This window comes from Sylvia atricapilla, chromosome 3, assembly GCF_009819655.1.
Source record: "Sylvia atricapilla isolate bSylAtr1 chromosome 3, bSylAtr1.pri, whole genome shotgun sequence".
Lineage (NCBI taxonomy): Eukaryota > Metazoa > Chordata > Aves > Passeriformes > Sylviidae > Sylvia > Sylvia atricapilla.
The window spans coordinates 34,437,453-34,581,631 of record NC_089142.1 but is presented as its reverse complement, the minus strand read 5'-3'; the positions used below and the strand labels follow the sequence as shown (position 1 = coordinate 34,581,631).

At 39.1% G+C, this 144,179-nt stretch overlaps 2 protein-coding genes across 3 annotated transcripts; one reads left to right on the top strand and one right to left on the bottom strand.

Annotated features, from left to right (window-relative positions):
* Positions 1-56,010: 56,010 nt before the first annotated feature.
* Positions 56,011-100,841, top strand: CEP162 (centrosomal protein 162). Of its 2 annotated transcripts, none has more exons than XM_066315089.1 (28): positions 56,011-56,092; positions 56,726-56,811; positions 57,644-57,747; positions 62,347-62,485; positions 71,231-71,383; positions 71,637-71,823; positions 72,727-72,776; positions 74,020-74,135; positions 75,097-75,127; positions 75,509-75,631; positions 76,344-76,535; positions 76,693-76,774; positions 77,604-77,871; positions 79,027-79,294; positions 80,989-81,131; positions 81,930-82,157; positions 82,795-82,929; positions 83,833-83,945; positions 84,716-84,821; positions 85,580-85,706; positions 86,610-86,773; positions 88,160-88,264; positions 89,310-89,534; positions 91,192-91,859; positions 92,643-92,784; positions 93,738-93,836; positions 96,721-96,855; positions 98,572-100,841. In XM_066315089.1, exons 3-28 carry the CDS (start codon positions 57,688-57,690, stop codon positions 98,788-98,790), a joined length of 4,278 nt encoding a protein of 1,425 aa, XP_066171186.1. In that variant the 5' UTR covers positions 56,011-56,092; positions 56,726-56,811; positions 57,644-57,687; the 3' UTR covers positions 98,791-100,841. The 2 variants fall into 2 exon arrangements, with proteins under 2 accessions (XP_066171186.1, XP_066171187.1); XM_066315090.1 differs by having other exon boundaries at positions 56,020-56,092; positions 56,626-56,811.
* Positions 100,842-104,888: 4,047 nt separating this feature from the next.
* On the bottom strand, positions 104,889-117,572 carry MRAP2 (melanocortin 2 receptor accessory protein 2). The gene is made up of 5 exons (XM_066314313.1): positions 117,452-117,572; positions 116,599-116,703; positions 116,041-116,190; positions 110,472-110,571; positions 104,889-106,141 (listed from the first exon to the last, which is right to left on the bottom strand). The coding sequence occupies exons 3-5, from the start codon at positions 116,165-116,167 to the stop codon at positions 105,748-105,750; spliced, it is 621 nt and encodes a 206-aa protein (XP_066170410.1). The 5' UTR covers positions 116,168-116,190; positions 116,599-116,703; positions 117,452-117,572; the 3' UTR covers positions 104,889-105,747.
* Between the last annotated feature and the right edge of the window lie 26,607 nt (positions 117,573-144,179).

The following is a 144,179-nucleotide window of genomic DNA, read 5'->3' as shown; positions in this document are numbered from 1 at the left end:
CATAATTTTCTTGATCTCCACTGAGTGTGCAGTCCCTGTGAAAGGACAAATATGTTTAATTTTGATGGTTTTAATTTTCTGTTCCAAGCAGTACTTCTCTCTGAACTGGGCTTTTCGTTTGGTTGGTACCTTTTTTTTTCTTTTTTTAGGGGGACTCATCTCATCTGCAATTGCTGCTTAAATGTGGCTCTCTGGGAAACGTCTTGCACTCTTCAGGATAGTTGTTTGATTTTTTCTGGCAAATCCAAGAAACAGTGATTTTTTTTTCCCTTGGGCTATTGATTCATGTCCCTTATTTAACAGTTTTCACCCAGAATTCATTAATTTTCTTTTGAATGTCCAATAAGTCCCTCCACAATATTGCTTTCAATTTTTGCTTATCTGTTATAGAGACTATTGCTTGCTCGTTGCTTGCTCATTGAGGTTTTTGAATCAACATTAAATGGTCTTAAATACATTTCTCATTTATACTTTCTACAGCACCTTCTTTATTCTTTTTTCCTGCTACATTGTTTCATTATTCCACCATTTTGGGGGTTTGGGGTGTTTTTTGTTTTTTGTGTGTGTTTGTTTGTTTGAGGTTTTTTTTGTTGCTTGTTTGTTTTGTCCTCCTTGTTTTTTAATCTCCTGCCATTTGCTTTCTTTGGTTTTCCTGGTGATTGTGGTGACCTTTCAAACCCTTCTAATTCTTTTTCAAAGTGGAAAATACCTTCTATTTCTTTTGCATCTGGGACCCTGCTAAGGTTCTTCCTGGGACTAGAGTGCCACACATGGTTTATACCCCACTGACATGAGTTTTTTCCAGCAGGATAGCTCCAGCCTTGATGGAAGTGTTTGGCCACTGGGATAATTTAATAAGGTCTTAGACTGTTACTATTTCCTATTCCCCACTCCCTGGGACCTGGCCCATTGTCTTTGCTGACACCACCTTAGCCCTAACAGTTAGGGATGGACAGGACCCAGGTTTCTACAATGCAATCATTTTATGAATTTATTACTGCCATTTGGAGAAGTGCAGCAGCTGTCCCAAGGTAATCCTTGACTGTCTGAGACCTGACCGACCAGCACCGTGCAATTTCTGCAGCCTGCTGGTTCTCCCAAGTCCCCTTATGGCCTCTGATTTGGTCTATAATTTTTAAATTTCTCTGTTGCATGTAGTAAAGTTAAAAGACTTAATAAATCTTCTGACAGCTCCTAAAAACACCAGCTTAGGCTCTGAACATTGAGGTATTTCATTTACTCATAAGTTTTCTGGCTCCTTTTCCATGCTTTCTTCTACACCCTTGTTAAACTAAGTTCCTTTAAAAATGCCTCAGCTAGAGAAATTCTTGCCTCTCCAGGCTCATACACGGCTTTCCATTGGTTGGGATAATTGGCAAGAGTTTTAACACATTCCTTATTTATAACTGCTAACAGTTTGTTAGGACAAATACCTAAAGCCTTTTCAAAAATCATTGATCTTTTAAATGATTTTTTGTAATGAATTATACCCTGCAAACAGGAGAGCATATTTCAGGCTTATGAAATACTTCTGCCTGTATCATCTTCTCTCAGTGATTTTTTTACTATTCTGAGGTGGTTTAGAAAATATCTACCAATAAATGGCTGCAAATATTTCTGCTGGTGGGGCTTCTCCATCTGCCTGTTCATCACTCTCCTGGTGACTTTTGTATCTATAGGGCAGCTTGCCTGGCAAATGGGTAAAAGAAGACATAAGATTGCTTAGCTTCTCTTACATCTCTGGGCAAGACAGACTCTGCTTGCAGAGGGAAGAACCACAAGCACTGCCAGGGATAGGGTCATGGGCATGTAGGAATGGTTTAGCAGAGTTATAGGGGGACACCTCTGCATTAGAGAGGTCTGCTTAAAAGATAAGGATGAACACCAGCAAGAGGAGTAGGAAGGTGAGTGTGTGTTAAAACTGCAGGAGGGGTATATGGGTGCCTTCAGCAGAATACATGGGAAACCAGGCTTTGTTATTTCTGCTCTTGCAGAACTTTTTAATCTAAACCAGAAAGGAACACAATAATGGGGTTAGCAAAAACAAAATCAATAAAAACATGGGTGACTATGGCCTTGGAATCACCAGTTACATTGGAGCATCATGACTTTCTCCACAGTTTTTCCTTAATTTTTTTTAAAGCTTTCCAAACCAGTCATGTCTTTTGAAAGCCTAATCAGTTCAATCTTGGAGCTGCCTGGAGGGCAAAGCTCACATCTGAATACAAGACTCATACTTTTCTCAAATTAGTGAGTATTTGAATTCAGTCAAGACTTAGATTGAGCTCATCTCTAGAAAATACATCAAACAGCCTGTGGAAAACAGAGTTCCCACACCTCATATTTTTTAACTGCTCTGTCAAAATATTGGGTTTTTTTCCTGTTATACTCTTACACGACATTGTTGAGTAGCAGATGGACAGTGGGTGTCAGTCTCTTCTCCCATGTAAGAAGCAATAGAGCAAAATGGCCTCAAGCTGTGTTTGGGATATTTAAGTTGGATACTAAGAAAAATTTCTACACCAGAAGCATTGCCAAGCATTAGAACCAACCGCCCAGGAAAGGTGGTAGAGTCACGGTACATAAAAGATGTGTGGGTGTGCCAGTGTGGGTGTGCCAGTCCGGGACATGGTTTAGTGGTAGGTTTGGAAGTCCTGGGTTGATGGTTGGACTTGAAGATCTTAGAGGTCTTTTCCAACATAAACCATTCTTTGATTCTATGGCAAAAATCACCCATATATTCATGTTAACTAAAGCATGAACATAGCATTTCAGCTGTATTTTACATTTTTATTGGAGTTTAAAGGTCCAATTAATTGTGATTACATCAAAACAGGAAGCAATTTAGGCTCAGTAGGTAAGATTTATCCAAACTTAATATCCTTAATATCAAAGGAGACTAATACCTAAGGTTGCTTGGATAAACCATATAAGAATAAATAGATAGGTCTAGGGAAAACCAATCTTAGACCCTTGAGACCAAACACTGGAGCTACCTTCTCTCCTGGCAGACAACAAAGGGAGCCTCAATGAATACATCAGACTTAAACAACACACACTTATCTAAGTGAAGTTTGAAGAGATTAAGTCTTTTCATTGGAATAAAATTTAGGGAATTGCAAAAGGATATGATAGCATACAATAAAGGTGTGAATGATGGAATGGTTGACAAGACTTAATAATATATTTTAAACAAGATGCACTTCATGTACCACAAAGCATACAGACTTCTGGTTAATACATGACACCATTTTGTCATGGCTCTAGAGTCAGTTCTATGAAAAAAATTCAGCATGAATCGAAAGATACAAGCCCATATAGAAGTTACTGGTTTTCTTTTCTCTTGCCTCTTTCCCATCTCCCTTTTCATTTTCCTTTTTTATTTTCCAAAATTTTAATTTCTACTTTTTTTCTTTTTCTTTCTTTCCTATTTTTTTAGATTTTTCTTTCTTATTTTATTTTTATTTTTTCCCCTTTTTCTTTTCTTTTCTTTTTTTTTTTTCTCTTTCTCCTTGCTTTTTTTTTTTTATTTTACCAGCACTGAAAGGAGCACCAAATGCACATTCCTCTTAGCATTTCAATGAATTCTGTGGGGGATGAATAGCAAGCGTGTACATAACCACACACATATGTATGTATAAATTTACAAGCTACAATATCCCGACATCATGAGGCTCTGCTAATAATTTTCTCAACCTTGCCCAGACTGTAGCTACATTTATGATCTGGAGATTTATTGATTTTAGTTATTTTATACCTCCCATAATAGGAAACTACCCTCTGGACCATTGACCTATTCTTGTTATAAATATACTTGAGCTTGCTCTCATCATAACACTATCCCAGACATCTAAGGTGTTGTTATGAAGTAGTGGTGTTACAAGGAAGGTAACCATAACAGAGTTTCAAAGAAAATAATTTAACTCTTCCAAATGAGTTTTCTTTTGCACCCATTAGATATTGGCACAGACTTTGCTCTGCCATGTATGTCCGGGCCTGGATTCGTCACAAGAGCTTCTAGGAGCTTTGGTAACACAAATAACGCATAACAAAAGCTGCCATTTATAACAATACAAACAGGACAAATGCATGATACTACTCAGCAGTTTGCATCTGAGAGGCTTTGCTAAATCTGAATGGTCCTAGGACATTTATGGCTTTCACAAAAAAGCAATTTGGAGCTCATCCTTTGCTTTCACAAAACTGCTTCAAAATCTGTGCCCTTAGAGGTGGCCAATGCTTGTGCTTGGTTTGGTTAATAGTATAGCCATGGAGAGCATCATCCCCAAATAGCAACACCTCAAAAACTTGCTGTTTTTTTAGTCCAGATAGTACATGAAAATCTGGGTCAAACAGTGAAGCACAAATGACGTCTTGCCCACAGTCTTTGCAGGGACACCTCTGTGTCTGTGAGAAGCATGGCAAGTGTGGGTGGTCAAGAATATCAAGAGCCCGGCAGTCACTTATGTTATCCATATGCAATGCTGAAGTTCAAGTTTTGAAGCAGCAGACAGTTATAAACACCAAGTAACTTTCTGACTAGCCTATATAGGACATAATGTTAGAAGGCTGTTATTTTCAGACTGTGCTAAGAAGGTGAAGACCCATGTGATTGAAGTGGGAAATTTATCCTTCAGACCGATTGTATTTTTGTAACTGAAGCTAAAGGCCATGGCTAGGAGGGCCAGTGTGACCAGGTCAATACCAGACATTCCTCAGAACCCAGCATGGAGCCTCTGACCCAGCTGCAGCTGCTCAAGCATCAGCACCAGTGAGCTACAGGCTACCCAAGAGAAAATTAAAATTAGGTACTGATATTCTTGTTCTACATTGATGGTATGGGCACAGTTTGAAGTATTTTCTTCTTTTCATAACCTAAATCCCAGTTTTACACAACTTTGAGCAACAGCTTTTTGGCCCTGTTAAAAGAGCTCTCACTGTTGGTAAGCTGTCAATATATATTCATCATGCTAATGTCTTGTTGCTTCACCTTTCTAGATCTCTTCTGCAATAACACATAAAAGTTAAACTTCTGTGCCATCAGAGTCAAAACTAGAACAACATCCAGAAGAAATGTAAATTAGCCCTGTGAAATGGGAGTTTGGAGCATTCTCTATTTTTCTTCATAAATTTTTCTGCTTACATTAAACAAAATAAGAATAAAGAAGGAATTCATAGAAATAAAGTCTCAACACATAAATAGAGAAGAATATAAGGATGGGGAAGAAAATATGTGGATTGTTTGGGATAATATTTTAGAAGTGTATTGACCCAGATTCCAAGCTCAGAATGCAAGAGTACAGTTGAGGGGTCACAGTTTGTAGCAGTGTGGAAGTTGGGAATTGTAAAAAATCAAATCCTTTCAGTTTGCCGTCTTTTCTGCCATCTCTTTTTTCCATTGAGTAGTATTTATGTATTTTCAGAAGCAAATTTAAATCTACTCATCAACCCTGCTGAGCACAAAGCATGGAAGTCTACTCATCCACCACCAGACTCAAGCCCTCCAAGATACTGTGATGCTGCTTCCAAGATACTTATGAAAAAGCTGTGTAGTTAGTGAATTTATTTTAGGATGTTTTGGAATAGTAGAGGTAAAACAAATGTTGTAACTGCCCTTGGCAGTTACACAGAATAGGGCATTTTCATCACCCATGGATGGTATTATTCTTGTATTGATTCAATAAATTCATGGTTTAAAAACCTAATGAATAGGTCTAGGCTGAATTACCCAGTGTAGTGATATTTATAGGAAAGGAAAGAAAACCCTTATGTTTTAGCAGATGAGAAAATCAAGGAACTCAGAAGAGTATTAGAGCAGATTCTGTCATGTACTGAAGTGTAAAAAGCCAGGGTATAAATGCAATTATGCATATCTGGAACAAATTACTCCACTTCTTCCTTAAGTAAGATTAGATATAAGAATATATTTGAATTATATTAGCATGAAATTTGAAAGTCTTAGTCCAAAATGGAAGTTATGAGAACAAATAACTATATTAATTCTTCCCCCCAAAATTTGCCTATATTTGGTAATATTGTTATTTCCAAATTGAGACCTTTGGAATTTCTGTAATGTTATTAAAACTTATCCAAATCTTGAAAGATTGACATTTTAGATTTATTTCATCATCCTTTGGGTTTTGTTTGAAATAGCTTTTGATTGAGCCAATTACAGTATGCTGAATTGTTAAATACATTAAGAGCAGTAACAGAAATCTGACATTTTATTGTTTGCACTCTTCCAAAAATACACGAGCAATTTTTACTTGAAAAGTGCAAAAAGGGTTTGAGAACATGCTTTAAAAGAATACCATCCATTTATGTCTGGCCGAAAACAAGCTTATACCAGACATAATCTGAAAATAAATGTTATTGTGGGGCTCAAAGATCCTTGTGCTAATTCATAAGATATGCCAAAAAAAGAAATCTGAAGAGTTTAAAATTACATTGGGGACCCTTGCATAAAACTTCCCAGGGAGTTTGTGAAAAAAATTCCATAGAGCACTAACCAGGAAATAAAAATCTATATTGCTAATTTAAACACGAATAGGGAATGAGGGAATGGCTGGTGTCCCCCAATGGATACACTGAGGGATGAAGAAGCTGAGGTGTGAACATTAGGCTTACCTTACATGCAATGCAAGAACTGTGCCTTGGTACGATGGAACCAGGGTGGGAGGGAACCCAGCTCTTGGTGGTCACAGCCTGTGGAGCTGCACATGCTGCATGGTGCTCCCCAAGAGCTGCCTGCTCAGCTTCCCCACCAAAACACCCCAGCTCTGTGTAGTTCTCCATCAAAGGGAGGATGAACCTTCCTCTCACTCCTCCCACCCACATTTTAACAATCTTTTAAAAATCCATGTCCATAGTTAACCTTTTGGATGCAATACTGAAATACTTTGTTGCCTTGACAAAGGCAAAATCAACGGCACCCACGGAGGAGTAACAGAGGAAAAATCAGAACATTTTTTTCCCAGCTCTTATTTAGCCAGCATTCACCATGGTACTACTGTGAGCCTCCTGTGGGTATCTGTGGAGACCTTCATAATCCAAACCTCAGCCAGCCTTCTAATTTCTAGCTCTTGTGGCTGCAAGACAGAACACTTGAATCCCTATTTTGGACGCAAATGCAAAACCATCTTAGTTATTATCCCTTTCCAGACCCATAATTTGACTTAATAAAAGGGTTTGGGGCATTTTATTGGAGTTTGGTGACTGTTTACAACACTATCTTTAATAAATTTATTTTATATTAAAGCATACACAGCCTTCCTATAGATAAGACAAAGCATGTTGTTCACCCTACAATCTCCAGAGTTTAGCAATTAATTTGGAATTCAAAGCCAAAACAGGGAAGAACTGAAAGACTGTACAATCACCTTGCAAGAGGTACCAACTTACCAGCTCTCTTGCAAGATTTCCTGAGCCCATCTAATTGCATCTGAAGCCAGTTACTGTTTGGCAAAAGAGTCCCAGGAAAATCAAGGGAAGCTGTACAGCTAGGGTTTGGTTTGGCACACATCCCTGCTCTCACAGAGCATCTAGTGATGTTTGGCTCTCTCTGTAATGCTGGACCACGACCAGATCTGTACTGCAGCTCAAAAAAACATGGCTCCAGTGTTATTTGGTAGAAGCCACCGAAAGGTAAAAGGCAGAAAATAAACAATTAGCATGTTTCTAGTCCATTTTGTGCACTTCTCAAGCCAGGCTATTGATTTGCATCTGCTCTTTCAAGCAGTTTTTCTTACATTGTACCGTCCTTTACTAGTATCTCATGCAGCTGAAATTAAAATAAATGAATAAAAAAGTTGTAATGCAGAATTAGGACACTAGGTGGTCTGTAACTGGAGGTGCAGGGCCTAGGATAGGCAAATAGGGATTAGTGCAATGTAATCATCTACACAAGGGCCCAGTTTCATTAAAGATGTGTTAGAGCACACGTCCATGGCCATCTGTTTCTATTTTGCCAGCTCACTTGATTGGCCATCACAAGCATTCCCATGTGTGCTGAGGCATTGTTGAGCAGGACATCTGGCAATAACCAATGCCGGTGTTAAAAAAACATGATAACAACAGAGGCATTAAAGCATATATATGTACAATAATTTCATTGTTGAAGCCTCCACCAAGGCAGACCTGTTGTCCAACAAAGCGAACACTGAAAATTGTCCTTTCCTAAATTTTTGCTTTACTAGGCATGCCAACACTTCAATAGGAAGACGCTTCAGTGGAATGTCTTTTTTTCCATGGTCCTGGCTTTTGACATTGCTCAGAAGGAAATTAAAAAAAAAAAAAAAAAAAAAAGCATTTACAAGGGAATAAAAAGCATTAAAGCAAGTCTGAACTTTTGAATAATTTTCCTGTATTAAACAGAAAAGAACATACTCATGCCATATGTTGCCAGAACATAGAAAAACTGCATTCTAGAAATGGAACTTAAAAATCAAAACATCTGAATCTTTATCTTGGCAAAATAAAGTATAAGTGTTGAAGGAAGCTAATTATCTTTTGGAAGTGAGAAAAGTTGCTCTCATTGAAAATGCATGGAATCCTTCCAACTTTACACTGATGTAACTCCAAGCAGAATTTTACTAAAATTCAGTCAGTAAGTAAACAAATGAATCTATTTACAGCTGCTTTTTGCCATAGATATAAACCTAGTGACTATGCCACTGTTTTTCCTATTCATGTTTTTGATGATAACTTTTAATAATGATGAGGTATATCATGTTGAGAAAAGTACACAGCTTGGAAAAAGCAGGATCTCCTCAGTCCTCTTACATTTCTTGATTCCTGTGTCATTTCATTTCATTTCATTGTTCTTCACATAGCTTAAGCCATTCCAGAATAGCTAAGCATCTATAAGAAGACAGAAGTAAGATGGACAAGAGATATGTCTGTTCTTAGAAACAGAGCTATGTTTAACATCCTTAAGCAAACACAGCTGACATGCTCACAGTTTGTTTATGCATTTCAGCATTCACCACAGAAACCAAACTAATGTGCATTGATCTCACTTCTTACATTGCAGTACGTAACAAAAAAGCTAAAATTCAAGATATGTGTACACAGTCCTGTCATCTCCAAACCACGGTATAGGGGCGAACAGGGGCGAAGTAAATATTGCCAAGAATCGTCTCTTTTTTTTTTTTTTTTTTTTTTTTTTTTTTTTTTTTTTTTTTTTTTTTTGTGAGGCCACTGTAGTATCTTCCAACAAGTTACTTAGAAGTGTAAATCCTGCAGGGCTAAGGACCTGCCTCTATATGATGACCAGCTTCATTGGACAATGTTTTACCCAAAATTTCTGTTATACCAGACTCATGGAGAAAGGAATTTTCTACTTTTCCATATTGGGAAAATAAGGAAATACAAGGTATCCACACTCTTCCTGTGAAGAGTAGAAGAAGAGCTTGAGACCTGTCTGTTCCTTCCCTCACTGCCTGAGGATGGTCCATTTAATTTGCCAATAGTGACATAGCTTGGGATGCTGCTACCTGCTGTCAGCTGGTAGCAGCTATCCCTTGGTAGCTGCTACCTGCTGTAACCATGACAAGAGCTTAGGAGAAGGAGAAGGGACAAGAACCAAGATGCTTTTGCTTATTAACTCACAGTGCTGGAAGAGAGGGAACAGAGTTCCCTTGTATTTACCGTCATGAATTGTTATCTTAATTATACACATACACTGTTGCTGGTCCTCTCTACCATTATCAAAATCCTTTCATTTAACACCAAATCTTTGAAGACACCAGTCTTTGCACAGGTGCCAGGCTAAGTTATTCTCTATTCTTAGATGTGCTGGCTATTTTTAGAGGATATATCCAAGCTGTTCTGGGGATCCCTGACAGATCTCTGCTGGTAGAGACTGATTCACATCCCTAGTGCCATTGCAGGAGAAGAGGACCACAGCATGAATCATTCTCTTCCCTGTGTTGTGGCTGATTTTTGCAGAAGATGGTATGGTTTGTTCCACAGTTGAGCCCCAGAACAAGCTACAGGTTGTGCAGAGATTTGGAACTAAAAGAGAGTAGGAATAAAGATGGTGGAGCCATTACACCCACCTTGGACTACCCAAGCTGCTGGGACCTGGCCCTTGTTGCTACTTTACAACCCCTGGCAGAAGGATTAGGCAGAGCTGCTTTTACTGGCAAGAGTGAGATAAGGCTGAGATGGAACATTACTGATGCCTGATGAAAAATGAAGATGGATGGTCTCATAAAAAACATAGTGGTCACAACTTAACTCTTAATAACCTCAGTGAATGTGATCACATTTCCCCTATGATCACCCTTACTGGCTGAGCATCTGTACCACTCATTTCTTTCCCTAGTGCTGGAAGACCCAAGTAGCTGAGACCAATATCCAGCCATTGCTTAGAACTTAGAACGTGTGTCTGCTCAGCTGATTACAGGTTGGATCCACCACTTGAGCAGCCAGGAATATTTGCTTTAGAAACACTTATTTGCTACTGAAGTAAATGGTTTGCCAAGGTATTTATTCCCAGATCAAACTCACATAAATTGGAAATGCCAGGTTCTCTGATCTGATGCTCTGACTGGAGTATCCCCCCAATGCTTCTGGAAAGGCACAGAGGTAAACAGATATCCTTCTTCTCCTTTGGATCTTCTGCATGGCTGAGGTTCCCACATAATTTCTAGTATTGAGTTCCCACATCTTTTTAGTACTAAGTTTTGGATCAAGGCCCCTAGTCTTCCTGCAGCTGTAATAACAGCAGCAACTTAGTGGTAAATTCTGTCAGAAGGATTATGAAATTCATTGATAGATGCTCCTGTATAGTGTGTCAGATTTGAAGTATAACTGAATGGGAAAAAATACTCTTACTCCAAAAAGAGGTTTTAAAAAATGCACTGTACTTTGCACCCATATTTGCTCTTCTTTTTTTGTTGCCCAAGGAACTGATTTTGGTTATATTCATATTTCTTTTGTCACTGGTTTGTTGGACCAGATCTGGTGATGGCTGATGGATCTGGTTTTATGACACTGCCAAGTCCAGAGTCCAGAGGTGTGAGGTGGGAGCTCTGGCACTGTGGTCTAATAAAGAAGGGGGAAGTACATTCAAAAAGTGAATGTAGAAGTTTGAGAGAGTAGTAAAGAGTTTGAGAGATGCAATGGGGGAATTTCTTTTTCCTTCTCCTTGAGTAACTTTCATTTATCATGGCCCTTGGGATGGTAAACAAACCCAGCCAAAAGATTGTATCCTTTCCCTTTTGTGACTAAGGCCTTAGAATTTGGCTGTATTAGTGACCAGCAACAGTTGTTTAAAAAAAAATTAAAAATTGAAAGAAAAAAATAACAAAACTACTTATTCTTTATTACACAGAATATGTCTGTATCTGCCACTGAAGTGGGAAGAAGAAATAGACAGTATTCTCTGCATGAGGGAAGAACAATAGCTTTCTCAGTATGTTGCCAGAGTAGAACCTACAGAAACTCTTACATTCAACATTCAAGAAACTATAGGGGTTTTGCTTATCCATTTTTAGAATTTTTTTTTTAAATAGTCAGATTTGGCTTAAATCTGATACAATTGAGTTCAAAAAGAACAGAAATAATCCACTTGTGAGTTCCGCAGACCTTGCTCCTAATTGTCATCAAGAAGGGAAAATTCTGCCCTAGGAGAGCAGTAGGTCATGTATAGAAGTTAAATGAATGATACCTGGTGTCCTACTTTTTTGTTTAGAAAGCCCTTGGATGCAGTGGGGAGCCAGAGGCATTAGAGCAGCAGGGCCTGGTATTGTGCACACATTAGAGATGCCAACCATTTCCCAAGGTAAACTGGGAATGACCAAGAATTCTTAGTTGGGAAAGAGAGATCAAGGACTCAGGAGCAGCTTGTATTTCACAGGAAGGAAATATGCACTTCTGGAAGCAGGCTGCTGGTTTTTTACTGCAGGTAGCTAAATAAAACAGTGGAAAAAGAAATGGAATTGGCCACTCTATGACTCTTGAATATTTTCCTCAGCTGGCTCTGCTCTGCATGAATGTTTTGGATCAGTAATGTTTTGGTGGGTTACTGAGACCTCCAGGGACAGGAAGAAGGGGCCTATGAGAGGTTGTATCAGCTAGGGGTCTCCTAGAATCCTGGTCGCTTCTTTCCCAGAGGAACAGTTGGACACCTGCAGAGCATCAGCCCTCCCTCAGTGTTTTTTCTCCCCTTGACTTCTGGAGTTATGTGGTATATACACTGGGCTTTTCAACTAGGTGAGGAGCTTTATATACTCAGTGGGGCACCAGGGATGGCTGAAGAACTCTGTTTGTTGTAAGTCCATTCCCCCTGTGGGAGCAGCAGACGGAGTAACACCCAGTTGGTCTCACACTCAATGTATGAAAGACAATGCCTCCTGCTCTACTCACTATCCACTGATTCAGATGTCTCCTTGGGGTTATGGCAACACAGAATTTCCACTCAGGGAGGGAAAGTTAGTGGACAGGCTAGTAGACTTAGCCCCTGCAGGTAAGTATTGTTCACTCCTTGGGAGAAAGGTCTCGTCCAGTAGGATACTTCAGCTTTGTCTTCAATAGCAGGACAGACAGAGAATCCTAAGGAAGTGCTTTGAAGAAGCGAAGTACAGGTCCTTTCCTTTTCCATCATACACATTAGATAAAATGACTGTTATATACTGCCTCCCACCTCTGGTTTCTTCTTAAACAAGTATGATCCAGATGAATAGTTTGGAACCAGTATTTGGATCAACATGGACTGCAAAATTAAGCCCTCTGTCTCATTTCTTTGATACATTGTCACCTATAATGATCCTCAGATGATTTACTGAACCATACAATTGGTGTCAGTAAACTTACCAAGTGAAAACCATGAAAATTTAGAAAGAAAATAATCAAAATCTTCTTCAGGAAAGTATTTTTCTAAAACTGTGTTATGTTTGTGAATTGTCATTGAATTCAATTAATTGTCATTGATATCAATGGGGCTTTTGGTGGGGTGCATAGACAAACACTACAAATTGTGAATGAAAGCTGATCTAATACATCTGAAAACACAATTCAGTCTGGTCCTCAGTTGTACCAGCTATGATGGAGGACATTATGGGATGTCTCCTGTCTCAGCTGCTTCCAAGTGTTCCTTGCAGGTCTGGGGAGTCATGCTGTCTATGACTATCAGTGTTTCTACACAGGAGATGCATTAGAAACTGAGATTCCATTACAAGTCATTTATCCATGAGTCCTATGAATTGAATTGCTATTACTGTACCCTTCTTGCTTCATTTATGAAGCCCCTAAAAGAGAAATCAAAAGCACTTTGTCACCTCCTCCAGGAAGCATATTCCCATCCCATCCAGCAAGCTGCTGCCAGTCTCGACATCTACCCCCATGTACAATGGGTGTTTTTTACAAATGTTGTCCAGCCTACCTTTTGATAGCTACAGCCCTGCTTTGTGTACTGCAAATGCTTAAGTAAATATATTAACCTCAGGTTTGTAGCTTCACAAAGCTTTGTTATAGTGTGTATGCTTCACTGTAACCTTACCCTGTAGTACTTAACATCTGTGATTCAGGGTGCCAAAGTGTTAATCGGCTGGTATGATCAAAATTAAACTAGTAGATTATTTTGATATTCTCCAGTAATATATTAAAAGTGAAATCAGATCTTCTGGCCCTTGAGGTTCAAATCTCAGCACATGCAATTATACAAGGACTTCCCTGTAAAAGTGACCTGGAGAACTGAAAAAAGTGAGTCCTTCCCAGATGTGGTCTTAGCAGTGGACCATAATACATGACTTCAATGAGTTAAACTAAGGAAACTAGTGAAGGCAAACATGTTGGTTTTAAGTTTCAGATGAGGTTTTTGCTTATGCCCACCTCAGGAAATGAATATTGCATTCATAAATTGTTTTTCTTATCCAGGAGATGAACCTTAACATTTTCATTCAGCCCCAGAGTATTAGATTTCTTTAACACTTTGCCACATTAAAAGATGTTTTCCATCTGAATCTGATGATGCAATATCTGAAGAAAAAGTTGGCTGAGTGGCATTCCATAACAAGCAATAAAAGTTTATGATGCACAGAGCATGATAATTGGCACAAAATGAATTGAATGCTTCCTCATGGATAATATTTGATAAGATATAGCATGTGTAGCTATCATAACATTTCAATCAACCCATGATTGCTACTTTAAACTGTATTTATTTTATTGTCTCCATAATGGATTTTACAGTGCCAAAAATTGGTCTGATTTCATTGGAAAGATGAAAAATCAGTGTGTTGTTTTCCCTGGTGAATTTATTTCCCACTGAAATCCTTTTCTCTTATTTTATTCTCATTTTTTTCAATCCACCTCCTTGCCATGAGCTGTTGACATATGATTTGTTGAAAGTCGAAGCTAGTGGACACCAGTGGTTTTTTTCCCCTCCATTCTGGCATTATATTTGCATAGGGGCTTTTACAAGGTTAATTAAACTATGATGGGGAAATCATTCACGAACAATGTGCTTTCCCAGTTTCCAGATTTTATAAACCTCACACCTGTTTTTCTTAGGTTTTTGTGCTACGTCAGCCTATAAATCTTCCTGTATTTCCCAGTGTAGTTTCTTATGAAATAAAACTTTTTTCCCTCCATTTGCTCAACTGTTTTCAATACTTGCAGTCAAGCCTGAAGTTGTCAATCAAGGAACAGCTTATCAGTCTGAGCTTTTCCTTTTCAAGCTTATACTCAGTGACTTTTGAGACCTGTCAACACCCAGTTGATTTTAGCCTTAACAATAAAGTCACACTCTATCTCCCACCTAGTAGCTTTAGATTAAATTCTGATGTCATATACGTCATATTTACATAGTTAAAACTCATAACAAAGCAACCCACAGGCAATAGGATGTAATAACCATGCAACAGAGCCATTTCCTGTCCCCTTTTTTCTCTCACACTATGTTTCGTGTAGTTTATTGGATGTGAATGTTTTGAAAATGAAAATCGTCTGGGAGAAAACTGCTAGCCAGGCGTGAGGTTTAGAAGAATTCAACTAAAAGAATATATAGAGTTGTAAATGCATGGCCACCTCTGGTATTGTAAAATAGAAACTCTTTCAATATTCCTTTCATTTCCACAAGAAGAATAGATGGGAGGCCACAATTATGTGCTCCAACAGTCGATTTTTAATATCTTTAATTCTGCTCATATTAAAGGAAAACAATTAACTTGGAGTCAGAAAGCCTTAAACACCAAAAGTTTTACAGTTTTCATTTTAAAGCACAAAGGACCTACTTCAAATACAATGCAACGGGAACTTTAACCATGGGCTATGTTTAAAAGACAAATCCACCATGGTACTTTAAACAATCAATTAAGGCAAGTTTAACAATTTTTTTTCAGCCTCACAAAATAGCCCTATTAAAAGTTAGAAAATAAAAGCCACTATGTGCTTCTCTCTCTCTCTCTTTCTCTCTCTCACACACACAGAGTATTCTTTAACCACAGTATTCTTTAAGTCATATCACGAGATTGTGTCTTATCTAAACCTAAAGAAAAGAGTAAACCTTAAACTTATGTGAACTTTATGTACAGCAATGCAGTACTGTCTGCAAACTGTTTTTCCAAACAATTGAAATGCTGCTATTAATTTGATTATTGATAGCATTCCATCTGAAAGCAAAATATCCCTTCGAACGATTCAGAGAGGTTTGTTTTTCGCTATACTGATTCATTTTAGAATTTGAATCTAATGCCTGAATAAGAAACTACAAAAAGAGAAGGAAAAAAGCATCAGTTTCTACCAGAAGGCTGAAGAGCCTTCTCTTCTAATGGGAAGACTCTGTGACTCTTCCCTTATGCCCTCACTGTGCCCTTCTCCATGATGTTCCAGCATGGAAACGGATGGTCTTTTAATGCAGAAGAGGACCACTCCAGGGGATCCAATTGCTAAAAGCTTACATGTAGGCTGGACTTAAATGCTCATGTCTGTTTGCATCGTGCAGGGCTTGCATCACAGGTTGTGTGCAGTGGGCTTGCCCAGATGTATGGCCAGCATCCAGATCCTACAAACCTCGCTGCTTCTGTTTTCCTGGCTGCTGCAACTTCTACTATTGTTCCAGCAGCTTTCTTTGCTACAAGGGCCTGGCTAGCAGAGGTTAAATTGAACTGGTTTGGGGGCCAGACAGCTCTCCATGGACTTGAGAGAACAGTTTTATTTGCACTGAGTTCCTGAGTTCTTGCTCAGTAAATAATGGTCCATTTCAAAATGAATCATGTGTCAAAGCCTTGGTTTTCTAGTTTGTTCTGAGTGTTTTATTCCTCAGCAGCTGGCAGCCTGAATTCCTCAGGAGGAACAGCTTGTTTCACAGCAGGCCCCACAGAAAGAGGACTGTATGGGTGACAGTCTATAGACACCAAAAGCAAGTTGTGGGTGCTGGGAACTGCAGAAAATGGGAATGCTGAGGGTATAAATAGGAGGGACATTTGTGAGACATCCTTTAGCATGATTGGAGGACTTCTACTGAAATATTGAGTCTGGTCTTGGATGTGGCAATTCAAAATTATGTGAAGAGAGGGACTCAGAGAAAGACAATAAGAATAAACCGAGATTGAAAAACAAGAGGAGAGAAAAAATTTCATTACACTTAGCCAAGAAAAAAAAAAAGGAAAACTGAGATGAAAAATGGTAATAGGCTTTGAAAGCTTTGAAGGACAGCTGCCAAAAGAGAAAAACCTATTCTTGCCTTTTTTCACCTCTGTTTAGATGAGCAAGCAGTAACATACTGACATTGGAGCAGGGAAGAATGAGGCCAGGCATTAGAAAAACCCATAAGGATCTTTAAACACTGGAAGGTGTTTCTGAAGGAGGTTGTGCAATTCCTAGTGCTGGCAGCATTTGTAAGAAGAGATGCATCTGTCAGATACAGTTTGAGCACAGAAGATCCTGCCTTGAGTCAAGAAGATGGATAATGTCCTCCCACAGCTTCTCACACCATTGCTATCTCCTAAGTCTATGCTTGGCCTTTGTCTCTCTTCCTGACTGACCCCATATCAACGCCTGTTCCTCCTCCTAAGCCATCCTGCTCAACCCCACCGACCCTCCTAAGGTGAAGTTAATTGTCAGCAGGCAGTAGCACTCATTGGAAAAAGCTACCTCTATTCCCCCAGCTCCTTTTGGTGTTTCCTGACAGGAGCTTACAATTGCAGGGAATGGATTGACCAACAGCAGCAGCAGAGAAGGAAACTCACTCAAGGTCAACCTACTGGTCAGCAGCTCTGCGGTTATCTTGGGCCTTCTGTGCCCATAGACCTGTGAATCCAATGGATCATGTTGTGTCTGTCAGTCAACTGGCCTTCAGTACCAGGGCTTGGCTATCTCTACAGAAGGAAAAAATATATGGGTATAGTTAACATGTGTAACTTTAATGCATAACACATGTAGCCATGTATGTAGCCAGAAGGTGTTCATTGTGCTTGCTGGAGTGATGATTGCCTCAGCTTGCACCACATTTTTTTGTGCCACTGCTGCATTTCCTCCATCAATTGCCTGTTTGGCCACAGAGCATGAGTGCTTCTTTCTTCCCACATATAAAACAACTGGTCTCATGCCAGCATCAAACCCACTGTGGACCTCCCTGTACCACAGGAGATTTCAGGATGTCACGCAGCCAGTCTGACATTCAGACTTGCTGAGCTCTTGCTGAGCTTTTGCACAGCGCGCTGAAATCAGCAAGAACAACAGATGTTCAGCAACTTTGGAAATCAAGCCAAGAGCGTTTGCTGGGGTTGGTCTGATGGCAGAAGGATCCTTTTCTGTGTATGTGATTTAAAGCCTAAGCCTAAGCTCCTTGCTCCTCAAATGGACATGTCATGTAGACTGAAATGCAATCTAAGGTTCCTGACTGCTTTATTTCATAAGCAAGGAGGTTGATATGAAGCCTTCTGAGAATATACGAAGCCTACATAATGAAAGGCTTGATTGAGTTGACACAGACTGCTTAGGCCTGCATCAGGCAAATTTTTATGGGAGATGAGGTTTTTCTTTTATCGAAATTATGTGTTCCCATAGAAATACATGAGCTGCTGCTCATTAGGGAAGCTTGAAGACACTGAGAAGCCTCTGTCTCCAGACTTGTCGTGGGCTGACATTACCTGGTGCCTCTCACAGACAGCCCTTCCACAGTACTGTGGTTCCCACCTTCAGACCTTGCACCAATCCTGCTGTGTGTCAGCCACAGCACGCTGGGTGGCAACCTTGGCTTTGGGGTGGATGTTGTTGACTACATGGCATAAGCCACCCACAGGATCCCAAATCCTTAAGGACTCAGTGGGAAAGTTTTTCAGCTAGCCGGAAATAGGACATGTGAGAAACAGCTACTTGCCTTCTTGGATTTTAAGCCAACAAAATAGCTGAATAAGAGCTCATGTTAATACCTTGTGTATTTCAGTCCATAATGGCAATCATCCTTCTCAGCTTTGCACACAGAATGATGCTGAGGGATGAAGTTCCTGATATCCTCTAAGCTAACAGTGACCTAGGTGTGCAAGGGCTTGTCTCCAGCAGGGGTGGGACACAGGCCACATCTCTGCATCCTTGAACCTTAGGTCTCAAAATTCCATACTGCCTTCTCTTCTTACTAACAAAACTTTGTCACAAAATTTCAGAGAAAGTATATGTTTCTTCTCTCGTTTCCTTGCTTTCTTTTTTATTTAATCAGAACATTTCCTCATCTCATCTACCAAGATCTTAATTTGTCTATGACAGAGGCACTTTCTTTTAATATATCAGTCATTTGTGCTGTGGCTCAGAAAACAGTGGTCTGAGCTACTATTGTTCTTAAAATAGGAAAAGTAGGTGTTGATGATAAGAATAATAAATCCTTAAAGTTTTATATCTCAAGGACTTATGAAATGGGAGCTCTGTGCTTGCAGGAAATATTGGGAAAAGAAAGCTAGAGGTGACTTACTCAGGAAAGAGATCTCTATTTTCTTCCATGAGTTTTGCATCATGCATTATGTTTTCTGATTCCTTTGAGAATGAGGTATAGTGTGCACAGTATGGAAAGGAGACATTGCATATGAGAAGCTTATGATGATTACAAGGACAGAGGCCAGAGTGCAGTGTGAGTTTCCTTCAGCTAGTGTTCTACCAGGCAGTCTAGTAAGGAAGAAATACAGAGTTAATAAACTGAGTTAAAAGAGAGGAGTAACTGAAACAGTTGGAAGAACAAAGCAAATTCACATTCTTGCCCAGTTTGTCTCTATCAGATGTGTAAGTGATAAAATGATCAGGATAAACAGAATAGCCTCAGATATGGCAAACTGTTACACAAGTCATGTGCAACATGTGTCCCATTATTGAGTATTTACAAAAATTAATGTGAAACAATGGTAAAATTCAGTTGTTAAAAAATGACCTGTCAATTGCTTCTACCATTGTTTTTACTACATCCCATGAAACAAAGAACATTTGGAGTCCAGGCCTCTGCTTCATTTTCATTTTGTCCCAAGTCTGTGATATGTTTTTACAAATTTGTCAAGATGAAAGAAAATGGTAGTTGGTTCCACAACCAGCATCTTCCGGCACACTCTACAAGGACACTGGAGTGAACTGTGTCTTCTCAGAAGAGCATTGCTTCCTCTGCTGTGGGCCTAAGGACATTCTCCTGTCCTCAGTTATGTAAGGCAAGTCCTGGGTTTTTTCATCTAGGAACCAGGCCCACAGACATGCTATAAAACAGCAGAACAAATGGTTGCAAGCCAGAATAGAGGCTAAAGCTTTATTTCTCTACTGAAGCCAGTCAGACTCAGACCTAAAGACCTCACTTGGTATCATCAGCATTTATCACAGATGTAGAATTCACACACAAGGATATCTGAGATTAGTATGTTTTTTCTCTACACTTTGGGTAGAAGATATCAGTGGTTAAAATGAGGTAATGACTGGCCAACGCTGATTTTCCAGTGACCTGTAAGGACGCTTGCTCTTGATCTCAATTCAGCACTCCTGCTGCTATGTTTTCTTACCCTTTTTCAACTTACAGTCTTGGACTGGCTCCCACACATCCACACTTAATTCTCTTAGGCTACACGTAGAAAATGCTGTACCCTTTCTGCAAGAGCCCTTTTTTCTAAATTACATTCTGGTCTTCAACATACTATACTACCTTTTTTGTTCACTTCCTTTTTCCCTCCATAATTCAGCTTTCCCTACAGAACGCACATGTCTCAACAGACACATTCAGCCTTCATTTCCACCTTGGGCGTTCTGCACTTGTTATGCTCTGCCACCCCTTGCCTTTTTCTAGGGGAGGCTCCTCACTCCTTCACCATGCCTGTTCAGGGCCACAAAAGGCAACCTGTGGCCAATGTCAGATCTTCCATATCAGCTCTTTTGCTGCCTCACATCCCATGCCTTCTACTTTCCAGAGCAAAGGATTAAAAAAAAACAAAGTTACAAATCATATTCATGACTTGGTTTTTTTCCCCTCTTTGGTCTTGGCACCTTCCAATCTCCTTTAATCTTATCCATACCTCCTCCATATGCCACTTGAGTAGTCAAACAAAATATGCAGTGTGTAATCATAGAAGCATAGCATGGTTGGTTAGAAGGGACCTAAAAACCATCTAGTCCCAACCACCGTGTAATTGGCAGGGACACATTCCACTAGATAGAACACGTTGTTCAAATGCACCTTTTCCTTGCTTTCTGATTTTGACAGCTTCCTTGTTCTCAGAATTTAAATTTACAGGACTCTCTCCTAATGTCTGAATATAATTTTTCTTTGTTCCCATCTTGTTTTCAAAAGTTTGGAGTGTGCTTCTGCTCTTTGCCTATGCAATTTATCTCACAGTTTAAGATACAGCTGAGACGAAGGAAGACAGGGCAACTGTGATCAAGTGAGAAAACTGATAATTTGAAAAAAAAGAATCTCACAGACTTTTAGGAACGTTTGAGAAAAAAAAAGTCTCTTTGCTTTTTACATAGCTCTTCCTTCCAAAGACAGCTCCAGAAGACAGCTGTGCAAAGACAGTGGGGGTTTTTTTTTGTTTGTTTGTTTCCCTGGCTCAAGTGGTAGATTTACACAGCAACCTCAAAAAAGTTCATCTTGGCTCTAGATACATTAGTTGTCACCTGCTGTTTATCTCCAGAGATAAACCAGTAACACAAGTACAGCTCTGAACATAGGTGGAGCCGAAACGTAAATCAGACTATGCCAAACAATCCCAAAATCAGTTCTCCCCCATCTTGGGGTCCCACTGGCATCCCCAGCACAGGCAATGCATGGGTTTAAACAAAACCAGGAGGGTTGGAGCCAGCCTGGATATTTCAAGTACCTGTTCATATTGCCTTGTCCAAGCTCATTGTCCTTCATAATTGTCATCATATGTTTCTATGTGCAATGTGACTGAAAGATAGCTTTATATCCATTCTGCTCTTTGCTTACACTGCATTACAGCACAGACAGCAGAAGTCCCTCACAGCTGCACAAAAGTGGGAACCAAAGTGTTCAAAAACAAGCACAATCAGTAGCTTGAACTAATTTTCATGAGCAACTATATTTCAGTTGTGTATTTTGTGAGGGAAAGTAGGTAAAATCAGCTCTCCGCATTCACTTATATTAACCATAGTATTTTCCCTGTTGCAATTGTGTGTCTTCATTTAACTGTTGTTTGGTTAAAGCAAAACTGTATTATAACAGATTTTAAAGTAATAGTTCTTTATTTTTTCCCTCAAATGTAGCAATAGTACTACCTTAACATGGCAGAAAATAATACATTATTTAATTCTTAAAGAGCTTATAATGGAATTCACACAATGTACATAATTTTCTCAGATTGTTTTTCACTTTAATGACAACACTACTTTTTTTTTTTAATGTGTTTGTTAATTTTAACATTCTCTAATCTCAAAATTTCCATGAGAAAACTTTCACAATTCTTATACTCAAGAGAAGTTGATGTTACTTCACCAGAGACTTTTATATTTGGAAGTCAAAATGAAACAATTCTGAATGGACAGCAGGACGAAGTTATAAAATGAAAGACACGGTTGCATACTTCACAGAATCGCTATAAATTACTGTTTCTCAATCTATAAGTCACATGATCACCACAGTTCCCTATTTCCTCAACAAATTAAGAATGTCCATCAAACAACAAATCTTTCCATTGATAAGGAATATAGTATCCAGGCTCAGTAAATATATATCCAGATACAGAAATGCAATAATATCAAGAAGATCCTGAACACAAATAGAAATTAAGGTATCCTACATTTTTTTCATCATTTTCCCCAACATCATCCAGACAAAACACAAATACTGCCTGAAATCAAAGGACCTGAACTTTGTATGACTTGGAAAAGAGTAGTTCGTTCAGCAGGCAGACTGGAGACTTTGGTAGCCATTGAAATATCTATAATGCCTACCCCCTTGTGCATGGCAAATTATTGCTACAGTGCTCTGTTAGAAATTTTAATGGTTAAACAATTCTGGAGGACTAGAAAAACATGTCTATGCAGATCTCCATCTGCCTCTCTTGGTCAGCTCCTTCTAGATTTCGACAGAACTGTTTTCTTTCTGGATCAAACCATCAAAGGAGGCTAAACACAGTCAGGGAATCCATTAGAAACCTCAAACCATGGTCCAACCTGCTAAATATTTATTGAATTTGGAAAAATGTGAGACAAATTTAAACTGAACTCGGGTTGAGTTATTGTGTTTGGCAAAACATTGTTGTTTTATATGATTATGACTCTCTAAACCAGACAAAGCTAAGTGGTTTAATTTGAATGAAACTAAAACTTAAACCAAAGTTGGAGAGACATTACTGGAACAAAATTTGTCAGGGGGTTTTTTTGGGTTTTTTTGGGGTTTTGGGGGTTTGTTTTTTGTTTTTTGTTTTTTGTTTTTTGTTTGTTTGTTTGGGGTTTTTTGTTCTTTTTTCTTTTTCTTCACAGGAATAAAAGTTGTTTTGGTTTGGTTCTTTGTTCATCTTGAGCCGAACTCTATAAAATATTCTATCCCCGCCTTTTGTCTGCCTGCATATATGCAAATGGAAAATCATGCTGATTTTTAATAAAATGTTTTTCCTGATCATCATTTACCTATCTTCACCAGAATGTAAGAAGTAGGTTGATTTCTTAACAGAAAATAGATTCTTCCAGAACAAAGAACTGTTTTTGCCTAAAATATGCAATCTTTGAACCAAAAAGGCAGAGGGAAACTTTTTTTTTAATCGAGGAGGTTCAACCAAATTACCATTCCAAAATATTAAATAGCAGGGAATAGGCACGTGAAAGCAACAATAAAATAGCAACAGAAAAAAAAATAAAATAGTTTAATTCTGCTATTCTGGAATTCACATGTATTGCATAATTTATAGCACTTCCTTTTTCCATCATCACCACTGCTATTATTTGGAATCAAGTGGAATGTTGTTTTCGAGACAGAGGTTTTGTAGACTGTAAGTTGCAAGCAATTTTATGTTAATTTCATTAATACATTTTCATAGCCTTAATTCTCTCCTAGCAAAATAAATAATTTGAAATTTAAATATTTCCATATCTTCAAGCTAATGCAGATACATAGCCAACTACTCACAAAAACAGACATGAAACAGCAAAATATGAAGAACCTGGGCAGGTAACACTACACTTTTTTCCCTCATACGTTTGCACAAAATAATTTCCTTTCTGGTTTGGAACATAAAATTCACCAAAACAAACATAACTTTGCTTTGAATCGTAGATGTTTTCATTGACAGAAGACTTAATTTAATTAATTAAATTTAATTTATAATGGAGTTGATGCTGGAGTAAATATAGTGATACTTCAATTTGTCTTAAGAGACCATTACAATATATTTAATATTTTTCTCACTGGAGGCTGAAGAAGAATATTTTGGCATCACCATGGCTAAGCGAAGCAGAATACAATGTAGTTATGAGTTCATTTTCATGACTGGATGTAGAATCAGGGCCTTTTGGGTGTCATTCAAAAGAAATCCAGTGATTATGTTTGGGTTTAAAATCGATAGGGTTTTATATAGATAATAAGACTACATAGAAATGCAATGCACTATGCTTAGGAAAGAGATGGTGCAAAAAATGTACCTCAAAGCTTCATCCTGGCCTTGTTTCTCTCTCTAATCCCATTATCAGAGCACGCCCTTGGTGGAGTTGGATGCTCATGTACAAGCTGGCTGTGCTGCCCAAACACTCCTGTGTTCCCTGGCAAGGCTGATGGGGACACTGGCAAGGCACATTGCTGGGGCAGGGGCCATAGCAGCTGCTCAGGGCCAACAGATCCAGGACATGGCGTGGCAGCACAGCCACGTGAAGAAGGCCAGTGTAAAGAAAAACCCTGCAAGCTTTCAGTACAGCAGATGCAACAACTGCATCTGCTCTGCAGGCAGCTGCTGGCCAACACCCAGGCCAGGCAGGGTCTCCCCCTCACCTCCTCCGTGCCCTGGGAGATGTCCTGCTGCTCTGGGGACGATGCTTCACAGCCTTTCGCAAGGTCCTCGCAAATTAAGTGTTTGCAGAATAACAGCAGAAAGGTAAAGCAAGGCGATTTTATACTCCACCACAAGTATATCTAAAATAATACCCACTCCCACTGTGGCGGGAGAGGAAGGCTAGCTGTAATTAAGTTGCTGAAGTATAGCACTTTCATTCATTAAAAACAATTCTTTGATTTAGCGCTTAACACAAAACACCCACAGACCACAGGAAATCTCTGGGCTAATTCTCCTGCCCTTTCACCTCTCACACATTCGAGCTTTCTGCTTTCTTCCTCCTGTCCATCTGCTTTAATCATTAGCAACAGCCTTGTGCAACACCTCTAACAAGTAAAGTCAGCTGTCATCAGAGCATATTTAAACTCTGACTGTTAGTTTCCACTAAATCACCTCTATGCCCACAGGCCTCATTAAGCACAGAGAAGGGCAGTAGTTGCAGGTCCCAAAAAGCTCCAGGGGCAACCAGCCTTTCCCAGGCAAAATTGTGGTCCATGCAGTCCACACACCAGGTTTATCCTTTCCTGAGTTTTCCAAAAGCTTTGAAGTGAAAACACAATCGCTGCAGAAAACAGTCGCTGCGTGACCGGCGTGCGAATTTGCACTGCAGGCATTTGACTGCCAAAATCTACCATCGTTGGAAGGGAAAAGCAAGTGCAGCCCTTGACTGTGGTCTAATAGAGTAAGTACAGACAGGACTGCAGCACAAGACCTGGAGAGGGCTTGATTTTGCTTGGGAAATAAGCACCCCTTTCTTAACATGTTTGCTTTTCACAGCACAGTGACTGTAGGATTAGAATGAAGGCAATGACAGGGGAAGATTTTGGTGCTCAACCAGAAAACACTCATGGGCTAAGAAGCTTGGAAAAGCCACAGTGCTAGTCCTTGAAAACAGCACTGGCTAACATTATGTGCCCTTAACGTGAAGATGCAGTCTTGCATTGTGAAAACATTTATACACTTGGATAAGCTCTGCTGGAGAACAACAGACAAAATTCAGAGATGTCATGGAAACTACTGGGTTAACCCAATAAAACAATCAGGCAATCAGGCAAGGCATCAGGTAATCAGGCAAGCTGAAGGGATACCAGGGCACTTTAGTTTCCTTTGTCTTAAAAGAACCTTTGGATTTTTTTGCTTGTAGTCCTAAATGTATCTGCTTTGCACATATCTTAGAGTGTTAAGTCAACAATTGGGTAGGCCTAGAAAAAATATATCAGTGGAAAAAAGCCAAATAAAATTCTAGAGGCATTGGTCCTTGATATTGATTTTAAGTCTACATGTAAGTACATATCTTTGGACCAGGTCCTCAAATGTTCAGATTCTATGTACTAAAATTAGAGAAAATGCCAAGACAAACAACCCAGACAGCCACACAGAGAATCATCAGAATAGTTTGGATTGTAAGAGATGTTTAAAGGGAACCTAGCACAACTCCCCTGTAATAGTAGGGACATCTTCAAATAGACAGCATTGCTCCAAGCCCTTTCCAATCTGATCTTGAATATTTATAGGTGTTTTACCGGTGTTTTACCATCTTCATGGTAAAAAAAAAAAAAAAAAAAAAAAAAAAAAAAAAAAAAAAAAAAAATTCTTCCTTATATATCATCTAAATCTACCCTTTTGTTTGAAACCTTACTTCTTGCCCTGTCACTAGAGACACTACCAAAATTCTATTTTCACAGCTCTTTTATAAGCACCCTTTTAGTATTGAAATGCCACAATAATGTATCCCCAGAATGTTCTCTTCTCCAGGCTGAACAACCCCAGGTCTCCCAACCTTGACTCATCTGAAGGCTGCTCCAGCCCTCTGATCATTGCCCCGGCCATCCTCTGGACCTTCCCCAGCAGACCTATGACTTTACTAGGCTGAGGATGCCAGAGCCAGATGCAGCACTCCACAGTCTCTTCCCTTGGCCTGTTGACCACTCTCCTTGTCATGCAACCCAGGATACATTTGCCTTTCTGGGCTGCGAGCACCAGTTTCTGTTAATTTGTTTCATCTACCTGCACCCCCAAATACTTCTTGGCAGGACTGATCTCAATCCCTTCATCCTCCAGCCTGCATTGATACCAGGAGTTGCTCTGACAAAGGTGCAGCATCTTGAGCTTGACCTTGTGAACCTGAAGAGGTTCACATGAGCCTACTTCTCAAGCTTGTGCAGGTCCCTCTGAATGGCATCCCATGCCTCAGGCATGTCAGCTGCATCACTGACACAACACTGCCACTCAAGAGAATACATAGGTTGTGTGTCTTCACTTTGGAAAAATAACAGCAGAAAAGTGGTATTACAGAGCAACAAACAGCATTGTAAGTAGCATGGCAAACAGAAATAAGAAATTATTATTTACTGCTTGCATGTAGCCACCCTGTGTTTGAATGTACTCTTTTGCCCTGTGCCACCTGTGAAATTTTCACATGGTTAAAATGTCTGTAGAGAAATAGTTTTTAGCACTGCATATGGTTAAGCTACAGAGTCCAAAAAGAAACTAACAGATTTATGGGAAGTAGGTCTATTTCAGGTTATTGACCACAGTGGATGACAGTGTAGGGCATCACTAAAACACTGATAACTAAACGGTGGTGGGTGGGAAGGTGAATGAAGCTCTACACGCATTGTGTTAGTATTCTGTCCCTTCATGCCTGCTGCCAACCACTGTTAGAAACAAGATACTGTGTCTGAGTGATCTTCAGCTTTTTGCAGTGCCAAGACCATACTCATGTTCTCCTGAGAATTTAAAAACTCATAGGACATCTTGCCAGGTACTGAATTCCAACATTAAACTTATAGACTGAAACAGTACAAAGCAAACAAATTAATAAGCAGTGAAAACTTATGTTCCCATCACAGGATTGCCAAATTATCACCTGATATCTTGAATAGTGCTTTTAATCTCCAGCATATTTTACTTATTAGTTGGTGGAAGGGTGGCAAGTCTATGGAGGAAATTACCCTGAGCTTCAGAAAACAAGGTATGCTTCCCTTAGGGCAGCAATAGATTCGGGTTACCCTGACTATGCACTCTATAAATGGGTGTATCGAATGAAATAAGTTTGAATGTTTCAATAAAGTTGAATCACTAGCACTAATATAAGCATAATTAAAGTTCTATCAGCACCTTCATTCTGAAATTGCATCTTAGCAGGTCAGTTTCAAAGGTGTATTTTGGACAGAAGTTTTATTAAGTAAAAATAATCTGTGCTGAGGATGGTCCTAGAGGTGCTCCAGAAGGTGTAGGTATGCTCAGAGCTCCTGACTTCAGGCACCAGGCTCCTTCCCTCCACCTCCCTCTGGAAAAGCCTGGAGCTCTCAGTGGTTAGAGACTGAGGGAATGCCTTGGACCAGCCTCCCAATGAAGGCACTCTTCCATATACCCACTGAAATTAATCTGACTGGTTTCTGCCTTCTTACACCTCTCTAAATGTCCACATTTTAAAATACACACATACACAGTGCACATGAGAACATTTTGCATTTGGTTTTGCAATTTAATGGTTTTGCTTGCTCTGTTATGGTTTCTTGCACCAGATGTAGGAATGTTGAGACATATGGAAAACAAAATAAGCTACAGAGAGAATGAGCTACCAGTCATCATTGTAGGTTACTCAGAGATAGGTGAACAAGATTAAAGACAACATCAACCAATTGGCAGAAGGATTTTTGGAGCACCAGTGTTACTTCTTTCATTATCAGCTCCCAGAGCCCATAACACTGTAATGCTGTGTGATGCTTGCTCAGTGCTTTAAAGGAAGCAATTCCAGAAGAAATCCTATGGTGACAGTCTGTAACTATACAATCTATTGTGAAAGTTTCAAGATGCTAGCAATTAAAAGAAATTTAAGCCTATTCACAGCCCAGTCCCTGAGGTGGACACATGTGGAGCAATGCCTCTTGCTGAGACAGCTGGCCAGAGCTTTTCTGCAGCACCTCCCTGTCTTCCTCCCCGTGCTCTGTGTGGCAGCCAAACCAAGCAGTGCTGCTGAGAAGCTTGGAGGTGACAGGTTGTGTACAAGTGGCTGTGGTGCTGCTGAGAGCAAGATGGGTCGCTGCCCATGGGCTTAGCCAGCCTTTCAGCTGGGTTTTGGATCCTCAGCCTCTGGTTTCCTCTCAATACCTCAGCAACCTTGTGCAAACCTGGCTTAAGTATGCCTGCACTGCGTCATGCTGCCAGCTGCACTCACCATCCCAAACACACCACAGGCACTCTTGGCTCCAGAGATAACCCATTGCCTGCAGTCATGCACAGAAAACTCTGATTTTCCAAAGCATTGACTGAAACCTTCAGGCAGGCATTAGGATCACTTACAGAAGCATACAGAATACTTTGTTTCAGCACTCAATGGTCTGTTTGTGTGTTTACCAACCGGAGGGGGTTGTAGCACGCAATTTTGCCAAAGCAAAAAAGGTGTTCCAAGAAGAGCAGCAGCAGCTGTAAGCATGCTCTGGGAATTAAATAATGGCATCTTATAAAACTTCACAAATTGAGCCAATAAGTGTGCAATAAGTCAGTTTTGAAATTACTGTCTTATATCAAGTTTCTCTAATAAAAGTCAAATTTGTGCTTAGAAAAGCTTAAAGCCCATATGTAGGAAAACTTTACAACTCTAATGGGAGCCATGATAGAGCAGCATGTTAGTAAATACATGTGTAAGCAGCACAGTACAAAGAGAAAAGTAGCAATATGTTAATTATCTCCCTCCTGTATTATTTTTAGTTGTCACTGTGGATGCAACTGCAGCAAAACACATGCACATTCTGACAGCTGCTCTGTTCCACAAAGATTAAAACAGCAGGAAGACTGGCAATGTGAAAGAGAGAAAACAGAGACTTTTCTTCTATAAGAATTCATTACATGTCCATTTAGATATAGAAATAACCTTTTTATGTTCTCAGTGATTGATCCAGAGGAAACTTTTTTAAAAAGGAGATATATGGGTTAGAAAAGAAAGCTGTCTCATGCTAGAGAACCAATCCACAGGGATAGGTTCCTTACTAACAGCCACAGGCTCTCACTTAGCTTGGATATGTTGCAAACAGTCATGCTAGCGTTGACAGGGGTAGTCTTTCACCTCCCAAAGGCCTCTGGCAGGCTCACCCAGCAAGCTTGGAGCCAGCCTGGAATCGAGGTCTCCACCAGACGAAAGGTGAGCAAAGCTGCTGTTGCCTTGCAGGTGTGAGACTTGGACACAGTGCAGAAGATCTGTCCTGCTGCTGGAGAGGTTCCAGCCATTCCATATGGAGCACCACGGAGTAATGACAACTCATCCGCTGGCTAACTGCATTTCCCAAATGGGCAAACTTTCCATGGCCTGAAATAGAAGTGAGTTTTGCTTGCATTTTTCCTTAGCCACAGTACAAGGCACTACCACTCTGTGCTGTCTGCATAAGGTAACCACTACTCCATTGGTTGAGGTATAATAATAAAAATTCATCTGAAAGGATCTAGGCAAGCCTTTTCATGTCCTCTCATCTGAGCTTTTAGAGGAAAAAAAAATCTAATAAAGCATCAAGATAAAGGATACTGTAGGACTTTTTTCCACTGAAAAACAATAACCTTAAATAGGAAAGGTGAAAAGACAAAGAACTGAGCGGTTTACAAGGTAGTTTCAGATGCTATTTAATCCAGAAAAATTATGGGATAAATAGAGCCCATTACCCATGCAGCATCCCTACATCCACGAAACCTCAGCAATCTATCCTAGGATAGAATAACTTCTCACCTAGAACCCATTAAACACAATGAGGTAAATAAACTGGAAATGTTGCATAAAAAGAGTTACAGAGTACCTGATCCAAAAAGGACATTCAAGGGTACAAGTCTTAATGAGTCCAGAGTTAATAACCTCAGTTCCACACTAGGATGAGCCTTTAAGATATAGCTTCATAATTTCTTAGTTTATATTACTCCAACTCAGCCCATTGGATATTGTGATTTTGGTTCATAAGCATTTGACCCATGCACCACACTCGTAAGTACTAATCCTAATATTTTTATATAGATAACCTCTAGAATCTAGACATTACAATGCCTAATTCTTTTAAGGAACTACACTTGGACTTAATGTAGGGACCCTGGTCACCAGTTTATATACTATATACATATTTTTGTTTAATCTTTTTGAGTGAATAGACAAGGCCATTTCAAAGATTTCCTTTGCCTTTGAGGTAAAAAAGGAAAAAAAAATGCTTATGTAACATTTCCTTATCACCAGGTTTTCTAAGACCTACTGTTCTGCTTTTAGAAATTGACAAATTATATCCTCTTCCTCTGATATGGTGACTGAAACCGTATAAACAAGTGTTTCAGATAATAATGTTTAAACAACAGATCAGGTCCTCCCACTCTGCAAGTATAACAGGACCCCAACATTTCCTGGGACACGGTGAGGGTGTAAGCTAAGTATCTCCTCAAATATGCTGAAGGTCTGGACTTGGAGGCCAGAAAAAAAAACACTTTAGCTGTTATATTACATGTAACTTTGGTGATCACAATTGTATGCAAGTATGGAAGCCTCTTTTCTTAGCACAGCATCTGTCATATATGGCCCATTGTCTGGACAAGAGTTGTGGATGTGACAGTGTTTTATTTGGTTGTTGAGCTCTTCCTTTGCTTTGCTTTTGGGTACAACAGAGAGCTTGGATGTGTTGGAAAGACACACTCTCATCTTCAGTCAGGTGCAGATGATCCTCTGTTCTTAAAGTGGGTTATTCCACTGCCATGGAAGGGCCCTGCCTCAGCAAGCATTCAAGGCGAAGACCAACAGCCATCCATGATCTTTCCTCACCAGCCTTTTGGCAAGTCCTCTGGAGAACCCGAGCTCAGGTCCTGCCTGTTTTTTGAAGGCAACAATCAGCACCTTGAACCTGATTCATAATTCAGGGGGAAAACTGTATTCCTGCACATCCTTAAGATGGAAGAGCTCCCTACAGCTCCTTGGACTGGGTTTTGGGCAGCCTAATTTCACATAAATCCCTATGTTTAGTGTTCCCTGTAGTGGGCTGTAGGCCTTTGGGCATCCAAGGCAATACAAAAACACTTAAAAATTGGTTTTGGAGGCAAATTTGGCCTACTGACCCTAGGCCTGTAGTTTTCCACTCCTCAAGGTCTGGGGGGTGTTTTTGACGCTTTACTCCACAGCATGACCAAGATTGGCAGGAAGTGTCCTGATAACAGCCAATTATAGAATAACCTGCTACAACTAGCTTGGGCTGAAAGCACTTGACTTTCAGTGGGACTTTTCAGCTCTAGCACTCTGGATCCAAGTGCTGCTCTTCTATTTTGGCTGCAATACAGTGGCAGAAAGCTGCAGCCTTCACTGGGTACAAGAAGAGGAGTATCTGGGGATATTTTTGTCAGATGTAGTGAGAAGGGCTAAGATAAATAAGAATCCCAAAATCCACTACCTGAAGTAGCAACTCTTGACTAGACCTTTGCAGATTTTTATCTATGACACTGCAGATTTTTCACTCATTCTTTTGATATTTTGTATGTGTATATACAATGTGAAATGGAGGAAGGTTCTGGAGCAAATAGTACAATTTGGTTTAATGCAATAATTCACACAGTTCTGTGAAGTTGTAGTAGAATTTCATTTGCATTCTGTTAGCAAAATAAATACACAGTGCTTTCAAAACTATTTTTATTCTTCCATAAAGATACTATACCATCTATTCCTACCTCTAGAAGCTGTTCTGCCTTTGAGATGTTAAGGCTCCACAAATATACAACCAAGAGGTTTTTTTCCTAGAATGTCACAACATGCTCTGCTCCTAAAATGGAAAATATCATTGTCTCCATATTTCATGATATTCTGGGGAATATGAAGTGAGCTCTTTTATGGTCTAGGACAGAAGAGCATTGGAACAGCATGTGCAGGAAGTCACAGTGCAACCACTGGGGATATGGTGAAATGCAAAAAAACTCACATTTCTACTTACAGTGCTATCTGGGAAGCAATTTCCCAATAATATAAGAAGATATATGGATAGTCTGACCTATTTTTTTGTAGACTCACTGCAGCTGACTATTTCCTGTACTGACCTGGATCCAATATCATAGAACCTAATAAATCAGTTAATATTTCAGGTAACTAAAATATTAAAAGATGCCTTAAAGATTTGAAATTTTTCCACACATAATACTCCAGCTCAACAAACAAAGGTAATGTGAAACATGTAAAAAGTCCCCTCCTTTATTAATTTTTCATTCTTTTTTTTTTTTTCTTTTTTCCTTGAAAGCTATCCAACTAAGCAAGGAAGCCATGGCCTTAGAACACTTTTTACCAGAGTGTTCAGAGACAATGTGTGTGGCACATTTAAGTGATACATAATCCCCTGTTCTTTCCGTCAGTCTCTAAGGAATAAAGACATAATCTCTTGTTGTGGTAAGAACTATTCCCCAGAATACAGATTTCATCTATACAGTGCATCTAATATTACTCCAGTTATTAAACATCCTGTTAGGTTCTTATCTGTTTCCAAATAAAGGATTTTTTTTATTTTTTTCTGTGATTTAGCTCAAGAATTAAAACTTTTATTTGTATCACATAGGCTCTGTGACGACCTCTCAGTTTTCCTATGTATGGTGACTCTGTGTAAGCACTCAGGAATAAATGCACTTAGATTAGAACCAACTAATTTCACTTTGTTAGGCTTTGCTGACCATGATGTAATTGCAGAGGCGTCATGCTGCTTAGCCCAGGAGAATCTGTCCATTAAAGAAAAAAAAAAAAAAAAAAAAGGAGCCTTCCTATTGTTTTACTTAAACAAAAGGATCCCAGTTTCATAGTGCCAAGGCTTTTGTAATAATCCAGCCACTCCGTTTCTTGGAAGTTCAAGAAACAGTTAATTCAATATGATCTCTTAGAGAAAGCCTAGTAGCAGAAGAGCGTTTGCTGAAGGCCTTTTGCTTTACTCTGGGTTTTAGTCAATTTTATACACAACAACTAGGTCATAATTCATTCAAGCCCATTTGCAAGCCAAGAACTCTAGGATTTGTATAATTCTTTTGTAAAATGGCCAATTTCATGCAGAGCATGCAAACATTCAGAATTGCAACTGTCAGGAGACAAAATTTGCCGACAGCCAAATGGAATTAAATTCAGAAACATTTCAGTAGCTATCTTATATATTAGGTAAGTACAAAGCAAAATTTTACCCAAAAAATGGTTGTGACACCAGAATAATATTTTGTCATTGATCCACAGATTATTTAATTAATTAATTAATTAATTAATTCAACCCCAAATCTTTTAAACTCAAGGCATTTTTCATGAAACTCTGATGGAGGCTTCTGTGCTTTCCAGGCTTTCCTGACTCTCCCAACCCTGCAGACACAGGAAAAAGAAAGGCCCTTGGTATAGCCATAGCTAACAGCACAGTTACAGATTTTAAGTTTCAGCTGGGTTTTTTTCTATTTATAAATACCCTATGAACAAGCAGCAATTTGACTGCTCATTCATTTTATCTAAAGTAATATGATTTTTCAGGTTGCAGACTAGACACAGAATACTCACTGCAAGTATCAAGCAAAATCCACCTAAGATTTGAGCTAAGATTTCAGGTCATCACTGACAAAGCAGTAGACTAACTGTGTTTCCACAAAACTTAACTATATAATATCATTATGTTTACCGATGTACCCAATGCTAGAAGATAAGTACTTAAGCTTTCAGCTGGATCAAGGAACTCATCACATGAGGAATATTAAAATGGTTTTTGTCTTTTTTTTTTTACTTTGGAATAACAAATTAAAGGAGTTTTTATTGCATTCATTAGTGCTGTTGTATTTTTTTAATAAATTCAGACCTGACAGCATAAAGTTTATAAATATATCAGGTTTATGAATGCACAGTTTATGAACACATTTTGCTTTAAACAAATCACTTATATATTAGGAAATTTTTCAAAAATGCCAATTGTTCACAGTGACGTATAAAAATATTTTTATGTTTCCCAATTAAAATAGGAAGTGTCATTTCAAAATATCCTTCTATTTGTTTTTTATTAAAAAAGATTAAAAAGTCCACAGATCAACAATCATTTCTAATGTTTTTTGGATTTAACTGTGCTATCCACCAAGACTATCTGAATGGTTTACGTTTGGGATAACTTCATCCTCACCCTGTCACTCCATCCCTGCCACTGAAGTCCAAATAAATCATCTGTTCTGGAAGAGCTCAACTGAAAGACAAGACAGTCACAATCTTCAGTCTGAAATTAGCTGGAATTTCAGCCCACCTCAATGCCACTAGCAGGGCAGGTGATGCCCATGGGATGGTGGTGGCACCTTCCCATTAGAATGCAGCCCCCTCAGCACATGGCTTGAGGCAGGAACCCCTTCAGCCACGCAGTATTATTCTGCTACCACAGGTGAGTCAGAGCCTGAAGACTCCCTGGGGCAGAAATGCCCCTTCACACCAACCTTGTTCTGAATCTGGCCAAGTCAAGCAGCTGCAACCCTACATTACTCATTTGTCAGGCAGGTCGATCCTGCAATTTGTTGAACACATATAGCAGTCCATTAAACAAACTTTGATGCATGTGAAGAGTCCTCAGATTCAATGGGAGTAGTGCAGTGATTGGGAGGTTTTGGCTTCAAGAATCCCATCCTTCCCAGTACTGGTCCATTTCCAGTACGTGGGAATTTTGCCATTGAATTCCACTGGTGTTGGGGGGGTACTCCAGGGTCAGGTCAATTCTGTAACAAAGTGGAGAAAACATGCATTTAACCACACCATCAGCAGTTTAACCCAGCACCAATGGTCTGCTACAGGAAAGTTTTCTGCATGCAAAATCTGCATTTTCACTTCGTAATGTTGCAGTTACAGTCTTTTCAAGTGTCTGCTTGGATTCACTATGAAAGTGGGGTAAAACTGAAACTAGTTGAGTTAAAGGTGTTCCATGTTTGCATTGGTTTAAAATGCCTTTTTCTCATAACTCCTCACAAAATACATCTTCCTTGCTAATCCTGTGAATGCCCGGAACAAAAACCCACTTCACACAGTCTGTTTCATCTGGATAATGAAATATCCAAAGGAATTAGTTTGGATAAAGGCTTTGATTGGGAATTGTCTGAAGGCAGGACAAGTTAATATTGTCACTGGTGAAGATAATCCAAGGAATTTGAGATAAACAGTGGGAGAAATGTCTCTGGTTTAATGGATAGCTGATATATCACCTTGGTTCTCTTTCTAAAAGTCTGCATTTACAGTCAACAACAATGGGGACAGCAGACTTGAGCCCCCTCGTATCCACCAGAAAATCCTGCTCGTTCCTAACTATCACATATTCTTTGACTTGCAGCTACTTTCCAAAGTCTACTGCTACACATGAGTGCTGACCTACCTCAATTTCAGTGCATGTGGCTGTTGCTGTTCTGTGAGCACTGAGAGCCGGCTGGAGGCTCTACTGTGGAGCAGAAGGAAAGGTCACTACTGAAATAGCTTTCCAACAACAGGCCCTGTCTGCAGGGGCAGATGCATCTTCTCACACACACTCTGCATCCCTCTGTTATCTGGGGGCTCCAGAAGGAGCAGCTGGGTCTACCTGTACATAGAAACAGAAAAAAAAAGTCAGGATACACCCCTACAGATAGAAGAGATGGGTCAAGAGAAAGGGAAATGAAAATAGATTGGGAGAAGCCACGTTCATTACAAGCGTCTGGAAGCCAGTTTGGATGATTTTTTCCTCTGGTTTAAAAATGCCTATTTGAAAAGAACACATATAAGCCATTTAGGAAGAATACACTTTAAGGAAGTGATGAAAAGAAAAGAGTATAAAGGCAAAGCCAGACAGTGACTCCAGGCAAAGGAGCACATATTTATCAATGTTGCTTTATTTGCAGAAAAAAACAATGCAATGTTGGTCAAGTAATTTCTCCCGGCTGAAGACCACAAAGATATTAATTGAACAACTTATTTGACCAAAAACTCCGACTATTATTTAGTCAGCTGTAGTTACAGCATAATTTATGTCCATTTCCATTCTCATTGTTATGAGAGTTTCCCTCAGGAGCTAACAGTGTGAGATAGTACAAAAATGTTTTTATTTATTTTATATTATTGCCTACACCCAAATGCTTGATAACTGTACTAGGGTTTTTCAGCATGACAAGAGGAACACGCTGAGTGAGAATTTTATTTAAGAAACAAAAAAATCATGTTTTCCTCAGCTCTCAACTTCTTGGATACCAGCAAAGAACTGAGTAGAAAAATATCAGCCAGAAAGAAGCATATGTGACCTCGACAGTGCACTAAGTGGCTTTAATGAGATGACGAAAGTACCCAGAATCCAGCTGTCTACAGCAAATCTTCCAGATCATCAAGCAGAGGGTACCTCCAAGTCATAAAACTGACTGAGTTTCAGCAGGCCCTGAGATCTCCATTCCCAAGCATCCCTACAACCTCCTCTTCTCACATACACAAAAGGCACACACGTCTTTTTTAAAAGGCCCAGAAAAGTAACCGCAGTGTGAAACAAAAAATACAACAAAGTCCATGGGTATTTGGGGCCACTGGGAGTATTCCCTCCTTTTATTTTGTTGCTTTTTCCTTCTGCTTTTATCCACCTCCTGGCAGCCGCCCTTTCTGACTCTCGACCTTTAGATATGCTACCTCCCTGCCACAACCCTCCTCCCATCCCGTAAAATCCCCACACATCCCTGTACATCCCTGTACAACCCTGCACATCCCTGTACAGCCCTGCACATCCCTGTACAGCCCTGTACATCCCTGTACATTCCCACACATCCCGTGGGCAGCCAGCAGGTATTCAGCAGCCAGCCATGGCCTGCCTACCCACCAGGGAGCAGCTGAAATATTCCCTCCAGGGATTCCCTTCAGCATCACCATCAGGAAACTTGCTGCTGACAAAGGCTCCGTGCTGGCCCCAGGAATCAAACGGTGGCCGAAGAGCAGGGGCTCTCCCTGTAGCCCAAACAAACACAACCTATTGTAATCCCTTGCTGCCTCCTGTGCTTATACAGTACAGACCGTCTTGGGTTACAAGACACTTTGAAGATCTCACCTTCTCCCATTACGTGTCTTTTATATAAAAAGTCCACAGATGTGAGTCTGCTAGCGTGTCAGAGGGCTGCGGTTAATAATTTATAAACCAATACTTCCTATCGGGCACATCGTTCAACGCAGGGCTGCGGGGCAGCGCTACCTTGCTGCAGGAGCACCCTCTGCTGACTCCCACGAGGGGCCGCAGCCCAGTGGTGGCCACCCGGGGACAGACCCAGCTGCAGGGACTCCGCGTCTCAGCTTCCCCAGGCCCACAGAGACTGCTAAAACTGCTGCTCTGCAGCAAATTGCAAAGCTTAATATCCCAGCAAAGATCAAATGGGAAGGACTCAAGTGGGAATACACTGACCTGTTGCCTGCAGAAACACCGTGCAATGTAACTCCAGCTTGTGAAGCATCACCTGTAGACAACCCAGCATATTTTCTGTGTGCACGCTCCAGCAATCACACTGAAAAGGCTCCCCTTGAGCCAAAGGCACAAGGAAATGGTCTAGACAGACACAACTGATAATAAGCCATTGTGTGTGATACTGTATTCCCAATTCACCCCAGGTCTGAGAGAAGCGCAGGAGAGGATGTGGGCCATGTCAGAAAACTCTCTGTAGGTGGGACTGATGCTCTGGGCCAGCAGTCGCAGACTGAAGAGAGTCTCCTTAGGAGTGTGCACTGGATGGATCTTCAATGCCCTTTATGACTGTGACAGCTCTGGAGCTGCAAATGGCAGCAATAATGGTGAGAACAGTCAAACAGCATCTTCCTGTAAGGATGTGGGGACTAGATCCTCATAAATAAACAATGTGGTGTAGCAGTGGCTACTCAAAAAAGAACCACTGTTTAGCTCAAGAGAGCTGGTGGCAAGTCCTTGTCCTTCCTCCTCTCACCACATCTATCTCTGAACAGTAAGTCTATTTACTATTTCATTTTCAAAAATTTTTTTTAAATATTCTAGACACTTTCTAAATGTTTGCTAATTGCTGAGTTAAAGGCTATATACCTCACCATGAATCCTTAAGAGATTTTAAACTGATGATTAATTTCAGATTCCCAAAATGCCTTTAAGTGACATAAATATTATAGAAAACCTTTCTGGGGTACTGTGCAATTTCAGTTTTCTTTCAATTTTGCTTACACCCTGCTACATTTTTTTACCACAAGAGTGGTTACAAACAAAAAACGTTAATGGCTCATGCCCTTACTGATCTGAGGATGAGTTTGTCTGTTGTTTTTTCAGACTGGTTAAATTAAAGATACTTCACTCCCTTAAAATCTTGATCAAAATGCTGGAAATGTTATTACCAGCAGTTCTTTGTTATTCAAATTAGAAAAGTAGGTTTAAAAACCTGCAGTAGAGGTACATCCTCATACAGTTAGAAACCAACTTGACCTCCTCTTTCCTGAAACCTTTGGCTGCTTATCTCCAGTCTGTAATACAGGACCCCCTTTTTGCACCAGCAAAAACCATGAACAGTTGCTGGACACCCTTCACAGTAGGATGGAGGTCAAGGTTTCAAGTCTCTGTCAGGGCTGTCCCTCCCTCTACACTGCTGCTTGTGAGGGGGATTGCCCTTTCCTGCTGTCCTCATGCTCGGGATGCAGCTGGCTGATGCAGGGTGGGAGGTGTCGCTGGGCAGCCTCAGCAAGCGGCATGACATGTGAAGGCTGCTGTGCTGATGCTCCCACTCTGTCACAGACTCCTTCACGTGCACAGCACCAGAGCTAAGGGCTGCTGCACAACCAGGAATACCTGCAGAGACTGCTGTTACCACATGTCATTACAGCCAGCTTTCTCAGATTGTCGTACAACAGGGGGACAGCTTCAAAGTGAAAGGGCACAGGTTTAGATTAGGTATTACGAGGAAATTCTTTACCGTGAGGATGGTGAGGCACTGGGACAGGTTGTCCAGAGAAGTTGTGGATGCCCCAGCTCTGGAAGTGTTACAGGCCAGCCTCAGCAGAGCTTTGAGTAACCTGGTCTAGTGGAAGGTGGCCCTGCCCATTGTAGGTGGGGTGGAACTAGATAATCCTTAAGTGGGGTGGAACTAGATAATCTCTTCCAACCCCAAACATTTTATGAATGTATGGTAGAATTTGTCTAGGTGGTCTGTTGTTAACAGGTTGGCGAACAGGAAGATTTGTGGCAAATGCTGAATTCTTTCCCACTCACTCGTCCAGGGAGAACCAATACCTTCACAGAGGAGACACTTGAAACACTGAAAGGACAGACAGGTAAACCAAGACCAACCACTATAAGAAATACTGTGCATTTTGCACTGCATGGAGAGGCAATTTATTGATCCCTGCTTCAGTGTATCAAGATATTTTATACTTTTAAAGGAGGTGAAAAGCCTACAGACAGCTTACTTCTGCCAAAAAGTACCTGTTAAGAGACCTTGAGGTATATACTTAATTGGAAAAATATTCTGGTTGATCTGACTTTCAGAATTTAGCTACAATTCTGTTAGTCAGTGCATCAAAACCACACATACCATCCCTCATCCACATCTATTGTGGAGAGCCAATAATCAGGTAGGGACAAAGGGCCCTTTTAAATACAGATTGTTTCACTAGAGCTTGTTACAAAGCAGCATTTAGCAAACTCCCTGACTCACTCAGGGAGCATCCACAGAAAATGAGGCTCTCTGACAGAACAACCCCCTTGCAACAGCAGTAAGAGGATTTGTTCTGAAGGCCTTTTATTTAGGAAAAGCAGCAAAATGTTAAGAAGTGCCAAGATTTTTCTTTTGCGAATAAATCCCTTCACTTTTTTTATTTCAGGGGTCATGCACCACTGAGGTATGTGGTAAGGAAATAGCATCTTGAACTTGCCTTATGCTGAAAAATGAAACAGATCTTCAATATTCCATGGAGAAGAGGGTGTGCATCGTTTCTTGAGAATAAGCCCTTTGTGTCTCTATTATTTTTACAATGCACTTTAAAGACCTGAAAGCATGTGTGTGCCTTCTTAAATCATCACATACGAAACTACATTTTGACTGTAAAATATATTAAGAATCCTATAGAGGAAGGTATGCCATGTGTGGAGGGTTGTTTTTTTTTTTTTTTTTTTTCCTTTTCAAAGGTAGGATGAGTTTTGTCTATATTACAAGGACAAGCTCCAAAAATGAAAAAAAAAAACTAAAGTGGGAAGGAGAAGATGGTTGGTTTGGGGTTTTTTTTAAGAACAAATCCCAGCTCTAGACACCAGTGTTAGAAAAGTCACCCAGACCAGATGGCTAATACAGACAAGGGAAAATAGCCAACTTGATTTCAAATGTGAGAGTGATTTTTAAAATGAATAATAGAAACTACTTCAGATTCATTATTTTAAGCAGGGAAACTCATGTGTTTAGCTTTTGGGTCTGGTTTGAATAAAAGTTTGTCTTTCTTGAATAGAAATCATATGTGATTCAGGCAGTGGCCTGGACCATTTGCTAATACTAATTGTTGAGGGTTGAAAGTAGGGTAGAAGATTGTTAAAGTCTTCCCTGGCAGTAACTTGATCTGTGGAAATGTACTTTACAGGAACTGTGATGAGGTTTACAGCTGGCAAAAGCTTGTGATAGGATGGCCACATGACTTCACATCTCCCTTTTAATAATGGAATAAAAGCTCACATGACACAAGTTTGGTAGGTAAAGGATGGCAGGGATTGTATGAACTGAAACAGAAATATATACTTTTATAAATATTTCACATCCTGAAAGATACTTGATGATGTGGCTGTTTTGAAATAATATTATCACAATATTCTGAAGTAAAACTGGCAACATAGAAAACCACCAGCTGAGGCCAGATGGGCTGCTGAAGTTCTCACATGAAACACTGGTGGAGAAAAAAAAAAAGTGAGATTTTAATCACACCAGTTTGCCTTTGCCCAGTATCAACAGAAATCTGGTCAGTTGGTAAACACTTCATTTGCTGATAAGGAAGAGTTCTAACCTTAGTTAAAAAGACAAAATGTAATTATTTCACCTAATTTACATGTTAGCACGGGTACCCTGGTAAATTCCAGAGTGAAACCTTATCTTCTGTTTCAGAAATACCTGTGTTGCACTATATTCAACCTTCAGCCATAGCCCATAGTGCAGCGTTGCCATTCACATCCACATCCAAGCCTGCCGGAGCTTACTGCTGTATGAAACACCCAGGGCATGATTCAGCTGCCCAAAAATAGGTTTTGGTGTCCTTCAAATGCCCTTCTGCATCTGAGACATCCCCAGTGGGCTGGCAGACAAAGGTGCACAACCCACTGCTCTTCATGTCCCTGACTCCCCTTCCAGAGCAGCACACAGCTGCCCTGGGGAGGCACACATAGAGCAGCATTAAAAGCACAGCTAGACACCAAAGGTTGAAGCACTGAATCAAATCATCTGCATCTGTGGTCTAAACCTGCTAAGCCCCTTTGGAATCATGCATTGCAGGGACCCATAACAGAACTGTGGCTGCAGGGCAGAAAGGAGTTGTGGGTTCGATGCTGAGGTGGAATGCCACAGCTCCTCACCCATGGGAAGCAAGAGAAGTTTGGGTCCAGTCAAAGGGATGAGTGGATTTTGGTTAGTGTTCATAACAAAAACACATTATTCGTGAGCTTGTCCAGAAGAATTTCAGCATGCAGTTCCAGTCAGAGAATCACACACTTACTTTCATTGCACATCCAATCCGTATCCCTGTGTTTCCTGAAGCTTTGTCATGCTTGGGTAGACAGAAACTATTCTTTTCACTAATATTTGTATTGTTTCACATCTGGTTCGTAATAATTCTCATGCTATTGTCAGTGGAATTGCTCTGCCGTTTCCTTTCATGATGTGCTTGATGGCTGCTCTGGAAAACAGTTTATTTACAGGCTCAAGAAGATGCCGTTGGGTGTATTTTCCATTTGGCACACTACAAAAGTAACATTTACAGTTATAAACACCTACATAGACTAACACATATGTTGTATAACTTTCTTCACAGAGAGGTATACAGCATAAATGTCATGTAAACAGCTTCCACAAATCAAAATGAGCACAGAAAAAACCCATGACTCTTGAGGAAATAAAAAACACAAAACTGCAAGTTTTTCAAAACTTTTCACTTCCATCGCTTCCCAATCCAAGTGATGGTTACTTCAGATTTTCTCCACTGACTCTCTTTTGAAAGTACTGAATACTCAGTACTCATTTTGTATTCTATTGAAAAATCCCAAACTTTTGAAAACACTGATTTTTAATTTTTTTAATTAGTGATTTTATTTTTTTTTTTTTTTGCATTGGCAGAATAGCAGCTAGCTGTGAAAATACTCTGTGTTGTGCCCTGCTTTGTGTGGTCTTGCAAGAAGTTTCAGTGTGCTGTTCTGTGGAGGAATCTGAGCCCATTGGTTGAGTCATGTCCACAGCTAAGGCTGGCACTAAGTTCTTTCACATTTTACTGGTTCTCACCTGAACATCCTCTGGCATTTTCAGGCACAACACTGTCCTTGCCCTAATCAGTTTTCAGTTCTGTTGTTCAGCTGAAAAGCAGATATGAATGGAATTGGATATGTAATGATCACTTGCAAATAAACACTGCAGCACCCTTGACTTGTGGGGTTTCCAGAAGATTGTAACAAATTTACAGTTGCCTACAGCAAAAACACTTGAGAGAAAATTCAGCTCTTACACTTGTAAACCTAACATTAGTGACTGAAATCAACTTCTTGTCTGCATATCTCTCAAAAGCGATGGAAATGGTTGTGGGATATACTTTTCCTGCTCTGATTCAAAGACCAACATCTCACTTATTTTCCTGGCATTCACATTCCCATAGAAACATATCTTTTTCTTCCTGCTCATTGTATGTCCTTCAGTCTTCTGCCATTGACATCCCTAAGGGAAACTGTCACAAAAAGTCAAAAAAACCTCATATCTCTGCCTGTGGAGGATGGGGTCCTACCCTATTAGAACTCTCCTGCCTCTTCTAGGACTTCTGCACACTTCTAGGAGGTGCAAAGCTGCTCCAGTGGTGTGGAGAAACAGATCAAAGGACTAGTGATTTATAGCTGTTCAACTATGGACTAAGGCTGCAGCATGGACCTTTGGGCAGGGTCTTGGAAAGAGCTGATTTAACTTAACAGGTCTCCAGAGCTGCCAAGGTTATAGAAAAGACCACTGAGACTACGGTAAAAGAACAAGATAGAACAAGCCACCTGAGCCCAACACTTCCTCAGCCAGGCCTCTGAGAGTTTCTGCACGTGTCAACCCTTCACAGGCAGTTGGGTACAAATGCTGAGCAAGGAATGTAGGCCTTTGCCAAGAATATGCTTTAGAGAACAGCATGGACAAAGGCTAAGAAAAGCTTTAACAAACAGCACAGAAAACAGGAATTAGTGAAATTCCTTTCCCAGCTGTAATTCACATGTGTTTTAAGCACTATTAACACAGACAAAAACAAATTTTCAGATAGTTTCTGTAACAGCAAAAGAGCTTGCTCTTGTAACAGGTTATGAGTCGATGTTTCATTTTCTTTCATGCACTATAACTTACATCCAGCCATCTTTTAGCTGGCTCTGTCAGCAAGTCCTGACTCCCTTTTAAGCCTCAACCCCTGGCACTCAGTACCAAAGCAGTGAGACCAAGTCCTTAAACTTATCCACTTAAATGTGTTGGCTTTGAGAGCTTTTGAGTGCGTTCTCCAGAATTATGTCAACCCTCCACTTATCACCTATCTTCCTACCTCCTGCAAGAGCCCCTAGTCACCACACTTTGTATACAGCCTAGGACTTCCGGAGATCATCATGCAACATATTAAAGCAAATCTAATCTGTTGCTTCACACATAACACCTCAATCACAGCTCGTGATTCCAACCACCAGGCTTCATAATCTTTGTAGCACATTAGCCAAAAAAAGAAAAAAATGAAAAGAAAGAGAAAATCCATTTTCAATTTTCATTCTATCTTATCCACAACATGTGCAAATATTACCTCATCCATTCTTGAGCTTGCTCCAGAGATTAACTCAAAGTTGACATGATATATGTCTAATTTAAAAAATAGTCTGTTTCCTGGCAGTTGATTTGGTTGTCAGTTTTGTTTTAAACTTCAACTTCGGGTGTGACATTGCTACCAGAATTTCATATTTTTAAATACCATTTCACTTTCAAAGGCTGAAGCCAAGGATGATGTCATGTGTGCTAGTAGCTTAGCACATATCTGCAGTGGGAGCTTAAAGATTAAAAAGAAAATTTTTCTTCCAAAAACAAGAGCAAGACACATAGGAAAAAAAAAAATTTGTAGGAAACCAACGTGACTCTATTTAACCTTCTGATTAGGTAAAGCATTACATGAGTCTTTTAATTGAGGGAACATCACTTAAGCAGTTTACTAGGCAGGAAGTGGCTGCTGATGCCTGTGGAAAGCAGGCTGCATGAGGTTTGATGCAGCATCCTTTGAAGTGAAGGGAAAGAGTGTTTCTGAGCTCAGTGGAGGTACTCTGCATTTGTACTAAGACAATTCTGAGTACAATTTGACCCACGGGGATGAAGGGCACTGGCTAAATGAAAAAATAGCATGAATCCTTTGTTTACATTACAGAAAAGCTCTTATTGTATGCAATATTACTAAGAAGGAAAATATCCTTTGCAGTGAAACAGTTTGTTCTTCCTAATCCAGTATTATTGTTATGCATGTGTTAAATCATAGGATACACATGGTTGTAAAAGCTGATTTATTAACTAGCTAAAAGTCAGAGGCATCCACCCAAGCACCCCCCAGCATCTGCTGGGACTAATGTCCCTCAAAAATGTCCCATATGTCAAGGAGGGTATAGGTTCAGAAAAACACTAATCCCAGCTTGTCAAAAGGAGCAAAAGAAAAACAGGTTTAGCTTTATAGACTACAGTATTTTGTTTGTTTTCATTAAACACTCTTACTGATTTTAAACATCTGTATTTGTTAACTTGTCTTGTTCTTTCAAACTTAAGAGTACAAACAGTGCCATATGTGCTCACTGCTGGCATTTCTGTTCCCGGTCCTAACATTTGCCTCTAGAGACAGGCTTATCTCTGACAACTCAGTAAACATGGCTCGTGATGAAATCTGAACTATGCAAGGTAATTTGCTGCCTAGAGAAGGCAGGAGGGACACGTGGAAATCTCTCTCTTAAAGCCTAGGACACCCCCTGTGGCAACATCAGCTCGGCTGAAGCAGAGCTGACAGACGGGGGACTGCGTGTGGCCGCCTCTGTTGTCGCTGGTCGTTAACTTTCTCATCGTTTGCATTTGCTGCTTGGAGCCTGCACAAGCAGGTGGAAAGGTAAACTCCAGTGACTTGCACATCCTGCTGCTTTATTATCATAAAAGCTGGTTTAAAATTAAATCAGTAGCTCCTCATGGCAAGTTTGCTGACCTCAAGTCACAGCTGGTCAAGAAGAAGTGGTTTGGCTTCAACACAGCAGTGTTGCCACAGAAAAGAAAGAGTGCACCTCTGAGCTATTTATTCTAGAAGAGAGGGTCTCACAAGTTGGAAGGCTTGAGTCAAACACATTTAAGTGCTGAATTAGATGGGTTTTTATCAAAAGAATTAATCACTTTTATTGACCAGAAGCAGTTACTAGGGAAAGCAATGTCTTTATGGCTGCTTTTCTAGAGGGCAAGTCATGGTCACACAAGTTACATGTCTCAGCACCACAGTACTTCAAATGGAAAGAAGACCAGACCTCTCCATTCTGGGAACCCACCAAGCTGTAGATACATAACTCGCATCCCCTAGAAGTGTCAGGAAATTGTTGTTTCTTCTTTCACTATGGGATCAATGGAGAAAACAAATCCTTTAAATTCTGCTCTTTTTTGGCAATCTGAACAGCCTGCTCAGAACAAAAAAAAGACTGATTTAAGGCATTTCTTGTAGACTAGCCTCATTTTAAATATTCAGGCCACTTTTTGCAACCATTAATCTAATTTCAGGCTCATCTCTTTTCCAAAATATTTTGACTTAAACATTTTTTCTCCTGTGATCAGCTTGTCATATCTAATTTCAATTGCTAATGTATGCCCACATGGTAGGCATGTAATCTTGGAACCTGGCCTGGAATTATCCAACCTAATTCTTGGCAAAAAATTTCCAGCAGCATGGAAATGGGCATGTCCCTAGAAATTATTCTTAGCTTCTTGTCTTAGGTAGTTTGCACCTTCACACAGTCCATAGATAAGGACACTAAACATTTGTCTATATTTAGAATTAGGTGGACATGTGTGCCTTTTGTCCTCAATGCCCATCCCCTTTGTATGCAAGATCTGTATTTCATACTATGTCTTTGCCAAACTAGGTCCATGTTATAGAGACACAGGTCCATGTTCACCTCTTCTGCTTCATTCTCCCTGATCCAGCGAACTCCTCATTCCTCGAGACAAGAGTGCACCTCTGTATGAGAGCATGTGTGTCCACATGTGTTTGTTCATGGACACATGCTCACTCTTTAAAGACACGCAGCAACTCTGCCTGCCTCTCTCCAGCAGATGACACTGGAAATACTGATCCTATGTAAAGGCTAGGGAAGTAGCGGCAGAGAGAGGGGGTGGTAGCCATGTGTATACATACATTTCTTCAAAGGAAAAGAGGAATGGTTAGTGGAATATATATAGGGTTTTAAAATGGAAAACAAGACAGGAAAAATAAAGGAATGGACAAATTTACTGCTCAAAGGCAGAGGACACAGACAAAGTAGGTTTGTGAATACAGAACTGAGGACAGCTTCTGTTCAGGTGCAATTGTTTATATATGCTTAAGTAAGGAAGAATCATGCTGCAAATACAGAAAAACCTCTCCTGATCATCTCTGGACACATCCCATGTGAATCTAACAGCAGCTGGATGAGGCAGCTAACAGAAGATGAGGTCAGGAAAGAGATATGATACAGTCTTGGTTAGGTGAACACTTCCCAAAGACAAGAATCCAGTGTTAGGTGAGGTGCTTTACAGTCCTTCAGAAGTCGAGTAAACAATCCGTCAGAGACACTAAACATCGCCGCTACTCCTCCTAGAGACCTTCTGATGCCTCGTTCAACATACCATTAACAAAAGTGTATGAAATTGTCTCTTCTACCCTTGTACATCACTACGGGACACGCAGGCAACAAGAGCTGATCAGAGAATGCACAGTTTCATGTACATGTAGTCAGTATCTTTTTCTTGTTCCTCTTTTTCCTGCAGCATTCCTTTCACTCCATTCTTCATTTGTCGCCATGACAGTTAACTTTTAGCACATCAGTAAGAATGTGCATGTTAATCTGATTAGACTCTAACACCTCTAAAGAGGAAAAACAGCACCTGATGAGATTATCAAAAGTTTCTAGGCAATGAAATATCTCAAGAAATCTGTCTTTACTTTTCTGAGTGTGTACTAGGGCTTGTATAAATTTCTGAAATGAGGGGCAGGTGGCTGGGAATGCTACTGCAAAGAAAATATGCAAGGGATTCTAACTCGTATCACTTTTCTGAATTTGCACCTCTTTCAAAGCCCAGCTATTGGGTGGGTTTTATCGTTCATTACATTTTGAACTCGACACTGCAAAGATCAAATAAGCAGCCAGTCATCAATTAACTTTCCAGAGCAAATACTTCAATATTCACAACACATATGCATTGCAGGCATAAAGGGGGGTGGTGAGGGGTCATGGTGGGAGGGTGTTGGGGGGTGTGTGCACATGTAGAAGAAACCAAGGAATGGGCTGCTCAGTTAACACAGAAGTTTCCAAACATGTGGATTATACACGCTTCTACTTCTTTTCCCCACATCTCTCACTCCAAATGCAGGCAGATACACATGTGCTCACCTTTGATATAAAATTGGGCCTGGCCCTTGCTGTGAATGTAATTTCTTCTGCTTAGTGCCTCTCTTAAACGCTCTTCTGTAAATGGTCTGAGGGGGCCACCAGGTAAGGGAATTTTGGCCCACCATGTTTTAAACCTCATCACACATTAGAGCCAGAAGCAGCAATAGCTTCTCATTGTAAATTGTGCCTGTTATTGTAATTTATCAGGATCAAACAGTTGCTGGCAGCCCTTTCCATAATATCCAGTTTCAGTGTCTATATCAGCATCGAGCAAAATCAAACATGGCTTGCGAACAGAGGTTTAGTGATAAATAAATCACTCAGGGAGCTTTAAAGAAACAAGGCTTCACACACACCAATGTTATGGTACTTGTCTTTATTTCTCTTCCAGCTTTCCTTTCTTTTCTTTTTTCTTTTTCTTTTTTTTTTTTTTTTTAATTTGATTCACAGTGTTCAGATGACATGTGTTTTGCCTTATTCAGCCATTTGGAGTACAGGTGCATGACTGTGTTCTTGATGGAGTGTTGCTATTCTGGAGTGCTCCGTCCAAAACACAATCCCACACATGTAATCCAAACTGCAGAAGATGAGTCAACCATCTTCCCTTTTCCATGATAATTAGACTTTTTTTTCATTCAAAGTTACATAGTTATTAGTTGCAGATGCTATGCTTGAACAATATTGTTGAATCTTTAAAGGGTTTCACACCATGCTATTTTATCCTTCAGAGTGGAGGAAATGAACAAAAAGTCCAAGCTTTCCCAACTTTAAATTAAATAACTTCAAATATTATTACATTGGGAGACAATTGTGACACCTAAGTACCTTTAGTATACATGTAAAAAATCGCAGCCTAACATTCAATTAAATATATACAGCAGCTTGCCAGGGAAGGTTTGTTGTAATTAAGGGATTCGTGGAACAGCAGCTTCCAGTCTTACTAATCCAGGCAAGCCACACATCTAAGTGTCTTTTCTTTGAAAACATTTCAGTTTCTTATCACATTAAGAAAATGACCATTCCCAGAAGCCTGAAATAACAAAGAAACCTCAGTAGGTTTTAAAATCCTTAAGCTAGGTATTATTTTCCAGACAAATGCTTGCAAAAGGCTGTTTTCACAGGTCTTAATATACACTGTCTGGATCTTGGGACTGCTGGTGTTTATTTCTGGTACCTTTAGGAGCTAATAGGTGATTAGTGGGGTAGATATGGAGGGAAAGAGAAGACACAGGAGAACAGGTGTCATAGTCCTTGGAGGCTAAGCTTTAAGGACTATTTTAGTCCCGCAACAAGCCGATCTCTTGGTGGCATTTTAGGTACTAGGTGGGTGGTAGACAGACACCAAAGGTTCCACTGCTGGAAATCTCTAAGCAATGACAGGTCATATCCCTAAAGCACTGTTTGTAGGGAAAAAAAATAAATAAATCTTCCTGCCCACATTTGAATTCCAGAGTAGTGAGGTTTTCTATTTCACAGTACCTATCTGACTGGCTCTCATTTCATGTACACAGAACATCAGTTTAGATTATATTTTTTTCCAGGTAAGGAAAAATGAAACCAAAAAGCAGGAGACACGTGCTGACTCTAGAAAGATTGCTTCATCTGGTGCAGAATGAAACATCCTTATGCCAACACAAGGCAACAAAGGTGTTGCGACGGAAATGAGCTCAAGGTGAGGGACCTGCACCTACCTGAAATGCCCCCTAGCAGAGCTGGGGATGTGGCCACGGAGAAGGAGACCTCAGATTTCCCTGACTTCCTCATCCCCCATTTCTGCAGTAACAGCATCTGTACAAACAGCATGGGACTGAGCCCTCTGTCTCCACGAGTGAGAAGATGACTAGTGAGACAGCTATATTAAATTGACAAAACATGTAAACTTGCTTCTCACAGAGAACAAACTTGTAATAGTCACCCTGTCCCCCCCATCAACATTGGTTAACACATCCCAGTGCTTTTGTTATAACATGTGAATCCAGTTTTCAGGGGATTCTTTCTTTACCGGCCAAGGACAAAAAGGGGCATCCGTGTCCACTTATCTACCTTTTTTCCATTCATCATGTGAAAAAAGTCTTCTTATACATTCACCTGGGCAGTCCACAGATCAGCTGGTGGAGCATAACCTGTATAGGCCACAATTCCTGGCAAGAATCTGATTTTGTCCCCTCAAGCTTTTAAGATCCAATGCTCAATTCCCTGTGCACAAATGTAAGACTAAACCTCACAGAGAGATTTCAAAGAAAATTAAAAACTGCAAAGCAGATTATTTTCTGATGAAATTACAATGAAAAAAACGTAAGGAGAAAGGTAATAGAGATAAATTTCACACTCCAGCTCTCCTGCCCAAATGTACATCGTAACTACCCTTAGCCTGATGAAAAATACCACTTACAAGCCACTTAGTTCATAGGCATACACACAGGAACACCCTCAGCCTGGCACGGGGAGCTGAACCTCTGGAACAGTGCAAACAGGTGTTGGATTAGCATTAGTTATTACACCTGTATGCATCTCCTGTTCCACACCACATCTGTCCCATGGGAGACAGACCTGGGATTACTGGTGGAATGCCACAGCTACATGCAGAGAAAGAGCAGTTTGGAACGACTTTTCTCATATGCCTCCAATATGAGGAACAAGCACTACATTCCTCAGCTGCAGGACTAGCTTGGGGCACACTTAGCAGTGGGCTTCAAACAGGTAACATTCCCAGCTTTTGACATAGACAAAGCTCAACATCGTGGATGCACAACATCTTCGAAAACATTTTCACTGATTTTCCTGAAGAAATGCACAAATCTCTCTTTCCATCTCTTCCAACGCAAAATAAGCATCCTGCACTGAATGAAGGGAAGCACAATCCTTGGCCGCGTGGGGTGTTTCAGGTATCCACCCCTCCAATAACAAGTCATTTTTAAATCAAGCCTCCCCAAAAATCTGAATCCTCCCAGTTGCACTAAACACAACAGTTTGATTCTTTTTCTGGACAGTAGGATTGAAAGTGGTGTTATGACTAGCTGTATTTCAGGGCAGAAATCTCCTGTGTCCATCCCTAAGCTGACCTAACTTTCTGAGGAAAACGATGAAAACTGCAAATCTGTTCCTTAAGATCTTATACCATTTCTGTACCAACAAATCTAGTTGCACTTGCCACACTGTATTTTTTCAGAAACGTGTCTGAAGAGAAATCATGTTCCCCTAAATCAGCTTTTTTAATATAAACACACATGTATGTGCTGTTTATTGTACTTTAAAAATACAAAAAAAAAAAAAAAAAAAAAAAGTGGAGCGCAGAGACAGTTCTTCAAACTGCATTTGGAGAGTGACCTAAGATGTGGGAAAGTTGTCTATTGCTTATGTTATTTTTTTCACCCACTTTTGAGTGCTTTGAGGCTACATTTCCCCTGAGTTATGACAGATATTGCCACCCACCTTAGTTCTTCCTGCCTCTGCCCTAACAGAACCTCTTTGTTGTTTTATCTAATCAGATTCAGAGGCCCTGCTAGAGCTGGCTCTTTCAGACTGTTCAAAGCGGTTATATTTCTTATTTCCCAGGCTTCAGAAGAACTAAAAATAACCAAGTGAAAATCTGAAATGCAAAGCTAACATTCCTGCCAGTGTTAAGCAGATATGTTGTCAGGATCAACGAAAGATGTTACGGATCTGAAAAATTTTAATAAATCAGAATACTTAATTTTTCTCTGCAGAATTTTCTGAGTTTGATCTTTCCTAAGCCACCAGTAAATTTTTATAAAAATATTTACCCTAACTTTTTCTGAGCAGAACACATGCAGTGTGTTTTCACACAAAGAGAAAAACTTACTACAAAACTTTCTATATGCAAAGGAGAATATTCAAAGCAGATGAGGGTTTGCAGTTCAAATGATCTCAGGTGGAAGCGACCCAAGTTGTTTCTCCTGTCCCACAGAGCAGGAATCGTAAGCATGTTGCCTGATGCCAAGAATTGAGAGTTTTCACTGGCAAAGAAGGATCATCAGTAGGCACAGGGCAGCATCATTAGAGTAAATACAAAGCGTTACAGTTAGTCAAACCAGCCACGTTTGTATCTATCTTTACATAATAATTTTCCCAGGATTTTTCAAAAGCAACAGAATGGATCTTGCAGCACTAGCTGGATTACACAGTGGAGCAATGTTTTCCAACAAGTTTATAGAGAATCAGGAAATGAAAGAAAAAGGAGTGTTAAATTTGGCAAATGCACTTTAATCTGAGAGAGTGATAAGCACCTTTAATTATTGACTGCAAACAATCACCCTCTTGAAAGAATTTTTAATTGCTTACAGTTGTTGGCGATAGGAGAGTTTCCTCTGTGATGGTGAAGGATTTATTCCTGCAGCCAGTAATTACAGCAACTTTGCACTCTTCCAGAGAAACTGAAAACTTGGCAGTACAGGGCACAACATTAAGGCAATTAAACATTTACACAAATAAGCCAGAGGGAGGATCCATTTTCAAAAAGCATGAGAAACAGTACGTGTCTGCTAACTTCCAGAAAACGGGAAATGGCCACCAACACCCCAGCTTCCAAACTCCAAATTTTGCAACTCCCTTCAAGGGATGCAAGAAAAAATAAGATTTGTGACCAGTCTGAGTCTCTGGAATAATCTGAAACATGACACAGAATTGAGTTCTCAGCCCGTGGAGAAAATTCATTGTGGAAAAAACCCACACGGTGAGACGCCGAGTTCAGGCTACTGTAACTGAATCAACGGAAAATCCAACCCTTGGGATCTGAGGACTTTTTATCAGTGATGGAACAAAATGAGACCTGCAGTGAAGCAAAAGTGAAAGTATTTAAAATGCTCTTTAAACTACAATTATAGTTATGTGAACTATTATATAACTAATCCTAATTTGGCTGCCATTTTCTCCCACATAGAATACAGTTCCATGGAATTCCTTTTGCTTTCTGTGCAATTTCTAGTTATGGAAGGCTTTTCTTTACTCTCACGTGCATATTGGAAATGGCTTTTATTGCATCGTCACTTTAGGAAGTTTCATCACGGTGAACATACAGAGAGAAGGCAATTTTAACTTCTTAGCCTACCACTGTTTGTTTGCTTTTGATTCAATAGGAAACTGTTAACCCTTAAAAAAAACATAACCAAGAATACGGTGAAATATTTATTATCATAATCTCATATTTCACATATCTGCAAGTTCAGTACTGAAATACTATCTGATGCAATGCTTCAGCCAAAGTGAATGCGGCAGAGGTTTTTTGGTTTTTTATTTGATATTTTCCCCCCTTGATTTTCATGGGTGATACAAAACTGAAATTAGACAACAGAATAAAAGGGTGGATAGTTTATTCCTTTTAATTCTGCCATTAATCTTTGGAAATTACTATAATAATCCATGAATCCTCATATTTTTGCTGTTTAGCAAGAAAAACGTATGTATTATGTGTACACATGCCACAAAGTTAAATGAGAAGCCAATGACTACAACAGCAAAATCAGGTTTCATAGAAGTCAACAAAGGTTTCCCACCCGTGTCAGCAGAGCCAGAAATTTATCTTATAATTTGGGGGTCTGTCCAGCAAGATATATTTTAGATTTTGCATCCATCCTTCTGCTTTATTAGCACTGCTGCTCAAATTGCCATGTTCCTGGCTGAAATTCATGGCTAGCCCCACTCTCCCATTTTCTAAGTTCTGCTGTTAAGAGCCCTTGAGAAAACTGCTTGTTTTCCTTCTAATGCCAACAACTGGTTGGCATTAGAAGCAAATGAAAATCTTTTAAGTGGCTATTGTGCATATTATTTGAATGCACTGGATGACATTTCAACACCAGGCAATGCCTCCTCTCCACCACAGTCATCAAGAGTGGTTTAGGTTTTTTTCTTTCCCATATGGATACTGAGGTTTCCAACAGCATTGATCCCTCTGCACATTTTTCTATACTTTGCACAGGGCTCTTTGAACATATTTCTGCAAACAGAAAAGCTTCAATGTGTAACAGTTTTTTAGCAGCTTGAAGGACTGAGCCCTTGATGTGATTATTTGATCATATATGAAGTAACTCTCATGATCAGTGAATGATGTCACAGCTATCACTTTGAAGTTAATAGTAAAATTTGCATTGGCTTAAATCTGAGCAGGATCAAGGCATGAGGCATGACTGGCATTCTTTTAATTAATTTCCATATTTCTTTTTAAATTCTCATGCCTCACTCCATGCTTTTTCATGTGACAAGAGAAAAGAATAAATGTTGGAAATTGATGTTTTCACCATCTGTAGGCTGTCGTGTGTAACAAATTGTTCTAGTATATTAGTTTATGTGGGCATTCTGTCCTTGATCAGCTCCCACATTTCCCACAGACAGCAGCAGAAGCTGCACATAAAGACAAAAAAAACCACTTTGCAAATGGAAATATAATACTCCATCTGCAGACAATAGGCTTGATTGAAAGAAGTGCTGCTGCACCTTTAGCAAAGTCATTCCTATAGACTTGTGTGGAAAATGCAGAGCCCATATTTCCTTGCTTCTTTGAATTTAAACTATAATTTATACTAGCATTAAAAAATCTGGGATACATAAAGGCCATATTGGGAGCACTGTCTTTATCTCTCCAGCTAACAGGAAATGAGAGGCAGTAATAGGACTTTAACTGGTTTCTCACTTGCAGTGAATATCCAACTCTCGTCGAAGAAAACTTCCTTTCAAAATCTTTTCGTTCCAAGTCTGCTGAACAGAGAATCAAAACGCGTGTGTGTGTGCCCGTGTGTGAACAATGTCCATTTGTATTCTTAAGTGAACTTGTTTTATTTTGCCATTTACTAAATGCTGGCATAAAAATTCCTGAAGCAACGTGACTCTCACAACAAACACGGCTGACAGACCCTCGCTGGAGAGCACATGCAAGCACAGACTGCAATTGTTCTGTGGTTATTTGAGAGGCAGTGGTCAGGGAAACAGGGGTCATTAATTTCCCTGCGTGCTTTAAACATTTCCAGAGATGTGCTAAAATGTATTAAAAGCACAACGGCCGACATCTAAGGCTGAAACATTAGGAAAACTTTAGAAAGGGATTTCTGTGAAAGAGCGAGAAAGGGATGCTTTGAGTTTGATCCTTGCATTAGGGGATGCAACACGCTTTTAACTCTGTCCTGGCTGCTTTTCCTACAGATCAGCCGTACGATTTCTGAAGGCGCGCTTGGGGCGGAGGCGGAAGGGAAGCTGTGCCCGTGTGACGGCGGGGCGCTGCAGCTGCCGAGGGGCTCCGCTCCCGCCCCGGCCGCTCCCCGGGCACTGCCCTCAGCCCGTCCGCCTGACCGCCCACCCGCCAGGGGGCGCCGCTCCGCACGCGCGGCCCCTCCGCCGCTGCCCCGTCCATGGCGCCCGGGCCCGTCCCTGTCCCCTCGCGACTCCCGTGTCCCGCGGCGGGAATGGCGCCCGTCCCGTCCCTTCCCGCGTGGCCGCCGGGGCCCGCTCCCCCCGTCACGTGTGTCCCGCGGCGGGGCGGGCAGAGCAGAGGGAAGCCGGCGGATTTGGCGGGATCACGTGGCGCGGTCCCTGCTGGCGGGCGGGACGGTGGCCGGGAGGGTTTCCCGGGTAACGAGCGGGGCGGCCGTGGCTGAGCGGGGCCCGGCGCGGTGCAGGTGCGCGCCCGGGGCAGCGCCCGGCTCCGCGCCGCGTCCTCGTCCTGCCCCGCTGCTCCCCGGGGCGCCCGTCGGGCCTGGGAGCCGAGCCCGGGCCCGGAGCCCCGCGCTGCCGTGCGCCAGCCGTGCGTGTGCTCCAGGGAAAGCCGGAGGAGGATCAGGTCCCGGCTGGGATGATTGAAAGGTTAGGTGAAATGTGTTAGGCTGTTTAAGCTTTCCTCCATCCCCGTGCTTTAGCCATATCTCCTCAAAACTTCCGCCTTTTTGCGCTGTGTTGTAGCATATATCCCAGCAAGTGCCGCCTTTGTTTTGTGCACAAAGTCATCCGTGAGCCGCCAGGTCTGAAGATATGGCTGAAAAGTGTATTTGCTAAGGTTAATGTTTGCCTGTGATCTTCTGTTACCGAAATTGTAAATGTTTGTTGTCCTTTAAGTTACATATTGTTGGTTTTTATAAGAGATGTAATTCTAAGGTAGGAAGAAAGCCATCATTCTAATGTAGGAAGAGGTATGGATAATGTCAGAAGAATCACTTAGGTTTTTCTGGCAAGGCTCGAATTAAATATTCCCCACTCGCTGAAGTAGCTGGCACAGTTAGTAAATTGCTAAAGCATCCCACGTTTAACATCAAGTATTCTTTGATGTGAAAGTATAAAAGGATACTGGATTATGTGTGCCCTGAGAGGTAACATTCTTAATCTCCTTACCATGTTTTCAGAGATATTGTCCAAATGCTTACATAAGGATATCGTGCTCAATTCAACGCTTGAGCAGTCTGCTATATAACTTTTTTTTTCTTTTTTTTTTAACTGCCAAAGCCAAAGTGTCGGGTGGTCTATGGATGGATAAGGAGTGAAAGCAGGAAACAGTTGTCACAACTCGCCTGTCAAAATCAATTTACTAGGTAGGTAACAGTCCTGGGTACTGAGTGGGCTCCATACTGGGAGAAGTTTTATTTAATGGTAAAAGTACTTTTGCAAATGTTTAGCCCTTTTATGTTTACATCACACTTCTCAGCCTGGAAGATGCTAGTGCAGTTTAGCACTGCCATACATATGCAGTTTTGAAGGCAGCCATATGTGTTGAGCAGTGTGATACACAGAAGTTTTGCAGCCTTTTGGTTGTGGGGCATATTTTATACCTGAGCAGTTGATGCAGACTTAGGGGAAGGAGAGGGGGGCAAATGGCTTTCTGTGTCAGGACAGATCAAACCAAGTGCCATTCCCTAACCTTAAAAATATTTACATGTATTTATTGTTTACTAAATCCAAAGCACAGCAGAGATGATGAAACAAAACTAACAATGCCAGATGTCCCCAGTGCTGGAGAAAAAACACAACAAAGAATTAAAAGCCCTTAAAATGGAAATATTACAACAGTAGATTCTTGCTTGATTATTAATAAAATGCTTAGTTGTGGGTTGCTAAGAGAGCTCGTTTTTGAAAAAAAAAAAAAATACGCTGAAGTGAATCATATTTTATTTATCCCTCAAAGTTTAAATGCTGAAGCTGGTGTTTTAGAAATGAGTATTTTGCTTATAAGGAATTTGGATGATCCTGGTACATTTGCACTGATTGTCTCATTCAGTAAATAGTTTCATAAAGGGATGGGAGAATGGTGTTTGTCATCTCTCCAGTTTTGAATTGGAGTTTTTTTTGCTTATAGCTCTATTCAAGCAAATCACTAGGTTACATCAATTTCAGGATGCATTTAACTAACTGTAATGTAAATTTTAGTTTTTAGACTCAGTTGTTTGGAAGGTAAAATCCAGCTGCGAATTATGGCTCATCGATTTTCAAAGGAAGAATTAGATGAGCAGTTTGAAGAGTTTCTGAAAGAGGTATGTTTTAGAGCAAGGTCACATCCTTATTCTCTATTAAAAAGTGGGGAAAATTGAGTATGGAAGAATATGAAATGTAAGATCCAGCTGCGCTTTTATCACATAATTAACATTGCTGTCTTATGTGTGGGTCTTTGCAAGGTCTTAATTGCTAAACTAAATTCGTACTATTTTGCTGTATTGAAATCAAGAGAACAGTTTTGTAGTGAACTAAATATTTTGTTATTGCCTGATTGTATCTTCAGAAAGAGTCTTTGGTTCTTGATTTTTGTTTCAGTTTTATTGTTGGTGCTGCTTAGTACCAGAAGCTTCAAATTGATGTATAACTGAAAATGAGGTAAAAACTCTGATTATATATAACCACAAGCTACATTTAAAAAAATTCTTTATTTTTCTGCGCAATGCCTACTCTCAGTGAATTGTTTTAAAAAATTCTTGTATAAAATGAAGCATGTTGTAGTGTTTAGAATTAGATTCCTTTAATTCCTCATGGTGCTTCATGGTTTTGAGTACTGGCAAAATCATGCAAGTCTGTGAGTTCTGACTTAAGCTAAGAATTATCAGACATGATCTAAATGCCGTGACTAGGTATGGTTTTTTTTCAATGCAAATAGACCTGTAATTTCAGAACTTCCCTCTGGTCTGTCAGGCACACAGTGTGGTAACCCTAAAACATAAATACTGCTACATACGGCCTTTGCTAGACTTTAGTCCTGTATATAAGCATAACTAGTGATGGCAGAGAACATTTCTGGAGTCTCTGTTATATGTAATGTAGGCTTGAAATTTTTTTAAAGTAGAGTTACAATTGAATGTGTTACAATTTAATGACTTGTGAAATGTCATTTAATTCAATTTAATGATGTAACTAAAGTAGCACTCTTGAACTCACTGAAATTATTAATGTTAGAAAAATTAGAAAACTAGTCTTTACATTTCTTCAAAATTCTTTACTTACTGTTGTTATAAAGGGAGTTGTTCTGGGGAAGAGAAAGGGGTTTTATTCTTTTATTTGTTATGCGCATCTGTCAAAACTCTGCATGTCATTGCTTCTAGTATTTTATTCCTCATTTGACATGCTCTTCTTCCTCCTTAGCAATTGCCCACATTGAAGGCTTGTTAAAAAAAAACCCAAATAGCTATTGAATTATTCTAGGTGGCATTTGGAATATCCCAGAGGATATAACTTTAACAAGTCATGTCTTGATTTTTTTTATTATTTCAATCCAAAACTGTTTTCAAGCTGCTAATCCAGTTATTAAAAATGTTCATTGTGTTTTTTGCCAGCTAGATACAGACCGAAATAACAATGATGTTATCTACTCTCTGTTATTTTTACACATGCATCTTGTGCTATGTCCTTCTCCTTTCTTTTGTTTTTTATAAGAAGTGTTTGGCCTTTTTAATATTAGAAAGATGAGAAACTGACCTACTCTGTTTCTTAAAACCTCTCTGTAGGTGATGTTCATGTTGAGAGTGTCACAGTGGGTGGGGAATAGTAAAATCTGTTTCTCAGCAGTTTGGGGAAGATTTAATATTGTTTAAGCAAGTCTTTCAAAGAGGAAATGGAGCAGGATTTTTCCCTTTTAAATAACTCTTAATGAATCTGCATTTGGGGTGAAGCTGTGTATGTATGTTTGTGATTAAAACATATAAAGTTAAAGACTTTATATACAGCTGGATGATGCAGGATTAAACTAAGTCTTTTGGCATATACACTGAACTTTAAATGCTATCAGTGGATTTTCTGGACTATTATCATTATACAGAAGGAAACACAAGTGTGTAATAACAATGACTGCATGTAGGATAAATCCTTTAATGATTCCCTCTGCCTGGTTATGCTTCTTCCCAGCCTCTTGCCAAGACAGCCTGTTGTCATCCATAATTCTTCCCATAATCCTTCCTCCTCCACTGTCTATGTTCCTGTGGTCCATCCACTCCTCGCCATCAGCATCTTGTTCAGGTGTGCTTCACCTATCGTCTGTTGGATTTCCCTGAAGCATCATCTGTCATACTGGTTTAGCTCCAGGTTTTCAGTGTTTGCTGTGTTGGCTGTGATGTTCTCTTGGGATGTGCACTGTGAGGAGGTCTTTCTAATACACAGTGTTTTCATTAATTCAATTAATTGCATCTTTTTGATGACCCAAAGCAATGTTGTGGAAAAGCTGTTGTCTGCTTCTACTATTTTCAGTTGACCTTTGTCAAAAGGAAAGGCTATACCATCTTTACTAGAGTATCTGTAGGATAGTATCTGGGAGAGAAACCTCACACATTAAGCCATGTTTGAGAAACATTTTAAGTTTTTATTAAAAGATCGAATAGATTAACATATTATGTGTAATAAAAGCATATTTGGAGTAGATTTATTAAATTGAAAAATACTGGTTTCATTAATTAATTAGGACAACTGGTCATGAAAGTCTGAGTGTTTTAGATCAAATTCTGTGTTATTTATCTTTTTTAAGTTCCTTCACATGCAATGGAGGTAGTAAGCTGATGATGTGCCATGTATTTGTTATAGGTCTGAAAACTGTCTCTTCTGGCTTTTATTTATGTTGAGATTAAACAACTGACACTTTTTGTGTGTCTGTGTTCCTGAAAGGCTGTCTTATGGAGGAGGGGAAGGAGGAAATTTGTGCCACTTATTGGTGCTGAGAAGTCATTATGAGTCCAGAAAGTTGAGTGATGATTGATTGATTGACTTTTTTTTCAAAGGAAGGAAAGAAAAAATCTGGAAGATTTGCTGTTGAGACAACTGACATGTTGGGAAAAATGCACCACTATTTTTATGTCAGCATTTCTTTCCCAGCTGCTGCAGCTTTACTGTCTGCAGTTGACAAGATGGCTGAACATGGAAAGTTTCCAGAACTTTAGCCCAACCTGTGGGAGTGGCAGGTTCTTTAGTTACAATCCACTAAGGAGTATGAGCATCACTGAAGTTCTGCTTGCAGAGCAGAGGATACTGTTGGTTGTAAAAGAAACAGCAAGTGATAACAGAGCTTGCTTGCATCAAGCACCTGTCAGTGCTTCCAGCTAGCAGGAGGCAGTTTGACCTTTGGGGACAATGGCATTAGTACTTGTGACTAGTTCAGGAGATTGTTATTTATGGCATATTCGTTAGAAATCTAAGGCTGTTTTGTTCTGTGTCACAGAGCCAACTTAGAGAAATTGCAATACATCCTCTTGTCTAACAGTTTCATAATTTATTAAAATTGTGTTTTATTAAAGTGCAAGGCTCAGGGCACGTCTTTCTTCCTGAGATGTATGATAGGCATTTAGTTTTCTCTAGTGAAACTGAAAGCTCTAAAGATGTTATTGATCAGAGATACTAATATTTTATTACAATTATTTTTTCTTTAATTATAGTTCAACTATATAGTTCAACTATATAGTTCAACTATATAGTTGACATTTGATTTTTGAATATTCTTGTTAAGCCCAGAGAAGTTGGAGTCATATAGTAAAGATTGGCTTTTACGGCCTATCTTTATGTAATGTTACAGGAGGCAGTGGATTGCAGAGGTTTGTTTTAATAAAACATACCCTTGTGTTTTACATCCTGTTGCTTCTAATATTTGGTTTATATTATCAGATTTTCTTATTTGTGACTATTACAAAAGTGAAGCTTTTGGAATTTTCCCATGTGATGCATTTCATACATGAAGTCTTTGTTTCTTACCATTTATGGCTTTTGCTAACTCTGTGCACCATGTTCTTTAAAACACGTCAGGACAATTGGTTTGAACAGTTGTAGCTAAAAATTTAGATTAAAAGTATTCCATTCCCCTTAACCCCAGTTTGCTGCACAAAGAATATCTAGAACATAAGGTTGCAGTGCACTAGTTTAGTGAATATTTCCCTGTTTAAAGTGTGGATAGCTGATTGTGGCTCTGAGCCTGCTGTAGGCCAGAAAGAGCTTCATTAAAGGAAAAGAGCAGAGGTTAGTTGTCTTTTCCTTCCTGTTACTTTTCAGTAACTTAAATTCATATGGTGTCCATACTCATAGGTTTGGTTTTTTTTTTCATTGATTTAAGCCATGGATCAAAATCAGCATGGATGACTAACATATATAAAGTTTAATACACAGTTGGGTAGCAATGGCTCTGGCATTTTTATTACATTCCATGAATGCAAAGTATAAAATTAATTTCTGAAATCTGATTTGCTGGCAGCTAGAATGTTGGTAGTGCACATTTCTTTTTAGAATATTAATAATAGTGTTCATCTACAAGGCAAGGATGAGGCAAAATTGTTTCTTCTCTGCTTCATTTTCTTCAGGGATGTAGTTGGAGTTTTGGTTCTTATATGTCTTAACTAATTGAAAAAGAGCTGATGATGCTGTTCATTTGAACATACATTCTCTGAAGCAATCAGCTTTTAATATATCCAAATTCTGGCAGCAGGGTTATTAAAATATGCAGTATTATGCCACATGAATATAGTTATTGTTTCTTAATAATTTTTGTCATGCATATACAAAAAAGACAAACAGTGGGGAGTAATGAGAGGCATCTGGGCTCAGAAGTCCAGAATTGAGTGGCTGAAACAATGTTAAAATGTAAAAGCTTTCTTTAATCTTGTATGCAATTGATTCAGTCTCTTTCAGATGATTCATTTGGAAATTCAAAGAAAAAGTCCAGCATTCTTGAGAAATTGGGACAGCCCAGGAAAAAAGAAAAGAAGAAAAAGGATTCAGTGCCATGGTGGTTGTCTGAAGAAGACTCGGATGATGGTGGTAAATTTATTTTTGCAATGTTTTGGCCACAGGAGGTCAGGCTAGTTCTTTCTCATACTGTGTGTTAAGCCTTTCTAGGTTTCAGATTAAGCTGACACCACTCAAGTGTTTTAGAATGTTACAGTGCAAGTTTATAAAGCATAAGGATCAAATAGAATTGGATTTTTTAATGGTTCATATTCAAGTGTATGCAAGCTGTCTGCTGGGGTTTTTTCTATAGCTTTTGAGTTAATAAAACTTGTAAAAAATAAACACATTATAAATAGTGAAATAATTAGAAAATAGAATTTACAAACTCTGCAGAAATACTGAAATATGTGTTTTGTAGCCAACCTGTTCTTTATACTGACTTTTTATAGCTTTCTGTTTTCAAAACTGTAATGGAAAAAAACCAATTTGTATAAATATACACTAACTCCAACATTTGTAGTAGGTTGGAAAAGCACAGAAAAACTTTTCAACAGCAGCTGAATCCAAGATGTATGTCTTCAGTATTCTCAACATTTTCCTGGCCAAGAACTGTGGCTCAAGGCAAAATGGGCTGTGATGACATGATTGCTGGTTTAGTATTGACATGGTCACACAGTTCTGGAAGAGAATATATAATTGTTTGCAAGCTTTCCACCTCTTTTTTTTTAATTTCTACATTGTCTTCTTGTTAGGTAGTAGAGCCTATGGGTGGTAGTGAGTTTCCACAGGGTGATTGCCTCTTCTTCTTGTAATATACCTCGTGGTTTCTTAATTTTCACGATTCGTATTAATTGCAAGTGGACCTTAACAGAAAGTTACAAAAATCAGTTTTTCTTCAGACAGTTAAAATACCTCTGGTAGTCTCAGATTTTAAGACGAGCTGTATCCTGTCAGTGTTGTCTTAGTGAGGAGTCAGATCGCAGTGAGCAGTTGTGCCATTTAGGCTTAATCCTAATAAGTGGTAGCCGGACTTCTTATCTGTGTGTGGCCTTTTAATATGTTGATGTAAAGCTCAGATGGATATGAGAAAGTTCTTATCAGGTGGTTGTGAGATATGATGATTTCCTTACTGCTCTACAAATAAAGTAAGGATGAAGTGATCTTGCTGGGTAGTGTGAGAATTATGAGGTTAGCATGACCTCATTTTTCTACATACTATCAAAGAAATTTTTCTGGTGACTTTAGAAGTTCAGCTTGTTTCCATAGTTTTTCTGAGAATCTTGGGGCAACCCAAGTCTTATGGAAGAAAACACACTGGAATAGGTTCCTAAAGGGCAAGGTGATTACAAGTTTTAGAGAACAACGCTTGTGTGGATTAAGTAAAATTCAAAACAGAATCACAAGAAACAATGTGATTATATCGAGATGTTCTATCCAAATGATTTCCACCACTGTAATTTTTAAAATAAGAATATCTTATCAGCTCTTCGGGTTAACTAGAGGTAAAGCTATTAGAACTGAAACAAACTTGATCTACAATTTACTGATGTATGAAATATCTGGTAAACTTTTTAAGGTCTCTCTTAAGAAAAGTTTCTCATTTAACAGAAAACATTCAGAAGGTGAGCCTACTCAGTTTTGCCAGTATGGAATCAATTTACAAGCAAAAGAAGCTGGCCTGTTGATATTCATACTGTTGATAAGGGGCTGTTTTTTGGGGTTTTTTTGGAGGGAGTTGAAAGTAATCTATGTGTAACACATTTTGACTCCGAGATCAAACATCTTGACAGTTGGACATAACAAAATTGAGAATATAGGAGTGTACGCCAAATGTGCCAGATCTGTGCACAGAATTCTTCCCTGAGCACCATTTTTGCCGGGCAGATTTTTAATTTTATTTCATTTACTGCTCTGTCACCACTCTGCCTAGAATACCACGCTCATGGAGCATATGCAATAAGCCATACCCCACCTACTGGTTTAATATTGCCAAGCAGAGGGGCCTTTAATTCCTACTAGAAGGCTGTCCTCTTTCTGTCTTGGCAAGAAGGGGGTAACTCTATGGCATGAAGTGGATTTCCTGGTTGTGTCATCCCATCAGGAAGGGGTTATATTTGTCACTCCTGCAAATGGTTATCAGTTGCAAAATGTGTGCTATGATGAATGCCTTTCTAGGGTCTAGTTGTAGGGCAATTAACCTAGAGTCAAAAGAGAGCCGTTTGCAGAGACCATCTTAGCCATCTTTGGGATAAATTGAGTTTTCCTCTCCAGTTTTATGTCTCTATAATTTTGGTTCATGTAGATGTATTTGTGGTGTTTTAAAATGACAGGTGGGGGTGACTGTAAGGAATTCACTATGGATAGGTTTTCAGAACTATTCATGTTTTCCTCTGTGTATCTCTCTGTTTGTCTTGTGTGCTTTCAAGTACTTTATCAAATACCATTTTGCCGTGTCTAATATTCTCAGCACGTGTATGTTGTACAGTGTGTTGCTCAGACCTCTTAAAAGTGGTTGGTGGCACAGCAGCATTGCAATGTAATTTACTGCCCTGGAGGACTGAGAAGGTGATGATTTAGCCTTGTACGTCTTTGTAAGGTTATATGTAAACATCCTCTAAATAGCAAAATAATTTCCTATGGGAGAAAATAATAACACTGCTGTGATGGTAACAAACATGAAAATAAGCTTAATTTAATTTCTGGTAAGTGTAATGTCAGCATGCTTCAAAATTTTGTAGAGATCCTTGTGTGTCCTTCTAGGCTTGAACCTTCGTATTGCAGATAGGACAGAATCAATAGACTGTCAGCTAATAGTATTAGTATTTTTAAGTTGTTTTATCATCATGAATCAAACCTCTATAAATGCATAAATCTTACCTTCACCCACAGTGTGGCACTGCATTCATTACAAATTCATACTCTGTATGTATAAGTTGATGTCTTTGGGTATGACTGTATAGAGATAATGTTATCTGAAGAAAACCTGGATAATTAGCTTCTGTAATCCACCAAGCTGATATGTTGCTTGCTGTTTGAGGTTCTGACTTTGAGTTACTTCGTTATTTATATCATGCTTTCTTGAAAGACAAAGAGAAGAAGATTAAATATGTGCTCTACACTTATTTGTTGTCTATTCTTTTTTTTTCCCAAGGCATCTTGTTACAGAAGTGCCAGGAAATAGGTAGAGAGTTAAACTAACAGCCTGTTTCACTGAGAAGTATAAAGTACATTTCAAAATAATTTCACTAGTTATTCTAGACACGTTTAAACTATTTGTTCTTCAGCTTTAAACAAATGTGCAGATTATGATTCAAGACACTGTCTCCCATACTGGACAGGCTAGAGACCTAGGTAATATCCTTTCTACTTGTTTTTGTCATTTAAATGGGAAAAAGAAATTGGATACTAAGAATTCCTGTCCTGTCTTGCTTGCATGTCTCTTCCTGCTGTTTGTCTTTTCAAGATTTTCAAATAAAATTTGTGAAAGTGAGAAAAGAGAAGAAACTGACAGAAAGCCATGCTGAAGTAGTGGAAAATACTGAACGAAAGATTCCCCATTCAGATTCCCAGTCTGGTATTTGATTAAACATGTTTTAATATATTTATCCAGTATCAACCTTGTATTACTAGTGTGTTTCCTGTAGAAAATCCTTAGCAAACTGTCCATTTGACCAAGCTGCCACATACTTCTTTTATCATTTTCAGAAGAAACTAATAATTATGTGAAATTTTGCTGAATTGTTGTAGCATTGTGTATCACTACATATAGTGGTGAAGTAGGACAGACAGTATTGAATGTCAGTCTGGGGAAAGGGGGAAATAACTTCAAAAATCTGAACAAAATACTCTCACCTGTACTAAGCAGGTGTTTAGTAAATAGAAAGTCTCATACACTTTCCTGCATTTCATACTTGAGAAATACTAATATCCATTGGTTTACTTGTTTAATTTCAAAGACAGCAGTCAGATAAGCATTTTACTTCTTTTCTATTGATGTGGTTCTTTTCCCTTGTGCTGCTTTGTGCATGCTGCCCCTGGAATGGAAACAGCTGTTGGTATAAATGAAAAACTTACTTAAATTGTTTAATCTGCAGAATTGTTTTAGTCAGTGTAACTTTAAATTCAGCATTTTATGTGAGTCATTTTATGTTATCTGAAAAGAAACTCTGGCGAATAAGTAGGAATTATAAGAATTGATCCATTAAATAGTTATATATAAAAGACAATAACAATTACTTTGTCCTGATTTAAGCATGGCATTTGTGTTAAATTCAAGCAGATCAGTACTGTTTTGGAGAGCCATGGCAATGAAATATTTGGTACTTGGTCTTTGGATCCTGTTGGTTATCTAGTTTGTAGATTATAGAACATCTCCCTGTGTTAGTTTTCTTGAGTGTATATGCAGCTCTCAAAAATGTATGTATATGTTTTCATAAGCCTCTTTTGTATAGAATGGCTGGAAAGCATCTCAGTCTGGGAGATAAATACTTAAAATTAATTTATTTCTCAGATTAGGATTAATGTTTAAAATATGAGCAATAGGAGTGCCTCTGTAGTTATTTAAAATTACTGTTTTAAAGGGTATCGGGTGTTTGTGTTATTTACAATAGATGGTGCAGTGTTAACACTTCTAGTTTCCCAATACATGTGGGAGAATATAGATCTAGAGAAGTAGTGCCTTGCTAGTGAGCTTACACATCAGTTGCGGGAGTAAAGGACCTATGCATTGTATCAGAATGGATCCAATGGATCTTGGATGTTTGAGCTGTGTTAAGTTCTGGTCACATATCCCTGTACTCCTGTTCTAAATAGCAGAAGTGTTTGGCTTGATGTCATAGGCTACTCTTTCTTCTGTCAAGATAAACTCGAAAGACCCATAATTAAGAGTTTTATCAGAATTATTCAATTTTGAAGCCTCTTCCAGCATAACAATTTCAACATGGCAAAATCAAATGCAGACCATCTGGCTAGCCTAAGGTATATAAAGGCTGTAGTGTAGCTATCATGTAGGAGTCCAGAGGAAGCCACTAAGATGGTTAGGGGAGTGGAGGACCTCTTATATGAGGAAAGGCTGAGGGAATTTGGTTTGTTAAACCTAGAAAAGAGAAGACTTCACAGTGACCTAAGTATGCCCTTGCAGTAGATGAAACGCGCCTGCAAGAAGTATGGAAAGAGACTTTTGACAAGGGCATGTAGTGACAGGACAAGGGGGAATGGTATCACACTGAGAGAGAGTAGGTTTAGATTAGGAAGTTCCTTGCTGTGAGGATGGTGAGGCACTGAAGAAGTTGCTCAGAGAAGCTGTGGATGCCCCGTTCCTGGAAGTATTCAACGCCAGATTGATGGGGCTCTGAGAAATCTGGTCTAGTGAAAGGTATCCATGCCCATGGAAGGGGCATTGGAACTGGATGATCTTTAAGGTCTCTTCCAACCTAAACCATTCTATGGTTCTTTGATCATGAGAGCAGTTCTCAGCATAGGTGCTGTTATCTAAACCTTTATTCTGTTAATGTGAGTGGAAAGCATTTTTTGTATTTGCTGCTGAGCAAGTCCCCACAAGCATTTGAGCAAACAAATGCAGTTCTTATACCTGACAGTGATAAAGACAGTAGTAATTTATACTTATGTACCTATGTTTTCCCACTTTTCTTTGAACCAGTCTAGATGCTTTCTTTCAAACCTCATAGTAAAAATCTTTTACTGTTGAAGTAGTTTTACTATTTTTCTTTGTTTTCAGGTCATTTATTGAGCTCTTAGAACAGTGTAATTGAATACAAAGTATACATGGATCAAGAATCTTTAAAAATAAAGGATGGAGAAGAGTAGTTTTATTTCCAGAAGTTATAAGTATTAGCTTTAGTTTTTAATTATAGGTAGAAAATTAGAGGTAATTTAATGTATGAGAAACTGAATTGTATTACATTTTCAGAATGTCACTTTGAAGTCTCACATCTCATTCTTCTCTTTATTCCCTGTCCACTATGTGTTAAAATTTATAATGTTTATGTACACTTAGAAGTAGTTCCCTCTCAATCTTCCAGTGCATCTTGCAGCAAGGCTTTGTCAAAATCCAAAATGTTGGAAAAATTTCATAAGGACAAGAAAGATTCATCCTTAAACAAAGAAGGAGCCCTTGGAGAAGGAGCCCTTGCTTCTGCCAGTCCAGATGGTTCTGAGGGTAACAAATCTACTGCATTTTGTATGGTATTAAAAAGGTAAAATGACTCAATTCTGACAGACTTGGTCAGATTAAGAAGAAAGAAGATACTTTGTGAAGTAGATGTTTCTCATTATCAGTTTGAGTCCTTTGTATTTATGTTTCTAAATGTTTCTCTGCAATTGTGTTGGTTAGAAATATTCTTCAAAGTGAAACTCAGGTTCTTAATTTTAAGTGGCTGTACTTTAAAAAAGAATACCATATATCATTAGCCTTACAAAATGTTGCATATAAACATACAGGTGGCAAAATCTTTGGCATTCAAGATAACTATTTAAGAAGCTTCTAGGAGAAGTAACAAAATCAAATGGCTCTTGCTAGCCTCACTGAAATCCGTGGGACTGTTCAAACAGCTAAAAACACGGTGAAGAGACTGTTAAATCCATATGAGTTGATATTTTCTCCAAGTTTGATAGGTTTCTCAGAGTTCAGATTGTGGAGGGCGAGAGAAAACAAATACTCTTCCCTTCACTAGCAATGGGGGGTGTGTCTGGGTGTTAAAAATGGCTAAATTGCAAAGTTTAATGGCTGCAGAAGCAGTATTTAATTTTCAGATTATTATGGAAGGTGCTTTTTAAAAAAAAAACTCTGATTTCACTCAAACCCTGACTAGCAAAACATTTAAAAATTATTAGATAGCTTATGTAAACTCTGTGAAGCCTTCAAGATCAATGTACATCTGCTGAGATATTTCCCTGGATATGAGGTGATTTAAATAAAAAAACAAAGGCAAATGTTTTCTTTAAACTTCTGTTGTATTAAGCATTCTAATTGGTTTTTTTAACTGTTGTATAATCTCCTCCTTTCTTGCAAATCCCTACATAGGAGGTCAGTTGCAGTTAGCATTATTTCATTCTGCTAATAAATTCTCATTCAAAAAGAGGGTGTTGAAGGTCTGGTGAGATTATGGCTGTTCTAAAGCTCTGCAAAAAACCTGTGACCCAGCTGCAAACAGACTCCTATTTGCTGGCTTGATAACTAGAATAGAGTGCCATCTAAGTAAATTACTTTAAATTACTACATTTGACTACCTGAGAAATGGGCTCTTTGTAGTTTTTTACTTTCGTTCAGCACTCTGAGCTTTCCAATTTCTACTTTTCAGTGTAGCAATATGTATTTATTTAGGCATTAACTGTTCTATACATGTGAAGCTTGACCTTTAGACAAGGTCTCTGACATTTATTTGTTGCATGCAAGGCAAGTCAGTCAGAGCTCTATATTGAGGACAGAGCTGAGGTTAGATACAGGAATGTGGATTTCCAAGATGTGGATTTCCAATCTTATGCACTTAGCCTCCCAATAAGATATCCAAGGGGACTTTGTCATTAAAATCAAGAAAAAAAAACCTATTCCACTTTTTAAAAAGGAGGCTCTTACAATCAGATGAACATGCTGAGGACTGCCTAGTAGAGAGAGAAAAGATGTTGAGACTCCTACTTTCCCACCTCCCCTCACTCTGAGTACATTTTCAGTACCAAAGGGAAAGGATTCTCCATTGTCACAATCTAGGCAAGTATGGTATTTTTAAATGGGCCTTGTATGGACCTGTAAGAGAACAGAGGAAGATCCCAGAGCTGAGGCCCTTGGTCAGCACATGGAAGCCTGATTTTAGTGTTATTGATGTATGGATCTCATCCAGTCTCCTGCAGCAGGAAATGAGCTGTTGTCAGTGTCTTCACCCCTTCTGGTGTGTTCAGTACAAGGACACAGCTACAGTCTCGACATCATGTGGCCAGACAGAGCAAGAAATTCCAAGTGTTACCAACTGACGATTCATGTCGGAAAAGATGGACTTAGTTTCTGTTCCCTTCTGTGAGAACTGTTAAATAATTCCATGTGTCATTTGATAAAATGCATAAGCAGTTTTTCTCCTATCCGTTCTCCAACAAGAACTTACTCAGAATCTAAGTATAAATGTGTGTGTTTTGCAGGCAGCCAGAAGGGAGTTTTTGAACTAGGAACATCCTGCAATATCTGGCTTTTAGTCTTCCACAAGGAAGTAGATATGGTAGCATTATGCCTGAGAGCCAGCATAAAGTTAAGGTGATGTTGAGCCCTCACAAAAGTGAAATTACAATTAGGAGAGCAACTACAAGTAGTAGTTGCATAAATATGTAGAATGGGAGAACTGAGTGTTCATCAGTGACTTTTAAGATACTTTGATTACTATTTTTTTCCTTTTAGCCTTTAAGCAACAAACGAAATGTAGCAGCTAAGCCAATGGCTTAGCAAGTTCAAAAAGTTTGTGGTGATCTGAGGTAGTAGATCAAATAAAATGAACTGGGTTTTAAGAAAGAAATGTCAGTTTCTGTATAGGGAATGTGAGTGAGATTTTCTTTCATGAGTAATGTGACAGTAACTTAGTTTTTACATTTGACTTGTGCTGAACTTTTGGTATGCATGCAAAGGATAAGAAGACAATGTTTATAATAGCTTAATTAATTAAGCAAGATTTACATACAGAATCAGTGAAAATCAAGTGAATGTGAATCATGAGACTGCATATCTTTGCAATTGCAATGTGAGATTAAAACTGGTGCTTCTGGAATAAGACTAGAAGACTGATGTGTCAAATAGCTTTCAGATGGTAGTCAAGAATATTGCAATGTTTTTCTTAGGAATGCGCGAACGCAATGGAACCTTCGTCAAGATACAGAACACTTCACAGCCTGTGGGAGAAAGTCATGAAAATATGGATGTGGAAAAGATGCAGCTTCAGAAAAGTAATGGCGATGCTGTCTCTTTGAGTAGAGACAGCCTGGAAACAAATGGTGAGAACTGAGACCCCAACCATTTCATCGAGATAACTAGATCTAAATATGTTACTATTAAAAGCGGTTTACCTTAATTCATTTCTAGATAAAATTACTCACTTCTGTCAACTGTGTTGTGAAGTCTCACTAGTTTATGATGATTTGATACCATTAATTTTTATGAGTCTGTCTGTAGTTGTTGTTAACTATTATGGCTATTCTGTGTGGACATATAGCACAAACACAGTTTATTTTCTTTTTTGAAATTTAGATTCAGTTTTAGCTTCTGGGCCTAATCAAAGTATCACGGGAGTTGGATTGGATACCTTGGAAGAACAAGAAGAAAAAGAGATCTTCTTTGCCAAGCTTGAACGAGAAGCTTCCTCTACTATTGATTATTCAAGATTAAATAAAGAGCTGGATTCCAATGATTCTGTCATACTCGCGCCATTTGTACGGTAATTTAGAGGGAAGAAAAGTTGTGGACTGTTTTAGTGGGCACATGTGGCTTGGGTATGGCCACTGATATTTTGGATGTTATCCTGTATATGATTTTGTTTGTTTATTGTGGTTTGGCTTTTTTACTTAAGGACAAGAATGGAAATGAGCTTAATAAATAAAAGTGAGGGCATGACTTGGTGATGAATGAATGTAGCTCCACAGTCTTGTGCATAACTCAGTAGTAACAAATCGGTTTCTTAATCGTAAGGAATAACTAAATGAAGAGGTAACGACTGATAATAACAAGAAAATGGATTTTAGACATGATATTACAAATTAATCTAGAGGAAATATGCTTAATCTTCATAGACTAGGGTAGCTCATTTATAATCAGTTACGTGAAAATGAGTTCAAACATCTGTGAGAGAAATGGATGAAGGAGAAGTTCAGGCTGCTGTTGCTGAAAATGCTAAGTTCAGAGGTGACTTTAACGTGAAAACAGTTGGAGGGTCAGAATTCTGGAGAGCTTTGGATAGGGATAAAACTTCCATTTTATGGGAAAAGGGGAAAGAAAGATGAGGTGGGTGTTTTTTTAATTTATTTTGTTAATCCAAAATGACAGGGTCAGAACAGGAGGCAAACCTTGATGAAAAAGTATTTTTTGAGGAGTTAACGTAGATCTTGAAGGGAATGCAGAAAGGGAGTAGTTTAAAGAATTTGATTAAGAATTTTAGCTGGGAAATACTTTATAATTGCTGACGCTTTACCACTTTTCTTACCTTTGATTTGATTTGCTGGGCAAATTAAAATTTATTCTTTTATTACTAAGTTTAAGAAGTATCAGAGTGTAGAGTTCCAAGAAAAAGGGTGTATTTATTTGCTGTCCAAAAAGAGAGTAGAATTTTTATTTTATTTCTCAGAAATGAAAATGCTGAAAAAGAAGAAGAACCTGCACATGAAGAGAAATCTGGTAATACAATCTTTTGTTTTACCTGTAGTTCTACATCAGCCTTTTAGGCTGTCCTTGCATTATGACTATGTAGCTGTTATTCATACAGAGGGGTTAAGGGGTTTACTCTTGCTTCAGTGCATTTTCTTTTCTTAAGTGGATTTTTAATCTATTGTAAACCAAAAAAACACAAAAGAAAAGGGAAAAAAATAGTAAAAACCCTGTGTCATTCATAAATGAAAAAAAAACCTGATGTTGAAATTTGATTTGATGTTTGATTTACTCCAGTGTTGTAGCTGTCATCTGTATTTTTGTGCCATCTTCCCATTCTTGTGTTTAGTCTTTGTTATCTGCAGTATTACTCTTATCTGATTTCCCACCCTAAATTTCCATGCTACATTTCTTGCTTATTTGTCTTTCACTTGTCATGTCTCTTTATTTCATGCTTCATTGCTGGCATATGATAGAGTGTATTCATGTAATTTAATGGATTGTATTTTCAAATGTATATATTTAGCTGAACTTTGAGAGGTCCTGTTGTCAGGCTTGAATTTCCCAAGCATGAGGAGAATGTATTTGTAAACTATAAACACATAAAGAACACATTATGAACCTGTGTTTTGCAAGGGTTCTAGGTTTAAGTGTTACAGACAATGCAGACACTGGAGCCTGTAACCACAGGAGCTGAGTGGGAGAGATGCAGCAAAAGAGAACTGAAACTTGTGAAAGTATCTAGAAGACTGAAGGAAAAGTCTTTGGCTTGCTTTCAAAGTTAATTCTCTGACACACTTGGTTTTAAATAGTGCTTACTCTTGAGAGTGGCTTTTGGTCCACGAAAGTAGGTAATAAAAAGCCAAATTACAGATTCTGAGTCTCAGAACTGCTGGAGTTGTCAAAGTAAGTGTACAGAGTACTTTATCTCCAGGGTTGAAATTCTATCATTTCACCCCTAAGTGGGAGAGAGTAATTGAATAAAAGGGGTCAGTTCAAGTACACCTTGAGGAGACAAAGCATATCTGATTACAGGGCAAGCTTTCTTTGAATTTAGAGATATTATGTGTGACTTTCACTGTAGTTTTAGTACCACGCTCAGTTTTGGAAACTTTGTGTTGCCTCTGAAAGGAGTAAAAGGTGCCTGTAAAAGGAGTAACATTAGCAGTAGCTGTTCTTAGAGGAGGCATTGGGGAAAAGGAAATAGCTGTCTCTTACTGCTTTATCTTCCTTGAGTTATTCATTCAATTTGATGTTTATTTTACTCTTTTAGGTAGCTACAGTGAAGATTTTGAAGAAGAAACAGATACTAATCCTGCCCTTAAAACTGAGGGAGATCAGGTGAATCAAAACATCATGTCAGAAGTTGATTTAAGTCCTCAAGAACAGGTATTGTTAGAACAGCTTGCTAAATGTTTCTATTGCAGAGATTTTAAAAGCTCTCCAATATGTAACTAAATACAGTAAACCTTTATATGATACATACTGTCTCAAAGAGCATTGTGGCCCTCAGACTATATCTTTCTGTCAAGGATGTGCACTTTACTGTGATAGATCATAGGAAGGGTTAAGATCTTCACAGGGTTTCCTACTTACTCTTCCTTTGAATTAAGAAATGAGGATGGAAATGCACGAGTTATGAACTTGGGTGGAGACTCGCCCTTGGACTGGGTAGTGGTTAATCTCTCAGAGTATTGAGGTGACATCTACACTAACAAGTGGCACAGACTGATGGAAGTAATTCTATACAGAGAAGCCCTTTGGACAAAGGACCCAAAAATCTCCACTGTATGGGCTGTGAGGGCACTGCTGTCCACAGGCTTAGTCAAGGCTTTTGATGTGTAGCACATCTGGTTGGAGCACATAGATGCATCCATGGAGCACACATTCAGATTTGGGGTTTTTTTCAGAAGTAGTCTATAGAGTTTCATGTGTCCATTTTCACTAGTAAACTGAATTGGTTTTTAGTTCTTTTAAAACAAATTTATTAGTGGTATTTCTAATAAATGTTTAGAAAGTTAGAATGGAAGTGTAATAATGTGCTTACTGCTACTTAACTTTCTTTTCTCAAATTACAGCAAAAGAAAACCAGAAAGGTGTAAAAATGTTCCTCTATGCAGAGAAGCATTTAATTTCTGTTCACTTGTGAGAAGGTTTATAGAGTACAAGATGTTGAGAACCTTTTGGTGTCCTAAGAAGGGTTTTAGAGAAGTGCCTGTTCTTGGAGAATGTATAACTGCTTAGTTCTAAAAATTCTTTTAGGTATTGGACCAACTTCTAAAGTTTGTTCAATTTTTTCCTCTGATATTCAAAAAGTAATTGTTTGTGGTTGTTTTTTTGTTGTTGTTAGGAAGAAGCAAACACTGGCATGCTGGCTAAAGGTAAGATACAAACTTTGACCAGAGGAAGAAGATTAAATGTAACTTTTTGAAACTTGCTCACTCGATTTTTACTATTTTGGTTTTTTTTTTACCTTATTTTATTGTGTTGTACTGAAAATATGTTGGATTGAAATAGTTAAAAATAATCTACATGAACACTTCAAGGTAATCATCAATGTATTTTTATATTTATTACACCTTCTCGGAACTCAAATTTGTAATCAGAGTTCATTGATTTTCCATTAATGGCAATAAAATAATCTACATAGTAGTTTTTGTATGCTTAAGACATCAAGATAAGCTCTTTGTCACACTTTTAATGCCAATGTGACAAAGTATAAATAAGAGGATTTTTATTTACTTAAATATTTATCTTCTTAGTTGTATTGCTTGATTCACAAGATTCTACTCTAGAACTTCAGAAGGCCATTGAAACATCAGATGTAGCTCCAGGTGAGCATGATCAGCCCGAAGAAGTCAGTGCAGTTGAAATGAATGAAGCAGGTAAGGGGTACTTTAAAGAAAGAAAATAAACCCCAAAAAAACCCCACCACACAATAAAACTCAAAAACTAAAATCTTACTTTATTAAAATAGTTGAATCCAATGTCTTCACTTGTTCTTAGATTAACTTGAAGCTCTTGGCTTTTGCCAATAAATCTTGAAAGCAGGAGGAAATATTTCAGGAAAAAGTGATGTTTCTGCTAAAAAAACTCCTTTTTACGCTTGGTTATTGCAAAGCAGCTTTTGATGCTGCAATTTCATATTTAAATACCATCTCCTCTGGTTATTTCTCAATCTAAAATTCTTCTTTGACAGCATTGAACTGAATTATTAAATACATTCCCTTAGCAAACTTCACACAACAGTACTTGTATAAGGCCACCTATATCCAGATTATGGCTGTGATGGCACCTGTTAAAATAGTCGTATAACATAAGCTGTTAATTTTGGTACTGTAAAATATTGAGGTGGGGGAGGATGGGGGAGAGGAATGCAAACTGTAGATGAGACAATTTAGTAGGCACTAATTAACTTGGCAATTGTTTCTTTTTATAAGAAAAATGAGATTTTTAATTATTTTTTTTTTATGTAAGTGGTATCACTCTTTTCCCCACACAATAGACCAAGCTAGTAACTGAAACACAGGCTCCAGTGGGATGTTTCCCAAAACAGAAAATCCAGTAGTGTCTCTTACAAGCCTGCTTTTTTCTCAGGTACTTCCTGTGGACAAACCACCAGTGAGATGGAAGCACTACAGCAGGCATACCATCATGTTGGTCAGTCTTTGGGGGACACTGACGAGCAGAAACTGCACAATTCTGCACTGGCAGCCTCAGAAGGCTTAGGGCAAAGCATTTCTCAAAATAATGACATCTCTGCAAAAAAAATGTCAACTGTTGATTCAGGTAAATAGCTCAAAGGAAGATATGTATTGTACAAGGTTGTGAAACGAGTAAGCTAGTGATATCTATAATACTCCATTTATGAAACATTTTTAAATTATGTCTTTGTAACAACTTTTTTTCCTAATAATTTATTTTATATTTATTTCTCATTATCTAGATTTACCTACTGTGGAAGAATTGATGAAAACAATTAGAGGGCAAATGTGTGATATCAGAAGTTTTGATGTGGACCTTGAAAGGTATTTATTTCAAGATGCCTTTTAAGAATTGCAGTAACTTAAAGCTGCTACCGATTTGTGAAAAATACCTTACTAAATAACTCATCTGTCTCTTTCTCTAATTGAATACTGAAATTTTGTTACATCTTGCACTGGCATTATGGCATTTGCAGTGAGCTGTTAAATGAATTATATAGTGTTCAGACCAGGGATTCCCCTACTTACTTTGGGTAATAAGCAGCAGTGTTTGTCAAATCTTCTGGGGGAGTGTTCATCACTTTCACAGCTAGGATCTCTGCCTTCCTGGTCTTCTGCGCTTTCCCCTTCTCCATACAAAGATTTCAGCCCACATCCTATCCTAGCTCTCCGAATTCCATAATCTTAAATTCAATTCCTCTTAAGATCAAACCCCACTGTTGGGATTCTTACCAACCTGTGCTCCATACTTCCCCCTTTGGTGCAACTGTTCTGTCTAGGGCAGACAGCACAGGCCTTGGAACTGTCAGATACACAGCTAATGCTTAGCAGATGAGTTCAGGGGCTTATCATGTAGCTGCGCTCAGCAGAAATACTGCTCTTTTTTTATTAGTGTTAATTGCAGGCTTACAGGTGTTTATTTTGTAGCCAATTTTGCTACCTCCCCAAAAACAGAGGCTCTTTTTGCACAGCATGGGAGCGAATCTGTATGACTAAATCTGCAAGATGGATCTTAAAAGAGGCTTAGTAGCTCTTTGACATTCAGGCAGTCTTTACAGCTGATACCTAAAGGAAAAAATGGCACGCTTTTTGCAGAGTGATGGAAAAGCAAAGGGCAAAAGTCTTATTATGTATGACTTCTTTTTTCTTGTAGTCCTGTGAAACTGGTAGGCAGCACAGAAAATGACCTCATTAGCCACTCACCCTTTGAGGACCCGCAGAATCATAGTACAGCCTGGGAGAAAAACTTAGTTGAAAAGTTTAACAGAGAAGAAAGCGTCTTTCTACGGACAAGTATGAATGACGATAACTTCCAGAGGATGACTGAGAAAGAAGTTCAAAACAGTGAAATACAGCCTGATATACTAAGAGAAAAGATAGGACAAGACTCTCTGCTTTCACAAGGAAGCAAAACTAAAAAAGTGAGTGTTACCAACCAGATTTTTGTTATATGGAAGTAATTTTTAAAGGTAGGTATTTTAGACTGCCTGTCACTTGATTATGCTCTGATGTTAAGAAATTGAGAGACTGTTGTTCTTTTTCATGAAATTCTCATGTTGCCATTGCTATTGTTGGTCACCAAATCCAGTGGACACTGGGACCAGTGGGATTCTTCTTGTCCCAGCCCAACATGTGCAAGACTGCTGCAATGCTCCAGCTCAAAACAGTGATGTCTCTGAGCATATGAGCATTGGAGGGACACATGTAAATGCACAACAGGCTCAGAACAGGGAACATTTTTACAGAGAGAACAGTTAGAAATGCAGTTCAGTAAGAATGTAGAAGAGACTGCAATGGTCAGTGTCCAGCTGAGTCAGACAAGCTTGCTGACCAGCCACCTGATCGTGTCACCAGCTTTTTTAATCTGATTTTTTCCTCTATTTCCCAGACTTGTTTCTTTACCTAGTTTTTATTCTTTTCCTAAAGATACTGTAAATTTTGCATATTCTTACAATCATCTCAGACATTCCAGAACAAAATTTACATAATCTCAAATCTTCTCCCTGCATCTCCAAATTCTCTTCTCCTTGCATCCCCTAGATTCACACTCCTTTAGGCAATTATCTCTTGTGTGTGCAAGGCACTGTAGGGACAGAGGTTTGGCTGATTTACCCTAGTGGGTTGCCCACCAGGGCAAACAGGCTAAACTTTTTCATTTGTTGGTCTTGGGAGTTGAGTGCTTTGTTTTTGATGATCAAGTTTAGCAGGGTTCCTCTGCCAGCCACTGTTCCTTTCTTCATGGCTGTGTGTCTATATTCACTGTTTATTAGCCTTTGGTCATGACCTACCTTATTTGGTAAACAAAAGATCTTGTAATGTACAGTACAATTGAAATAAAAATACAATTTCCCAGATCAATTAAATAGAGCCAATACAAAATACTTGCCCTATGTAGTTCTGAAGTAATTCTGCAAAATTACTTACTATTAATTTGATTGAAAATAATGCTTGTCATCACCCTGAGTCTTACAGTTGTGTAATTTTGGTAACTGGTTCTATGTTTTTCACTGGTGAATGTTACCCTCAGTTTACAGCAGAGCCTAAAACTTGTTTTAAACAAATGTGTTCTGCCACAGGCTCTTCGGTCTTGTTCCTTGAAGAATGAAAGATTAGGATCAATGGCAACCAAACCTATGTCACATAAGAATATCAGAAGTCCAGCAACTGCACACAAAAAGAAACCTCCACATGGTCCTCATGGACTGGTTAGAAGTTCTGGCTATGGAAAACCCAGTTTAATTTCAAAGCAATCTTTTCCAGTTAATGAAAAGAAAACACCAAAAGAGACTTTCAAAAATACCTGTATGAAAGCCAAAAGTCCTGCAGATAGAGCAAAATCTAAAGGTAATTCTAAGTTTTAAGAGTTTTAATTCTGAGTTCAAGAGCCAGAGAGGTTTGCTTTTTATGCTTCATATTAAAAAACCCCAAATGTCATAGAGAAATCTAAACTCAAATGCAGTTAAGTACTGTTTTTTTTCTGAATTAGCATGAAATTGCTGTGAGAGAGACTTTTGTATGAGTCTTTGTAGTCTTGCTTCGTTTCCACTCACATTTACCACTGCTGTGTTTGAGACTTACCTGTTGTTCACCAGTAGGACCGAAGGAATAAAAAAAGCTGGTGTTCAAAGATTAATATCTACAGGTTGACATTTTTCATTAAAGTAAATGCAAAGATTCACTGACTTGCGTGTTTGAGGCTCAATTCCTGTTCTCAGCTTCTTCTTTTGATCTTTGCTTTCCTAGAGTACAAAAAGGTACTAAAAAGGAAGTCCTATTTTCTGTCCATGTCTCATGGAAACACTGTGGAAAGGAGAATACCAGTGTAATCTTGTGAAAACGGGGGTTACAATTAAAGGACTGAACCTTTTTATTTTGGGGTGAAGCTTGAAGAGTTTCATGAGATAATTCAGCTTAGTGTCTTTGCAGACCATGTTTGCTATCTGTGAGGCATGGGCCAGTAACTCTGCAGGTACCCAGGCTTTAGTGCATTTCTAGCATGCAGTGCTTTTAAAAACCCTGCAAGCAGTGTCAGGAAAAGCCGTTTAGGATTATGTTACCTACCTTAGGGAGATGCTTCAGTGGCAGCTGTTGAACTGAAGGACCTCAGTTCCTCAGTACATTGTTGTGTCTCCCCGGGGAAGAGGAGTTTTTACGGCCTGGTGAAGGTGGTAAAGTGAATGACAAGTACAGAGAAAATAAGACCACTGGCTTCATTCATGCTTGCTCTTTCCTCTCTAGCTGTAACCATTCACAATAGCAATTTTAGGTGATTTCAGAAATTAATCTCACCTGGCCGCATTCTGCAAGGGCCTCCCCTATTATAGCTAGGAAGAGAATAGCATTGAACCAAACAATTCCCAAGTAATCAGTGCTAAGGGGCACCTTTCTGAAGGATGTGTGACATTAAAAAGGAGTGACATTTGGAAAAGAATAGTTGTCTGATGGGGTTTTTTTCAGGTGTAACATTGCTAAGCAGGAGAAGTTGAAATGGAAATTGTAGTTACTATCTGTATTTCAGAAGGCTAAGATATTAATAGTTCCATGTATGTTAGTGACTCTAGGGGAAACTTTCCTGTTTTCTTATTCCAGTCAAGTTGTTATTTGATGCAACAAATAAATGTTGCATTTCTTTCTGTGCTGTGTGCGCTCCAAAGTCTGTTTTGAAAATTGTTGTGTCTTATCTTCCACATAGCTTGAAATATGTTTTGTTTCTGCATACTTAGATAAGTGGCCACTTCTGAAGTGGAGGAGTGAGGTTAACCTTGTTTCATGAAGGATTTATTATCCAGCTACTTGTTTCAGTTGTTCTCTTGGGTTTTGTTTTATCTTGTCATCAGTTCATTACTGAAAAAAAACCCAACAAAAACCTCCAGTTTCCATAGTCTATCATTGTTTTCAAGTTTCTATATTTCATTCAAAATTCAGGTTGTAGAATACTTTATATACCTACAGGTTGGATTATATTAACATGTATTTTTCTTAAAGGACATAAAATTCTGAATTTAATTTGTTCTATTTTACTTTCCACCTAAATGAAGAAGCCTTATTTGCTACTAGGATAATAAGATCTGCGACAAGTGAACCAACTTTGGAGGGAAGTATTAACAGAGTTTTGTCTGGCCAATCAGTTGTTAGTAATCTTGGACCCCAGGCTGTGGATTATAACAGGCAATATCATCATGTGAGTAATAATCAGTGATGCTCCTAATTATAGCATGTACAACTTGGTTCGGAGGCCTATTTTGTCAAGGCTTTTAACAATTATCACAAGGTTGGCAAATACTGAAATATTGAATTAAAACTTCCCTTTGGTCAAACACTAGTTTTTGTTTTTAAAATATGCAAATATAAGCATACTGCTTTTCAGTTGCTTGGATAATGCTGTTGCTTTGGTGGTTCTATATAATTAAAGTGCTTATTAAATTCTAAAAATTACTATTTCAATGTAAAAGAAAGTTAAATAGAACTTCAACTTAACGATATTCTGCTATGAATGTTTAAACAGTACTACTGTTCAGGGATTTTTCTTATTTGCATTGCATGAAATATTTAATAGTGTCTTTTCACTTCTCCAACATGACTGAGTTTACGGTACCATAATGGTTTTTCCTTCTCCCTTATCAACTGCATAAAAAGCTATTCATTGAATACCTGAGGCATTGCTGCTTTTCTAAAAGTAAGATGTATAATAGAATAATTCTGGTAACAATATAGTGACTCTTGTATGTGGTGTATTTGTTTCTTTTTGGGTTTTTTGTCTTGTTTTCCTCATATATACTTTGCAAATGAGAAGGTAGCTCATTAAAATAAATATAGGATGTTTTGCCATTAAAATGTTGGGGTGGTTGTATTTTGGGTTGTTTTTTCAAGTGCCTTTTGTTGTTGCTGAGAACCAGATAAACCAGTTAAATAAAATTGCTGAGCAGAGTTCTGGTGAACAATCAGCTCGTGTAATGTTTCCCTGAATTGTCTGCCCTAGGACTTACCATTTTCCCCTTTCAAAAGCTGCGATAGAGAGCTGTATCTGTTAAAACGAGTACAAGCAGCAGAGGAGGATCTGCACACAGCTCAGGATTTGGTTCAGCAGCTGAGCAGCAAGCTTGCACAAAAAGAGAAGGAGATGGAGGCCAAGGTAGTGGAACTGAAAACACATCATGAAAAGGAGCTTTCCCGTCTGGGTCAGGAAAACTATGTTCTTCAGAGTAAGGTACTTTATCTATTATCTTGTATCCTGTGCCTATAGAAGAGAAGAAACATTGCTTCTGAAAATTGAATCAATGTTACTTTACATGAGTTGTTGGTGAGCAGAAAATCCAAATTTACACAGACACTGCAACTTTATAAATGCCTACCTGCTGTTGCATTTATCGCCTGTAAGACAATTTTTTTTTTCTTCCTGGAGATAAAGCATGTTATCCTGAGTTCCCTTACTTCACTATTTTGAGAGTCCTGCAGCAAATTTTTTGGAAAGATGTAATTCATTCTCACTTGTTATAGATAAGTACTATATACTGAGATACTGTTTATAGTTCTTGATGCATTTTTCAATGTTGTGTTTTGTCTGTATGAAATATTCCCAGAGTATATTTCACTATACCCTTGTTGCAGATAACTCTGTGCTTCGTAACATACCCTCCTGTCTAGATACATAAGAACAGAAACTTCTAGCTTTTCCCAAGTGTTTTATACCTTTTTTCTGTTTCATAATGCTTCTATAAAACTCGAGTAAGAGCTATTCATTGGTCTGCTCTCATAACTTAATGAAGAGATTGGATGGTAGTCTTGCAGAAGATTCCATATTGCTAACAAAATTTTCATGTTGCTTGTGTGTCTTTTTCTGAAAGCTAAGAAATATGGAAGAGATGACCCAAGAAAAGAGGTGGACCCATGCAGCAGCAATTCCTGTAACTGAGGAAAAACTGGCACAAATACAAAAAGAGATTGAAGATCAAGAGGTCATTATTCAAGGTTATCAACAGGTAGCATCACACATCATGTTGAGCTGTGTTCTATCCAAACAAAATTGTTTATATCCAGAAACAAAATTGTTTAATGGTTACTGCTTTTCTGTTGAAAACAATTACTTTGTTTTCTCAAAAGTGGATGGAATTTGGGTGTGAAGGGCAAATATATTGCAGGTTTAAAAAGTCTTTCACACATCTAGTTTGGACTAAGTTTTTCCACAGTTTCTTGTAAATGTTCTAAATTGTAAAAATCGATAACTTTTCAGTTGACAGCTGGGAAAATACTTTATGGTCACTGAAGTAATTTTGCCTAAATGTAGTTGAAAATTAGTACATTTAAGCAGCATTAGAAATCTAGAAAATTTGGGGGTTTAAAATGTTTTTCTCAAGATCTGAATGGCAGATTTCAAGGTAACCTTATTATCATGCCTGATTTGTATTACTCAGTCAAGTGGAGAAATAGATAATTCAAGCTTAATAATCCCTTTGAATACTTGCAACTGTAAAATCCAGTTGGTAGCTCAACCAGCTTCCTGCTGATGCTCAGCATAATTCCTTGATATAAACACAATGTCTTTCCAATATGGCTGTGAGCATCCCAAACAATTATGGTTTGTGTCCCCAGGACTGGAGTGTGGACAGGCGGAGCTCTGATCTAGCAGCGCTCACCCATGAACATGTTTTTAGAATGTAGTTGGGATAGTTTGTAGAGGATCCGTCTTAGCTCCTTCCTGCAGAGTGAGCAGACACTTGAATGAGATAATGAAAGTAAGATACTCATTTTAGAAGCTTTGTAATGAAATATTTAGTGTTTTCTTCCACTGTTTCAGCAGGGAAAATATGTGATTCATAGAAAGTTGTTTTATATCTGTAGAAAACAATAATTTATGAACATTCTTTAACTTTGTCTCAACTCAGGAAAATGAGAGGTTGTACAAACAAATGAAAGAGCTACAAATTGAAAACAAAAAAAATGAGGAACGAATGTTTAAGGAAAATCAGTGCTTAAAGTCTGAATTAATTCACTTAAGGTAGGCTCATTTACATATCTGACCTAAAATCTCTGGAGTTTTCTGCTGGTGGTTTTTTTGTTTTGTTTTGTTTTGTTTTTTTATGAAGAACCATTGCAGAGTCTATCAGGTTCATGTTTTCTAGACTAAGGTTTGTGGTTTTGTTTCTTCTTTTGAGAATTGATTTGTGATGATTATAGGCACTTAATTTTGTTTTCTTGATGGTGTTGCAAACCCGTGGGAAGACTAGAGACTTCCCCTTGGGAAATACTTCAATATTCTTATTCATATCAGAATGCATAATACATTGTACTGCACTTGTTCTGATATTATGGCTCTGCTGATGTTGTTAAGATGTTTTGATGCTGTTGTAAGATACATAGTAGATCAGGGGGCAGGGAGGTTCTGTGAGTGGAGAAACCGTTCTATTCACTGCATTGTAGGTCCTGTGAGATTTGCATCCAGTGCTAGTAATGAGGGAAAACAATCTAGCAATTGTGTGTACTCCTAATGTACAGATCTTTGCTTTGGAGAGGCCAGTAAATGAGTTGCAGGGTAGATTTTATTTCCTTCCCTTGTGTAGTCCAAATAAACTAGTTCACGTGAGGTGAGAAGACTTCCCCTTTCAGTGAATTTTATTTGTATATAGATGTTGTGCATATTTGCTTCTCTTTTGGTTTTGAACCTACAGAGATTGACTTTGTGGTACAATTTGGGGGTTAGGGGTTGTGTTTGTTTTTCAGTATGCTGAGTCACCACATTGCATAACTGCTTTTGCTCTTGCTGTTTAGAGAAAAGATAGAGAAGACTAATAACCAGTCACGAATCATGCAGGATTCTGAACCAGCCAGAAATCAGAGTTTCACAGAATTGATTTCAGAGCTTCGAGCAGTACAGGTAGATATATACCAAGCCTATAAGATAACAGAGTATTGCCTTTGCTTGTAGCACAGAAATACAAATAATACCACTTGAAGCACGAGGAGCACATGTGACTTGATGCACACAAGCCAGATGTGGCTGCTCAGCAAATCAAGATAGGAGCTCACTAGCAGTAACATAACTACATGCGCATGCTTAGACACTCAGTCTGTTTACTGGCTGCTCCCAAAATCTCAGCCCCCCAGTTGATTTTTGCTGTACCTGTGCATACTAGGACCAAAGGGTTCCATCTCTAGAGGTGGCTCTGGCACCAAGACCTTTTGTCCCACTTGGTCTTGAAGTCTGCTAGTATTCACATGTAGTAAAAAGAAGAGAGGCTGCCTGCAGAAAATGGCAAGAAGTAGAATGTAGTAAGGTGAACTGTTTGACAGTATATCTGCCCATTTAACCTATAGTGTTCAGTCTCAGAAGTAAGTCAAGCCGTTTTCTTTACTGACCCTCTCAAAAGGCAGAGGTTTTCTAATTCTATGACAGTTAAGTAAGGCTTAAAAAATCTGGGGTTTGGGGTTTTTTTTAACGTTTAGTTTGTATTTTCCCATGCTCTGCTGTAGCAAGGCGTGAGAATAATACCAAAGTTAAAAGACCTTATTGTTGCCGTTGTCAGATACAACTGTTTTGATTTAATCTTTGTATGATGAAAAGGCATGCTCAGGGGTTTTGTGTGATATTATGCGTTTAGTTTTTCATGTTCAACTGTTTTCTCTAAAACCCAGAAAGAAGAAGCTAAATTACAAGAAGAGATAAGACGTCTAAAACAAGATAAGCAAGCTCTTGAGGTAGACTTGGTACAAGCCAAGAAAGAGAGAGACTTGGCGAAAGTCCAGATTGCGTCTGCATCAAGTAAAGCACCTTCATTTTATTGAATAATTTTTCTTACTTTGCATTTCTGTAAATAAATACGTAACAAAAACTTGTTTCTTAATGAAGTATTACTTAGTGAAATGCATCTAGAACATTTCCAAATACTGTCTAAACTTCTAACAAAAGCATACGGTGAAGGGCATGCTGCAGTACTTTTGTTACTCTATTAGAAAGTATCTGCCTGTATCCAACCAAACTTTTTGTTGTGGCGTGTTAAGTTCGATTTCTTGCCCATCTTTCACTGGACATGGAAAACATAATTTCAATTATGTGACAAGTCCATTCATAAGTAAAGATTTACTATGCTACATCTTAGTGTCCTACTTAGCTCTTGCCCATTTTTTACCTATAGCTTATGCCTTGGGACTTTTTTCAGCATTCTTATCAGAGCTTTTTCCAGTTTGAATTAATGAGTGAGGACTCAAAATTGGACTCTCTCATTTCCGGTGTCAGGTGTCACAAATGCTAAGTGCAGTAATAATTACCTCCATGTCTCTTCTGAAAAGGCTTGATCCCTAAATGGGAGGAGTATGATCAATACACATCTAAGCATATATTCTATGTTGTCATTCATCTTGATGCTGAAGGTCTGTTTACTAGAGCATGATCAAGAGCATAAATCTCCCTGAGTTCTGGTTATTTTTAAATACTTTCTGTGGTGAACTGTGAGCCATTGAGTACTGCTATGTATGGGAGAAATAAAGGGGTTTTTACAAATACTGTTGCTTTTAAAATGGTAATTAGGATTTGATTTTAAAATTACTACAGTAACTGTTTCCAAAATGGTAAATGTATGAAATATGCTGAGGAAAACAGCATTGACTAATTACTCCAATACATAATTACTAATAAAACAATTCTAAGAATGTTTTATTCTTGTAGGTGAGAAGTCTTATGAATTTAAAGTTATGGAAGAATCATACAAACAGGAAATTACTCATTTAAAAAAAAGACTTCAGTGGTATGCAGAAAATCAAGATCTTCTGGATAAAGATGCAGCCCGTCTTAAAGAGGCAAAAGAAGAGATTGAGAAACTAAGACTAGAGGTGATAATATCTAGCTTTATTTAAGAAGTTGGAACTGGAAATTATTTTTTCAGTGATGAGTGTAATGTAATTATTTCCTTCATAATAATCCATTTTTTTATATTAGGTTGGTTCTATTGGAAGTCTTGGCTATGCTTCTGCGAACAAGTCACATGCTTCCCTAAAACCTTCAAATTTCTTGACCTAAGAGACAGAAATATATTTTTACATTAACAACTAGGAATGGCTCTTTTTCTCATTCTCTTTTCACCCTTTTTCCTCCATAGTAACTTAGGAAAAACTTTTTTTTTTTCTCTTAAGTGCCAGTTCTAAATTCTTACTTAGGAAAGACTCCCTTGTTACTAAAGTTGGGAGGAAAAACCCAAAACACTTGAAATCTGAACCAAAACTAATACATTAATCTTGAATACTGCTGAGATTTGCATTGTCTACTTATCTTTACATTGGACTTAGGATTCACAAAAACAGTAAGTTCTACTAGTGCTAAAATGTAACTGATCTTGGAATTTTTTATGGTGTTTTATTAGGGAGACTGCAGATGAAAGGAGGTGCTTCTGAAGGAGCAACCAGGGTCAGACACCACCATTTCAAACTTTGATCAAAATTTTGTTCATGTGAAAGGAAATATTTTTATTGGCATGTTCTCTTGGCTGAACTGGTGTCTAAAAATTCTGTTGCCTAGAGCTGTGACTTCATGGAAATAATCAAATCAGTCAAACTATTTAATGTTGGCATGAAAGTATGACTACACTAATATTACCAATGTGGGAGAGAATTCAAGATAGGAATATTTTTAAATATCTAGGGTGTTATATCCCTTTATAGATGTCGAAGTGGCTAATAAAGGTAGGATATTCAACTTTAGGTTATAGCTTTGGGTCCTCATGCCCGGACTTCATGGGAGTGCATGAACATGAGTTATCAGTCTCCTTCCCCTGATTATGGGACTCAGCTTTTATTTAGGCACAACGTAACATTCCCTTAGGGTGTTTTTTATCTCATCACATAGGGTAGCATTGCAAATCATAAACCATTTCCTAAACTCATCCTGAAATCATGGAATGCACTGTAGTATTTAATATGATAGCTTATTAATCAAGCCTGCGTGCTAGCAGTATGAAAGAAACAGCTTTACTGGTATGAAGATAAGAATGTCCCAGAGCTGAAATTCTCTCTTAGATTTCCATATCTGGTTTCAGTTGCTTTGGAGAAGGAAGCTGTCGTGTGGGTTAAGAATCTGAAGAATCATTTAGTACAGAAATTACTACTATAAGTTTCTATGTGGCAGAATACTTCCATTGTATCATGTGTGTTCTAAATGCTTTTGTACTACAAGACAATGTCTCTGAATACATATTTCAATTTGTCTCCTTGTAAATTGGGCAGGTTGAGAAGCTCAGAGCTGAAGCAGGAGATCAATGTGTGCAACAAAAGAAACGTTTGCGAGACAGAGCAGCAGATGCTAAAAGAATTCAGGATCTTGAACGACAAGTATGCAATAAAAGAACTGTCCTTCATTTAACCTTTGTTTCAGATAAGTTTCTTAAAACCCCAGTGTGTTCATAAGGATAAATCATAGCATGAAGTTCTGTGATAAAGTAACTTGTGTTATTGAACACTCATAAACGCAAAAAGCTGAAATTATTTACTTAGAAAGATCTCTTCTTGCTACTATGTTCTAACAAGCTGATACCCTTTTAAAATATTTTAAAATGACTGTTTAAAGTTTCTTTGAAAGGGGCAAGAGGGCAAAAGCCAAAGCTTGCTGTTTACCTTCTAAGACTCCTGTCCACATTCAGCAATTCCTTAACAGTGTGACAAATTTCAGCCAATTTGATTCAAGAGTAGGGGTTTAAATTTTATTGGATTCCTACAAGATTCATGAAAACTAGGGGAGTGGACACCTTTAAATCCATGTTTCTACTAAAGGAGTATCAAGTGGAAGTGGGCATTCCTAAGTTTTAGGAGATGGCAGTTGCATTAATTAGGGATGTCGGACTCATGGACAAGCGCCTTTACAGATTTCTGATGTAATTATCTTATCCATAGATAAGAGAGGGACTTTAATATTGCGTGCAGTGTTAGTTTTACATTATTGCAGACTACAAAATAAAAGGCATATAATCTGTTATTGGGAGAATAATTCCAATATCACTGTGAAATACCTTTAATGGTTGGAAAAGTAGAATGTGAATGCAAATCCAGAAAAAAAAGCATATTCACAGCATTAGGAGCCATACTCAAATCCTCTTTTTTTACTTTCTTTAGACTTTTGACAGAAGGCAATCATCCAAAGACCAGAGCAATATTTTGTTAAGATCATGTATGGGTTAGTCAGTAAGAGATGAGTCTTGCTTTTCTGTAAACAAAAACATAAATGGGAGGAATATAAAATAATTCTCAATATATGCATCTATAATTTTCATTCTTCTACCTTAAGGGAATGAAATTTGTTAACGTTCTGTCACTTATTTCTGTTCGCTTTTCATTAGAACTTTATTATTTTTAACTTTTGACTTAATTTTCTTATGAATAGATCAGAGAAATGGAAGGAATCATAAAAAGAAGGTATCCAAATTCTTTGCCTGCTTTGATTTATGCTGCTGCTGCTGCTGAGAAAATGAATGATCTTTCAGCTAAAACAAACACAGTTGAATTTTTGGAGAGAAGAATAAAGAAATTAGAAACAGAACTTGAAGGTAAAGATGATGAAGCTAAGAAAAGCCTCCGTGCAATGGAACAACAGTTTCAAAAAATAAAGGTACAAGTTGAGTAGTCCACTTCTCAAGTAGCAGTCACAAGGCAACTGGAGTCTAACACTCCAGTTAGTGGTTAACACTCCAGAGTAGTGGTTAAAACTGAAGGCAAAGACCACATTCAAGGGAAAAAAAATACTCAGAATTTAGAACCGGAATTTCCGTACCTTCAGTGTTGCTTTTTATGTTCTTTTCTGCCAGAGTCGGGATTAAATGCTCAAGACAGTATTTCATGTTTGGACTCAGATGTTTATTAATTCTTATTCATATTACAGTTTCACAAGCTGTGAGCACTTGTAGCTAACAAAGTAAAAATGGAGCAATCTCTATCTCTTTACAAGGCCTTTTAAGGACAAACTGTCCAATAAAGAATTGACACCTAAATAATTTTTACTTTTAACCCAATAACCAACCACCCGTGGTCTGCAATGGTGGACTTTTTTCTCCATTTACAAAATACCACCTAGACCCATGAAGAAGAAGGTGAAAAACAAGGACTAGCCTATGCCCTAAAACCTCCATCTTGCTTTATACATATTACTATATTCTAAAATCCTAAACTCTTAAGTTTTCCACCATGTGATATTACACACTTCTATTTAAACTACACACCCATAATCCCAGTGCTATCATTCAATTTTGGATGCCTTTTCCAAGGCCTCGGGTCAAATTCAGTGTTTTCTTGGGGGTCAGTGCCTGTCAGCAGAGAAAGTCTAAAATTCTCTGGGCCCAGGGTTCCAACACTTCAGCACCTAAGATAAAAATAGCATTGAAATTAGAAGGGTAGTATTGAACAAAGGGGACATGGTCTCGAGGAATAATAATTTAATTCTTACAAGTGAGGTAATTAGTTTTCACCCTGTGGGTCAGAGTAGCTGCTTATCTAATTCCTTGCTGTACCAAAGGCTGTGATTTTAAAGGTCTGCTGACTGAGCATTTTCAGGGATCCAAACATTACATGACACTGAGCCTAAAGAATCAGTTAGCATGAAAGTCTGGCATTTTACTTCAAGGAAAAGGTGAACTGCACAGGTGCTTAATGAGCAAGAAAGAAAAGCACTGGCCACTTATTCCACCTTTTCTACACATGTTGCTCATTATACTTTCTTCAAAAGTCATCCAAGCTATTAAGGTTAGGTTTTCCTCGGCTCATTAGGAGATAAGATTTCTGTCTCTCTCTGGATTCATACTTCTATCTTCATACTTAGAAAAACATAAAAAGAAAGATGTGTTCTGTTAAAAATTAAGATGTTTTGAAAACTGTGAAGTACAATTTTAAACACGTGACATGAATGTTTGCCAGCTGACATATAACAAGTACATAATGACAAAATTAACATTGGTAGCATCTGAAGAGAACTTAATTACATAAAAAAAGAAATATTTTCTTGTCAATATAATTTTCTATCCCCTAGTTACTGTATCCATTGTGATTAGATTATTGTGTAGTAAATGTTTTGGGTAATTGTTTTACAGCAGACTTAATTCTTTCACTCACTAATTTCTGAACTGATTGAGTAGTTTGTTAGTAATCCTGATTTGTATTCTGTTTTCTGAATCTTCCTTCAGATGGGCAGAAACTAAAGAATAATAGGAAGTGCTAATAATAACAGTACACTTATGAAACTGCTTTTTTGTCCCTGCTTTCTACTCCCCTCCTAGATACAGTATGAACAAAGAGTTGCAGAGCTTGAGCAACTACTTGCCTATGAATTTATGAATGAAACACCAAAACTGAATGGTGATAAAACCACTTCTACGGAACTTGAACAGGAGCTTCAGAATCTAAAGAGGACCCATCAGATTACTGTTGGAAGCCTCCAAACAGAAATTGAAAATCTTAAAAGTCAAAATTCCCAATTAAAACTCAGAAGTAAAAGTGATAATAAAGACTTAGAGTCCATGGACTCTAAGATGAAACAAAGTAACACAAAAGAGAGGTTGTTAAAACTAAACGAAGAACTAGTCACCAAAAATAGAGAAATACAAGACCTCACAAAAACTGTAGAGAAGCTTCAAAAAGAAAGGATGGTGATGTTGTCTGATAATAATTTGAGAAATAAAACAAACACTAATGGAAACTCTGCAGAGGTCTTGAAAAAGATCTCAGCAACAGATGGAAGGAATTTCAACAACACTGAAGCATGTCTAAGCATTTTCAGTGGTGACAAAATGCACCAACCACATACCGTTTTTGATTCTCATCTCTCGGACATTCTGCAAGAAAATGCGCATCTGAAAGAGGAGCTGGAGAGATTGTCCCTAGAAACAAGCCAGCAGCGGGTGAAGTCTCAAGCAGCACTGGCATATTCTGAAAGTAACATACGAAGGTAAATGCTCAACATATTCCTTTAGAAACCTTAAAGTGTGGGCAAATGTGTGATTGAAGTAGCATTAACATGTCAGCATGTGTGAAGTTTCTTCATTTGTACCGTTTTCTAGCTTTGGTGGATTTTTGTTACTTTGAGTTTTTTTAAGGAGTGCACTGTCACAGTTCTTCCTAAACCTGTATTAGTGCTTTTATTAATGCTACAATTTCTTATGCTTTTAAGTAAACTATCTCAGTGTAAACCATATCTTATATGCTTTGTGTTGTATAGCATTAATATTTGGTCCGTGTTCATTTCTTCAAACCTGGGGTATGCTTTTAGTGGGATTTACTTGGCCAACTGTAAAAACCTTATACTTCATCTAGTCTTCCTTACATCCCTTCACAATCAAAAAGAAATTGGCATATTTAGATTGCAACACATTCTTTTCTATAATAGATACCTGAAAGAAGATAGCTGCATTATGATTAAAAAGCATGTGTTTTCTTACCATTGTTTTAATAAGAGGAACCAGCAAAGATGATTGACTGAATTTTCTGTTTTCAAACTGCCTCTAGTTAGATGATATACATATCCACCACTGTAAGTTTCCCACCCTTTCCTCCTTTTAGAGCAATAGAATTAATGGTGGTCCTGTCTTGCAAGGTCTTGTTGTGAAATATCAAGCATATGCTGCCCTAAACATTTTTGTTATTTTGTGTGTTGAAGTGAGAAGCTGCTGTGTTTTTGAACAATTGTCTGTAGCTGCTTTACTACATCTCACTTTTGTCTTGCTATGTTCAGGATGCAGGAAGACACAGCAGAATACATTGCATCTCTGAAGGCTTCCCACCAGAGGGAAATCGAGAAGATTGTTTGCCAGCATGCAAAGGAACATTCTACTTCTAAAGTAGCTGAACTAAAGAACAGAATTTCAACACAGGAGGTAAGAGACAGTAGATACATTGTTTACATATAGATATATATTAAAGGTTTCTTTCTGTATTACTATAAACTTACCTTCTTTGAAGTAAGACCTGTTTTAAAAATCATCCTGTACCACAGTATGCACAGAATCCCAGAATGGCTGAGGTTGGAAGGGACCTCTGAAGGTCGTCTTGTCCAAATGCTCTGATCAGGAAGGTCGTCGAGGTGGCTTTTGACTATTTCTAAGGAGGAGGATTCCACCACTTTTCTGGGCTTGTTTTACATCTGGTATAAAGGGTAGAAAGAGCTCTTTCATTCAGATTATATAACGTCTTAAAATGAGGAAAGTAACTTGAAGATTGAGGCTTTTTTTCATATACTACACATGTAACTGTGTGCTGTTTAACAGCCCATGCACACACAAGTGTTGGAGGCAGTGTTGTTAATGCACACATCACTTACACCTGCAGTACTGCAATCATAGAATCATAGAATGTTAAGGGGTTGAAATGGACCTCAAAGGTCATCGACTCAGAAGCCCCCTTCCCATGGACAGGGACACCTCCTACTAGACCAGCTTGCTCAAGGCCTTACTCAACCTGGCTGTGAACACTGCCAGGTTTGGGACATCCACAGCCTTCCTGGGCAGCCTGTGCCAGTGTCTCATTACCCTCACAGTAAAGAATTTCTGCCTAATGTTTAACCTAAACTTCCTCTCTTTCAGTTTTTACCCATTACTCCTTGTGCTGTCACTTCCATTTCCTGGTGATGGGTCTCTCTCTGGCTTCCCTGTAGGCCACCTTTGGATACTGGAAGGTTGCTATGGGGTCTCCACACAACCTGCTCTTCTCCAGCTGAACAGCCTCAACTTTCTCAGTGCTGCTATTTTTTTCTGTACTTCTCCTGCATAGGTTTTCACTTGTTGTCATGGGTGTGTATGCTAACAACAATATATTTTTAAACCTTTTGTAGATATTAATAAAACATCTTCAAGAGCAGCTTGGTGAACAAGAGAGATGTCAGGAAGCTCTTTTAGTTTCACAGATAAGAGAGCAACTCCTACAAAAAGAGGTATATCTAAATTTCTATGGGGGTACCTTAGTTTAATAAGAGTTTTCATTCTAATTCACATCAAGCCTCAAATAATATATTGTAAAATCAAGGAGAAAAAATATATTTGTCAGCTTCTACATCAATTGTCATTGAGAATGCAGATTTTTTTCTAATGTAATCAGGAGAGCAAGAAGAACAACACAGAAAAGAATGCAGAACTTTGATTTTTTGGGTTTTTTTTTTTGGTTGATTGTTTTGTTTGTTTGTTTGAAATGTCTGACATCTGTATGAATGTATGAAGTTTGATCAGCAGGTTAATCCAGGTTTTCACATCCTCTGAGTTTTGGTGGGCAGTGGTAAATAGACCATAGGACTTTTTCTTTATTCCTCTTTATTAAGAGGATTTTATATTAGTTTTTTTATAGGATTTTTTTTCATCTTCCATTGCCATAAAACTGACTTAGGCTGTTCTCCTACGCTTGGCTTTCTCCTGTGCTCTTTCTGAAACTTAATGTGTTTTAAGGACAGTTAGCTATAAAAATTATGAAATTCAATGAGTTTTGAGAGAAGCATATGGGGTTTTTTTTTCTAATCTTCTACTTTTATCAATAGCACATAATTAAAAATTACACTTGTTCTTATCTTTGCCTTTGGGTTAATGTTGTGTGAAATTGCTGTCCACCTTTTAGCTCAAGCTTTTAGAATCATTGGCTATGCTTTTGTTGTTACTGAGGTACTGACAGTCTTTTTGTTGCCACCTCCTATTCAGGAGAAGGATGTAGCCTGTCTCAGCATTGTGCCTATTCTTCATTCACCATCTCCTTGATGTATGAACTTCACTTATTTTAACCTAATTTTGATAATACTCTAACTTGCAAGGGTTTTTAAAAGCAATTTATCTTAATTCACTAAGCTTAGGTATATCTGAGTATTTATTTTACATATGCAAATTCTACCTGTTGTGATGTATTTGTATTAAACTGTGGGTTTGTAGGGGGATGGCCTACATAAAAAAAGAAAAAGATAGGTCCTTTAGATGTCCTATTAAGTAAGTTCTGTGTCTGCAGAATAGAGGCTGAGACTTTGGGTTCCTATAGATGTTGGCTTTCCTTACAATGCTTGTTTCATTCCAGTGGTGTCAGTGTATGTAACGCTTCTTCCTGGAAAAACAGGGTGAGAGTACAGTGAGACACGTATTATTGTTTCCTCTATGACTGCTTTACAGATTGTTGATAAGTGATGGTTTAAGAGAGTGATCATCCAATCTGACCCACATGGTAGAGGCCAACCTCAAGGTGCTGGTGTTTGAGAAGTTGTAAAGGAGTATCTTTGTTAAAGAAATCATTGCAAGACTGTATAGAGAGAAATATCTATGTAAAGCCTTGCTTTTGCCCTCTAGCCCAACATCTGTGATGCTTTTAAAATACATCTTAAGCATTAAATGGTTAAATAAATTTTGCTGAGAAAAGATGACAACCAAACCTGCAAATGGAAATAGTGATAGGGGAAAGCACCTCACTGGTAATAGGATGGAGTCCTCTGCCTAAAATGGTAGTATATCCAAAAAGGCAAGGCAAAGTTTTTCCTGAGGCTTCTTGGAAGATTGTTATTTGACTACTAATCTCAGAAATGCTGTTCATGGATGTTTTCCATTAGCTGAGTACTTCTTTTCCTTTACAGATTGCTTTTCCTTTACAGTACTGCTTTTCCTTTACATTTACAATGTAGCACTGCATTGTATTTGACGTGGTTCTGTTGCTGGCAAACTACACAGAGCCCATTTTCTCCTGGGGCTTTTTTTCCCCTTGTGAGATCATTCCACTATGATTTTTAATTGTATTTAATTATATACTGAAGACCACACATCAGCCCTTCCCTTCAGTATGGCAACTTAGCAGCCAAGCAGCAGGCACTCAGTAGCACAGACCTTTTGAAACTAAGGCTTCTGCTTCTCTTACAAATGTGGCTGAACAGGTTCAAAGCTGCTGGAGTAATGGAGAGGCAAAAATGTACTGACATAGGCCTTGTTATTTTAGAAAGCCACCTGAAAATATGGAAATAATAGAAAGCTGCCTTAGAGTTATTTCTCAGTAAGAGGGACATCTTGTGAAGACACAATGCTTCCAGCTACTTGAATTCCCAGCAGACAGCCAAGGATGGCTGAGTGCTTGAAGAGGGTTAGCAGCTCTCAAATATATTGGCTAAGGGCAAATAAGGACTATCATAAAGGATGAAGATGTTGAAGTTTTCACTTTACTTACACACATGAAGAGTGACCAAAAATACTTTGGATGTTAAATGGAGTAATATCAAGTTACTTAAAATAGGCAAAGCATGATAATAAACCAGTAGGGCTTTATAAGAAAATTTCCCTGAATTTCTGGAGGATTATGAAAACAGTTTTAAGTTATTGTCAAGTTGATTTTACCTGCTAATTACTTAATTTACATGCAGGCTTGTAATCATCTCTCTTAGCAGCATGTCTTTAATTAATTTAGTCATTAGAAATACACTGGTATCTTTTGTATTTGGTCTTTATCTTGGATGTGAAAAGGGATTGTGTAAGAACAACTAATCGTAATATTCTCTGTTAACTTTTGTTGTATGAGGTATGAAATGTGACAGAACACAATCCCTTCATAACATTATTAACAGGACTTGATTTATCAAGGAGGACTAGACTTTCATGTCCTCAGAATACATCTTAGAAAAGAAAAATCCTAATATAAGTCCCTGAATTCCTGTTAAAGCTTTTGAACAAAGGAGATTTTTCTTTTATGTCTTCCTTTCTACAGCTTTTGAATGTAATGATTAAACAATGCAAATACATTTTTATAGGAATCTTGTTTATACACTGCCTAACACAGTGGTAACAATGTTCATCAATTCTCTTTGACTGTAGGTGACAAAATTGTTGGAAGAACTGAGAGAGGCTAGGGAGTGCCAGAGTCCTGAAATGAAACATTTCTTGTGCCTGGAAAAGAAAATCAAGCATATAGAGAGCAGATATGCAGAAAGAGAGCATGAAATTCAAAAGGTAAACCAGTGCATAACTGCATTTACTTCTCAAGAGCAATTTATTGATTTAGCCATAATTTTATGGTATTTATTCAGGCTTATTTAGCTTGCACTGCAGGAGGCAAGTAGCTTTTATACAGCTGTGGTTTTGTCTTTGCCTGCTAATGCTAGTGAATGAAGGCACAGGCCTGGTCAGCTCGACCCTGCTGTGGTAATTAAGATTACTTGTGTAACTTCCTTGCAGCTTGGTCTAAGAAGGCCTTGCTGTTTCAGAGGTTAGGACAGTGTGACCTCTGGAGTCAATATCATTATTTCATACTTCAGTTACACAATGAAAGCAAACTGCTGAAAACTGACAAGAGTTTGGAATGCAGAGTCTGAGCTATGATATATTCCTCAACTGAACTGTAATTTTCTAGTCCTAGCAGCTCTATTCAGAAAAGCTACACTGAAAATAAGGAAATACCTTATCTTATTTAAAATCTTAGAACCAGATCTCAAGGAATATACTTTTAATATACAGATTTTTTTTGTCATAGAAGGATTTCTTCTTACACGTTTCTATATCAGGTACTTGTTTTCTGTCAAAAAAGACTTGTGCATAAAACAAGTCATTGAATTAAAAACAAATCCTGTTGCCACTGTTGTTTTCGTTGTTTTTGTTCACATTCTGTCCTGCTAAAGGTAACTGTAATGTAGTTCTTTCTTTTGCTGATAATTTGCTATTATGTAATGTGAGGCTGTCTTTACCATTTCTGTGAACTGTTTGCTGCTGCCTACTCTGATCTAGCTCCACTGAATATTTAGTAGTATTTCTTAAGATGTTTTGTAATGTTTTGTTTGGGTTTTTTTTTTTAAGAAATAATAGTATACATAATCATACTAAATAATTTCATCTTCTTGTGGTGCTCCTGCCCTTGTTATGTATTAAGCTTTGGGTTTTGTTTTGTCCTAGTTTTTCTCCTTTAACCATCAGCACTGGGGCATTGAACAATTGCCCAAATGAATTACATCAGAATGAATAGTAGCAAAGAAAATTGCTGAGCATAAAGTTAACAGGTTATCCTTAGTATCAAACTGCAAATATTGTGTAATTATGGCCTATAAGTGATAGGCTTTCTTTAAAAAAATCTATTACAATTAATTGTGGCGTGGAGATTTTGATCTCTTGTGACATTTCTTATGTTGTATAATTTAAGAGGATTATGTCAGGGATCCGTGTTAAAGTTATTCAGACCTTTATCTGCAGCAGCATCAGATCTTTGTGACTCCAGGACAATTTCTGATAATTCGTAGAACTTGTGGTTTTTAAAAGCAGAGTAGTAGGCTACAACATGTCGTTCAGATTTAGTTTGTTTTGCAGAGCATTATTTTAATTACCACATTTAAGGGACAATTCAAAAAATTTATTTTGATTTATAGAGGGCTTTATGTTTTATACTCAGCTTTGTCTTAAATATTAAAATTGAATTGCTGCTTTGGAGAGGATAAGTTAAATTCTTCTCATTAGTCAATAGTCAATTCTACCCTTCTGTCATTAGTGCAGATATTTAAAGGAATTCATTGCTATTGGGATTATTTTTGTAATATTCAGAACAAATAGCTTCTGCTCAATGTGAGCATTCAGGTTTGATACTGAGCATCAGATAAAATGATGTGGCACATTTTTGCTAAGTGGTAGCTGGCTGAGTATTGGCATAGGAAGTCACAGTGCTGACTTTCTTCTAATTTGCAGGCAACCCAACTAACACAGCATATTTCTGAAGTGAGGCAAACCCAGGAGGCTGAGAAGTGGCGAAGGCTGGCACAGCAGAAGAACCAGGAACTGGAGAAGTTTCGAATGGAATTGGATTCAATACTGGATGTTTTACGTGAACTGCAGAAACAGGGGGTCGTTATTCCTGCACCTGATTCCAGTGGATTCAGAGTGACAGACAGCTGTTGGAAGACATGACTAGGTAGTAGTTAAGTAGGGCAGCAGAATTTTAATATTCAAAGTTATGTACAGAAAATGCGATTGAAAATCATTATTGTGACGTGTATAAATGGTATTGCATTCTGATCTTCTCTGTAATCTCCTATGTCGAGAGGCAGATTTGCATTGAGCAATACTCTAGTCATACTGTATGTCTTCTATTTTATTAATAATAAATTTACACTTTTTTTTTAATAATAGGAATACTGAGGTTATTCCATAAATTCAACTACTATTGAAAATTTTCCTTTTTAACAGACTGTAGAACCTGCCTGAATATTTTTGATTCCTAACTTGTCTTATAGTGATTCCTTTGCAAAAAATATGAGTGGTAAGCTGTTTTGGTTTGTTTGTTTAGTGAATAGCATTCATGTATTTCATTCCATAGGGCAGGAAAAGTGTCTTCTTCCAATTTGCTTCTCTCCCTCCAGTTCGTATAATATTTCTTCCCTTATTTTTAAGACTCCTTTCCACTTTAGTGAATGATTGGAGGGCTGGAACAGAGCAGACATTCCCTGGTGGTGCTCAAATGATAATGCCAACTGTGCTGTGCAGAGTGGGTCTAGCTGAATTCTTACAGGGCAGATACAGGAAAAATCTATAACATACAGTGAGAGAATAGTTACTGGTATCCCTTTTAAAAGGGAAGGCTGTTCTGATAAGGTTTTTACAATGGGCTGTTCAGAATCTGACAGTAAGTACCTCTTAGTCAAGGTGATCTTGACTAAGAGACCAGTCAGATGTGAAGACAATGTGCTGAAGCTCAGACTTCTGGAATGTGCAGGAGGGGAAATTTAGGGGTAAAATATTGAGCAGGTTAGGAAAAGGGCCAGGGGAAAAAAAAAACAACCAACCAAACAAAAAACCCCACCACCCAAAAAACCAAAAAGCAGACCAAAATACCAAACGTGGAGGTAACTTTCTGCTGAGCTGACAGGCATCATGGCAGGTGACACACTGAGTGTTGGAAGTTGTTGCAGTCTCCCTCTCCTCAGGCCCTGATGCACACCTGTCCTGTAGAGCAGGTGCAGAGGAGCAATTCTTGCTGCAGCACAAATGTGTACCTTAGGGTGCTACACTTTTTGTCTCTTCTTTCAAGAAAGAAATGGACCCAGCGGAGGGAAGGAGGAATGATCACTCCGGGAAATGTAGCCCTAGGAGCCTCTAAAGCTGTAGGAACTGCACTGCACCAAAGAGGAGACTGGAGGGGATGATGAGCATGGCTATTACATTTAACATATATGAAAAACCTGCTGCTAAAAGCATGAAGCAGCAATTAAAAATAAAGAAAATTCAAAATAGATGATGGTAGCAATTTGATGATTGGAAGGAATGCTTTCCCAATAAATTAGTTACCTTACTAGTTTGAAGTTTCAGTGGCTACAATCCTTAAGAATTCCATAGCATATATATTGAGCTCAATCAACTATACTTATTCAGGGCAAAGAGAAAGATGAAAGCTAAAATGTACTCCTTAGGTCCCTGAGGACCTGCAGTATTGGTTGAACCATTTAAGTCAGATATGAAATAGTTCAGGTCTGTGCATGTGTGTTTATGTCTCGTGTTCTTCAGGGACCAGCAGTAAATGTGCATTTTCTCTCCTACAGGTATGTGGCTGAGCATGCATAAAAAAGAGGAGTATAAAAAATTATACTATATAAACAGTGCTTAAGTGCCAGGCTTTTTCTTTTTGGCACATACACAAACATAAAATTAGCCTGTATACACATATATATAGATATTTTTAAAGGATGGTTGGTTGCTAATTAATATAGTAATCTTGGTTGTTTCATGATCAGATATTTTCAGTATTTTTATTTTGTCCCCATCCAACAAAGTCTATATTCATAGAATGTGTAAATATAAAAATACTTTGTATATAAAGTATCAGCTATGTGTAAATATGATGCATTTTCTTGATTTGGGTCTGTTTTGCAAATGGAAAGGATAAAATTTGAATAATTTCAACTAATTTATTTCCTGTACAATTTGCTATATATGCAACACTGTATTAAAGTGTGTGACCTGAAGTGAGAGATGTTCGTTCTACTACTGCAGTAGTTGTGTTCCCAGAGGGGCCAGGTTCTGGATGGAGATTTCTAGAACAGGAATTCTAGAGGAAGCATTTCTGGTGACTGGAAACTCTCTCCCATGTATGATGCTTAAGTCATCAAGAGAAAGTTGCCCTAATGTTCATGCAGTTCATTCAAACACTTTTTACAGTTCATACAGTCAGTTCTCAGCCAGTGCTGGTATTTTGTGTAGTTGGAATTTTTTTCTCTCTCTAAGTCAGTTTCTCTGAGCAGGAACAGTATTATTTACCATTACTGCAAGCTATCAGATGGTTTATACTGTTTTCTTTCAGATATTTATGGAGTTGTACACTCACTGAAGCATGGTCTTCAGATTTTCAGCATTTACCATGAAGTGGTGGCTCTTCATAGTAACAGACTCTCTCTGGGCTTGAATGGCTGCAGTTGGGGTATCCTTTTAAAGAGCTAAGGTGCAAGTTTTAAGTTCTCTTCTAAAGTTTTTACTAACTCTGAAGATTTCAGTGTGATCTTTTGAGGAGTTACATAACTATATACTTATAATGTATCTTTTTCATCTTATTCCATCCTGTTTTATCATGCATTTCCAGGAGGCAGCATAATGGATTGATTAAAAGAATCAAACATAATGTCTTCAAGTCATTGCCTAATGCTTAGCTGGACTTCATCTGTTTACAGTAAAGCAGCTGGAGTATAATAATTTGAAGAGTCACGTTTGAAGCTTTTAAGAAATCACGTGAACAGCTGGCTAGTTGACTCAGTGACCTAGATTGCTTCAAGAGAGGAAAACATGATGTGGAGAAAAGGATCAGATTTCATCGCAGCACTTGGGGCAGAGACAGCAGCAGTGTGTTCTGTTTCAATTTCTATGAAATAGATGTGTAAATTGTTCATGTAACAAACAGATTATTTTGAGTGAAGACTTTACTTGATAGCACATAATACGTTTTGAAGTCTGCCCCTCTATCCCATATTTAACCTATTCTGGAAAATATAAGGAAAAAGGACAAGTACACCAGCACTAGCTGGGCAAATCCACTTCTGCAAGGAATGTGCTGCCCTGATTCTTGAACAGAAAATCACATGCTATATCTGAATTGAAACTAGCCTTTCATACAGCTAACTACATACCTTTTATCCAAAAATAAGAAAGCACAGGCCTCCAGCTTTTGCTCTTGTTGGAGAACATGTGGTAGGAGGTTTTTCTCTGCTGTCCTTGCTAACTGTCAATATCCAAGGCTAAAAAGTGGTGAAAAATGTCAGTGTTACACTATTCAAGGTCGAGGGGTCAGGTGCATAAGTACTAATTTCATGATAAACATACCCCATTTACTTCACCTTGCAGTCTCAGAGACTGTATAGCTCTGGATTGTAGTAGAGATGATCACAGTTTTACCATTCTCTTTCTCTTCTCTATGAGGAGGCTTTTACTGATTTTACATTATAGGTTTGGGAGGGTTGCCTTTATTTTTTTAAGATGCATTACTAAAACTTGCTTACATTTTGCAAATATTTACCTTTGAAAACTGGAATAAATAACTTGACCTAGTAAGTTCTTACAGGATACAAGATCTGTTTAGGTAAACAAACATATGTAGCTGGTTTAGAGGAGCTATGTCTCTGCAGTTAAATCTGCTGCAGGTGATGCATTTATGCCGAGTTTTGAGAAAAGGCTTGAGGCCAAGCACTAAGAAAACTCACAAAAATTCCGTTTTCAAACACCATTAAATTCCAAGTACTCCTTTTGAAGATTACTCTGATAGAACACTTTCTATTCTGTTTCTAGTGCACCAATGAGTTGAGATCTTTTCTGAGAAAAGATGATTTTTTTAAACAGATTGTATATTGCCCTTTTCCCTGAGGCTAACTATGTCTGTTATTCTTAAAATGGAAAAGAAAAAAAAATGGAAGGACAGCCTTAAAATAGTTACTTTTGAAGACTGCAGAACCTTTTTGCACTTGCCTTTGGCTCTTTAAGGCAGAGGCAGAGCAAAAATCTGAATCAGACTATTGCTGCCCCAGTGTCTCTGAAGTGGGATGGGAGCTCTACAGAGGGGACTGCCAGGTTATTTTTCTGAGAAAAGCAGCATGAAGGACTTTAAATATAGAAGGGAGATAAGATGAAAAAAAGTAGAACCATCATCAGGAAAGAACAGAAGCAGGAACCAAACACTTAAATAGCTTTACAGGATTAATATATGCTGCAGAAGGATATTAACTATGCAGTTTAAATGTGTTGTAAGTTAAGTTGACATCATCTCTGGGTCATTTTATTAAGTACCCTTCATCTAGGCATTATTGCCAATATCCATACACAAAATGCTTCCTTTTTCTTCCCAAAGTAGTAGTTATGTACCCCAAAAAAAGCCACTGAGATTTAAGATAGCAGAAGTATAGGCTAGCCTACAGAGAATATCAGTATCTTTTTCTAAAACCCCATCTGCATTGTTTTGAAACTTGTGAAACTTTTGAGATTTTTTTTCCCCCAAGGTGAAGCACTGGAACAGACTGCCCAGGAAAGCAGTGGAGTCACCATCCCTGCTTCCTCCATCATGCTTAGAGGTTTTAAAAAGCCATGTGGCACAGGGGGAGATGATTTAGAGGGGGACTTGGCAGTGCTGAGTTAATGGTTGGACTTTATAATCCTAAAGGTCTTTCTCCAACCTAAATGAAATGTAGTTTTAAATACCTTAAAAGTACCCTTCATTTCTCAGCTGCAAATGCAATGGATTCCACATAGATTTGACATTTCTTCAAGCAGCATTGCTGTTTTCAAGTATGGTAAAGGAAAAAATAAAATAAAAACAGTAGCTCAAACATTACTAAGGGCAGTTCACTCATCCAGAAATCAGCTATAAAAGCCCTGTTTAGTACAAGTCCCACAGCGTGTTAGCAGAAGCAGTATTGAGCTTCAAAGTTTAACCATCAGATAGCTAATAGTTTTTGTGGTGCCTCAGCAGTAAGTAGATGCCGTATTCAGAGACAGATTTCCCAAATTTCCCAAATTAGGAAAAGGGAAGTCGGTACCTACAGCTTTCGTAGTTGTAGTTATGTACTTTCTGTGAAAGAAGACCTTTTCTGGACATGAAACATTTTACTGGAGATAGGCATTGCAGCCCATGGAGCTGGGCTCATTCAGAACAGGGTTCATTTCAGTCTTCTCCGAGAAGGATTTTCAGCAATAATCCACTAGTTTTAAATAGTCTCTGCTTTGTTTTAAGTGTAATCCTGTTGCTTTAAACACTAGCAAGTCCTGCAAAAATTACATTTTGAAAACAGGAAATTAATCCATAAGTGGTGTGTAATGAGGGCACAGGACATAAAAACAAAAGATATTTCCTGCATTCTTCCTATACAATTTGTATTCTTTAAATACTCAACCCATTAACTCTTTTTCTTATTTGTAAGGTGAAGAAGGCTGATAAGCATTTAAGTAGCTGAAGAATGTATCAGTTTGAGGTCTCTAACCTCAAACACAGATGTGTTGGATGCAAAGTGCATTAATTTCAAGAAAATCCATTTAGGCAGAGTGTCTGGAATCGACTCTTTTCATCTCAATTAAGAATTTCTGCAGAGCATACTTCTAAGAAATTAAAATTAAGACATACAATTAAGAAATCCAGCAGAGTTTGAACCTGGAACCTCTGCATCTTACATGCTTGGTCTAAAAACCACTCAGTCATTAGTTGCCATCTTTTGAAGAAAGCTGAAATACAATTTTAAGTATTCTCAAAGGTTCAGAACCTAATTCCATGTTTAAAAAATAAAGGTTGAAACTATACCTATTCAAATCCTTACCGAATTTTTCACTGGGAGAGCAGCTTGGGTTGCAGCCCTACCCCAAGTACAAAAAGAAGATGGAGCAAGCACAGCTTAGCTATACTTTTGGAGTTGGTCCTCTCAACTCAAAGCCTGCTAGCACTTCACTGGCCAGTGAGTTAAGAAATCACCTTTTAAAAAGGCTAAAAGCATGGGAAGATTCAGCATATTAGCAACGGATAACACCAGCTAAACATACTGCCACCATTTGCTTGTAATAACTTTATTGGCAAAAGAAAAAGGTTTTTTCTTATTTCCTGTGACTTAGCTACTGAATCCTGTAATTACTGAGCAGAAGTTCACATCAGCAATTAACAGAAAAAAAGAAAAGGAAAAGAAAGAGTCAAATCACAGTTTGTGTTTGTGTGTAGAATACTAATTTCATGTCATCAGGGGGCAGCTGCTGAGGTGTCATTCTGAAGTATAATTACAGGCACCGATTTGCTTTTACTCAGCAGCAGATGGTGATAGCATTTTGTAAACACTGTAACCAAACAATTTAATTTGCAAGGTATTCCCCCTGGAAGCTTTTTAAATTGGCTTTAACCTGCACCAAAAAGCAGTTAGGGATCAGAAATTGAAGTTAGTCCCAAGCAGATATTTATTGTGCTGCTCAGCTTCAGGCATCCTTGTTGGGAGCAGCAGAAACTGCAGAACCTCCCCAGGAGCGGTTCATTCCTTTCTTCTTTGAGATTTACACTTTTCTTAGCCAAAGGATTTTCGTAGACCTCCCAATGCCAGGCTCCAGTTTTCACAGTCCTTGTAAATTATTATCTTTCAGAAGCTGGTCATAAGTAGTCATTTAAAAATGAAGATCAGTACAAGAAACAAACAAAAAAAATCAAAAGGCAAAAAATAATACTGGGCAGAAGTTTTAGACCATAGAAGGCATCAGAATAAAGCACTCAGTGTCTTCTTGTCTAAACTGAGTTCTATCAGTGCAGCCAGTCTTACATACAATGAAAAGCACAGGTTGGAAATATATCCTGTCAAAAGAGCAGGAGGCCAAGAAAGGCTTCAGACTGGACAATAATGGGAATGTTTACCTTAAGGTAAAAGATTTTTTTCAATCAAGGATCCGATGGGAAGTTTGCATAACCAGTTTGTTTTCTACAGTGATTGGTGGCTCTGAGATGAGGAGATCATCCTCGCCTAATGAAGAGTTCTGCTCAGTGTTCACAAAGTTAGGAATGTTAAATTTTGTAAGACAATGTACATCTTCCTCAAACATTCCACTACTTTTGGGAACCTCCTGGAAGTGGGTATTACTTTCCAGACTTGGACCTTTCTGACTCTCTTTTTCTTTGTTCATGTGGTCCACTTCATTAATGCAGAAATGGAAGAGTGACTGGGATTCTTCAGCCATTTGTTGAGAAAAGACCCTCTCAGATTCCAAAGGTCTTCCAAAATCCGCCACAAAGCTGTTCATGCGAAATCTTTTTTCAGAAAGTTCTGCATTGCTATGGAGGAAAAAGAAAAATAGACTAAACAAAAAAGTAGAACAATTCAAGTTCTTAGCAACAAGTTTGGTTTCAGCAACCGTTATGATCAGGAGAAAAGGAAACTCTACAGTTTATCTACCACAGACTTTTAAAGCCAGCACTATTATTTTTGCTGAAGCAATTTTAAGTCTTCATTTGTCATGATAATATTCCATGGGAATAAGTTCACATCAGCACTCTTAAATGGCACTTCTAGTAATCAATATACTATAATCATCACCTCACTGAAGAGTTTATAAACACTCTTGATTTCAAGTAGTAATAATTGTTTTAAATGGCTTGATGGACAAAATGTTTCTGAGGCACAGGCAGCTCTGCTCTCACTAAGAGCATTGTTTGTCCAGACATCAAACCATCTTTTCCACTGACTTCAATCAATAACATTTTCAGATTAGGAGAGCTAGAACTAAAGACTGCTTTAAGCTCTGGCAGTTTTAGCAATCCAGGCAGCCCAGGAAGAATAGTTTAACATGGGGTTTGGCAGTTTTCTCTATAAATCTCATCTCAAACCAGCATCAGTCTGCATGGACTCATGCAGGAGCCATTTGCAGCTAGAGGTTAGAAGAGCTTAAGCTAGAAAACATTTTTACAGATTCATTCTTTGTCAGGCTGAATTTATATGCTATCATCACAAAATGCAAGTTATTTGCATTTGGAAGGCAGTAGAGGTATTCAGAGAATGAGCAATGAAACATGTTCAGAATATGAATTTTGTTAAGAACTAATAAATCACATTGTTTACATCTGAAGATGTAGCAAATTACACTGGAGTCAGGTAATTGGACACCTAAAGGTCCACCCAAACTGAAGAGTTTTTCAGATGCAATTTAATTTCCTCAATCCTGCAGTAGGAGATAAGTGCCTACAAGCTTTTGAAAGCCTCAGATGACACCTTCAGAAATCTACCCACTAAAATTTTCAAGTTCACAAGATATCTACCATTAGTCTTTCAATCACAGTTAAAGATCCCTGCTTCTCAAAAGCTAATTTACTCCCATTATAGAATGGGGGAATTCACAAAATCGTATCCACTAGCCTAGAAATGAGAGCAGTTCCCTAGTTTATCAAAACTGTGTTGGCTCACCTTGCATTTCAAAGTGAATCAGGTAGAAGAATAACGTTTAAATTGATGTAAGACTGACCAGTGACTAAGTAATAATCTACTGTACACACAGCAGGGGGCAAACAGCCTGGAATAATTCTGAACTGACAACTGACATTTATGTATTTATAATTCAGTATAAAGCACCACTCTGAGTTTAAATTTCATATGTGATTTGGCAAATCTCTCTCAAGAGTTTATAAGTAGTATTGTGGCACGGGCAATAGAGGTGGGAAATAAGCACAGAAAGGACAAGCACTGTGGGTCCAGGAAGAAGTGACTGCAGAAGAATGTTTAAAATGCATCCATTACAGGAGCAGAGTTACTTCATAGGTGTGGAAAGTCCTTCATAATCCAGTGAATTCTGAAGGAGCAAAGGGTGACCATGCAGAGGGGCATGCAAGACCAGCAATGGCAACCTAATCTCAAAAGAAGAGCAGAAGATGCAAACAAATTTTGCAATGACGCAGAATGTTGAGGATATCTGATGAAGCATAAACTTGTGTTCATGAGCAGGGGACACAAGATATAATAGACATTAATATTTTTAGATTTTGAAATTCACAAACTCCATTTTGTATTTTGGAGAGGAATTTTATTACCTTTTTTTAGAACTAGACTAGAAACTTGCATAGTCTTGCCCCTTACAATCCACAAGAATTCCTCAGCAGATATCTTTTCGGAGCACTCAAGAAAATCAGCCTTAAAAATCACATTTACTTAACCAATATCAACTGATTTCTTAAAAAAAATCAGTTATCTAACATTTACTTTAATATTACTTCAGCCAATATTTTGTAGATAGATAGGTTTTGCAGATAGGTTGCATGATCTTTTGCATTTGTTGCACAAATGTGCTCTTAAGGACATTTTCAAATGCAGAAACAAATAGAGCATGCTTTCCTCTCCCGAGTGATGAATGAGAGCATTTTTTGGAAATTCAGATATTGCCAACAAATTTTTTCTCAGTTGCACAAGCTAATGTTCCACACAAGCAAACAAAGGAGAAATGCAACAGACATAATTTCCATAACTGATTAAATTTCTGCCAGTCCCCATCCATATCCTGTCCATTCTGGTCTGAGAATGTACCTAATTCTGAACATCTTGTGTGATTTTGAAAAGTACATCCTATCATGTCCTCTTATATTGAGCCAAGAAAAGCATACTACTAGGAAAAAAAAAAACCTGAGTATTCTACTTTGGATCCATCCATCTGAGTCCAGATACACTTAATCTTTCACGTTAATGGTACTTTAAAGAACAGCAAAATAGCTTTAGTGAAGTCAGAGACTTCATCCATCCATCAAGCTGGCTTTCTCCCAGGACCCAGGAATCCCGTTAACATCTATTTCTAAAGGAGGGCTCAAGGCAGCCCAGTAATGAAACACTGACTCATGAAGAATCCAGTCAGGTATAAAAATAGAAGATGCAGGCAAACTAAAACCAGTCTTCTCTGGTTTTACAGGTAGCTGTTCTCCAGTTTTTATATACATGTATCAAAAATAAGAGAACAAAACTGTATTCACTGCCCTTAGCATATTCCCAGAGGATCCATGTTCAAAAATTCATGCACATTTCATTACCAAATGTGAAAAAAACAGTGCTCAAATTTGTTAAAGTTGCCAACTCAGCATACATAACAAGTGGGAAAGCACTCAGGCACACAGCTCCCAAAGCTGCAAAGAGATCCGTAACAAATGCAGAAAGGAATAATTGGTCTCGCTCCAGCAACTGAAGACAAATTATATTAAGGTGTAGAACAGAAGGGATTTCTGGAGGTCTCAACCCTAATGATGAACGTAAGGGCAAGTCTGAATTCTGATCACGTTATCTGGTTGTAGATGTTGACCAAAGGTGGACATTTCACAAACTCTCTGGGAGACTGGTCTGAAAAGATTGATGAAAAAAGCAGAAAAAAGCGGGAGATATCAAGCAGACCTCTGGTACCTGAAAGTAAATTTTTACAAGTGTAAAAGTTTTGGATAAATATCCATATTAAATTCTCTCTATATATGTATTTTTGACTTCATCACTTTTTTCCCTCAAGTTATCCTCATGAGATCCAGACTCATGCTCAGCTAATAAATAAGACCTTCATGAACAAGAGACACCAACACCAACAATTACAGAGATTTTAAGTCTGTTTAGGGGCAATATCTGGCTACTTCATAACAGTCTATAAGGGAAGCAAAAATACCAGCACGTCAGTTCTGATAAGCTGGATTCTTCTGCCTCTATTTTCTTCTCACAGAAGCAAAACTTTAGGAGCACAGAAGAGGCTCAGGACATACATCTGCCCTCCCTAATGTGCCCCTGTCTCTCAAGATGTGCCATTGCATGGAGTTCCAGAGTGAGTTTACATGTGATTAAATAGCAAAGGGGCTCTGGGAAGCCGAGACAGGCTGCTTTAGGAAGTGATAAGCACCAGCAATTGCCTTATACAATCAGCTTCTCATCATTGCTACCTGCCTGCAAGCAATCTCACGCTCCAGAGAGGCTTTTTATTTCCACTTTATGGCACACAAGCCTGAGAGGAGACCTGGTTTCAAACTTTCTCAGAGGAAGGGACACTGACAGCCTGCATCCTGTGCAAATGCAGATAAACCACTGAGGCAAGGCATGGTCTGCACATACTTATCAGCCAGAAAAAAAAAAAAAAATAGAGGACTTTCAAGGGACCCTGGCTTTAAAGAAATGTCGAACTGATCTCTGCTTCAGTATCTATTGCAATTTCTCAGCAGAAACTAAGACACTCTTAGATCTCAGGGGTTAAGGGATGGTTTTGTAAATACTACCCATATCTGTCTTTGGACTTGAACACACAGGCATCTGGAAACCAGCCAGGCTACAGCTTCCTTAATTCAACATCTGCACTGCATTTTATTTGTATCTATTCTGTTAATATTCACAGTACCACTCCATGAAAACTTGAGCCTACTTAGAACCATCCCACCTGTTTGCAAAACAGTAATCTAAAGGCACTTGTTTGGCAGCCTACCCAAAACATGCATTTAGAATGACAATGCTAAAATTAATTGAAATGAAGACAGACTGCACTGTTTCATAGGAGCAGACTAGAATAAAACAGCATAATGTCACACAGTCACTGCTTGTTTGGGAGCTGCAAGAGCCCAGGTGACCCACTTAGCAGGCTGGATTTGTTATTCCCGTTTTCAGACTCACTCTTGATGTGGTGCTCCTGTCTTCGTCAGCAGGGTCAGGACGAAAAACATGAAGATGACAAAGACTGCAAGACCGACCCAAAATCCAATCACAATGGAATCTGGTGAAATAAAAAGAGAAAACAAGATGATCAATATTTTACTTGCACTTGCAAGAAGTTGCCTTCCACAGGCAGCAAACCCAAAACAATTTGCAGCTTATTTCTGGGTGACAAAGAGAAGGGCTAAGCAAATATATCTATATCTATTTTTAAACAGAAAGCTGCCACTGAAAATCTCGTTTTGAGACCAAATTCTACAGATATCTAGAAAAACCAGACAGTAGATAACAGAGGGAAGACAATTCTTGTGGTTAGTAAAATAAGAGGAGCTCCCTATGTGATTCCAGGTCCATTTCCAAGCATTTCTTTGGAACTTCAGTGCTAGAACTAGGAAATAAGGATTATTTGATTTTCCTCAGAATGCTATGTCTCTGTAGAACTGAACTCCTGCTATTTTAAGTTATTTCTGCCCCAGACCATTAAGTTTTTGGATTTAAATGGATTTCTTTGACAAAATATGTTTAGGAAGACCTTTTAGTGGCAAGACAGAGGGTACTGCAAGAAACAGAACCTGAGTTAAAACTACTTCCTACTTCAATAAATATCAATAACCAACAGATATATGTTTTTGAATAATTTTCAATTTGGGTTTTCCAACTTAAGTACAGAAAACTGCAGCACAATGTCAGAGGAGCACAACAGATATGAACAAAAAAGTCAAACCACCAGTTAATCAATAGGAAGATACCAGTATATTAGCCAAATATAGCAATCATTGGGAAGAGCACAGCTTTTTGCCTGTGTGCATAAACTGTATTTACTGTTCTCCTCTACAGCAAATGGACCATAGACAATTGGCCAGTATTACTGAAAACAAATCTATGTCCACTTACAATTTCAAGGTGGATTCACAGTTGCTCCTGAGGGAAATTCAACGTTTCCAGGAACTTAATTTAGAGAGGTTCAACTAAGACAAACGTATTTCCAGGCAATGATCAGCTCTTTAGCATGGACCAAAGTTACAAAGCACTAACACTTGATACTACCTGGCCCAGGACTCATCAGCACCCAGGTATTTTTTCACCTGTCATTTCAGTTAGTTATTCTTTGCTTATGCAAGTATTCAAAATTTCCACTGTAGAAGTTCAAAAACATTAGCATACAAACGTGCAAGAGGGAAGGCTTGGTTAGAACAGGAATCCTTTCTACCCTAAGGTCTCATTACACAGACACTACCAAACCTCAGAGATCATCACTGGCTGTAATGTCTGACCCAGTGCAGCAGGCACAGCACAGAATTCCTAGAGAACTAATTAAAGACACTGATAAAACAAGGAATCAGCTATCCTACCTGGTGCTTGACCCCAGCTGTTAATCATGCTCCCACTCCAAAATATCTTCCACACTAAAAGGCACATGTGGAAACTGGAAATCAACTCAAACCATTCTCTCTTTCCCTGCAAAGTCAAAATGCCTCCTGCAACTTGAGATTTTCTCTCTGAGAAAATACTTTATCACTGTGAGGTCTCTCCTTAATCCCTTTCTCAGGTAAGCTAAGGAGGTTAAGTTTCAAGTCTCCCACTACAATATTTATTCCATCACTCCTATGCCATATCTTCCTCTCTCAACACCTTGTGTAAAATAACAGGAACGTGGTTTGAGTATAGGTCTCTGTGATGGAGGGGGAGGAGATTTTAATACCCCTTTCTGCTTTAAGCATTCTGCCATGAGTTTATTTCTGTAATTCCATACATTAGGTGCACTCAATTACTTACATTCTGTAAGCACAGCCTGTATTCACTGGTTAAAGATATACTTTATGGTCAACCTTCCTGATACAAAACAGCTCATCCTGCTGGGCTTTGTAGTACCTGAAGATTTCATCTAAAAAGATTTCATCTCCCTTTAGAAATTTTACCGCTTAAACATTTATAGCTACTAGAACCTTCCATTTAGTCAGACATGCTTGGATGGTATGCAGCTGCATTAAGAAGCAGAGTATAAAATGCAATCAGCATGACTAAAAATATGCACATAGATTATATCAATCAAGCTGAAAAACTTAACTAAAAGGAAGAAAAGAAGAAAAAAAAAAGAAAAAAAAAGAAGAAGGAAAGAAGAAAGGGAAAAGAAGAAAAAGAGAGAAACAGAGTGAAACAGAGAGAAACACAAACAGAGAAACAGAGAGAAACAAAGAGAAAGAAAAAAAATCAAGGCTCTGACAAACCACTGCTCCCCACAAAAATCACACCTACTATTGTGTGCTGAATAACAAGCCTGTTTTGTGATGGGTTTGGTGTCCCTGCTCCTAACAGAATTCTTAAGTTTACTGAGCCTAATGCTACCTCTTCCTTGTTTTATTGTGCCTCCTGACACACTTCCAACCCTCTGCTGTATAAATTACATTGTTAGAATTTGTTTAAAATTCAAGCAGGTATCCTGGGTTCTCTTCAATATTTCACTCACTTAAGTGGAAATTATTCAAACCTACTAAATTCTAAACACTTATTCAAAATTAACAGTACATAACCCAACTTCAGTTCAACAAGTATGGTATGAAGGACACTTACACTGCCCAAAGTTACAAATAGATAGTCATGGGATACTTCTACATTTTCAAGTTGCAGTTTCAGCCTTCCTTTTCTTCATAATACAGATTCATAACATCCTGGCAGCAGTTCCAGCTCCTCTGATCATTCCTACCTATTTTGTCTCTCACTAACATTACTGAGGCTTCCTCATTTTCCAACACACAAAAAGTGATTTTATTCTTATTTCTGCCAGTCACATCTATCTCCTGGCTATCTTCGCCTATTTACTTTCTAAAGCTTTAACCTAGTCCCTACTTTTCCAGATTTTTTGATTTCTGGTTCCTGCCTTCACTTCCTCTCCAGCAGAACATACTTTTTGCCTTTTTTTTTTTTTTTCTATTGCAGTCATATATCTGAAACATCACTGTGTCATCTTTTTGTTGTTGTTGTTTTGTTTTTCAAAGAATAGTATTTTTGTGTAGTAGATTACTTTGTCTATCCTTTTTCTCATAAGTCACTTTGAAAAAAATTTTCTCTGCTTTCAGAAAACAGGCTTCTGAATTCCTTTGTATTTAAATCAAATCACCTAAACTGGAGTCCATTCCTTGTTGAGCTCTCCAACATAAGTTACAGGCATTCATTGACACCTTTTCTTTGTAAGTATTCAAGGTGTTGCTCCCCATACAACCCTTGTTCAATCTCCTCCTCCCCAGTTTAGGATTTCAGAGAAGTTCATGCCTGATCACATTGCCTCCATATTTCACAACAATCTCAGCTCAGCTGGCAATAGCTGGAACAAGAACACACCATGTCAAGAAATATCATCCCATACAAAACACAGATTATTCCTTTAGCAGATTAAACTCCGCCTTTTGGGGAATGCATGCAATAACATTGAAGGAAACAGAACCAACTCTGACCTATCAGTTAAACAAAGAAACAAAAAAAAACCTAAAGAAAATCCACCATAACCAGATGGGACTTCCTAGATCAGTGACTCAAGTACTACTAGTGAACTTTTTCATCAAGCTCCACTGAAAAGCAGTTGTTACTTCTGTCCCCTTGTCTAAGAGCTGTCCAGGACCTTCTGCTCTATGAACAGCACACTAGACAGGGGAGCTCAGCTGCCACGCTCAGCATGGCAGTCACTTTGATGGCAATCCACGACCTGATTTGCAGCTGTCATTTATACCTTTTTGTCCCATCACGCTGTTTTGAGACACCGAGCTAAAAAGAAGATGTGTACATAACATAGCTGATCTTTGCAACCAGTAATCTTTGCAATCAGGTTTAACCTCTGATTAAATGGAAGAATGGAAGATAAATTAAAAACATGATGAAAGTTAGCCCATATTTTTCAAGTATCTATCATTTGTAAAAATACAGACAGTAATCAGAAGACTTTTTTGGGGGGACAAAAAATAAAAAAGTAAATTCTATTCTATTTTTTTTTTCAGAAGTGTTAGTAACTTGAACAAGTTTCTTCTGTCCCTTGCAGAGCCTCCCCAAAACCTTCTGACTGTGTAGAGGCAAGGGACATCAGCCTTTCTGGGCTGCTGTTTGCCAGTGCAGGCACTACTTTTTCCCAATCTGTTCATGACAAATGAGACAAGAAGTAATCCATCCTGGACCAGTGCTCCAGCACTGGATAGGAACCCTTCCCCAAGACTTTAAAGTCTGGGGATTAAACCCTTTCACAGCGTATCTAGCTCAGAAACAAAGAAACAGGACAGTTTTTTCTCTTCAGTAAAATCCTTGCAAGACCCAGTGGTTAATTGAGTCAGTTTCTTTTACATTTTCCCCCTCTTTTATTGTTTGTCCCTCACAATCATCTCTCTAAAATGAAAGATCATCAAATCCATTGTCTAGCTTTTAGAAAAATGTTGGTCCAGCTGTACTAGCTTGTCCTAGTTCCATTTTCTCCCAGTTCCGATTCACATTTTTCATCTTTCTGGTACCTATTATCCTGTAAAACAACTGAAAATAACTCCAGTATTAACAGAAAACTGAATTTAGCCCACTCCTCCTATGAAGAAAGTACTAAAGGCAAGTTTGTTCAGAAGGAGAAAATTCTTCTCATATTTTCAACCTTTTAAAAACTTTATTTTCTTTCAGGAAAACCAAACACAGGTTATGCATGTAAGGCTCCTCACCACTGTCTTTTTATCATTAACAGAAACAAATACAAACAGAACCAAAACAAAGCAACACTGGTCTTAACAAGTAGTCACCAGAATCAGCAGTGTATCTGTATTTGTTGTTGTCACCTTTTCCCAACAGTCAGATATTCCTCAGGATTGACGAATTTCTACCACAGCCAATAAATCCATGGTTCTCTCAAGCACAAGAAAGAGTCAACAAAAGGATACAGAATAATAAACAAAATAATGATGATCTAATAAATAGAGGGATGCTCTGTTGTAATGCATTTTCACACCCAAGCAAATTATTCTATATAAGGAAAAGAGTTTTGTGTTTACCTCTAAACATTGAAGGAAGTTAAACTAGAATTTTCCATGCCTTTCTCATTGAAATTGGCTCAGTGCCAGCACAGGGGAACTGGTTGGATCTTTGGGATGTTTCTTAAAACCTGTAGCTGTTTCTATTGGCAGTTTGCCTAAAGAACCCTCCTGGGTCATTCAGGACTTAAGGACGAGCACAGAGGTGCTCTGGGCTTATTTTAGGCATCTTACCAAGATGTCAGAGGTTTCTCTGACACTTGTGCTTGGCTTTTTCTTTTGTTTCTGTATCATTTGTTATTTTGCTTTTATTAAACCTTTTGCTTTACAAAACGCCACTGAAGATCCGTCTGGCAATTATTTCAAACCAATCTGAAAAGTGCAGGACACCCTCAGAGACTGATACATTTACACATGGCTCTGAACACTCTGGCCACCTGTTGAACTGTATCAAAGCTGCTAATTGCAGAGAATCCTAGGAATTAGGAGAGAAATGTTTCTGTACAGTATTCAGTCACGGGTGAAGAATAGGAACTTACATTTATGAGCCTTCAGGCCATCAAATGATACTGGGCCATACTCATAGTACTCGTAGTCCCAGGTGTAATCAGAGTTAGACAAGGCCTGCTGGGAGGTTCTGTTAGAGATCAGCCTCAGGGCAGACATCTTACACCTCAGCAAACACAGACCTGTGGATATGAAATATGTTAATGGAGACTACACCAAGCACAGCTCTTGGGGTTTTGTTCTTTCTCATCTGTTGATCAGTTTCTAATCACTTTTCCAAATAGTGGCCACTGCCTTGTCAGATAAGGCTATCCCATCCCCACCCATTCCTTCCCCTAAATACAGACACTGGGGTCCAGTGAAAGGCTACCAAGATGTTTAGGGAGCTGAAGAACAGGAGGCACAAGAACTTAAGAGTTTGCTCAGCCTGGAGAAGAGACAGCTCCAGGGAGACCTTGCTGCAGTCTACACTTAGAGGCTGCAGAGATGCTGCTGCCAGGCTCTTCTCAGAGGTGCAAGTAAGAGGACAAGAAGCAATGGACAAAAACTGGAAAACGGAAAATTCATATTAGATACAAGGAAAAATTTACCTGATCTAGTTGAACATGCTTTAAGTGGGAGATTGGACCAGATGACCACCAGGGGTCCCTTCCAACCTAAATTTCTCTATGCCGATAAACGGGCTCAATATGCCGCTACAGAAGGAAAATAAAACAGGAGTGATTTCCCTCACAGATTAACAAAAACTGCAAAGCAACACTGAGCATCTTGAAATTATCTTGATAGATATCTCTGTCATTACCATCATTCTGTACTAGAACGTTGCATTTTACAGAGTAATTTTTTTCAGAATATGAGACAGTTTTATGCACACCAAAAGAAAGCACATCTCTACACAAAACATCTGCTGCAGTAGCTGGAGTCAGGAAATCCAAATTGAAACATATTACAAAATACTTTTTGTGAAAGCAAACTGAGCTTTCAGTAATTTTGGATTCAATTAAAACCCATCAGGAGTGACTAAGGCTTCAAGTGCTAGGAGGGCCATACATAAAGAACAAAAAATCAAGCACAAAATAAGAAACATTTTCACTCAGGGAATATGAACAGCATTTCAAATTTGTAACATAGTTCTTTCTGCAGCTATTTTACCATGACCAAATGCTGGAAGTAATGCCTCAAAGCAATTTTAAATAAGTAGTATGCCTGAGAAAGTAAACTTCACACTTAAAAACAAGGTTCAGAACTTTAAACACATACCAAAAAACTTGACTGGCAAGTTATAAATCTTTTAAAACAATACAGGGATCTATTTTTCAATCCAAACCAAATTCGCCTTCAGAATGAGCAACCTGACAGTAGGAAAGGTGAAGGGATGGGCTGGGGAAAGAAGTGACCAAGCCCATTCTTGTATCAGAATGAGCTTCAGCCCATTACCCTCACCCTCCCCTTAGCCATTCAGAAAGCCCCCAGCAAGAATAAACAGCTTGAAGCACAGAAGGGAAGGAAAAAAAAAGGATGTTGTGGACAACCCAGTTCAGGGCTGACGATGTTTCCTATCTTGTTCTTCCAACCCTTTCAGAATGAACAGAGAGAAGGAGGTAAGTCTAACTAAAAGTGCCTGTGTTGGCATTAAAGTTCCTCCTTGGCTTTTCCATCTCCTCAAATTAAAAAGAGAATGTCTGATTAAGCTTTAGACAGAAGTTTTCTTATTTTAATCAACTAAAGTAACTGCTGCCTCTGGGAGAAGGAAGTGGCATGGAGAAAACCCTAGGATCCCTGTCCTAATTTTCTCCTGTCTCAGCTCTGTCAGTCGTTTATTACAAGACTCTTTAATTTTCTGACACTGCTCCAAGGGACTACATGATGCCACACAGGGTTCCCACCATCTTTTTCCCCCTTCTCCTCAATGTTTTGTTGATGACATGTCTCTTGACAACATTGATCAGTCCTGTTTAAAGGCTGTTTTTCTTTTTTATAACTTTCCAGAGAAGGCTTTCATTTAAATATTCCTCACATGGAATCACAAATGACCTCCCTCCTTTTAGTACTGCAAAAAGAGCTGGAATCCACTTGCAGAAAACTTCAGAATAGAGTATAGGAACAACCTGAAAAATGTTTTTTCTTCCACCTCAAGTGTTTTTTCCCACCTCAAAGCAGATGGGATTCATTGGGCCACATGCAGAGCTCTCTCCCAATCTCGTCACTAGAGTCCACTTATGATTTATGGGGAGGATAGTCACTTCCAGGACACAAAGAATCTGTCTCAGTATACCATTAGGTTAGGATTAGAAGCTCCAGCCTTTCACCACTGACAGCATGCATGTGGTGACTTGCTTTCACTGTAGAGCCACTCTCAGAGGGAGATGTGCTAATGAAAAGCTGAGTCACCAGCTCTCTGGCTAATCTGTGCTTTGAAGGACATAAAAACATGCTTCTAAATCAACCAGGATGGCTAAGCATAAGCACTGTTCCAAAACAACTTTCAGCTCACCTATAAGCCTTGTCTGTCCAAATACCTACAAAAACTCAGCCTCAAACTTTTGAAAACCTTTTATTCTACTTAAAAAGTCAATCTAGCATGGTGGTACAAGGACCAGCATAGTGAAAGAAGTGGCTATTTAGACCTTGCACCTCCTGAGGAGGAGCAAAGCAGGCTGAGCTGGCACAGTAGCAGGCTGTCAGGTGCATTTGCCTGGCTGCAGGAGGTCATGCAGGGATTCAGGTAAGAGGCAAGCACTTCCAAAAGGGATTCCTCCAGGAGATGCTCTCAAACACTCTTTCTTGTCAGACACAGAGAGATGTGATTCATCCCACAGCTCTGAAGCTTCACAGGGACCTCTTCTAATTGACTTTGCTGAGGTATTTTCTGGAAGGTACAGGAGTCTTTTGAGGCAAACATGAAAGCTCCTCTATTGATTTTGGCGTGTATGGATGCAGACAGGCTTTCCTCACTCCGGTTCTCTTCTTCCAGGAGCAAGTAGGTCAGGAACAAAAAGCTCCACTTTGATTACTCAAGAAACCCCAAAGCAGGACTCTGTTCAGTGCTGCCAACCAGAAATTTAGGCAGGTCAGTATCCTGGAAACTAAAAAGAGCAGGTGCTCAGGGCTTTCTTCTGGAGCATTGGGTTGCTCTCTATAGATAAATGTAACCAGATGTTCCCCATGGAGATCCACCTGCAACTCTTGGAGTTGAATCATGCTTCATGAGAACTTGTTTGTAACCTGTGTGGAAGTTTGTAGGGTCTCAGCTGGCCTGACACCTGCCAGTGGCACCTGAGCAAGATAGTCTGGCTGTTGGGCTATGTTTGCATAAAATCCATGCCCTTGAACAGCAGCAGCAGGATATCAAACACTCTGCAGCTGGACTATTTTCTTCGATCTGGACATCACTGATGCATTGCATGAGGGTCTCAGCCACTTGCCTTTCAAAATTCAAGCAAAACTGAACATACACCACATCTGCAACACAACTTCATGGCTTACACTACCACTGAGACCACAAAGGCGTGTCTGGTTTTGTGTATGTCTGAAACTGTCCTTGTAACCAGGAGCAATTACCTCCAAAGCTGACCCACATGCACAAAAAGAAAACCATGTGGATTGTTCCTGTACTGTTTGTTTCTGGACCAAGAGAAACTACCAGTATGGTAGACACAAGGAGCTTGGTGAATTTCCAGTCACAAAAAAAAAAAAAAAATCTCTATTTTCCACATACTTCTATTCTGTTTAGTGCCATAGAATCTAAGCACTCAATGGTTTTCAAAAGAACAGATGAACAAATCATTGTCCCCTTGCAAACTCTGAAGATCTCAAGACCAAGACAGGGAAAAAAAAGAGGGACTATTTCCAACTGTGAGAAGTCCCAGCCTGAGAAAGCTTAGCACTAAACCCTGGTACTTCATTTCCATCAGCTAGGCAGTAGAGTTAACCCAGAAGTTGTTGGCTCTGAGAAGTTAACCCAGGCTCTTCCCACATCTCCTACATTCCCATACCAGCATCAAGATTCTGCAGGAGGGAAAAGGGAGTCAGCCACCCCGCATTCCTTTTTACTCCATCCCAAAGACTAGGAGGTGAAGTCAGAGAAATAAACAAATTTTTAAAAAGCACAAACTTATTTACACTGCTGCACTGCGTTAGCTGAAAAGCAATACAGACCCCATGTTCCCAGAACAATGCCACAAGGCTTTGAGCAAGATGTGCCACTCCCAAGCACAGACAGGAGAGTCTGCAGGAAATACTTCACCTAAGGGTCCTTGTTTCCTGCCAATTCTCAATACCCCAGGTGCACAGGGTTTGAATTCAAATTTGTGGTCTTTTCAGGGGAGCATCCAATCCCACCTGCAATAAAAGAGAGGAAAGCAAGCGATAAAAATTAGTTTAATTTAGAAAAAGAAAGAAAGAAAGATACCTGAAAGCTGATTTTACAATTAAAAATCAATCATGATTGCCAAACTCTGATATCTAAGTCTTTCCTTGGAGAGAAAAGAAAGTACAATGTTAGTCATGTTTATGTTTGTTACTGATGTTCACAAACAGCAATGTCTGAATTGTTGCATTAAAGCAACAAGAATAATGTTGGATCCATCACAAAAGGACTTTATAACAGTGGAAATGAAAAAAGCTGATTTAGTCACTGCCTAAACTGTGAACTAAGGATGAGAGGTTAGTTACAGACATCTTTGCTTCATACCACCATATTACACATCATATAACATGCATTTTTTTATCCTTATTATCATCCTTACTGTGCAATATAAACTCCCAACAACAAACTTCTTACACACCCCACACAAACTCCACACCATTGCACCACTCCATAATTTGCACTCCAACTGTATAGCTACTGTTTGTACCTAGTTAAAAAGCGATGACATAAAGGCTAAAAAGATTTGCCAACTATTTTCCTACAGACAATAACAATATAATCAAATAATAATGCCTGCTTAGCAGTCCAACCCAGAAGGTGCCAGCTGGAAGTTAAGGCAGAAGCTAATACGAAATCATACCATGCTATGAGTTCACTGACAGGTGTAAGGTTCTAAAAAAAAATAAAGCAAATACTACATAAGCCCACTCATTAGCCTTGTCTGAGAAGGCAGCTGGATTATACCTAACATGGTATCACAGAATATCTGCATTCCTCTTTCTCTTAAAAAGTTTCAGGTCTTCACTGAGAGTAAGGGGACATGGAGTGTTAGTATGGATCTGCTGGGACTTGCTCCCAAAACACACTGAAGCTTAGCTCACCTGCAGTACCAAAATCTCTATATTACAGCCAGAACATACAGTCTTAAAAGCCAGCATTTTCTAAAAGTAATAAAGATTAGCCATAATTCTATTAATTTCCTGCATCTAGGGCAGGATTACACCATCAGTGTAACTCTGAGCCTATTTTCTTCTCCCCTCTAAAAGCCAAGCTCCTCTTAGATGTGCAGGTATGGCACCTACAAACCCAAGTTCCCTCAAGACCAACCAGCCTAGAAGAAGCCCTATCAGTAAGCATTAAAGTACTAAGACTTTTTCAGTCCTATAATGTTATAAATGCTGACAAAAATGGTATGTATATACACATATAATCAACACTTCCCAAAAGAAAGGCTGCCTTTCCCTCAGCTATTTAGAATATTGTCTATTTCAATCTTTCTCACTACAGATTTTTAACCTCTCAGTCTGATTTGTTGAGAAAACCCTGAAGTGAAAGATCCCTGGCATATCTACTGTATTAAGATTAAACTGACAAAAAATTCAACTGTAAAGCAAGTTTTATTAGCTTTATTCCCACAGAAAGCTCATTGCTGAGATGAGGATGTTCTGAATTCCTTTCTAGCTCTGAGATCTGTCAACCCAATGCCTTATTCTGAGCAGAGAGAAAGGAAAGCTCCCTCCATCTGCTCTTACTGATCAGCACACTGCAGGTCAGCTGGAATGGCTCCATCAGAATATGACATACCCGTAAGAGATGCTTTTAAAATACCTCCTATTTGTGCTACCATGTAAGAATCTATTAAAAAAAAAAACCCAAAAAACAGCCTCCACAGAAGGGACAGAACAAATACTGCTATTTTTTAATAACTAAAAGATGGCATTGAATTTGAAAGAAAAAAACCTCACTGAGAAATTATTTCAATGCAGAGGGTTACCAGACTAGACTGACTCAAATTTGCTAGTCTGTAAGACATGAAGAAACACTGGAAGTGTTCTGTGTTGCCAGAAAACCCAACCAAACCCAAGACCAGAGGCACCCAGGTGTGTTTCAAATAACCCCACCTAAACCAGCCATTTGTAACAGAGGGAAAGCTGAAGGAAGGAACCACCGTTGTGTGATTGTTCCTGGGAAACTCAGCACTGATTAACAGCTAAAATTACCTGGGCTCCCTTAGTGTCAGAGACCTGGGCCTGCAGATGCCCCACGCCCCACAGGGGCACTGCTGCTGCACAGGCAGCCTCACCAACCTGCAGTGTGCCAGGCTCAGGGTTTAATGTAGTTGCTTGTAGGGTTGCACAGCCCAGAAAACGGATGAGTGTGTTCAGACCTCATTTTGTAGCTCTGTTTTAGTTTTGCATCAGTGAAAAAGTCACCACAGAGCTGAGGCTGACGAGTGGAATGGAAGCCAATGAAAATTTCCTTTCTCCCATTACAAATTCTCTAATCTTCACACAGTGTTCATCTAGTGTGAAGTACAGGCCATAGCACGCTTCCCATAGCACCTCTTCACTTCTCGATGTTCTCCCTGCAGAAGTAGTTCTGTTCCCAGCACCTGCTGAAGCCAGAGCAAGATAAACCAGCTGGCAGGATGAAAAAACCCAAAGAAAACAGGTATGATAGACCATTTATCAGAGCTACTCCCACACATGGGTATCTCACAGCTGGGGTCTGACAGTGCTGTGGTGGAAAAATCTTCAGCTTGTGCTTTCACCCCCACAGGGTCTGGAAGCCATAATCTCTCAGATGCAAAATAACATGTGAGCTTTTTTAATTTGAATCACTTATTACATTTCCTCAAGAAGAAATAAAACAAAATTATTGAGATTTTATTTAAAATTTCCACACTTGTATGAAAAATATTTTCTTAACTTTTGTAGTTATCTTACAACATAATGCAGAAATACTGCCTTAATTGCTTCAGTGATGATTTGAAGCACTCACTGAAATGGAGCTGTTCATCCAAAGTCAAACTGGTCTGGGACTCTTTCAAACAAGAACTGGGGGATTTTTTTACCCTGTCTTCAAATCAAAGTCTTCCCTCTAGCACTGCTTAAGAAGCAAACAATTTATTGTAGTGCCTCAAATACAAATTTCTCATCAGGCAAATCAGACAGCAGTACAAAACTCACAGGCACACGGCTGAATTTTCCCATTCTTATCCCTGCCATGTCTCTGTGTTATAAGTAAGTAACTAGATGCCAAGAAAACCTCACTGAACCAGTACAACAACAGCCCATTGCAGTGAGTACCCAAAATAAAGCCTTAATTTATTTGTAATAATATTCATAGCATAGTTTTGCTAGTAATAGCTGCTATTACAGGTTCAAAGACTTTAAATTTTATTTAAATTGTTGAATAAGCTGCAAGAGTATGATCTGTGCTTCTCTTTTTCCATGACAAAGTGTACACAGGCACCCAAGGAAAGAGTAGGCAGTAAATTACTTCATCCAGCTCTTAATATTCTGGGGCTTTTTTTCCTTTAAAAAAAGATTCCTTGCAATAGCTTGATTTATTTTATACATATTTGGCTGTGATTGATACACCCGGAATGTCTCATTATTTTTTTACAAGAATGGAGCCAGGTTGTCCTCAGTCATTGGAGACCTGCCATTCCCCTGGCATTTTCCCAGGCGTTTACTCGTGTGGTCAAAATTGTCTTGACTCTCTGATTAGGAACCTGAATAGAAAGCCACAAATGGACAAGAAAAACAACCAGAACTGGGGACAATTACCTGATTATCTCTGAGTAGAAACCGAAACATCGGTCTGTTTCCACAGCAATTATGTAAATCTGCACCCCTGCGTGCACAGCCTCTGGGAAGCTCAAATGAGAGGAACAGAGCAAAACAGGGAGACACTCCAAGACAGAGCAGTGGGCTGGGAAACACACCTGGAAATGGAAGCACCTCAGTGCTCTCTCCAACAAAGTCCAACCAGCCCTGCTGAGGCAGTTTGAGGCAGCATTGCCACTGCTGTCCCATCTCTCTACCAGCTATGCCTGTCACAGAAGTGCCAAACTTGTGGTGTGTCTATGCTTCCAGTCACTGTCCAGCTTTATGTGCCAAACAAAGATCTGTGACAGGATGAAAAGGCAAATGTCAGGGAACAGGGACTGCTGAGAGAGAAGTTTTGCGAGCTTGTCATTGATGGTTTCCAGCAAAAAAAGAATGGCAGACAGCTCGGGAGAGGGAACTGAGCTTACAGACCAGCCACTGTCAACAGAGGCTGAGGCCAGAGGAACAAACCACTGAGAAGACAACTGTTAAAAACAGAGACTGTTAAGGGAGAAGGAAGGGAGGGGGCAGGGGGAAAGTATGAGAATCAACAGACTAGGGAAGAGCACAAGGAGAAAGGGAAGAAGACAAGACAGAGCAAGAGAAGTAATCTAAGACTGTATGGAGGAAAGATGTTCACCCCTTCGGTCTGAAAGCAGAAAGGAAGAGAGATGTTACCTGGAGGGGGAAAAAAGGAAAAAACAAAACAAAACAAAACAAAAAAAAAAACAACCAACAAACTTATCTTGGGTTGGTTTTTTATCCCCAACCATTTTTTTTTCAAACGTTTTCGGTTCAATTATTAAATTCATTCTAATACTCAGCAGTCAGCGTGCTTTTTAGCTGCTCTGCTTTTGAGTACAGAAGGAATCACTCCGTTACCAACTCAGAAAGGAGACACAAGCTTTTCTACAGCTGACGTTCTCCACGTTACCCAAATGAACAATGCCACCTTCTGCATATCATTATTATTATTATTATTATTTAAAATGAAAGAAAAATTGGCAGAACGCTTCAGACCTCAAGGCTTGCGGGAGCCGCCTGGTCGCTGTTCCGAGCCGCCTCAGCCACCTGTTAGCCGCGGCGGGAGCAGGCAGCCCCGGGAAGGGACGGGCAGGGACACGGCGGGGCAGGGCACAGCCGCGCTCTTCTCCCCTCCGCTCCCTCACCCCCCGCCCCGCACCGCGCTTACCCCGCCGGGCACGTCCGCCCGGCCGGTCCCGGAGCGCCGCTTCGTCCGGCACAAAGGCGCAGCGCCCGCCGAACGCCCTGGCCCCGGAGAGCCGAGGAAAGGCGGCGCTGGCGGGCTGGAGCGGGCGGGCTGGAGCGGCAGGATGGAGCGGGCGGGCTGGAGCGGCAGGATGGAGCGGCAGGATGGAGCGGGCGGGCTGGAGCGGCAGGATGGAGCGGCAGGATGGAGCGGGCGGGATGCTGCGGGCTCGCTCCCCGGCGGAGCCAATGAATCAGCAGCGGGCGCGCTATCCCGGCCGCGGGCGGCATGGATGGGCCGCGTGACGCTCCCGCTCCAATGGGCAGCGCGGCGGGAGCGCCCCGGGGCGGCCGCAGGTGTGGGCAGGGCGGGGGCCCGTGCGGCCGTCGGGGGCTGGGAGCGGCGAGCGATGCTCCAGGCGGAGCATCCGCTGGGAACACAGCCCCTGCCTGTGGCTTCCCTGGCAGGAGCTCGCACATCCCAAAGGGAAACGTCGATTTGGGACGGAGAGGGACGGCTTGTCCCCACCTGGGGGCTGAGGGGCCAGCGCGCTTGCAGGTGGGGAGTTTTTGTGAGTGGAACCTGGTGGGGAGCAGTGAAGGCTGTTAGAGGTGCTGCCTCAGCCGCCAGGAGGTGAAGGGCAGTGCCCTAAATCTACAGGGATTTGGTTCAGGTCTCTTGAACCATATCGCAGGATGGATCAGGTTGGAAGGGGCCACAGTGAATCATGTGGTACAATCTCCCTGTTAAAATTGGGTCATCCTAGAGCACATTGCACAGGATTGTGTCCAGGCGGTTCCTGAGTATCTCCAGTGAAGGAGACTCCACAACCTCTCTGGGTGATCTGTTCCAGTGTGTGGTCACCTGCACAGTAAAGAAATTTTCCTCATGTTCAAGTGGAACTTCCTGTGCATCAGTTTCCTCCTGCTGAAGAGCTTGCCTCCATCCTCTTGACATCCCCCTTTAGATGCTTACATATGAGGTAAACCAATCACCTGAATTTCCAAACCTATGAATTGTAGCTTCTTAAAATGAAGAGACCTTTTGAAGTGTGTGATACCTTGCTCTCACAGACTGGCTCGGGGCAGGTTGGACATCTGGAGATCATTAAGCCTGCTGAGTCTCCTAGGGTGTTTTGCTCAGGACGTGAGTTGAGTCTTTGGTAGCTCCAAAGATGGAGACTTCACAACTTGAGAAACCCTAACCACTCTCACTGGAAAAAAAGATTTCTCATGTTTAATGGAAGCATCTGTTATTCCAATTCATGTCCATGTTTTCTTGTCCTGTCACTGAACACTGATGAGAACAATCCCACTACATCTGCTTTACTCCCACCATCAGTCTTCATCCACCTCAGCAAGAGCATCCTGAGTCTTCTCTAAGCTAAGGGATCACAGATCTCTTAGAGAGTGCTCACAGACCCAGGCTCTTCACCAGCTTCATGGCCTTTAATGCCTTCATGGCTTTTAGATTTAGATTATAGGCTTTGCAGCAACCAAGTGTTGTAAGGAATGACATGGCTTCATTTTTCAATCCAGTGTTAGGAAACAAGTCTGAGACATCATCAATCCAACAAAGCAACCAGGTCCCTGCAACACACACCTTCTAATGTTACAGTGGATCTTTGCCAATGCTCTGACACTTGTTAGAACTGTCTTAATCTGTTTCTTTATAGGCAGGACCTGCATCTTGGGCAGTACTGTCCCTCTCCAGCAGTGGTCATAAATCTACCAATACTGTCATCTTCATCTCAAAAACACAGAACTGATACTTATGCATGCTCTTGATTGTAATCAGAAATGTGAATAAGCACAAGGAACTTCCCATCTCCTGCTGTTTGCACTGCTGTTGAAAAGGCAGAATGACTCAGGCTTTTGCTCATGTTTCTGAGCCTGAAAAAAGTATTAGCATTCAAATTCTCTCCAAAAGGAAGAAGCCTCGTGTAGCCAATACTCCTCTTCCAACACATCTCTGCTATGTCCTGTAAGAAAAGATTTTAGAGCTTTTATACTAAATTCCAAAAAAGCCAAATAAAAACAAACCATAGACCAATGAACCAGAATTTTAGAATTTTCCCAAGATTCTAAATTTTGTTTCCAACAGTTCTTACTAGTGAAAATGCAGAATTAATGACTGTTCAGTAATAGCAATGCAGCTGGGATTGCAGCAGAAGAAACGCAGTATTCTTGTCTGATGAGACATAGAACTGCAGGTGCACAACTGCAAGTGTAGATAAGGGTGCTGCACAATGTTTTTTCTGTCCCTTCTGTCATTTAGTTTTCTGACTCTTTATGCTCATCATTACTGTCTCTTCCTCGTAATAGGGACAGCAGTGGGAATTTTTTAAATGCAAAGGAATTCAGCTGAGGGAAGAGGAGAGGTAGCACAAGCATTCACGTTGTGGCTGACCAGAATGAGGATGGAGCTTCACCTGCAGCAGCTGTCCTCTTATGGCTCAGCAGCTGGGGCATCAGCCCCGGGTTTGGTGACACACAGCCAGAAACTGCATTTACAGTTAGAGCACAAATTCTGCAGAAGTTCATTCTACCACTTCCCAAGTATTCAGATTTGTGTGTAGTTAGGAGCTGCCTGGGGTTTAGCAGACACCCAGAAAGCAAAGCAAAGTAAACAACACTTCTCACTGTAGCTGATTTAGAACTGACAACAAAGAAACAAAAAACAACAAAACAACAACAGAAAAACAGTCTTGAAAGGAACATTATTACGGAGTGAAAAGCTTTGAATTTCTTCCAGATCTGTGGTGGTTTAAAGAGAAAGAAAGAGAGGCGCTTTCCTGCACCACTTTTGACAATTATGACTATAAGAATAAAGCTCTATGGTTGCATTTTCATGTTAATAAAAATGATTTAAAGAAACAAGCTTCTGAATTTTTGTCATTTTTCTGCACTACACTCTAAAAAAAAATTTCTTAGGGTTGCATATCTACAAACCAGCTGCCCAAGCTGACTTCCAACAGTGCTGTTGATAGACAATTGTACTTAAAAATTAAGGGTTCAAAGTTGCCAAAAACTGATTAATTTTCCTTCAAACTCTGTTGAATTCCTCTGTCATGTTTTACTTTTTATATTTTATATACCTTTCAAGATGAAACTAAGTTAGAAGCTAAGACTGAGACATTCATGAATGCAGAGTGAAGTTTTAACAGAAGCCACCCCTTCGGGTTAGATGCAAATATAAATAATTAATAAAAAGTGGATTACTCACACACTGTGTTCATATCTTGTAGTGATATCACTTTCACAAGGGATAATTTTAGGATGGAATTAATATTAAGTGGAGACTGCAGAAAAACTATGGGGAAATGGCATGTTGTGCCAGTGGAATAGCTTCTGAGACACCCTCCTTGCCCATTGTAGCCATAGAGAATCCACCTTCCTCCATCAAAGCATCTTCTACTGCTCTTATGCTCAGCTACTGAAAATGTTGTCTACTTTCCTGCTGGAGCTGAAAGCTCTTAGCACTGTTTCTGTGAGTTGCTTCTCGGTGTATTCTAATGGTGACTGGTAACTATAATTAGCATTCCTTGAATAAGGTTCATAACCTTGAACACTGCATCCCTATTTTTCCTTTTAGTGATCCGTTTTCATTTTAAAATGAAGATAGATCAGAACTTAGGCATTATTCCAGCACCAGCCACAAAAAAAAAAAAAAAAAAAAAAAAAAAAAGAGGCAAATATCAGCTCTCTAATGATCCTGCATATTCCTCTTTTCAGTAGGATGTAGAGCCAACACAACCACTTCACAACAGCAGTTAAGTCCCTAACTGCTAGTTTTGTCCCTAGAAACTTCTTCAGAATCATAAATTTCTAGCATACGTTCCTATTTTCTTTGTGTGTGACCTGTGCTCCTCTCTCTCCAGACACTGTGTTCTGAAATACTTTTTAACAATATAATAAAAAAAGCCAAGTAAGTTCATGACTATGCCACCTGTCCACTGATAGCTGTTTAAAATCTGAATCAGTATCACATCTGGTAAGTTCTTACTTGCATTTTAATGCAATTCATTGTGTTATTCTAACATGGTGCAGATATTACATCTATCTTGCAATTATTTTTATGATCCAAAGTTGTAATCTAATTTTAAACATGATTTATACCCGTTGGATGTACCATAATTCTCTTAAAAGTACGAAGTGACAGTTAGGCTTTGAATAAGCAGGCCTCTTTTCTCTCAGGGGTTTAAACAAACATTTTCTCTGACAGCCAGCAAATATTAGTAATCAGATTCATGGATAATTGTCCCAGCTGCCCCAACACTTTCAGTTACCACCTGGAAAAGTTTAAGTTCTGAAAAGAAAGAATAAGTCCCCCACAGAGCTTGCAGCCTCTGCTTTAATTTATTTGATTCATCCTGTGCCAAACTTTGTGCTCTTTTGTCCACCTGTGGCAAACTATCTCGGTTGTCCCTGTACAGATCCTCTCATTTGGTCCTTTTGGTAATGCCTTAGCACAGCATCCTTTTTCCTTGGTGTTTTGATCACAGAATAAATTCTTTTGAGGTATCATATTACACCCTATTTCATGAAGCATCTTGTTCCTGGAACAGCTTCTATTTCTGTGAGGAGTAGAAGGAAAAAAAAAATCCTTAAACGTTTCCAGTTCAATCTTGTAAGCCACTCAAGGAAAGAAGGACAGGCAGACTTCATTCCAATGAATTCCAGGTACTGTTTCCTAAAATATTGTGTTGTATATGAAGCAGCTTTATTCCAACTAAACTACTCATGAGTCACAGGCATTATATCCTAGTTTATCCTACAGATGACAATTCTGACATAATTTAGCAAAATAACCTGCAGTGCCTGCCAAGCCCAGCATTAGTAAGTAATAAAACAGAAATGTGCCCCATGTCTCTGAGATTTGATAAGCTACATCCTAAAGTTTAAAGCCTTGCCAGAAAGTCATATTTACCCACTGTAACTGGTAAGCCATGTCAACTGGTGGAAATCACGAGTGTGCCTCACTCCCCAAAGCTCCTCCAGGTTATGTTTGTTTTATTTTGCAGTCTGAGAAACAGGTAAACCTAATTTACTTTTGCTGCCCAGATTTTTCTGTACTCCACAGAAGAACACTTCTGCAGTGGAAGTCAAGGTGGTTGTGTCTTTCCATGGACTATTGGAAGGGAAGGAGGAGGCCTAAGTTCCATTCTGCCTTCAGACATCAGGTTTACAAGTTTTCACAGACCCTTGCACTGAAATTCAATTGCCCTGAAGTTGTCTGTAAGGAACTGGCTGATCTGAGACTGGAGGAAAGAAAATGTTTCGCTCCAAGTATCCCCAGGCTTCCTAGCAAGGGCAGCTCTCTCTGCAGCTCCTCTGTTTTATTTTCACACATTCACATCCTTCTCTAGGCAGGGATGACCTGCCAAGCATATTAATACCAGTGTACCTTGCAGGTATTGACTCAGATGTTTAGATTATAGGCTTTACTGCATCTACCACCCTGCTCAGTCTGTGTTCTTCTTGTAGCTCAAGTCATAGCTCAGATGGGCCTGTGAGAGGGGCATTCTCCCCTGCAGGGATGAATGGGATGTGATCAGACAGCTGGAGACAGCAAAGCCAGTTAAAAAGGCAATTACAAATTAATATAATTCCACATTCCCTTAGATATGAGAGAGAGGACATTCAGATACTTATTTTCTGATCCTTTACAAAGGCTGCCATCTTATGCTGAACCCTTAGGGCAGGTCATGAAGCTGCAATTAGCTAGAATTGTCGTATTTTCCTCCCTGCTGTCTCCTCCATAGTAGAGGAGGATACTGACAGTGGGGATTGCCTTCTGCCAGAAGAAGATTTACAGCCATGTATTCACTGCTGTAGAGAGGATCTTGATCAACCAGGTCTGCAACTCTCTAGAAATCATGTCATTGAACTACCAGGCAACTCACCATAAAAAATTATTACATTGCCTTCTGTGAGGCATTGTTTGCTGTGAGCTGATTTCTTTTTTTAGACAAACCAAGAGAAACTAACACAATCGGACAGGCAAACTAACATGCACACAAGTCCTTCTGGTCTGAAGGAGAAGCTACATCCTAAAAGCCAAATGCAATTTGAATGAGATTTTAACTTTATTTATGTTAATCTGTTAAATGGTTTGAAAGACTATGTGATTGAAACTTGTAAAGCAGAGGTTGATATTAGAGAGACATACAGCTCTAAGGTTGGTAGCTCGGAGAAAAGAGAGAGAAGTAGTTTATTCCTTATGGAATAGATCTGTAAATGATAAATCAAGGATGGGAAGTAGGCAGAAGCCAACATTCTGTTTCAGTCTGTGGTTTTTCAGTATGCAGTACAGTTATGAATTATGCTCACCAGATTCTTCTGGTTAAGGTAAACACTTTGTGGGTCATGAGAGATGTGAAAGGAGCACTTCTCTGAAAATGCTGCCAGTATGACTGTAAGGAAGTGTTTGCTCTGTGCTATTGTACAGCAGTGTTTTGGGTTCTTCAAAATTCATAGATCAACATATCCACTTCTACAAATACAGCTACAGTCCAACATAAAAAGCTCAGTTACTGAACAGTCATTTCATGTAATGACAACATTAACTTCAGAAGGATATTCCTTTTTAAAATATCATGGGTTTGGGGAGCCCCTCAGATAGGTTTTATTATGTTATAGTAACAAAACTCTGATTGTAACGCATGCACAGTTGTCACATAGCACCAGCAATGGTAAGTGCATGGAAGAAATGCAAAATCAAGAATCACCTACCATCTATAGAGAAAGAAAAGATCTGTGGTGAGAAAGAATTGCCTCCTTTTCTCAAGGTGGTCAGCAGAGACTCCAAAACTTTTAAGGTTCCATTTCTATTAGGCATTTTAAATACTAAACATCACTTTAAAACTCAGCTCTCATTTAACCTCCAGTGAGAATTAAGCTCTTTAAAGGGCTCGCTATTTTAAAAAATTCATTTTCCATCCACAGTTTGAATAAAAACACAGCTCACTGGAGTCTGCATGTAACTCGCTTTTAGTCATCTTCAGCTTTGAAAAGTTTCCCTTTATAAAGCAAGATATTCTTGCACTACAATCAGGTTTTTTAGCCTCTTGTCCTGGGTTGTAGTATAGGATGTATTCTATCACCATCTTCATGAACTGATGAATCCAATTGTTGGAGCAGTGCTCTTCCCAGGCCCCCTCCCTCTGGGGTGCCTTCTGTTAATGGCCCATCGATGCCTTGCCCAGGACTCATAGATAAATCCCTCCGGGTGTTATCTCTCTTTAATGGGCCATCAAGGACTCACTGTATGACTCATCATCCCATTGTGAGATGCTCCGCCCGGGGGAGGAGCCAAGCATTCTGACCTGGATATAATCTGGGATTTGGGACAGTGCAGGCAGCCCTTACTCATTGGATTCCCAGAGGGCCAGTGTGGTGGTGCATTTTGTTCATGTTCATGTTCATGTTCATGTTCATGTTCATGTTCATGTTCATAACTTGTTCTATGTGGTTGTTGTAATGGTTTGTTCTACATAGCCCCCATGTTCCTCCCCATATGATTTTACCTCAGTTACAGTTATCTGTCTGTCATATGTTATATAACACTCTGGTCCTGTCTGTCACTCTGGGACCTCTCCCTGTGTCCAGAAGGTTCCAGGGAGAGTGTCGAGTGACTGGACAGGATCCAGGCTCCCCCCTTCCATTGTTTTCTGTGTGGTTATTGCACCTGTCTATTGTATTCTGAGCCACACCCTTACTGTACCCCATTGGCCCCTGGTTGAACCCTCCCCTGTGTTCCACCCCCCTTTAAAAGTTGTTGTATTGAAGCCCTCGGGCTCTCTCTGAGGCTGGTGCCTCGAGGTGAGGACTCCACATCTGGAGCACCAATAAACTTGTGTTGGTTTCACCCTTCAAGAGTCACTCCTTTCTTCTCCCTGCCATGGCCATGCTCTGCTCCTGGTAAGCCAAGACCCACTGTATTGCTGTGGTGCCAGCGCTGGCTGAGGATGGCAGCACAGGCACCACCACAGGCCAGAGCTACCAGACCTTTTCTATGGGATCACTGCTTCAGGAAGACCACCTCACCTGGACTGCTTCCATCACCCTGCTCAGGCTGTATTCTGACTCTGTCAGTGGTCTTTTGTATTATTGCATTTATTTTATCTTTACCTTTTTTCCCTTTCCTTCTCATTAAATTGTATTTCTGACTTGGAGCCTCTCACTCATTTTACTTTCAAACCACTACACCTCTAATCTTCGTAAGTCATATTTCTTCAAAGAAATAATCTTTCTGCTTGGACTAGGATAGAGATTGAAAATAGCTATTTAATATTTAAGTACATGATATTTGTATAGCAGAATGCCTTTCATCTGGAGGTCTCAAGACTTTAGGCCAGCTTCAAATCTGACTCTTGAGTTCAGCAGAGTTGCTTAAGCTGCCTCCTGTGTCAGAGAAAAGGCCACAGGCTCTTTTATCTTCTGCATGATCAGACTTAAAGTGCTCCAGAGGCCAAATAATCTCTGTGTCTGGAGAGAATGGAGCACAAGAATGATCCACACAGGAATCCTTCTGGCCAGCACAACAGCAGGAGGTCAGGATTTTTCACTAGCAACTAAGTGAGGTATTTTCATTCCTTCACCTTTGAATGAGGCTGCCCTCATCATAAAGGGCTTGCTAGTAAATTGAAAAGACTGAACTTGCTGACCTGAAGGCCTTCCTTCCCTGAGGGTCTGGCAGTTGTAGCTTCCAACACTTCAAAGATTATTTTATAGTACGAAAATTTTTCCCCACAGCGTTGAAAATCTTGATAGGTAGCACGCAGCCTTGCTTCAGTGAGTCTTGTCTCAGAGGCTGTGTGAGTATGGAATTTATAAGTATGTACTCAATAACAGGGTTTTGTATCCATCCAAAATCTTTCTTAGTCAGAGAAAAACACAATTCTTTTCAGCTTACTGTGTTTTGAAGTCCACATTGTTCCTGAAATGCCCATTGACAATTTGTTCTCGAGTGGAACTCAGAGGGACAGAAAAAAAGGCAGAGGTGAGTGTCACCAGCTTCGACCAGCATTCAGCCCTCCATGTAGTCTGAGCAAACACATGGAACAACCATTCCCAGAAAGAGCAAAACAAACCTGCTACAAGAACATGCTGTAGTTAAGCAAATGGTTTAGAAAGCTAAACCTAAAATAAGAAAGTCAAGCTAAAATGAGAACACTAAGTATGTTTAAAATGCCAAATATGAAAAACCCCTTCAGTGACAATAGGCCTGGTATGCTGGTTCCCTTGCTAGGGTGGTGTTTGAGAATGGAGTGAGGTCCTAAGAGCTCACTAATACAAATAATAGGCACCTTTATGGAATCAGACCATATACCTCACAATAAAAACTAGCAGCCCTTATCTGTACTGATAAAACAAAATGAGATTTCAGTATTTAAAAAGAACATAACAGTCATAAGTTGACATCAGCTTGATATGGATATAAATGTGAAACAATTCACAGTGCTGGTTTTATGATCAGTGTTGAGTGGAAGTGGTATGCCTGAAGCCTCCTCATGAGAGACACAATTAATGGTGCGGTGCTTCTCTCCAGAAAGAGCTGATTACTAACTTCTTGCTGCTTTTCCATGTCTTCAAGAAAATTTTTGAATTACATGGGAGAGAATGAAAATGAAACTTAAAATATCCATATCTCTTTCTTGTAACTTAAGTTCTAAGTAAGCAAGTATATATTTGATAAGTCCATTATGCTGATGAAAAGTGACCGATGTCCTCTGAGCTTGTAGGATACAACAGTTCTTGTATCTAATTTAGAAGATTTTTTTTAATCAGAGTGGTAAACCTGGAAAATTTCAAGGCAAGATTGGGTGGGCTGTGAGCAACCTGATCTAGTTGAAGATGTCCCTGCTCACTGCAGAGGGTTGGACTAGATGGCATTTAAAAGTCATTTCCAACCCAAACTTTTCTACGTTTCTATGATTATAACATCCAGGGGGAAAAAACAAAACAAAACAAAAACACCCAAAAAACCAACCAACCAACCAAAAAAACCCCACACACAAAAACCCCTTGACATACAAGGGAGCTAAGGAACTCCAAATGAAGTTGAAGAACTTTGATTCTCATTTTTCTCCTTTTTTTTTTTTTTGCCTTTAACATAGCCCTTGGCCATAGTTCCAGATCTTGAAGATTCATAGTAGGAAGCAGAGTACAAGCCCATATAATGGGGGCAGCCCTGTCCTGAAGCAGATAGAGGTTAAATCGGGAGGGGGGATGTTATAGCAAGATGCCCAAAAGAAGATTTGAGAAATACAAAGCATAAAAATATAGTCACATTTTGTGTCCAGGGAAGACACCCCAGCTATCAGTCCCATGGGGGAAATACAAAAATGCACTAGAAAGCTTGTTCCCAACTCTTACCTTTGTAACTATGATTAAATCCTCCATCATGAGCAGTGAAAAAGTATATTCTGGTGAATTGTTGATGGAGTATCCTGTCACTGTGCTACATTGTTTGGCTTCAAATATTTCTGGGATTTTCCAGAACGGGGGAAAAAAACCCCAACCAACAAGTCAGTTATATGAATAAAATATAATTGAACTCAATTTTCTTACCATCTTCACAGAAGCAACAAGGGCACAAAAGCAAGTTATCTCAGGAGAACATAAGGCTGGAGATACCAGCACAACCTCATGGTTAAAAACGCCTCTCTTAGATTTTCAAAAACTTAAAATTGGTATCAGAAAAGAAACAAATGTGGTGGCTGAACTACTCACAGCGCTACTAGCTAGTACTGAAAATTGCAGGACTGGTGGCACAATCCGCTTCTTTGCTGAGAAGCTGACTTGTAGGTTTCCAATGTTGATGTATAACAGTGGAAAGAATTTATGTCATGAAAACCACTCATAAGCAAAATACTGGACAACAGCCAAGGAAGATGGAGAAAAGATTGCTAAAGCTGGGAAATACAGTGTGTACTAAGTAATAAACAGTAGGAGAGTGAAGGGAGCTAGGGAGTCAGATAATAAACAAGTGACAAGTGGAGCCCTAAATTAATTTAATCAGACAGTAAAAATCATAACAAATTTTGAAGAAGAGTGAAAGGAAAATGCCAAGAGGCTGAAAATTAAATAAAGGTGCAGAGAAAGCACAATGGATTTAAATTGCTTTAATTTAAAAACGAATAGGAGGAACATTTATCATTGTACAAGGGGAAAGAGACAAAGAGCTCTCTGTCATCTTTCATTCAGCTTCAATTTGGGCAAGTCAGCTTCAAAACGTGGGAGAGAACTACTTGCAGCCACAGTGTGTGTCATTGTTTGAGCTTGATAATAAGCTTTTCTGTAACACTCTCCCACTGCCACAGTATTGAAGCAGACCATGTGGAGCCATGGCAGAGATTTGAAGGGTCTTACCCAAGCAGTCCATGGCTAAGCCAGGAACTGAAGCTAGATGGCACTTGAAAAACCATGAGCCAAAAGCAGCTGGTGCTTGAGACCATTCCTTCTTGCTGATGCACGAGTCCAGCCCACATATTGGCATGGCTAGACTGGTCATCCCCAAACAGCACTAGAAGACAACCAGGGCTTTGAAAGTCCTTGTTTACAGCTGTGGGAAAAACCCAGACTCCTGCATATGTTCCCACATCCTCATGCTGGGGATCTTCAGAAGCCCTCTGACTTTCACCAAAGAGAGCTGATTACTGCATTCACTGTTAAGACCCATCCTAAGGGAGCTGCTTTGCTTTAGTGCTTTCAGAGACCAGCCATATATATAAGCATGCTAACAATTACTATTCCACCCAAGGCTTCAGAAACTCACACAGCTTGACTGGAAGTGGAGCTCTCTTCTCAGTGCAGAAATGTTGTGTGGCGGCTTAACAATTGCACAATTGCAGCCCCCTCCAACCCACAGTGGAGCAGGGGAAGAGGAAAGGAAGAGCAAAAGCAAGATAAATTTTTTTCAATAAGCAAAGGAGACATGGAAGAGGAAAGAAAGAAAGAAGAAAGAAAGAAAGAAAGAAAGAAAGAAAGAAAGAAAGAAAGAAAGAAAGAAAGAAAGAAGAAAGAAAGAAAGAAAGAAAGAAAGAAAGAAAGAAAGAAAGAAAGAAAGAAAGAAAGAAAGAAAGAAAGAAAGAAAGAAAGAAAGAAAGAAAGAAAGAAAGAAAGAAAGAAAGAAAGAAAGGAAGAAAGAAAGAAAGAAAGGAAAAAAACTGAACCAAACCATAACAATCACTTACCACGTCCCACACATGGACTGATGCCAGCCATGAGAAAAAAAAAAAAAAAAAAAAGATGGCTCATCTCCCTAAACACCCACTTGTCCATTTTGTTGCTGAGCATGACATTATATGTCATGGAATATCCTTTTGCTTAGTTTGGGACATGTGCCTGGTTGTGCCCTCCTCACCCTCAATCTATTCCCTGTTGGGCATGGACATGAAGACTGAGAAACCAAGGCCTTGATGCTGTGCAGACACTGTCCATCTGTAGCTAAAACATCAGTGTGTGATCACCACTCTGAGGTCACAAACCCAAGCAAAGCACCTATGAGCTGCTATGAAGACAAAAAAAGTGCATTCCAGCCAGGATCAGTACAGGGGAAGTGGAGGGGAAGATGGGAATCACTGCCCAGTGGAAACGAGTCTGTCTGCAATTAAGTGACACCCCCCCTGTAGGAGCCTGTTCTTCTCCCCCTGACTATAAGCAGGAGTGAGCTGAACATCCTACACTTGATTTCTGGGTAGTCAAGGAAAATGAATTATGCATCTTACTTTTCTATCATCCCCACCACAAATAAAGGTACAACACCTTCCTGTTCACTGATGCTTTTGTTTGAAGGCAAATCAACAATGGCAATTACTGAAAAAAAACAAACACATTGAGTGGAAGAAATTGAATTTCCTACAGCATGCTTGATGAGGATTGTCCCAGGTTTGAGACCCTAATGATCAGAAGCTGAAGGAAAAATTCAGCCTCATACACCATGTGATAGCAAGCAAATTACATTGCTATGCAACCTGTGAAGAAGTGTGTAAGTTCAAATCTTACCCTCCCAAAAGGGGAGAGTAATACTAGGTTTACTTCTAGAGGAGTCCTGCTGTTATGGATGTCATAACTTAAAAAGGAATAGGGTATGTTGTACAGCTAAAATTCTTCCCATCTCAAGCTCGGGCTTTTCAGTTATTAGAACAATTCACAAAGGTTTTCTATCCAATTTAACAGCAAATGGCATTTGTGTACATCTGCTTGCTGAATATGATTATTTATCAACTAACTTTATGGACAGTGTTTGGGTGCTGCCTGAGGAATGTCAGATTCGTAAGTGTCAGAAATAATTACAGGATACAATCCACAACAAAAAAAGAAAAGTCTTGACAGGGGTGTGGAACTAGATGATCATTAATGTTCCTTCCAATCAATGCAAACCATTCTATGATTCTATATAAAACCAGTTGATAAAAAGCTGTGTCTTGGCACACTTTCACTTCTTCAGGCTTTTCTTGCACACGTCCCATCTCCTGTCCAGACTGGTCTGTTTCATACTTACCCTTTTTCACTCTGGAGAAGATTGTTAAGATTACAGCTGGGAAGGGAATATGGAAATCGGAGTAATTAGCAGTAAGTTCTGGGAAAACTGTGACTGCTGAGGATCTACCCCAAGCTAAGGTTCACCTTGTCACTGAAGGCTCACTGAGGACCCAACTGACAGAACAGTGAGCTCCATCTCAGCAAGACTCAATACACTTCAAGTATTCCACACTACAGGACAATGATCACTTTGCAAAAAAGTTATCTAAAGAGGATAGAAAAAGATAACTAAAAGATAACTTCTTGACAATGCCATTGTTCAGTGCCAACCTACCAGAGTATGGTTTAAAAGAGTGCACAGCAGATAAAACAACATTTGAAATATCAAGCTGGTGGGTTTTTTAACAGAACCAACCAGCCAAGTAATACGTTTTACCAGATATTTCAGAAAGTGACTTGCACAGACAGGAGAGGTCCATAGTGCCAGGATAATTTGATGGTAGTCTGTTAGAAGCAAAGGACCATGTAAACAAGTCTTGACGCTTTTGCTCTGTCATGTAAAGTACCTTTCCAAGAGTAAGAAACGTAAAAGTCGGAGAAAGTAATTGGAATAAATATATGATAGCTAGCCAGAAAATGTAGTCATTAGGCAAAATAAAAATGTTTTGGATCCTTGCAAAGACAAAAAGGCCAATGATCAGGCAGGCAGGACACACAAGATTCTCGCCACAGACTTCCAGGTCCTTAGAAGAGATCAGAATTTCTTGGCAGTGGCAATATACTATATGGATGATTATTTCTGAAGGGAAGATGGGACATATTTTGTAATAAATCTTCCATCTGTCAGCCTAAACACTGGCTGCCAATGATCCAAGAGAACATGGTTTACTCTCATCTCAGAGCGAGTAGTAGAGTACTAGCAGAGACTCTGCTTTAGAAGATGATGTGCACAGAGACTTTTTTCTGCAAATTAAGTATATACATTCAGATGCCTGCACTTAGCTAACAGAAAAGCTGAAACAAAGGTCCCACACCCACATCTCCTTGGGGTTCACACAGACAAGCCTTGCAGTGCTCCTTGGGATGAAACAAGTCACTTCCCACCAAAGAACTGAATTTCTTTTAAGAATCTTACTCTTCATAAATAATGGGAATCCCTGCAAGAATTAGTTCGTTCTCTTCCATACAAGAAAGGGATAAAGGATTTAAATTATGCAATTCTGACAGTGACTGTGATAATTATACCCCTGCAATGCATAACAAATTATTTTCATATGAGGTAGATTTTATAAAAAAACAGTTTCAGGATTTGTTTTCAACAGCAATGTAGACTTGAAAAAAACGTGTGTTTACAGAAGAATCAGGGGAGACCTGAAACAAATTAGCACTTTGATTAAATTCTGTCTGTGCCAAACATTTTTTGCCCAGTGCAAAGCGAGGAAGAAGACATTTACTACTTATGTTCATCACAAGAGTTCCCTGCAAACCCAGATGACAGCAAGAGAATGTACATTCAGGGCCTGACCTTGGGCTCACTGAAACCAAAGGGGAAAAAAAGGTAACACTTTGCACCTTGGCATCATCCCTAGATTTCTGCAGGCACATTACAGAATTTCATGCTGGTTTCATTTTCTTTTTCAAACACTTCACTCTTGTGAACATGTCAGTAAAATAACACCCACCGGTCAAAACATTTACATTTAGCTGGTCTGTTTTCCCTGGTTATTTATCCTGGCATTTTTTCAAGGAATGCTCTGAGGTATTCTGTGAAATTGCTGGTTGTGTCAAGTTCATGTTCTCCTCATGTTTCTCTATTACGCTGCCACTTCTTCTCTTCAGTGAAGCCTGAAGTGAGGAAGAGAGAAGGAATAAAGTGTTTGCTGCCCTTTACATCCACCAAGACAAGAAATTGTCCCAAGCTAGTAATAAGACAGCAGGCACTATTTCCAAGTCCTCATTTTTGTAAGTGACAGATACTGAAGAGCCCAAGTCAACTTGAAATAAAGAACTGCAGTTCTCATTGTCATTTCATTCCAGTTTTAACAACCATCCAGGGCAGGCAGTACATTCAGTCCCAGCACAGACATCTATATAGTCAATTGTGTACTAAAATAGACACTTTCACAGGATCAACCAGAAGTGGGGTTTTTGTCAGTGCCTAGGAGTTCACACTCTAGTTGCTGGTGACAAAATGACTGCTAAAACTATTTTCAGCAGTTTGCAACACACAAACCTGGGCTGGAAAGAAGAGTTCATTCACTAAACCTTGTAATCAGCAGCATCATTTAGTTCCAATGGGATGGATCAGTAGTGGACATAGGAGTAGCTCAGCTGATTGTACCTCAGTTTGCTTTTCCAAGGGTGTTATGCCAAAGCATCTGCTGAGGTACATGACATGTAGATTGCAGCCATATTTGGCCAGGCCCAGCCCTTGCTGAACCACTGCCAAAGAGGTGTGGGCCAGACACACCTTCCATCATACAGAGCAATTAGAGCAATAACATCTGCTCTGCAAAAGTATGGAGAAATATTTGTTTCCAGTAGAAACAGGACAGGCAGCTTTGCTGAGCAGCTGCATTACCTGTCTCCTTTGGGCTAATGGGAGCACTCTTTAACAAGCCTCTGAGAAAGACCTTCTGTACAACAGGGCTGCCTTTGAGGACACTTCCCAACAAACTGCCCATCTTCTTTCTACTAAAACCTTTGACTTGCGCTTGGTTCCTAAGGTGTTTGTGCCACTTCACTGACAGGATGCAGGTCCCACCCTGCATGACTACGGGACATAGAAGGAGGCTAAACCAGTGGTTCCCTGCATGATTTTACATTCTTGGCTTCTTGGCAGTTGCTGGCCAAGGGATAGCCAGCAGCTTTCCATTTTGTGAGAACAAGTAGCCAATTTGATGAGAGAAATATGACAAGACTGAAGTATCTTCACTATACCAAAGCTTCAGTCTAGATTAAATCTGAGATGAGAGCAGAAGGTCAGGACTGAGAAGGAAAGAGGAATGTCCCGCTGATGCTGTGCCCTCACAGAAGACCAGCAAGGGTCAGAAAACCCCATTAGAGTGACAATGACCCTGCTTCCTGTGACCCGACATGTATTGAGCTGAATGTGCAGAGAGCCCCAACCTACACGAGGGATCTTTCTGCAGTTGCAGGTTCAGTCACTTCCAATGTCTCACAGTAAAGTAGTCCCTGTGCCTGAGTGATGGATTTAGCCTCTCCTGTCAAGCAGCACACATTTAGAGACGCTTCCAGATAGCCTCACTTCCCGGGGTCTTGATCTGTCAGCTCTTTTTTCAAGTGTTCAGTTTGTGAACATGCTTAGAATTTGATTAAGAGCTTTACTAAGAGGAGATTCCACTGCCTTAAAATATGTATATAATAATTATTTTTAAATTATATAATTATTATTTATGGAGTAAAATTCTGCTGTCTTTGGGTCTCACTGTACACAGCTTAACAAGATACAAATTCTGAATTTGCCTCACGCTCATTCTCCCTTGAGTACATAAAATTTATTTGCAAACAGTGCCATGTACCAGTCTATTTGAAAGGAGAAATAAAAGCAAACACACTTTCACTTAGGAAGCTGTCTGGACTGCCAAAACTGCTGCATGCCATTAAAAATACAACTGTGCATGGAATACAAACAAAAATTGTATCCTGTGTCTTTTTCTGTAGAATTTACTCACCTGAGACATACTGTGGTCTTGTTATTTTCTTGTTTTATTAAATGTGACATTGTTCTGTTGGCTTTATTCCCAGTGAATGGAATCTGAAATAAGTGTTGTTCCAAACCACCCATGGCATGGCCCATCAGTCCAGCTAATTTCTCTCTTATGGTGAGCAACATTTCCATTGCTATGGTAACTATACAGCTGTTACAGGACCAGGGTAGGAAATCAGTTTAGGTATTTATTTCTCAGTTCCTCAGATCGAAGGGGAACTCCTGCTTTTTCTGCTATATCTACATATGTTTTGGGGAGCACAGATATTCACTGATGACTGAACCTCTCTGTAACCACATCTGCAAATGGAAAAAAACCATGCCTGCCTCTGTCAAGAAGCCCACACTTCACACTGTCAAAGGGATCTCAGGCATATGCAGAGAAGCAAGGTTATGTGCATTTTCCACATTCATGGCATAGGATAGTTGTCAGAGTTGGACTAGAGAAATTAATACGAAGAATCAAAGCCAGGCACGTGGAAGGAAAAAGTTCTGGTGCTTTCAGCTTGTGTGTCAGACCAGGACACCTCAGTACCTTGCTCTAAGACATTGTTTGGCTTTTTCATAGATTAAACTGTTCCAGCAGAGTTTAAGCTGTCCATTGGTCTCAGTTAATGGCTTCTGGTATAACAACTATGGTTCAAAGGTACCACAAAACCAATCCGTATGACGCAGCACAGACAAAACCAGGAGCATTAAATCTGCTGCACAATTTTGCTGGAGGACATATTGGGATATCAAAGTACAGGTCACTGTAAGTTCTCTCAGTGGCAACTGATGGGCTGAGAGAACTGAAACCAGTGTCTTTGCTAATAGTAGTCAATAAAAGGTTAATAATTAATGAGAATATATTTTTAGTATGTTATTAAAAACAGTTATTTTTAATCATCCTTACCTTGCAGTATAGAAAAAAATTTTTTTTCAGCTGCCTTGAAGAATATATGAAATTATAACTTCTAGTTGGAAAAAACTAAGCACAAGTTATGCACAAGATTCATGTGTTTTCTTGACTCCTGGCAAAGGATGAAAAAGAAAACGAGCTGCACTCAATTTTTCTTTGTAGTTATTTTGAAGTAGTCATACTAATAATCAGAAAGAGACTGCATAAAAGTCTGGCTGTTACTTGCAAGTTTTGTTGCCAGATCTTTATTTGCTGTGAATGTTTTAGAAACTATTTTCCAAAGCAATTATTTGCTGGGTTGGGAGAAGCTCTTTTTGTAGCTATAGGTACACTAGCATATTTCATCACTAAATTATTCTTATTTTATTAAGAGGATGTCAGGGAGTGCTATACAGAGTTAAATGCTAACCAAGGTAAGTTATACCTTAGCTCAAGGCCTTATCAAGAGAGATTGGCAAATGTGTCCCTTACATACACAAGGCAACATGTTCTTACGTCCTCAACATATGTTAAAGGGCTAAGTTGAGGTTTTTTAATTTCAACAAGATGTGTTCTGGTGGGAGAAGCTATTTCTTATCTTAGACAAACCGAAATAAGAAGAAAAAAAGGAGGGCACACCAGCTTCATGTCTGGAACAGAAAGAACATTTCCAGCTGAAATCTGAGATGGTTGATCTGAACTCAACTTGATTCTGTTCCTCAGTTACTCAGCTTAAGGGGAAAGGAAAGAGGGCAGCACAGAGCAGAGAAGAATGGTGAGCACAGGGTTAGGTACAGAGGACAGAGACACACACACCAGTCACGAGTGCTATGGAATATATACAGTGTATAGGTTCATGCACATGAGGTGGTTTGAGA

Bases quoted from the DNA above. Each gene is read 5' to 3' on its own strand.
- CEP162 (XM_066315089.1), top strand. From the start codon at position 57,688: ATGGCTCATCGATTTTCAAAGGAAGAATTAGATGAGCAGTTTGAAGAG. The intron at 79,295-80,988 runs GTAATTCTAAGT...ACCTAAATGAAG, and splicing joins AGATAGAGCAAAATCTAAAG to AAGCCTTATTTGCTACTAGG. The intron at 89,535-91,191 runs GTACAAGTTGAG...CTCCCCTCCTAG, and splicing joins AACAGTTTCAAAAAATAAAG to ATACAGTATGAACAAAGAGT.
- MRAP2 (XM_066314313.1), bottom strand. From the start codon at position 116,167: ATGTCTGCCCTGAGGCTGATCTCTAACAGAACCTCCCAGCAGGCCTTG. The intron at 110,572-116,040 runs GTAAGTTCCTAT...TTATTTCACCAG, and splicing joins TGGCCTGAAGGCTCATAAAT to ATTCCATTGTGATTGGATTT. The intron at 106,142-110,471 runs GTGAGTCTGAAA...TTTCCTCCATAG, and splicing joins ACAGGAGCACCACATCAAGA to CAATGCAGAACTTTCTGAAA.